At 44.6% G+C, this 144,179-nt stretch overlaps 3 protein-coding genes and 1 long non-coding RNA gene across 4 annotated transcripts in view; 3 read left to right on the forward strand and 1 right to left on the reverse strand.

Moving 5' to 3' along the window:
- Positions 1–4,332, forward strand: part of ANKMY2 (ankyrin repeat and MYND domain containing 2) — a 6,755-nt gene extending 2,423 nt beyond the window's left edge. Inside the window, exons 4-5 of the mRNA XM_056800569.1 lie at positions 220–361; positions 1,794–4,332. Of these exons, the coding sequence (XP_056656547.1) occupies positions 220–361; positions 1,794–1,993 (342 nt within the window). The 3' untranslated portion in view covers positions 1,994–4,332. The remainder of the gene's footprint in view (positions 1–219; positions 362–1,793) is intronic.
- Positions 4,333–10,381: 6,049 nt separating this feature from the next.
- LRRC72 (leucine rich repeat containing 72) lies at positions 10,382–47,085 on the reverse strand. Its single transcript, XM_007505427.2, has 9 exons — positions 45,497–47,085; positions 38,953–39,026; positions 36,515–36,584; positions 26,663–26,744; positions 24,538–24,648; positions 20,069–20,161; positions 17,113–17,259; positions 14,451–14,478; positions 10,382–10,677 (listed from the first exon to the last, which is right to left on the reverse strand). The coding sequence occupies exons 1-9, from the start codon at positions 45,800–45,802 to the stop codon at positions 10,512–10,514; spliced, it is 1,077 nt and encodes a 358-aa protein (XP_007505489.1). The 5' UTR covers positions 45,803–47,085; the 3' UTR covers positions 10,382–10,511.
- LOC103100944 (uncharacterized) lies at positions 46,008–66,055 on the forward strand. Its single transcript, XR_008912540.1, has 3 exons — positions 46,008–54,654; positions 57,596–57,755; positions 60,510–66,055. It is a non-coding gene; the product is annotated as an uncharacterized LOC103100944 (long non-coding RNA).
- A 19,514-nt stretch (positions 66,056–85,569) lies between these two features.
- SOSTDC1 (sclerostin domain containing 1) lies at positions 85,570–90,963 on the forward strand. Its single transcript, XM_001373878.5, has 2 exons — positions 85,570–86,058; positions 89,593–90,963. Exons 1-2 carry the CDS (start codon positions 85,803–85,805, stop codon positions 90,006–90,008), a joined length of 672 nt encoding a protein of 223 aa, XP_001373915.2. The 5' UTR covers positions 85,570–85,802; the 3' UTR covers positions 90,009–90,963.
- The last annotated feature ends 53,216 nt before the right edge of the window (positions 90,964–144,179 follow it).

Below are 144,179 nucleotides of genomic sequence, written 5' to 3' on the forward strand. Positions count from 1 at the left end.
CTCTCCTTCTTCTCTACGAGGCTCACTGGAACAATATAACTCGGCTTGTTTCACAGCCCGTGCTTTCCAAGGGTGTCCTTAACTTAAAGCGACCACTCAGCCAGTGTTTTTAATGGATTGATGAATGCCCTGGCAAAAATCCAGTTTCCCCACTGAAGAGCACGTTGGAGATCTTTCAGGAAATGATGAGCCTGAAATACCTTCTCTGATCCCTTTCAGGTTATCTATTGCAACCAGAACTGCCAGAAAATCCACTGGTTCACTCACAAGAAAGTATGTAAGATGCTGAAGGCTGTGTATGAGAAGCAAGAGCTCCAAGCTGCCAAGGAGAAGAAGAGGCAGGAGAAGAGACAAGAGCAAGGTGAGCAGGCTCAGTAGATGGAGGGCCTCTGAGTTCTCGGGCCAGCCAGGGGGTTTGAAGGTGGGGGGGAAAAGGCAAACAGCTACATGCCCTGATCAGTTGGAGCTCAGTAGCATGGAAGCTCCTTTCTTATCTTTGTATCTCACCCAGAACTTGGTATCATGATGTCTTCACAGTAAGAGCTGAATGAAATGTTCAGCAACAGCACAGAGGAGAATAAAGAATCATAGCTTGGAAGAGACCATCCTCAGAGAGGATTGCCCTGCCCTTGTCCTCATGGCTGTCCTACCTTGGAGTGACAGGCACAGGAAATAGCTCAGCATGGCCGTGACATTCTGGAGGGGACAGTGGCTTCCATCCTTTCTGGGATGCTAAACCTGTGATTTATCAGTGTGGAAAGTTCCCAGTATGGGAATCCTCTTTACAAAGGCAGATTGACAACCCTGATGTCCCTCACAGGGCTAATGGTAGTGCTATACTGCATAGCACAGCAGGCCTGGAGTCAGGCCAGCTCATCTTCCTGAGTTCAAATCAGACACTTAACTAGCTGGGTGGCCTGGGCAAGTCATTTAGCCCTGCAGGCCTCAGTTCCCCATCTTTAAAATGCTAGAGCTGGAGAAGGGAATGATAAATCACTCCAATATCTACCAAGAAAACCCCAAATGGGGTCACAAAGAGTCAGACACAACAGAAATGATTGAACAACAATAAAATGTAGCATAGTTTGGAGCTTTATAAATGATTTACATTCATTAAATGTCTGTGGTCACATCACCAGTACATATGCAGGGTAGGATTTAAACCCAGATCTTACCATTTCCCAGCTAGCCGTGTATCTGCATTCTAACCTTCAATTACTTCCTAGCTCCATCTCCCACTTTGGCAAGGCTGACATTGTCCTCCTCACTTCACTATCTCTTACTGCATGTGTCTTCTCATTTCTCTTATCACAGCTTCTCTTCATCTGACGCCTTCTCTCTATTCCCACAGCCACCGCCTAAGTTGTGGCCCTTGTGACAGCTCCCCTGAACAACCGAATGGCCTCTACAAGGGCCAAGTCCTGAGCCTGACACATGCTGCTTGTGTGACCCCAGAAAGCTCTCTCAGACTAAAGGTTAGGGACCCCCATGGAGGGAGTTTCCCCTCTGGGAGTTCTCTGCTCTCTTTGCCTTAATTCCCTAGAGAAGGAAATAGCCACCTGCTCCAGTATCCTTGCCAAGAAAACTCAAGGGCAGCATAATCCACAGGGTCACCGAGTCGGACCCAACCAAACAGCAGTTATATCCACACTGTCTGTCGTAGGCATATATGAAAAGGCTTCTTAGCCCCTAAACAGGGCTATGGTTCACAGCTAAACAAACAAGCCATCAGCTTAAGAACGCAAGGGTTGGCATAGCCTAGTTCTCACCAGGTGACTTCCCTTTTTCCTCAGAAAAAGAGCCAGATGTTGATTCAAATCCACCCAATGAAGAGCAACAAAAAATGGAGCCTGGAGATACAAAAGATGAATCTACAGATGTGTCCCAGGAAGAAAAAGCCAATGTAAAGGAGGTTCCCCCAACAACTTTGGGAACAGACAGCGCCCCTGGCCTCCAGGACATGGCAGGGAGTGTGAAGGAATCAGAGGAATAGGGCCCATCCACATGGCTCTTCAGATTTATAATACACTAGAATAACAGCCTAGCCCTCTCTCCCATGGAGGCATGATCCATCCAAGGTGGCAGGGGGCTTTTCCCCATTACACAGAGCTACACAGTGCCCACACTTTCATGGATCTGAGCTCTCGATTCTGGGGCACAGATCATTGTACCCTTGCCCCTTATCATCCCATGTGGCAGTTATCCATGGCATTATCCATGTCCACTGGCAAGCCCCCACCCAAAGGGGCCTCCCCATCATGCTAGAGGGCTCTTCCATCTCTAGACATGGTATGGAAGCCAATGGCACACACAGGGTGCCCAACTTGGCTCTCCCTACATGATGGTCCCCCTTTGCCAGTCAAACTTTGCTATCACTTTCACCACTTTTCCTACATGTCCATCTCTGGCAAGGCAATATAACCTGCTCCCACCTAGCAGAGAATCTGAATTAGACGAAGCATAGACAGCGAAGGGCTGGGCTTGACCAAAATGCCACCATTTTGAGGGAGGAAGGGACCTCCTTTCGTGATATTGGAAGAAGGAAGACTTGAAAACCCTTGGGGAGAGATCACAGACTTGATTATTGCCAAATAGATTAGTTAACCAACATTTCTGACACACTTACTCTATGCCAGGCTTTGTGTTGAACGCTGGGGGCAGAAGTACAAAGACGTGGGCTTTAAATAGACAGTGGTCACCTAGACCAGATCTGTGCTGACCAGGCCCCATTCAGCCCATCTCTAGAGAAGGTGAGAGTCATCGAAGGCATTTCAAGTGATGAGGAGGGAACAGAAGGCTTTTATCACCACACAGTTACACGATGTCCTGAGGGGTATACAGAAATATATACCCCATCATGGTGTTGGTTTGTTGCCCATTTTAAGAAAAGCATTGGTGTTAGAGCACACATTCCCCATTAAAGGTTGCCCTCTGACCTGGAATGTGGCTTCCATGCACAAGTCAGCATCATAGAAGACTCCTTCAAAGGTATAACGACGGACCTCTGAGCAGCGGCTAACCACCAATATGGCGGGGCAGGAAGCCAGAAGATGGGCTACCTTCCTGGTGGATGCCGTCACAATCCGAGTGGCCCAGGGATGAGTGTGGGTGGTGAGGGGCTACAGGAGCTCCCACCATGAGTACTTTCATTCTGATAGCCTTGAACACCAGAACAGTGTGGAGCCTCTCACTGCCCATCACCTCCTTGCCTTTTGGCAAAGGCACCCATCACTAGATTTTCCCACGAACTCACAGCATATAAGAGGAGCTGCATTCCTCAAGGAAATAGCTTTTTCAAAGACAACCTCTCTGTCCCACCAGCTCCTCGGAAGTTTGCCACTTGATTGTTCTGCTCTAGAGCAAAAGTTTTATCTGACCTACTTGGAAACAGGAAGCTATGAGACAGGGCTGGCTCGCACCCTTTCTGGCACCCCCCTCCTCCATAGCGTCTCCTTAGTTCATTAAAATCAGGTATTACTTCTCCTTTGCTACCTATAGGATTGTCAGAAACCCAAGGGAGGAAAACAAAGGGTATCAAACAAGGAGTCCTGAGTCTTTTTCCAGTGGGAAAGCCACTGGGCTTGGGGTAAGAGCACCCGAGTTTGAATCCCATCTCTGGTGCTTCTGGCTGATCTCAGGCAAATCATTCTACATTTGGGACTCAGTTTCCTCATCTGTAAATTATGTTTAGGCTATTCCTCTAAGTTCCTTCCTGGCTTTAAATTCCTTGAGCCTGTGAGAGAACGGCAGACCCAGGAAATACCCAAAGAATGCTAAGTTCTGTGGCACCAGCATGTATCTCATGTGAGTGTGATGGAGGGAAATCTGCATGTGGATCTCATGAATCTTGCTTCGTGCAAAGGGAGAGGGTGGCCACCATGAGGCCCTTCTCAGGTTTGGTTATGCCCCTTGCTAGTCTAGTTCACTAAAGACCTGCTGAAAGGTGGTTGGGGTGTGGAGTCTCCCTGAAGGAAGCCCAGCCAGTAGGGAGTCTCTTCATATGCACTTTGCCTTCAAGGATGAGTCTTGGACTTTTCCCCCAAATGATCGCCCTGCAGGCTAGCTCAGTGCATGAAATCTTCCAGGTTACCCTCCTGAAAAGGATTTCCACAGAGCCCTGGCTGGGCGCCTGTCCTTGTCCTGTGGGGGAGTTTGGGGTGGGGTTGGGGGGGCACCCATCCGCCCATATTTGGTAGAAGTCACATCCAGAAGGCCATGTGAGCCCAGGCTGGCACTGGAGGCCAGCTGACCTAGAATGCCTGGCATCTTAGAGGAGCAGCCCCACCTCCTGGCTCTTGGGCAAATTGAAATAAACACGCCACCTAGTCCAAACACTATGAACCTCATTTCTCGTCTCACTCCTTACCCAACAGGAGACTGGAGCATAAAAATGGCTGGAGTCCTGGGAGCCCTTGGTGGGTCTGCTCTCTGGCCTCTGGCTGCCATGGGGTGGGAGAAAAAGAAGAGCATATGAGGGGTAGTGCCAGGCGGGAAGGAGTTCCAGGTTTTGGCATTCTGATGCTGCCTCTTTGAAACATGAGGCTGTATGGGAAGGGCTCATCAGCCTCAAATGCTAGTGGGTCTTTGCACCCCCAGAAATCTGCCCTGTAAACAGTGCCCAGGAGCTTGCATTTGCTCTTCACTGCAGCTTGGATCTTCTAATGCTCCCAGACTCCCAAGTGGCTGCTGCTGCTCTATGGGTGCACAAGTCAGTCCCGAGTCTCCTTTGGGTGATTCCCTCATTTCATCTCATCCCTGGAGCCTGGACACAAGCTTTGTTTCACTCGGGGCACTTTTAAGTGTCTGAATTCTCCACTGGGATTTGTTTATGACCAGATACCCATGAGAGCCTTCCCTTGACCACCTGGGGGCCAGAGTATCTCTCCCCTTTGCTCTGTCCAGCTGACTGAACCAGGAGCTTCACTTCTAGCTCCTCACCTTCCGGCTTCCATCCCCACGGAGGTGCTGAAACCCTTTTTTTCAGCAGTCACCCCAAACTCGTTGGCTAGAGGTGGGTCAGCCAGGTTGGTGAAGGGCCTCAAGTTTGTGCCATCTGAAGATTAGTTCAAAGAATTAGGGATGGTGAGTTTGAGAAGAGAAAAGGGATGGGGGGTGGGAGGAAGAATTGGAAGAGCCATCCTATAAAGGAAGAAGTGGATTGGTCAAAACCAGGGTCAGTGGGTGGGAGATACAAAAAGGCAGGTTGGCATGATGTCAGGATGAAATTCCTAGCCAAGTTGCCCCAAAGTTGAGTGGGCTTTTTAGAGTAGAGGTGAACTCCACCCTTTCTTGGAGGTCTTTAAGAAGAGCCTGGATGGCCCGTTAGGGATGTTGTAGACAAAATTATGTTGTTTTTCAGGTGTATCCAACTCTTCTTCACCCCATTTGGGTTTTTTTTTTAAAGCCTGAAGAGGTTTGCCATTTCTCCAATCATTTTACAGATGAGGAAACTGAGGCAAGCAGGCTTTAGCAATTTGGCTGGGGCCACACAGTAAGTTTCTGAGGCCAGATTTGAACTCGGGGGGAAAATACATCTAGGTACCCTGTAGTTGGGATATTGATCTCATTTGGGTTAGACTAAATGGCTTCCAAGGTCCCTTCTAATAGAGTTTTGAGATTCAGGGTCTCTACTCTCAAATGGAAATTCTCTAAAAAGTACATTTACCTTCCCAGGATCCTCAGCATAGTAGATGGCAAATAGCAAATATTTGCTACCCCAGGTCATAATTAACCTTTAGTTTGCATGTGGTTCTGGGGAATGGGACAAGTACACTGAGCAGAATTTAGGGCTTTGACCAGCCCCTAAATCTGAGATCAGACCCTTCTAGGCTCTGCAGTGTAGGTTACTGAACTTAGAGGAAAAAAAATGACCTATGGGAGGCAGCTGATGAGAATCCTGCCCATGGTACAACTTGGGATGCACCACAAGTCTGCTTCCCAAGATTCTTGCAAAAGAGTTGGGGTTGCGATAGCACCCATGACCTTCCATGCTTGATGCCTGCTCCCTGGGGACCTGCTGGAATGATACCCTTCATCTGACTGCTAGCTCCCAGCCTTGAGGCAGTTGGATGATCTAGTTAAAAGAGCTCTGGATCTAGAGTCAGGAAGACCTGGGTTCCAAACCCCACTCTGATATCAGTGATGTGAGCGTAGACAGATCACTTCTTGTCTCTGAGACTCAGTTTCTCCATCTGTAAAATATGGTGATTGAATTTTCTGCCCTCCAATAGTCGCTTCCATCTCTAAGTCTATTAGCCTATGGTTCTATATCCATTGGTGCCTGGGCCTCTTCATATCTGACTCTGACCCTCTGTGCCGCAGAGCCTTGGGCTGGCTTCCTTACCTTGGCCAAAAATCCCTTCCTCATTCAGGGATAAATGGATTTCATTAGCCCTTAAATTCAACCATTTTGAAACACCAGTGTGACATGGGCATAGATTAAGTGCTAGAGGAGACTTCAGGTGACTTCTAGCCCCTCCACCCATTTCACAGATGAGGAAAGTGTCCCGTAGACATTAAGTGAATTGCCAGGGTATTCCATCGTGGAAGTATCTGAGACAGATTTTAAATGCACTTCTTCCTGACTCCCAGGAAGATGTTCTGTTTCAGTATCTTCTAAATAACTGAGCTGCTCTAGTTGACATGCCTGGGTAGCATAATGATTAACCAGAATAAAGCAAAGTTCGGGAAGATAGAGATGAGACGGGAGCAAGCGTGAGAGGTCCGAGGAAGCACTCGAACAGCAGGGCTCCATCTGGGCTCGTTCCCCAATCTTTGGGTGCAGCAGGGCCAGCCAAGAATCATCCAGGGCATCACCTAAGCGGAATCTTGAAGATGAATGAGATTTCTGAAGGGTGGAGATGAAGAAATGCATTTGGGGCATGGAGAAGAGCTGGTACAAATGCATGAAGGTGGGAAATGTGAGATCAAGGTCTTTGGACAGTGAATAGTCTGGTTTGATCCAAGTCAACTGGAACAAAGAAGCCATAGGGCCATTGTCTGAAATAAGGCTGGGCAGAGAGTTCGAAAGAACATGGAAGGACGACTGCATGATCCTTTCCAAGTGAACAGAATATCATCTTTGCTGAGCCTCAGCCCAACCTGCAGATAAGTAGTATTAGATCTATTTTGTATTTGGGAAAATAAGCAAGATGTCCAAGGCCACACAGCTAGCCAGGGGTCTCCACTCTCCCAAGTGCTCTCCCCACTGGCCCACGGACGCCTGCCTTTCAGATCTCCAACAGCAAGGCCGAGAGTTGCTTCATTTTTGTCTTTGTATTCCCAGGGCTTCACATCGTGTTTGGCACACAGTTGCTTAACAAATGCTCGTTTCTCCACATAATTCCAGACCAAGAATGTTCTTTGGCAATCTGGCAAACTTTGTTAGTATGTTCAGGGAAGGATCAATTTTGCTGACTGATACCGAGCCCTGGGGTCCCTACAAGCTGCCTGTAGGGCAGATGGTTCTCACCTGAAGTCCACTGAAAGCTCAGGTGTGAGCTGCTATTTCCTTCCACTAAAGGAAATGCCAAACCCACGGCCATCCCTTCCACTTTGGCAATGACAGATGCCCACATGCCTGATGTATCACAGAGGTAGGAGGCTGGATAGCAAACCTCAACTCACTATCTTAAAATGTCGCTGAAACTTGGGTGAGGAGGCAGTAGTGGGAAGGCTCACGCACTCGCACAATTTGGTAACTGACCTTGACATTAGCACTTTAAGGTTCAGAAGGCACCCATAACCAGAGGCCCCATCAAAACATGGAGGATGTTTTATAGACTTTAAAGACTTCTAGTTAGCTTGCTTATCCCCACCAAGATGATAGCTTGGAACGTTAGTATATGGCACAATACTGAGGCTTCCCCCTTATAAGCACTCAGACTCACAAAGCTTTAAAAAAAAAAAAAAATCTTAGATTTGCACAATAAAAGACAGACTTCTACCCAAGCCCAAAAGCAATTGGAGCCACTTTCCAGTGGGACCCCTTCTCTAGTTCCTGTATAAAACTTTGACTTATAGTATTTTCTCATAGCAAGAAGAGTTCAGTCCTCCAGGTGGATGTTTTGTCCTTTTTTTTTATGTCAGCCACTTTGTCCCCTGCTGGACTGTTTTGTTTGTTTGCTGGTTTGTTTCTCTGTTGCTGGCTGATTGTTCAGAACCTCCAGCATGGACGTGCTTATCATGGCTCTCTTTTCTAGGCTGCCTCTCCAGCCCCTCAGAAATTATTGCACAGCAGAGTTCCAAGTACAAAACCTCTCCTCCCAACACATCCACAAAGCAGTCCCACATGAGTAGAGAAGAGCAAAGGCACCTCCTCTGCCCTTATGTGCCTGTGGAGGAAGGAAGTCCCAAGACAAGCCCATTATCTAATCTGATCTTCCTAACTTCAGGCATGATTATCTCCATTTTACAAATTAAGAAACTGAGGCTCAGACAGGTCAGCTAACCTCTACTGATGAATAGGAAACAGCTCAGGGGGTAGTGAGGTGGCTCAGTGTAAAAATTAAAATTAAAATACAATAACATCAGTGGATTGAGAGCCAGTCCTGGAGTTAGAAGATCCCAGGTCTAAATCTGGCCTCAAATACTTCCTAGCTATGTGACCCTGACCAAGTCACTTAACCCAAATGCCTTGCCCTTACTGCTCTGCCTTGGAACTGACATTTCATATTGATTCCAAGATGGAAGGTTTTTTGGTGTTTTTAAACACGCAGTAAATAGCGCTAAAAACAGGGGAATGTATACTGCGTAAATGTATACTGGGTAAACGAGAGGGTGGTGGTACCGTTGGAAATTACAGCTAAGTTATCGAGCTTTGAGGGAGATTGAATGAATTCTGTTTTGGAGTTGAGTTCAAGATGTTGAAAAGGAAGGATGGCGCTCCGACGGGAGGGCAGGGCTGGCTGGAGAGACATCTCGGAATCTTGTAACTGATCCCACAGGAGCTGCTGAGCTCCCCAGGTGAGGCTATTGAGGGGAGGAAGAGATGTAAAAATAGACTTGAATCCAGGACTTCAATCCCCAGAAGTCATTGTTCCACTTCCCCAGAATGCTTTGTAATCTACTGAATTCTCACCTGGGCTGAGAGCAAAATCATTATTTAAAGGGTCTCTGCCCACGGCAGGGTCTCTTCTCTTCCTGGCTCCACTGGCAAACAGAAGCGTCTCATGATGTGAGTGAAATTTGGGTGGGCCTCATGGCCCACCTAGCACTTGCTTCTCTTGCTTGTATTCTCTTTAACCCTTGACCGTTAATAAACCTCATAAAAATAATACTCCTTGCAGAGAGAAACAAATTTCTACCTGCCTCAGTTTCCCTAAATTTTAATCTTTACAGAGAAGAGGCACCTGTAAGACATCTGTAAGCAGTAGGTGTATCCTGGATAAAGAATCAGGAACGAATAGCCCAGAGCAATTGGGCAGAGGGCAAGAGAACCAGGGGCATGAAAGCCCAGGGAAGAGAGGCAACCCTGGAAGTCGTCACCTTGATAAGCAGGCTCTTCTCCCATTCCTTCAATGCCTGTGTATGACAGGATGGTGGAGGCCAGTCTGAAAACACCTACAGCTCATCAGGCAGGTTCTCCCCTGAAATCAGGCCATCAATGATCTTCCCCAACACCTTGTGGGAGTGACAGGCTGCTTCCTAGGGATCTGCCCCCCCCCAGCTCTCCCCAGAGATTCCGGTACTGTTGGGAACAGCTGGGTCTGCTCACATCCCCATCAAGAAATGATTAAATGTCCATCCCTCCTCTGAGGCCGTTCCATCGTCCTTCTCTCTCATCGGTGACTCAGTGGAGCCTGTAAGCGCCTTGGGCCCGAACAAGGAGTGTGTCTGCCTTCTCACTGTGCCCCAGACAAGAATCTGCAGACATCCACTCTCCTGATCCCCATGCAATGAGAACATTCCTCCCATAACACGCCATTTTGAGATCATTATTCCCTGAGATGGCAAACGAAGGTGCTGAGCTAATAGCCCTGCCCCTGCAGGGTCTGTGAAGAAAAAGAAGTTTCTCGGGGTAGTGTGGGGCCCTGGAAAAAGGAACAGATCAGAAGTTTGAGGACCTGGCTTTGAATCCCAGCCTTGTTCCTCAATCAGTGAGTCCCCAAGCATAAATTAAGCCCTTACCAGTTGCTGGATGCTGGAGATGAAAAGAAAGGTCCTGTCGGTTACTGTGTGGCCTTGGGCAAGTCCTTCTTCCCACTGGGCCTATTTTCCTCTTCTGGAAAATGAGAGCATTGGACTAGAGGTCTCTCGAAAGCCCCTTTTAGCTCTAAGATCTTTGAAATGACATTGGGTAAAGGTCTATTTTTATTCTTTGCCATTCAATATTTTCTGGCATAGAGTAAAAAAGATTAAACAGTCAGATTGCCAAGAACAATTTTTCATTGTAGATACAATTTCCATTAAAGTCCTTAAATACTATCATAATAAACACAATCTCTCTCTGAAGCTCTGGAGAAGCTGGCCCAAACCCCCAGCTCCCAAGCTCTGAGGAAAGAGTCCAGCTATTATCTAATCCAGATAGTCATCCTGTCCATGGTTCTCTTGGCTTCACTGTCAGAATGCCTCTCCACTCGGGTGGGGATGCTGTTCCAATTCAACATGGTAAACTGGGTAGAAGATCTCTTCATTGCCCGCACAAAAACAGAATCTTCTTTATTGTGAAACAAATTCCTGAAAGGGGGACATGAAGAATATTAGGCAGAAGAACACCAGCAAGCTGCCCCATCAATGTCCTCTCAATGCAAATTAGAAATGCACTAAATCCCCTTTGAGAAGCCATCCTTGTCCTGAGGACCTTAAATTGGAGGGAGATTCCCCCATCTCTTCTGGACCATTGAGATAATGAACAAGGAGCTTCCATGTGGCTCTTGGTGAGGCCTTAGATAAAAATTTGCAATTCTATTGAGGTATATTTAGAATCCAATTGTTAAATGTTTATGTTTTCAGAGATCATGGGTTTGGTGGTGTCATGGATTTTAGAGGTCCCCTTGTGCAAGCCTCCCATTTTACGGATAAAAAGGGAAATTGTTTGCAAGAAGAGCACAGCTGAGATTCGAACCCAGGTCCCCTGACTCCAAAGCTCCTTCTGCTTTATTTTATGATACTTAGATTCCTACTTAAAAATATAGGCTTAGAGATCCAGAACAAGAAAGGACCCCAGTGGCCCATCTAGCCCAACTCCCTCATTTTACATAAACCAAGTTAAGGGGAAGTAGAGAGAGTTGCCCAGGGTCACAGCAACAAATGCCAAAACTGAGATTTGAACCAAAGTCTTTGGTTTCAAAATCTTGGGCTCTTTCCATAATACACTGTTTCTGTTTATTACATTCAATGCATATTTAAATGGAAGTTTGCCTTCATGTCCAATTACATTGACCTTAGCTTTAATACAAAATAGGATGAAGAAAACTCCATTAAGACAAGAGGGGCATTTGATTCAGCCATACCACGGCTGGGTTTATACCCCAAAGAGATAATGGAAAAAAAAAAAACCTCGTATAAGAATATTCATAGCTGTGCTCTTTGTGGTGGCAAAAAAAATTGAAAAATGAAGGGGTGTCCATCAATTGGGGGATGGCTGAACACTGTTGGTGATGGAATACTATTGTGCTGAAAGGACTGATCAACTGGAGGGATTCCATGTGAAATGGAAAGATCTCCAGGAATTGATGCAGAGTGAAAGGAGCAGAACCAGGACAACACTGTACACAGAGACTGATACATTGTAGCACAATTGAATGTAACTGGCTTTTCTACTAGTAGCAATGCAGTGACCCAGGACAATCCTGAGGCACCTATGAGAAAGAATGTATCCACATGCAGAAGAAGAGCTGTGGGAGCAGAAATACAGAAGAAAAACAACTGCTTGATCACATGGGTCAATGGGGATATGATTGGGGATGTAGAATCTAAGTGATCACTCTATTACAAATATTAATAATATGGAAATAGGTCTTGATCAATGATACATGTAAAATCCAGGGGAGTTGCTTGTTTGCTATGGGAGGGGGAAGGAAGGAAGGGAGAGAAAAAGCATGAATCATGAAAGCATGGGAAAATATTATAAATTAATTAAATAAATTCAGTTTAAAAAAAAAGACAAGAGGGGCAGCTATGGCTCTGACACTTACTGCTTGTGACTGTTGGGACAAGGGGATTTTCCTTCTCAGCACCCCAAGGGGTCTCCTAACTTCCTTCCAGCTCTAGCCTTCTAAGAAATCCCAGGGTCAAATTCAGGGCTCTGAGTCTGCCTGCAGAAAGGCTATGATGAAGGCTCTGACCTGGAGCCTTTGGGAGGCTCAGTTTAATGCCGAAGCCAGAAGGATCCAGCAGATTGTGAGAACGCACAAAGGTTCCTGGTCCCACTTTAAAACTAGACAGATGCAGCCATGCACCCCAAGTGGCCCCTTTGGAGCCAACTCACTGGGGAGAATTCTCTGGTGCCCATTTGTCCCATTCCATGCAGCTTCAAGGCTAGGTCTATGGCTTGTCACAAAGGGAGCTAGGTGACAAAATGAATAGAGGGCTGAATTCACAATTAGGGAGATTTGTTCAATTTTTTTTAGCCTCTTACCTTCTGCTAAACTAAGGCAGAAGAGCAGTAAGGACTAGGCAATGGGGAATTAAGTGACTTGTCCAGGGTCACACAGCTAGAAAGTATCTGAGGCCCGATTTGAACTCAGGGTCTCCAATCTCTACTCACTGAGTTAACTAGCTGCCCCATTTTTAAAAAGTGAAACAAATATCTTTTAAAAAATTCTAATAATTGAAAATGTTTAAGTTTGAACAAAGACTTCATCCCAGGGAGTCACAACAGATTTGTTTTGGGTTTTGTGTTTCTGCCTAGTTAAGGTCATGTGTCTGTGGCTTCAATAAGTGGCTCAAATTGTTGGGCAATGACAAACCAAGAACTACATAATAGCTGCAAAGGTATACCTTTCAAAGAATTGGAGTAAAGGAAAAAACAGAGAGTGGAGAGAAATGCAGTGGACACGACTAGGTAATGCCCGTCTTATAAAAACAGCACGAGTCCAAAATCACTAATGAGCTGAACAACATTTGGCCTGAACTAGGCAATGGTGGGTAAATTTATAAAACTGAACAATGGAATACCAACGTTTACACTGGAGAACAAATAACATAAATAGCCAGGAGAATTATGGGGGAAGGAAGAGGAAATGAAACTTGCATTATCCTAGACCAGGTCCACTCCAGGTTGCCAAAGCTAGATTAAAATATAAGTGGGAAATATTTAACAAGATAGACCATGAATAATGCTTATGTGGGATTTTCTAAGCAAACACATGGCCAGAAGGAATCCTCATGAATGTTTTAGAAACCCCAATTTCTCTTTCAGTTTGGCCCCACTGTCCTGATTATATCATGCTATAAAGATAGTCATGGTCAAATCTACCTGGTACTAAAGATGTTCTATAAAATATAATCAGTGGAACAGTATAAATAATCTAGATTAAAATCAAAAGTATAGTTTAGGAGGCAGCAAATTGGCTCAGTGGATGGAGAGCCAGGCCTGCAGATGGGAGATCCTGGGTTCGAATCCAACCTCAGACTCTACCTAGCTGTGTGACCCTGGGCAAATCACTTAATCCTCATTGCTTAGCTCTTATTGCTCTTCTGCCTTGGAACCGATATATAGTATTGGTATTAAGACAGAAGGTAAGAGGGTTTTTAAAGTTTATTATAGATTAGCATTTGATTAATCCAAGATGATCAAAATTCTCTGGAAGAAAATCACTCTTCAATAGAAACTTCTGGGGAAACTCCTTAGCATTGTGTTGGAAAATGGGATTAGAGCTTCATCTTATACTATACATGTGTGTATATATATATATATATACACACATACACATATACTTATACTATAAACCACTATAAATTTCAAGTGAGAAGTGAGTTAATATGCAAAACATTTTTAAATCATTTTTAAAATTAGAAGAAACAAAGTTAATTGTCGAGATAAGGAAGGTTTGTATCTAGCAAACACATCAAAGGTAGCATAAAACAGGAAAGCTGGTCCATTTTATCAGGAGAAAACTTAAGAGCTGACATGGCCTGATGGACTGAGAACATTCCAATTCTGCATGGGACACCTAAGGGCTGAGTGACTTTGGGCAAGTCACTTACCTACTCAGGGCCCCAGGCACCTACGTTTTAGAGCAGGTATGAATCTGCCATGATAGTGCGAGTTCTGCACTGAGAGCTCCCTATATAAATAAGATAACACCACTAGCAAAAAACAAACAACAAAGAACAAATGAAATCTATGAGGACTCGACCAAAATTGATAATGGACATTCTATTCTGCACTGACCCAAGAACAATCCCAAACTGTCAGGAACTACCCGAAAACATTTGCTAGCAAAGCCCCTCTGAAAACCCAGCACCCGCCCCCCCACCCCCATGCAGTGGCCGCCAGTACTTACTTGTTCAACTGATTAGAACAGACGTTTTCTAGAATGACAAGAGATTTTAAGTGAGTATTTTCCAACATCAGGCTACATTTTTACATTTAATCACCAGAAGGGAGTTGTTCTTCCTTCTTTGTTGAGGAGCTCAAAATCTGGCTCACCACAGTATTCCTCTCCACCCCAAATTGTCCTTTATATGAAGGTATATCGAATGAATGAATGAATGAATGAATGAATGAATGAATGAATGAATGAATGAGAAAAAGCATTAAGCACTCAGCAGATGCCAAACTCTCTGTTGTGAGTTGGAGTGGGGGTGGGGGCACAAATACAAATGTCAAGACAGACCCCAGAGAATCTTCCAGCTCTTACTTGTTGAGGGGCTGCTCTGCTTCGCCACGTTCTTAACTCCTCCGGACCCTTCATTGCATTTCAGTCTAGGATTTGGATGTTCCACCCTCCCTCTCCTCACTCACAAGTATTCACCCTTCCACAGTGTCCCTCACCAGAACCAACTGCCCTAACAGTTTTCCCTGGCTTTATCCCTCAATGGCTTCTCTGCCATCACCCCAACGTCCATCTCTCCTCCCTCCCTCCCTCCCTGCCTTCCCAGCCTCTCTCTTCTGTTCTCCTCTCGATCCTCTTCCTTTCGGAACTAGTTTCAGCTTGCTACTGTGGCTCACTCTTAAATATTGGCCCCCATGGTCCCAGCATCCCTTTCCAGACCAGCCCTGAATCCCTGCCACCATCTGCCTTCTTCATGCACAGGAAGAGGTCGCACAACCATCCTGAATCCACTCCCTAAGTGATGTCCAGGCTCCATGAGCCTCTGCTGCTTCTCCGTTTCTATCACATTCCCCACTGAGTCTGCCCCAAATCTCTTCTCAAGCTGAGCACACCGTTTCAGCATAGCACATAGCCCATAATTCTCTGGGGGACAAGGACTCCCTTTCACCAGTTCCTGTCTGCAACCTTTTGCAAGTTCCCCTCACCATCCCCCTTTGTTCCAGGCTCTTTAGAAAGAGATGGTCCTTCTTCTCCTTATAAATTCCCCCCATGAGACTGGAACAACCTCCAGGAAGTGATGCAGAGCGAAAGGAGCAGAACCAGGAGAACATTGTACACAGAGACTGATACATTGTGGTACAATCGAAGGTGATGGACTTCTCCATTAGTATCAATGCAATTTCCCTGAACAGTCTGCAGGGATCTAAAAAAAATACTACCCACAAGCAGAGGATAAACTGTGGGAGTAAAAACACCGCTGAAAAGCAACTGCTTGACCACAGGGTTGGAGGAGATAAGACTGAGGAGAGACTCTAAATGAACACTATAATGCAAACTCCAACAACAGGGAAATGGGTTCGAGTCAAGAACACATGTGATAACCAGTGGAATCATGCGTCGGCTATGGGAGAGGGAAAGGCGGGGGGGGGGGGGGAAGGGGAGGGGAGGAAAAGAAAATGATCTTTGTTTCCAGTGAATAATGTATGAAAATGACCAAATAAAATAATGTTTAAAAAAAAAATTCCCCCATGTCCTCTACTCTTGTTTCCAACTTTCCGGTCTCTCCTTCTCCATCGGCTCCTTCCCTACTGCTGCCTTCAGATCGGCTCAGCTCTCTCCCATCTTTTGAAAACCTTCATCACTCCCATGTCCTCTCAATCTAGCTTCATCCTTCTCTCCTCCCTCTTACGGCAAGCCTCTAGAGATCTCCATCCACATTTTCTCATCTCCCCCACACTTCCCAATAACCTCTTACAATCTGGCTTCTTCTGATCCTATCATTCAACTAAAGCTGTGCTCTCCAAGACCAAGAAGGGCTTCTTGCCAAATCTTATGGCCCTCTCGGAATCCTCATCCATCTTGACATCCCTACAGCCTTTGACTCCAGTGTTCAGTCTGGAAGAGCTGGGTTCCAGTCCTCCGGTTACCCTTTATGAATCGCATGATCCTGGGGGAAATCCTTCCCTTGTTTGCCCCACACTAGTGATCCTGACCTATCCCCAGCCCTACAACCAGGGCTTATTCCAACCTTTCATCTCTTCCAGACTTCTTCTATTTAAAGACACTCTTCTTTTTTTGCCCTAGATGGCCCAATGGATGAGTGCTTGGAGTCAAGAAGACCTGAATTCAAATCCAGCCCCAAATATTTATTGGCTGAATGACTCTGGTCAAGTCACTTAACAACTGTTTGCCTCAGTTTTCTCAGCTATAAAAAGGGGACAGAACAGCCCCCACCTCCCAAGGTTGTTGCCTACATAAAAGAGGAAACACTTCTAAAATGTTTTATCCACTTTAAAGCACTATTTAAGTGCCAGCGATTTATTATTCGTGGGCCCCTGTGCTGCTCTGTCGGGTAAATACTATTCAGAAGTCTTGCTTCTGCTGGCCCAGCCTGGCCTTTCCTTCTTGGGCATGGAATGATGGAAGTCCTTCTGAATCTCGGAAAGGGGAAATGGTCCTCCTGTGCTTTGCCCACAGTGCTTGGCACATCATGGGGGCTGTATAATGCTTGTGGGCTGTTAACTAGCAGTCTAGCGTGGATGCCCCAAGAACCAAGGATGAGGAGACAGTCATTTCCCCACTGCAGCATCTCGGGGGGGGGGGGGGGGGGCGGAGGGTGTTCAGGTTCATTCTGTAGAAGCTTTAGGGCCCCTTCCCTGCCTTCACATACCTCTAGGCACTGTCGATCTGCACTTCTGGGGGATATGAGGCCGCAAAAATGTATCTACTCTCTCTCGAAACGCGATTGTCTGATAGACCCGAAACCTTTCGTTGTTGTATATTTGATAGGCTTGTTTTCTTTCCTTCAGTGTAATTTCTAAGGCAAAACATTTTTAAAAGAATGATTATTTCATAGGGAATAACTCAGTCTGTTTACATGGCTTTTACTTGGCAAAAAAAAGTCCTTTTTCTAAATGGATTTCAGTCCCTGAGGCAGTGAGGTGGCTTTTAAGATAGACCACTAGATTTGGAATCAAGATGCCCTGTATTCTAATCCAGACTGAGATACCTTCTAGTGGTGTGACCCTGGGTAAGTCACCTAACCTCTGTTAGCCTCAGTTTCAGCATCTATAAAATGGAAGTAAGTAATGGCCCACAGTGCTGTGGAAAACAACAAATTAAGATAATAGATATCAAATGATATAAATATGAGAGAAGAGATGTAAAGTGCTCTGCCAGGATATGTAAAATATATCTCCATATAGGAATAATGTAAAAGTATTTGGAATGGAAATAGATTTACAAATGTTTGGTATTAAGTGCCCATATGGTACTATGTCCACCAGAGAGAAGATATTCCCATAATGCTTCAAGAGAGCAAATACAATTCCATATTGGTTCCATTTCTGTTCTATATTTTTCTAAACAGGAAACTCTCTATGAAGTTAGACTAAAATTTAGGATGCAAAAGATCGAGGAAGGAGGCAGTTGGGTGGCTCAGTGGATTGAGAGTCAGGTCCTGGGTTCAAATCTGGCCTCAGACACTTCCTAGCTCTGTGACCCTAGGTAAGAGCCTAGCTCTTCCACCTTGGAACCAATATACAGTATTGGTTCTAAGACAGAAGGTAAGAGTTAAAAAAAAAAAAGAATCAAGGAAGCCACCATTAAGGCACTGGAGAATTTCGAATACATGCCACAGGATTGCAGCATGGTCCCCTTTTTAAGCTAAGTGATTTGGAGGCATGGGGAGGGGGGGGGGGGGCTGAACTTGTATAAAGCAGTTCTTCTCTGAAGAGGGGCAAATGGAAGCCTAATAGTCATGTCCATGGCCAAGGTCCCGGCAGGACCAAAGGAAAGAAATGACGGGCTGATCAGACAAGTGGGGAGGGAAGAAGTCAGATGCCTGCTGCATTCTTTTCTTCCTTAAAGCGTAGAATTCTCTTAAATCCTTCTGTCGGAAACATGAAAGGTTTGGCCTCTAGAAGCTCCAAGGGCCCTTCCTACTGGAACAACCTAGAACTGGAACGGTGTAGAATTTCGCCTTGTTCAGTCATTTTTAGTCATATCCAATGCTCTGTGACCCCATCTGGGGTTTTCTTGACAAAGATACTGGAGAGGTTTGCCAGCTCCTCCTCCATATGAGGAAACTGAGGCAGACAGGGTAAAGTGGCCCGAGCTGGGGGCGCCTTCCTGATTGCCTAAAGCAGCCAACAAGGATGGCCAGGAGGATTTGTCACAGTTGTTTTGCTAAGCTCTGCCCCCCTCCCTCCACATCTTATTTGATCCTGTGAGGAATGAACACTCAGTGTTCCTACTTTCCCAGTGAGCAGCCTCAGGCTCAGAGAGTGACTTGCCTGGGGATACACAGCTGATGTGCTGGGGCAGCTGGGTGGTACCAGTCCTGGAGTCAAGAAGACTGACCTTGGATGTGTACTAGCCTGGGCACGTCACTGAGCCATGTTTGCCTCAGTTTCCTCATCTGTAAATGAGCTGAAGAAGGAAAGAGCAGACCAATCTGGCACCTTTGCCAAGAAAAACTCAAGTGGGGCTCCAAAGAGTCAGACACAGCTGAAACTACTGAACTACAGGAGCATAGCTAATAAGAATCTGGGGGAAGATTTGAACTCAGGGCTACTAGACTCCATGCCCAGTGCCCTCTCGACTAGGCAGCACTGCCCAACCTCCAAAGGCTCGATGGTCATTTAGAGTCGAGAGGAGCCATCTCTACCAGGTCAGGGCTGAGACTCTGCTAAGTATCTTCTCCAAGGCACCACTCAGCAAACTTCCTTTGCTAACTGAGGGGCTCATTTTGATCTAATTGATCAGACCAGGCTGGGCCACTCCCGGGGCCCAGAGCTTTGGGCTTGGGGTCAAGCCCAGCTGCAGTACTTCATCCAACTCTCCCATTTTACCACCAGTATTATAAATGAGTTATTATATGATATAATTATATATGATATTATGTCATCCAATGACATATTATTTGATAGTAATGCTCCATTTTAATATATTATTACATATCCCATTTTCCCACTGGCATTATTAATGCTAGTTATTATTAGAGGGGAAGTCACTTACTCTAGGTCACACAGGAGGTAAGGGCCAGAGGCAGGGTCTGTGACCCTAGGCCAGTCACTTCATCTCTTCCTGCCTCAATTTCCTCATCCATAAAATGGGTACAATCATAGTACTTACCTCATGGATGTTGTGAGATTCAAGCAAAGTCATATTTGTAAAGCACTTAAATGGAGCATCCTAGATGCCACATAAATGTTATCATTGCACATACTAACTATCCTGCAGCACTTAACAGAGTTTGTTCTCCTCTGGCACAGCCCTTGAGACCCCGGCAACAGGTCCAGGCACTTTGAGATATAAGAGAAAGACATCAATAAAGTATCACAAAGATTCTAATTTTTTTTTTCTTGGCAGTGAGCGGGTGCCACTGTGCATAGAGCTTTGGGCTTGGAATCGGGAAGATTTGAATTCAAATTTGACCTGATGCTTCCTAACTGTGTGACACTGAGCAAGTCACTTTTGATAAGCCTCAGTTTTTCCAATTGTAAAATGGGGATAATACCAACATCTTCTTCCAGGATTGTTGTCAGGACCACAATGGCTTGCTAGCACTAGAGGTGACTATGGCCCTCTTTCCAGAGTCCTCTGGGAGCTAACAGTGTCCTCACCTTTCCTGTCAAGTAGCCACACACTTGGAAGACGAAAAATTGTGTACAATCGGTAGTACTTTGCATCCTGGGACATAGGATTCCGGTACAGATCTGCAAAGGGAGGCCAAAACAAACACGAACCTTACATGAGACAAATCCTGCCTATGGTATTTGCTGTGTGGCCTTGGGCAAGTCCCTTAACCTCCTACCCAAGGTCCCTCATCTCTAAAATGGGGACCATAATATCTCCTTCCCAAGATTGGTGTAAGAATCAGTTGAGAGAATAGAGGCAAGCTCTTTGTGAACCTTCAAGCACTCAGAAATGTCCTTATTGTTACTATTAGTGTATGCCACATGGAACCAGGAAGACCTCAGCTTGGTGGAATGGTAGCCGAAACCTCAGAGAATCTGCTACTTGTGTGACCCTGGGCAAGTCACAAAGAGCCCTAATTTCCTCATCTGTAAAATGACTCTTGGCCTCCGGGACCTTCTAAATCCATAATCCCTGAAGCCACTTTAACACCCGACCCCAGAGCCACTGCCTTGGTTTCCTCCTCTACAAAAGGAGGATTCCACGAGGCTCTGGGGCTCCTCTGAGCCTTGCCTGAGCCTCTGACTTGCTCCAAAACTGACTCTGAGAAGGGAGATCTCTTGGCCACCTGGTGAGAGAGAGAGACAGAGACAGAGAGAGACAGAGACAGAAAGACAGATGAGAGACACAGAGACAGAGAGATAGACACAGAGATCCAGACAGAGACAGAGAGATAGACACAGAGATCCAGACAGAGACAGAGACAGACAGATGGCTACAGGTGCTCTGTCTTCAGTCAAGTCTGAACTTGGAACTCCCGCGTGTTGCGGTGGGCCGGCAGGCTCCAGACTCCGAGGATCCATGCTGTGGGCGCACTAATCCAGCACTACTCGCCTTGTGCCACACTGTTTCCATGGGGAAATGCCTTCAGTGCTGGGTCTAAGCAGGGACCGGCAGAGGCCCTGGGGCGCTGGGGGGGGGGGGGAGGCTCTGGGTTTAGAGCTGCCTGTGACGGCAGGGAGGGTCCCTCAGACGCCCATCTCCTGAAAGGTCTGCTTGTGGCAGGAAGCAACAGTAAACATGACGACTTCCTAGGAAGCGGCTCCCTCTCGGCATTTAGTAGGTGTGTGCCTAGCGGGCAGCTGCGGACTCCCCGCCCCGGTCCTAATAAAAAGAATGGAGTGGGTAGATGACCTCAAAGGTCCCTTCCAGAGCCAATGACAACGATCGCAGTCTCCCACCGGCTCGACTCTTCTAAGACTGCTCTTATTCCTCCTCATTCCCTCCCACTCCCTGGGACAGCGGACATTCCCTCATTTTCCATTCAGTTCAGGAGTGCTCGGAGCCAAATTCGAATCCCGATTCCAAGTCCAGCCATCCTGCGCTTCCTCTCTCAGTAGAGCGGCCAACTGCAAAGTGCAGGCTCCGAATGACTAAGTGGCCCGGGTGGCCATCCCCATAGACGGAGGGCCTGTTCTATACCTACTCAGAAAGGCGGGAGTAAGTGACTGCCTTCCACAGGTGTCATTCAACCTGCGTCTGGTTGTAAGACCTAGACCCGCCAGCAGGTGGCAGCATCATCACAAAAAGCTTTGCGCTCAGGACCAGGAGTACCAAGTGACCTTAGCCTTGGTGATGCCGGTTTGCTGGGAGGGGGAACAGCAGGAGGCTGGGGTGGCCAAAGGCACGCAGGTGCAGAGGGCGAGGAGCAACTGGCCGGCCACTGAAATGTGTCTTCCCACGTAGCCCGCCTGTACGTCCTCTGGTCCTTCCTGCAACTACGGGAAGCCCGTGTGGTCCACATTCATGCTCGCTCAGCGCGAAGGGAGCAAACCTTTTCTTTTTCCGGACATATTTTCTTTGGTTCCTCAGTTACTTGCAAGGCAATTTGAACTTTCTTTTCTTCCGGGCCAAACTCTCTCCCTCCATCCCCACGCGGCAACCTGATCCCGATTTTCCCTGTTCAGTAATGAAACAAGCGTTTTAAAGAGGCATTTCCTCATTACTGGAGCAACGGAACTGCTGTCCGTGGTCTGAACGATGTGAGGGAGTCTGCCCAGACCCAGGGCCATGGCTAACGCCAGCAGCATCTCACAGAAGCCAGAAGGCGCTCTGAGATCCCGGAGCGTTTACTTAGGAAACACTCCCTGCAGCAACAACATGCTCTCTCTCCTACCAACTTGTTCAATTAGCCTCACCACAGAGGCAAAAGGGAAGGGCAGCCCTGTCGGCCCAGGCATCGCAGAAATGGCTTCCCTTGGGCTTGGGGGGAGGAATGGCCACCGCTGTGAGGGGCATGTGAGCCTTGTGACTCTTGCCTCGTTTTCAGCTCTACTAAAAATATCCCAGGAGGAAAACGTTCTTTTCCAAGCCCTCGCCTCGTGCTAACCCATTAAACATCCAGGGTGGGGGATTTATGGGTTTAGGATTGATGATGCTGAATTTCCATAAATTATGTTTCCAAGATATGAAATCAGCTTCCTGTGTCTGAATGTTTGGCAAGTCTGGCATGATGGATAGGCACATTCCTTTAGCGAAGAAGAAGTGGATGGAGCTGCTCACACTTTCACTTTCAATAGGTTAATGCGATTTAATCCACCTTCCCTGGAGGCTACTTAAGGCTGCACACACCTTGTTGGCGCCAGCGCTGTCTTGTTCGTGCTCATTTGGGTTTCAAGAATAGAAGTCATTTTCATTTACCAAACAATATATCAAAACTGACTGTACCAGCTTCAAGCTTGTGCTTGAGGAAGGAGAAATGCTTACATGTGGCAATCCATTACCAAAAAGGAAAAAGAAAACTGGGCAGTTGGTGCCACTTTGCTAGGGGTATAATAGCTTTATTATTTTGCAAGCAAAGGGACACTTTTATGGAGCTAACAAGAATTCTCTTGTTTTCAATGGAGATCGTTGTGATCTCAGGTCAAACTCAGAACATGTCCACATATATGTGGGCAATAAGTAACGTATCCTGGAGATTAAATGAGCCCGAAGGGGTCAGGATTTGGGAACAGGCTGAAGCATTACACACCAGTTTCAAACTTTTTCATGGTTTGGTTAAAGACATTAAAATCACAAGGAACTTTGTGGTATCAAATCCCATAATGTCTCTAGATATAAATGCCATGGGCACCATCTAGTGGTAGTCTCTCGGTGATCAAGAATGACATGGGCACCAGTGATCTAAAATATATAAGATTATTTTCCTTTAGGGCTTCTATTCCAAAGACTTGGGAGCTGGGTTAGGAATCTTAAAAGAATTCATGATCAAACACTTCTTCCATCAGTGAAAGCATCTAATCTTTCTGCTTGTATGAGCCAGAGAGATCAATGGTTACAGGAATATCCCCGTATCTTTTAACCAAGTCAAAAGGCTAAAAAAATCCATACATCAAAGCTATGAAGAAGCCACCCCTCCTAATTAAATATAGAAGTACTGAAAACAGACTATTGTAGAGTTGGGATATGTTGGTTGTTCAAACTCAGGGATTTTCATGCTTGTAACATAACAATTTATGAGTTCTTTTCTATCATCAGGAGGGAAATCTAGCCCATCTACATTTATTGTCCATTCTACTGTGTGATGAACATGGTCTTAGCCACAGAGCTTCCATGACTTTCTCTCTCAAAAGCCTAATCACAACTTTGTTGTCATTGTTGTTCTTCTTTTTTTAATAACCCTTACCTTCCATCTTAGAATCAATACTATGTATTGTTCTGAGGCAGAAGAGTAGTAAGGGATAAGCAATGGGGGATGAGTGACTTGCCTAGGATCACCCAGCTAGGAAGTATTTGAGTCCAGATTCAAACCCAGGATATTTCATCTCTAGACATATCGCTCAATCCACTGGGCCTCCTAGATGTGCTTTATAAGAAAATAAAAGACTAAAAAGATCCAAATTCAGTATAACCACATCAATAAACTGACAGATCTCTAATACTGTAAGGTTCCAAACCACTCCATCAGAATATGCTCATATATGCTTTCCTTCCTTGGTATATCTTTAGCACTTTGTTCATTGTTTTTTTATAGTACAATAAGATTCTGCATTATATTAGGGTGTGTGTGTGTAAGAAGAATGACAAGATTTGGGGTTAGAAGAGATTTTTGAGAATATCTAATCCAGCACCCTTTTTTTTTTCCAGAAGAGGAGGCTGTGCTTGGGTATGGATCAAGGGTTCTAAGTCAAGTATTCTTTCCATTACTTTGTATCACTTCTAGCCTGTAAAGACCAGGAGATTGGGAAGTAGGTCATCTCCATAAGCACAGTACCACACTTTCAATGTAAATAAATATTTTGAATGAGTGGTAGAAGCACTAATTAAGGACACTGATTTTCCCCTTCCAGAGACACATGTAGTATATATTTATATAGAAGTTCATTTGGACAGCCCTAAAAGCCAAAGGACACATTTTCCCCAACACGCTGATTTGGGGGGCCTCCTTTGGCCATACTTATCGTCTTCAGGCCAGTTAACAGCTTCAGTTCATCCACAACCGACTCCAGATTCTTCAGCTGGTTGTTGTGAAGCATGAGGATCTTCAGGGAGACCAAATGTCTCAGGCCTGGAAGAGAACAGCAGAGGACAGAGAAGGGGGAACTGAGTGCTTCCTCAGAACCCTTCCTAGAAGCCAAAGCAAATGTGCCATTGAAAAACATTTTTTAATCATGGAGTCTTTTGAAGCTATTGAGAAAGGGATTGATTTTCAGTAACAGACAAGCACTATCAGAGCCTGGCAAAGGAAACATTCTAGATCTCAGCAAAGCAGGGTGTCCAGAACAAAGCACTGGGCTTGAAGTTAGGAGGAAATGTTTGTTTGTTTTTTTCTTGCCTCAAGCACCTGCAAGCTCTTTGACCCAGGATTGTTCCTTAACCTCTCTGGACTTAGTTTCTCATCTGTAAAATGGACTTTAACTTAATGACCACCATAGTTCCTTCTATATTTCTCTATTCTCAATCTCTATCTATTATCCCAATAACCCTTAAGGTGTGAATGTAGGGAGGTCCACGTGCAGTCTGTAGGACTTTTCTTTTGTTCTTTCTTCATTCCACCCCCCTATCATCCATGTCAGTTTTAGACTTATTCAGTCAATCAAAGAAACTCAATCACAAGTCAATCAATCCAGAGAACCTTTTTTAAAAAGTTGCTTCAGTGGGGAATTCAAACAAAATCAACCTCATTTGGGGAGCATCGTGGTCGAGCAGACATCGCAGGGACTCTGGAGCCAGAGTTCATGTCCTGCCTCCATTACTTATGAGCTTTAGGACTTTAGGTAAGCCCCTTTCCATCCCTCATCTGTAAAATGAGGACCAGACTGCCTCTGAGGTCCCGTCCAGCACTAGAACTAGGATCTCATGGCCCAGGTTTGAACGTCTCAGACAGGGAGGACTATACCTGTGGTGTTTGGGGAATTACCAGGTGAGAAAACTTCTTTCACCAATGGACAGAAATACTTTTTGGGCAACTTGTAGACAGAGTGAGTTGTCCCAATCCCCGGGTCCTAATGGCAGTATGTCAGAGGTGGGGCTCGACCCACGTTTTTGGGACTCTGAGGTCAGCTCTTTATCCACCAGGTGGATGATGATGATGACAAATTATCTTCAGGGGCATGATGTTGCCTACTCTGCTCCTGCAACCACTGACAAGATGCCAGGGAACCCCACCAGCTCTTTACTGCCACTGAGAACAGTGTGGGCAAGACACTGGGAGAGAGTCTGGGGCCAGCACCTCCACAATATTTCAGAATTTTTGTGATTTCATCTCCCTCCATCTCCATCATCATTATCCCTCTAAGTCATGGCCTATGGGACCATGACACCCCCTAGGAGACAGAACCACATCAAAATATAAATGGGAAACCCTTAGCAAGGAAAAATACAATCGACTAGATAAGGTTCATAGTGTTACAGTTTAGGGGTCCTCGTTTCAGTTTGAGTTGGGCATCAAGTGCCATAGCAGACACTCTGGGAAACATCACAGTGGCCAAGCTTTCCATGATGGGCTCTTCCCAACTTAGCTGGGCCACTTCACAACTAACACACAGTTGGCCGCCAGGCTCATACCTGAAGTCTTCGCAGAGTGGCATCGCCTGGCACCATTCTCTCAAATCCAAGGTCGCCTCAACACCCCAATAAGGCATAAGAGGAGGACAGCAAGGGCGACAAGGGATGTGATTCCAATGGGGAGTCATTAACGAGGCTGTGAAACCCTCAAAACTGTAGAGAGCCGTGTTTCACCATATTCTAACATCATAGGTTCTTAAAACAGGATTGGCTGGCCCCATCCAGTTGATTTCCAACTGGACAGCCCAATGGTGAAGCTCTAAAAGAACATCAAAATGTTCCTTTCCAGTAGGAGCACAGCCCTCAGTGAGTTGGGCCTGGGCTCTAGGAGCCTGCTGCCATGTATGGCAACACTCTTCAATGGAAAGACAGCAGAAGCCACCCAAGCCCTTTTGTGTTGGCCACAGTCACTGGAAACCCCATCTTGGGTTATCATGTCTGAGAGCCAACATGCGTTTTAGAAACCCTTTCATGAGGAATGTCCTCTAGAGGCCAATGGACGCGGGAGGCCGTACCTTCTATCTGGTACAGGTTGTTGTGGTCCAGGTAAAGTTCTGACAGACAATGATTTCGTAGCAAAAACGCAATGTTGCAGAGCTGAAAAAAGAGAATGATGACAAAATAAGGGCTTTTTTCTATCAGTCTCGGGCGTTTAGTCAGGCTTTGCCTAACATACACTTATTTGCTTAAACTGTTGATACCTTTGATCTGAACATCACCTCCATTTCCCAATATGCTGCTCCCAAAGCCAGTCATCAGACCTTTTAACTAAAATCAAGAAGGAAAAAGACCATTCGATCAAGACTCACACATCAAGTGGGCTGACAGCATTTGCCATATTCCGCACCCAAAGCCGTCCCCAGACCTCTGTGAGGAAGAAAGGAAGTTTCATGCTTAGAATGAAGAGTTCCTTTGTGCAGCACTCCAGGCTTCACAGAATCCTTTCCTCCCCACAACCCTCGCAAGATGGGGTGTCATTATCCCTTTTACAGATGGGGAAACTGAGGTTCAGAGATGTATTGTGAGTTGTCCAAGGAAACACAATCATGGAGCACGATGCTAGGCACTGATCGTAATAATGGCTCAGACTTCTATGGCATTCTTAGGCTTACAAAGTAGCTTCTTGGCAACAGAACCATCTAATGATGAGAACAAGTGCCCACAATGGAAAGAGGGACCTGCCTGAGCACAGGGAATGGTGGGTGGATGACAACAGCCAGGAGCTGTCCAGGGGCCATTTGGAAGTTAACTTGTTAGTGAATGTTGTGCAACAACTCTATTGATAACCACTCATTCCACAGCAGAGCCCATGGTTATAATCACACAACCGAGCCCAAATTGTAGAGAACAGAAGATCCCTCTTTGAGGATTGATTATTTGACTGCAAAAACGTTTTTGATTCAAGGAAGCAAAACATGGCCTTCAAGGCTCTCCTGCAAAAAGGGGCCTCCCAGGCAGATGCCAAATTCATACTTGATTCCTCTGTGATCTGGTTTCCAATCTATTATTCAGCCCAAACTGTTCTTTCCAAAATCACCAGTGGTCTAAGTGGGAAACTTAATGGCTTTTCCCCCACTCAGTCCCAATCTTCTTTGACTTCTTTGCAGCTTTTGACAGTGATCACTCCCTCCATTTGGATACTCTCTTCTCTCTAGGCTTTCTGGACACCCCTCTCTCCTGGTTGTCTTCCTGCCTGTCAGACCTCCCTCAGCCTCCTCTGGTGCTCTTCACCAAGTCAGTGATGGGCAACCTTTTGAGCTTCATGTGTCAAATTTTGCCAAAAAAACAGCATAACTCGGGTGGTATGTCACTTCGAGAGAAAAGCGTAATTTCACGATATTCGTGTCCTCTGTTTGTGGCCACGTGTCATAGGTTCGCCATCATGGACCTAAGTTGTGTTCCCTGACTGGGGATCCCCCAAAATTCCACCCTGGGCCCCCTTCTCAGTGCCTGCTTATCACATCACCTGATGGTCTCCTTAGCTCCCAGCCATTCAATTCTGAATCGATGTAGATGACTCTCTGAACTTCATATCTAACAACCGTCTCTCTCCTTAGCTTCAGTATAATCTCTCTCTCTCTCTATGTGTGTGTGTGTGTGTGTGTGTGTGTGTGTGTGTGTGTGCGTGCCTCTGTCTCTGTCTCTCATCCTCACCTTCTGTTTTAGAATTGATACTCAGGAATCCAAGGCAGAAGAATGGTAAGGGCTAGGCAATGGGGATTAAGTGACTTGTCAAGGGTCACACAGCATCTGAATTCAGATTTGAATCCAGAACCTCCTGTCCCCAGGCCTGACTCTTTATCCACTGGGCCACCTAGCTTCCCCTAGTGCAATGGCCTTTTGAACATTTTGAACTAGATATATTATAAATACCTCAAACTCAACATCTTCAAAACTGAACTTCTTAACTTTCCCCTCAAACCTTTCCCCATCCCTCTGAATTCTTATTCCTAATGCTCTCTCCCTCTTCTGATTTTCTGGAAATTGCCTGTCTATGTCCACGTCGTATCACCCAGTAAAATCACAGATCCTGGAGGTCCAGGGGTGCTAAACATCATGGTCTCCATCCCTAAACCAAACTTCAGCAGTTTATTTTTAATGAATGTTGGCCCAATTGAACTCTTTTGTTGAAAATCGTGGGCAAAGCTCTCCTCCTTAGGTACTCCCCAACTTTTGAAAGTCAGTTTCTGTATTGCACTGAACCCAAACACGATATCACCGCTGGATACTTTGCCCTACTCTCTCCCTCAAAGAATTCCAGAATCTCCGCATTGAAGAGTGACTGGATGGCATGTATTCAATCCAAGCCTTTATGAAGGAATTCCCACTCTCCCAGAACCACAAGCTTCTGCTTGGAGGTTCAAGGTGAGGAGGAAGCCCACCAGCTCCCAAGGCAGCACAGGTCACTCTGGGACTTTCCCATGGTTCAGAAGGTCTAATGGCCATCAAGCCTCACTTCAGACGTTCTCCCCGCTCTGTAATAGCTTTAAAAACCTATAAAAGTAGCGCTCACATCCCTCATTCTCACCAGGAGTCTTTTCTTCAGGCTAGAGATGCCCAGGGGGCAGGAACTCCAGGCCCTTCACATCCTGGCTGCCATATTTGTCTGGCCCTCCCGTTTATCGATGTCCTTTGTGAAGTGCGAATAAGGGCTGACGGTCAGTCCTGGCCCCAGCTTGGACGCCAGTTGGGATGCCTCTGATAAAGATGCTTCTTTGCCCTTCTCATCTCTACAAAGGGAAGGTTCAAGCACCTGGTTCTAGAGTGTCGCCTAGACCTACAAGTGCCATGCCTGGAAACCCGGGCTCGGTTCAGGATGATTACCTGCTTTATTACAAACTTTGTGCTAAGCCTCATTCCGACCAAACCTTGTCAACCCTGCAAGGAAATGATGGATTTATTACAACTTTCTGTGAGCGACCGGGGAAAACATGTTCCCCGTGTCAGAACCAGAACGCCTGGAGCACCGGGGGCTCCAGGCAGCCCTTCCCCAACTGCCTCTGAGATCACGAGCCCAGGCCAGGGAAGACGGGCTTATGCTGGCCCCTCCTCCCTCCCCCTGGCTCTGTCTACTTCGACCCTTTTCACTGAACATCACTCCCTCCCAGGAAGCTCGCCTCTCTCAGAATTACATCTAAATTAGCAACCCTCTGGGAAGTGCGTTGTTCTCCCCCCTCTTCTGTTCGGAACTTAACAAGCACCAAAAGAAGCCTTTTCTGACATTCCCTCAAACCAAAGGGGAGGATTAGACAGGAAACTGAGACTCTCTTAGATAGGACAGGTTTCTTCTTGCTCCTCAAGCACACCAGTGAATCTGGGAGGCCGTCTTGGGGGCACCCCAACAATGCAAATTGCAACTCTTTCACACATGACCATTTTGTACCCCTCTTTTTCACCACCTCCCACCAGTTTGCAGCCTAGGCTGCTGGGGGCTTTCCACATTTTCTTCTGACCCCCAGAAGACTCTCATGGGGCACAGGGTAGGGCAATGGTTATCCCTCCCTCTCTCCAGTGACCAGCCTATCTTCACTTGTTTTCAGTTTTCAACTTCTAAAAATTAATAAGCATTTATTTTCTCCTCCCCCCCACTGCTTCCCATTGGGAAAAAAAGAGAAAAGAAAAAGCAAGCTCTTCTGTTACTGGACACTCTCTATCCCCCATGATTCTCTCCAGATCTCCTTCAGAGCACCTCCAGTGGCTCCACCTTCCTTGCCTCAATGGCCATTTAGGGATGCTCCATTTACATTTTCAGACTCAGTCAGGGGATAACCCAGGCAGAATACCCATCACCACATGGCCCCGTGTGTCTGGGACAGTCATGAGCTCTGTAATTCCCCAAAGGCCGTCTCCCAACTCAGGGCATGCTCCCTGGCTCTCCCCATGACCGGGAGGCTCTTCTCCTCATTTCCTGGTCTCAGCTTCCCTGGCCTCCCTGGTCCTGGCTAAATAGAAGCCATTACTGACCCCCCCCCAGTCCCCCCCCCCCCCTTCTTCCCACTATTCATGATCATCCACTCACATCCTGCACATTAGCCTGTTTGTCTGCCTGTTGTCTCATAGATCATGAATCCTGGCAGGGAGGGTCTGCTGGCGGTTTGGTTTGGGCTTTTCTTTGCATCCCCAGTGTTTAACGTAGTGGCTGGCACATAGTAGGTGCTTAATAATTACTTGGCTCTTAAAAGGTTTAAACATATATTGTGTATTTGTTCATTTGTTACATGACAATTCCCAGATAACTCCCACCTCTCCCCACACTACAGAAAGTCTCATCTGACAAAAAGATAGATGCGTATGTATGTATTTCTCTCTCTATAAAACTATGTCTTGCTTATTGCTATTTAGCAGTTCTTTATCTGGAGGTAAACAAGTCACTCTTTTTTTTTTTAATATATTTTATTTGATCATTTCCAAGCATTATTCGTTAAAGACATAGATCATTTTCTTTTCCTCCCTCCACCCCCCATAGCCGACGCGTAAGTCCACTGGGCATTAGATGTTTTCTTGATTTGAACCCATTGCTATGTTGATAATATTTGCATTAGAGTGTTCATTTAGAGTCCATCCTCTGTCATGTCCCCTCAACCGCTGTGTTCAGGCAGTTGCTTTTTCTCGGTGTTTCCACTCCCATAGTTTATCCTTTGCTTATGAATAGTGTTTTTTTCTCCTGGGTCCCTGCGAATTGTTCAGGGACATCCATTAATGGAGACGTCCATTACGTTCGATTATACCACAGTGTATTAGTCTCTGTGTACAATGTTCTCCTGGTTCTGCTCCTCTCGCTCTGCATCACTTCCTGGAGGTTGTTCCAGTCTCCATGGAATTCCTCCTCTTTATTATTCCTTTTAGCACAATAGTACTCCATCACCAACATATACCACAGTTTGTTCAGCCATTCCCCAATTGATGGGCATCCCCTCGTTTTCCAGTTTTGGGCCACCACAAAGAGCGCAGCTATGAATATTTTTGTACAAGTCTTTGTGTCCATTATCTCTTTGGGGTACAGACCCAGCAGTGCTATGGCTGGATCAAAGGGCAGACAGTCTTTTGTCGCCCTTTGGGCATAGTTCCAAATTGCCCTCCAGAATGGTTGGATCAATTCACAGCTCCACCAGCAATGTATTAATGTTCCCACTTTGCCACATCCCCTCCAGCATTCATTACTTTCCTTTGCTGTTATGTTAGCCAGTCTGCTAGGTGTGAGGTGATACCTCAGAGTTGTTTTGATTTGCATCTCTCTGATTATAAGAGATGTAGAACACTTCTTCATGTGCTTGTTAATAGTTTTGATTTCTTTATCTGAGAACTGCCTGTTCGTGTCCCTTGCCCATTTATCAATTGGAGAATGGCTTGATTTTTTGTACAATTGATTTAGCTCTTTGTAAATTTGAGTAATTAAACCTTTGTCAGAGGTTTCTATGAAGATTGTTTCCCAATTTGTTGCTTTCCTTCTGATTTTAGTTATATTGGTTTTGTTTGTACAAAAGCTTTTTAGTTTGATGTAGTCAAAATTATTTATTTTACATTTTGTGATTCTTTCTATGTCTTGCTTGGTTTTAAAGCCTTTCCCCTCCCAAAGGTCTGACATGTATACTATTCTGTGTTTACCCAATTTACTTATGGTTTCCTTCTTTATGTTTAAGTCACTCACCCATTTTGAATTTATCTTGGTGTAGGGTGTGAGGTGTTGATCTATTCCTAGTCTCTCCCACACTGTCTTCCAATTTTCCCAGCAGTTTTTATCGAATAGTGGATTTTTGTCCCAAAAGCTGGGATCTTTGGGTTTATCGTATACTGTCTTGCTGAGGTCATTCACTCTTTTTTTTAAACCCTCACCTTCCATCTATAAGGCAGAAGAATGGTAAGGGCAGGCAATGGGGGTTAAGTGACTTGCCCAGGGTCACACAGCTAGGAAGTGTCTGAGGTCAAATTTGAATCCAGGACCTCCCATTTCTAGGACTGGCTCTCCATCTACTGAGTCATCCAGTTGCTCATGAAAGTCACTCTTCAAACACCCACACAAGCACACACATAAGATACATATAATGTTCTCTTGGTTCTCAACATTTCACTTTTCATAATTTCATGTCAATCTTTCCATGGTTCTTTCTTTTATTAACCTGCTCCTCATTTCTTATGGTGAAGTGGTATTCCATCACAATCATGTGCCTCAGCTTGTTTAGCCATTCCCCCACGGATGGGTATCCTCTCAATTTCTACTTCTTTGCCACTCCAAAGAGAGCTGCTAGATAGGCTAGAATGGAGAGGTTCTTTTCCTTTCACCCTGACCCCTAAGGAAATGAACCTAATAATGGCATTTATTGCTGGGTCAGGGTTCTACACACAGCTCTGCAACTCTTGGGGCATGATTCGATTGCTCTCCAAAAGGGTTGGAATTACTTGTTGACTTGGACTCTTCTTTTCTTGCTCAGTCCTGGGGCTGAGGGTCATGAAATGCCTTTTTCTTGGGAAACCCCTGCAGACCTTGATTTCATGACAGCTTCTCTCAGCCCCACTGGTTCCAGTTTACGACGCACATTTCTCAGGGCATAGCATTGGGGTATTCTGGTATGAGTGTGAACGTTCTTATCATCCCTACTTGACAGCTGTGGAAACAGGCTCAGAAAGGTCAGCTGAATTGGATTAGAGTAGTTGACCTGTCTTTAAGAGCACTGGGCAGGCTGTTTAATTGTTTACATTGCTCCTTTCTCCTATCCTCCTTTTATTCCAAACTAAAAATCTCTGTCTCTCTTGCTCTTGCTCTCTCTCCTTTCTCTGTCTCTCCCTCTCCCTCTCTCCCTCTTTCCCTCTCTCTCTGTCTCTCTGTCTCTGTCTCTCTCTCTCCCACCCATCCCTCCCCCTGTGAGGAGGGAGGGAGTAGGGAGAGTCATGGGGAGATAGGTTGTCTTTGTTTGCCACAGGCTTCCCTCCCAAATCACCAAAAGACATCTCTTTGCAAATCCATCTATTTCAAAGCGTGGTAGAAGCTGTGCATGTTTAGGCTACTCAGGCTGCCTTCCTTCTTCTGGAGGATTTAAATATAAGGGAAGACATAATTCTTTCAACAAAGATGACATAAGAGGGATAATTAATGGGGCCCCGAAGGCTTTGAGAAAGACATATCCACTCCCTAAACCGATGGGAGGCAGGGTGGTTGGTTCCCCTTTGGAGACTACACACATCCTGCTGGCTACAGGAGCCAAGGAACGTCCTAATCAATCAACAAGTATTTATTAAGCATTTACTATGCACCATGCATTGTACTTGGCACTGGGGATAAAAAACAATAATGTCAAAATAAAACTGTTCCTGCCCTCGAGGAGCTTACAGTCTAGCCAGAGAAGACAAGTGTATGTCAATGGGCAGGAAAGGCTTCACAGTGAAAGTGGCAAGTGATGTGAAGTTTGAAAGGAACCCAAGATTCTACGTGATGAAGGTGAGAAAGGAAGGTGCTCCAGGCATGGGGCACTGCCACTGCAAAGGCAGGGGAGGAGATGAAGCATGGGAACGAGGAGTCACTGAAAGGTCAGTTATGTTCCAGGAGGGAAGATCCAGTTTAAGCCATAAAATTTACCAGAAGAACCTAATCTTGTTGATAAAATGTCTACTAAATGCTTTTTATTTAAAAATTGCAAAAAAAAAATGGGGGCAGCTGGGCAGCTCAGTGGATTGAGAGTCAGGCCTAGAGATGGGAGGTCCTGGGTTCAAATCTGACCTCAGACACTTCCCAGCTGTATGACCCTGGGCAAGTCACTTGACCTGCATTGCCTAGCCCTTCCCACTCTTCTGCCTTGGAGCCAATACACAGTACTGATTCCAAGAGGGAAGGGAAGAACTGAAAAAAAAATGCCCCAAATGTCATCTGACTTTCCAAGTGGGCCTCATACATTTAAGCTCTCCTTTTCCACTTTTTATAAGAGAAAAGTCAACCTCAGACTGGCCACTAAAGAGGAATGGCAGTGGCGCTTCACCATGGTATAGAGGAGGGGAGGGAGCCCTGGATCTGGAGTCAGAGGTCTTTGGCTCAAGTGGAAGCCCCATGACTTGGGGCAAATGAATCTCCAGGACCTGGTCTGCACAGTGGGGCTGGACCTCAAAGCCTCCGGAGGGCCCTGCCAGCTCAAAATCAAGGACCCAGGCTGTGAGAACAGCTCTTTGAGCCCCAGAGGCAAGCCTGCAGGGAGTTTGCTAGAAGCCTGGCTGAGGTCTTTCCCTCCTGCTCCTGGGAAACAGGCTCCACTCCCATTCCAGGCGGAAAGCGCCTCCCTTCGAGCCAAGAAGAAAACCGTTCTTGCAGGAAGCCAACACGGAGATGTGAAATTCATCAGTGACCAGAATCCGGGTGGCAATTGCAGGTAAGGAGGGAGTTTTGAGTTTTCCAAGTTAATATGATGGAGAACAGAGCCTGGAAAGTCTCAGGATCACTCAGCCAACAGACAAGGTGGCTTTCCTTTTTAGCCAACATTTCTCTTTCTTTCAACAAGCATATATTAAACGCCTACTATATACAAGACACCAAGTTACTTTCAGGGAATTAAAGAGCAAAGAGCAGCTCCTCACCCCAAGAGTTTCCATCTGGCTGAGGGAGAGAAGTGGGAACAGAGACAGCGTTTATACAGATAATAGAAGGGTATCGAGAGGGGGGAGCCCCAACAGCAGGGCACTTGTCAGAGGCGTAGCCATCAAGGGAGGAGGAAGGGCTTTCAAGGCAGGGAAATCTGCACCAGGGGGTTTCTTTTGGAAGCTCCTCTCTAGGACACAAAGGAGGCAGGAGTATTGAGCCAGACTAGGTTTTCTGATTTTCCCCTCTGGTTTCCATGACAACTCAAGGGAAGACACGCAGGGAGGGTCACACCCATGTGATGTACACATCAGCCACTGATTTCTGGTCCATTCCAGACGGAGCTCCTGGAAAGCTGGGATTGCGTTTGACCCTTCTCTATATTATTAGCAGGACAACAAGATGGTGGAGTGGATAGAGTTGAGTCAGGAAGACCCGAGTTCAAATCTATCCCAAGACACTTACAAGTTCTGTGACCCTGAGCAAGTCACTTAAACCTGTTTGCCTCAGTTTCCTCATCTATAAAATGAGCTGGAGAAGGAAATGACAAACCACTCCTTATCTCTGCCAAAAAAAGTCTCAAATGGGGTGACAGAGAGTCAGAGATGACTGAAACAACCAAGCACGTATTCTTAGCACAGTGGGATTACCACCATTTGGTTTGTGACTGACTAAACTGGTAGATCATTTTGGCCCAGCCCTGTGATCTCATTAGTACAAAGAATGGCCAGGCAGCAAAGTCCCTCTACTCATATGGAGAAGAACATCTTCTTAGAGACTTTGTTGTCTGGAGCACTGGGTTGTACTGACTTGCCCAGGGTCACTAAGCCAATATATTTCAAAGGCAGGTTAACCCAATTCTTTTTGACGTGGTGACGAGTTTTGTTCCCTTGCCATGTCATTTGTCCAATGGAGAGGAATGTGTGTGTGTGTGTGTGTGTGTGTGTGTGTGTGTGTGTGTGTGGTTGTATGTATGTAGATAGATGGGTGTCATCCCCAAAAATGCATGCTGAAAATCTAAAACTGCCACCTTTTATGCCAGGGGACATCTGGGAAGCTCGATGGATTGAAAGTCAGGTTTAGAGATGGGAAGTCCTGGGTTTGAATCTGGCCTCAGACACTTCCCAGCTGTGTGACCCTGGGCAAGTCACTTGACCCCCATTGCCTAGCCCTCACCACTCTTCTGCCTTGGAACCAATACAGAGTATTGACTCCAAGGTAGAAGGTGAGGGTTTAAATATTTTTTAAATCCTGAACCCCAGAATAGTCATTTAGTTATAAAGGGACTTAATCCAGAAATATCTCTTACCTGGTTGAAAGAGAGCCATAGGTGCCTCAACCTCTGGAACCTCGCTAGGTCAACAACGTCCGTTAACTTCCTGGGGGAGGAAGAACATTTACCTCACATGAGGAGGACGCGGGCACTCTTCCCCTTTTTGAGGATGCTGCCATAACCTGCCAGGCTTCTCATTTCGATATACAACTCACTAAGACAGCTCTGGGATGCCAAAGCAAAGAGCTTCCATCTGCCCGAGGGAGACACAGCATTTGTGCTGATAATGGGAGGTCACTGGGGCTGGGTCCAAAGCCCTGCCCTGCCAGCCCAGTCATTCCCTGGGCTCACAGATTTGTCATCCGTCCAGATGAACGTCCCCGAGCAAGAGGAGCACCTTCATTTCCAGGCACCAGGCACCTCAGGAGCAAAGAGCTTGTCCAATACTTTTTTGAAAACAGTTTTAGCCATGAAGCAGAGAGGAGGACGGGCATCGTTAGGGCCACGGGCCACCAGAAGGGCAAAAAGGGCCTCACAAGGTGGGGTGCAGGACCCCAGGAGAGAGAGGCTAAACCTGCTCCACTGGGACTCGGGCTGGCTCTGTCCAGATTCTCTGGCTCTAATGTCAATATGCTTCTTCGTAATCATCACAAATTTAGTTGTTGGGCTTTTCGTTGTTCAGCCATTTCAATCCTGTCCACCTTTTCATGATCCCATTTAGGTTTGTTTTTTAGCAAAGATGCTAGAATGGTTTGCCAGTTCCTTCTGTGGCTCATTTAAAGATGAGGAAACTGAGGCAAATGGGGTTAAGTGACTTAACCAAAGTCACACAGCTAGGAAGTTTCTGAGAGCATCTCTGAACCAGGAGTGATGAATCTTCCTGACTTTGGGCCTGGCACTTTATCCACGGCACCATCTAGCTGTCCACAGCATCAGCACACATTCTGCTCTCATGTTTTTGACCCATCCGACCCATTACTGGGCTCAAAGTTCCTGAACTGTGTTCTAGAAGTGGATATAACAGGTTACTCCTCAGTCCCCCAACCCCATCATTGCCTTGGAACCCCTGAAAAGAAGGGACTTTTTGGTAGAAACAGGGAAAGCTGGCAGGCTCATCCCCTTGCCATGCTAACAGACCGAGACTGGCTCTAATGGGGGGGACAGACTACAAGCTTCTCTACACAAGATATCTTTGGGGTAAACTGCAGGCTGTGTCAGAGGGAAGGTGCCAGCAGCAGGGAAGACCAGGAAAGGCTCTCCCATTGCCGCTCGTGCATGCAGTGTGCGCTGAGAGCCATCACGTGCAGAAGGAAGAAGGTGCCAGTTTCCTCTTTACTGCCCTCAATGGGCCACATGTAGAGTATTGGATCCATATCTGGGAATTTCAGGGAAACACTGACAACCAGAAAAGCCCAGCAGGCAATGGAGTGAGGGGGAGTAGCCTTGAGACAATGACAATGACAAGGTCACTCCAAGGCTCTGGAGACACTGGCCTTGAAGAAGAGAAGACGTGGAAGAAGCTAGGAGCCATCCACAGGCACCTTAAGGGTGCTCAGGGGGCAGAAGGATTAGGCTTGCTCAGCTTGACCCATGGTAGGGAGGGGGCAGATTTAGGTTTTCAGCCCAAGAGGACTTTCTAGCAGTGGTCAATGTCTCTGAGTCCAACTGGTGACCTTGGAAGGTAATGGATTCCTGCTCCACAGGGACCCGCCATGGAAGGAGATGTTTGTTACAGAAAAGAGTCATTCTATTCCTGCCTTAAATGGCCTTTTGTTTATTTATATTTGCTTATGTTTTATCCCCAGACTTCTCCTGGTAAAATCGGGGGTAACAATGCCCATTATCCCTTTCTCACAGGACTGTCCTGGGTTCAAATGAGATCAATACCTGCAAGCTGCTGCAGAAATGTCAGTTACTACTATTATTGTTTTATTATTATTATTGTTGTTGTTATTATTATTATTATTATTATTATTATTATTATTATTATTATTATTATTATTATTATTATTATTATTATATCTCCTCTTCTTCCTTCAAACACGGTCCCAAACTTGCCCTCACACAGACTCCAGAAAAGCATTACTGGGTCATTCCTTCTGAGGCTGAAAATAAGAGCCACTTATGGTGTCCAGCAATAAAAATAATTGGGCTAGGGTTAGGGAGCTCCTCAAGGGCAGAGGCCATCTTGGGCCTCTTTTTGAACCCCCAGCCCTTAGCACAGTGCCTGGCACATAGGGGGTAGCTAATAAAAGTTAATTGATGGATTATTTGCCCACCCAACTCCCATCTGGTCCTCCACGGATACCACAAACATTAACCCCATTCTCTGAGCCCCCCAATTTCAGCTTCATCGCTCATCTCAGAGAAGAGAGAGGAGAACACCAGCAGGACAGTGGAGGAAGCCCAGATGAAGAGGGGCTTGAGGATCCCAGAAACACGACCCTTTTTATCTCTCAGATGCTTGGACTTACTTTCGGGTAAGGAACAGCTCCAAAACTTCCGTATCCCTCCTCCGGCCACAGAGTCTCTTCTGATCTTCTATGGCCTGGGAACATATAATTAATCTGTCAAAGCACATTCCAGGGAGCAAAGCCACAGAGTCCTTTTTAGTCAATCCCAATCACAGTTAAAAGTTCAAAAGGAAGGGGAAAGTGAGGCCTCCTCTGAAACTGATAAACCCCAGCCTTCTCCTTACATCCCATGGGCCCCTCTTGTTCTTCTTCCGGGACTTTCTGATCCTGAATTCTGCACTGAGCCAGGGAATAATTAGGCATCTCAAGCCTGCAAAAAGCCCACCTCTGCACACTTGTGCTCTGAAGACCAGGCAGGGCACAACATCCAGTCCCTGACTAATACCTAAGAGGATTTAGGGAATGGAACGTTATCTCTCTAGTGGTTTCTTGGGTGGTAGGAAGATCACTGAGCTGCTCGGGGGCCAGGCTGATGGATGGAGAAGGAGTCGGTGCTGGACCAAAGGGTCAGCAAGACTTGGGTTCAACTTGGGACTCTGCCATTTCCTGGCTGCGTCGCTGACCTTGTCCCAGGCAGATCTCTTCATCTCTCAAATGTAATCCTCACCTCCCAGTGTTGCACTGAGGTCCCAAAGAGACAATGTCTAAAAAGTGTGCTGCAGTCTTGAAAATGCTCTAGAAAGGTTAATGAAAGGAGTGATTCTGCTGGGGGAGAGAAAGCTTTGTTCAAACCCTACAAGACTGCGGCTTTGGAAACGTCAGTGTTGCTGCATTGTTTTCTTAATTTGAAGGATGAATTCAGCATGATATAAAGGACAGGATGCTGATCTTGGAGTGGGCTCTGGCATGGAGTAGCTAAGTGACCTTGGGCAAGTCCTTTAAAGTCTCTAAACCTCCATTTCTTCCTCTGTAAAATGAGGAGGCTGGGCAAATGGGCTTTGTAAAGCTCCCTCCCAGCACTAAAACTTGTGATCCAATGACCTAAGGAGGAGAGAGAGAGAGAGAGAGAAAGAGAGAGAGAGAGAGAGAGAGAGAGAGAGAGAGAGAGAGAGAGAGAGAGAGAGAGGGAGAGAGAGAGAAAGAAGGGCGAAGTATTTGCAGACAGGTGCCGCTGCACCTTTAAGCTCTTTTTTTTTTAATTAAAAAAATTTTTTTAAAACCCTTACCTTCTATCTTGGAGTCAATACTGTGTATTGGCTCCAAGGCAGAAGAGTGGTAAGGGCCAGGCAATGCGGGTCAAGTGACTTGCCCAGGGTCACACAACTAGGAAGTATCTGAGGTCAAATTTGAACCCAGGACCTCCCGTCTCTAGGCCTGACTCTCAATCCACGGAGTTACCCAGCTGCCCCCTCTTTAAGCTCTTTTTAATAAATATGAACTCCTCTCTACCCATCTCCTGACCTGAACATGGGCCAGGGTCACTGGGGGGTGGGGAGACGGGAATTAAAGACTGATTTAGGGCCAGACCCAAAGTCTACACTTATGGCCTCAAGCCCTCTTTGCTCCTCTGTTAAGCAAGCTTAATTCTGGGTCTTGGAAAATCCATAGGAATGGCCTTAGGACTGTCCAACCTGCTTTGTTTGTCCAGACATGCGATTTCAGTGTGGGGCATTCCCAGTGTGAACACTCTTTCCACTGATGGAGGTGAGCATCTTATCTGCCACTTAGAGTTGCCTGAGAAATTAAGTGACTTGTTGAGGGGCCAATAGCCAGGATGGGACAGAGGCCACTCTAAGGCTCCGCCTCTATCTACTCCACCAGGCTGCTGTGCAATCTCCACAGTAAATTCTACTGGCAGATTAAAAAAGCAAAACCAACATAGTGAATGAAAGCAAAGCCTTCTTCCCCTCCTACTTTACCCTGAGATAAATCCCTCTTCAGCAGAGCTGAATCGCCTCTGGGTATAATGGATGAGTCAGCCAGTACTTAAAAATTTGTGTCAAATAATACAAAAGTGAGCAAGCAAGATCTTAAACTATAGCTTGAAATGTAAGAGACAAAGGGGAAACATTGAAAGTTTTAATGCAGAAAACACGAAATTATAATGGAAGGGAAGGCAGTGGGACCCAGCCTGGAATTGGGAGTTAGGATCCAAGTGCAAATCCCAGGTTTAACATATTATCACTTTGTCTTTCTAGGATTTAGATTTGTTATCGGTTAGAAAAGGGGGGGAAGGGGTACATCCTCTCTAGAGCTAGAGTCAACCGATAAGCCAATTGATGATCTTTTGCAAATCATCACTGACAGGATCCTCACTTCATTGGTGCCTTTCCACTGGAAGAAAATTGATGGGATTGGGAGAGCAAGTGGTTAATTGTGGGAATTGAGGGAAGGACACTAACTCTAACCTGTGACTCAATTCTGGAGCTAGTTTAGTTCCTTTCTCTTGTAAACCTCAAAATTCCTTAGACTTATAAATGTTGGCATTCTGTCCTACACACTTGTGGGATAGAAATTACTTTAAACTGGACCTATACAAGGTCTATTTTGGATTTTTCTTATGTTTTTGATTATTTTTCTATTCTTTTGATAATTGACACATACACCCCCATAACTGAACATTGCATTCTGAGCTAAACTTGATATTTTTTTTTAAAATACTTACTTCAGGGGGGATTGTATTTTAATTTAAAATCTAAGAATTTTTTCATTTTTGAATTTTTTTTGTTTGAGATTTTATTTTTATAAAAATCCAAGAATTTTGCTTAAGATTTTACTTTTATAAAAAATTCAAAGATTTTGATTTTGTTTGAGAAAAGATCTTCAAGAAAGAAGCTTGAAACTTTTCTATCCAGAGAATGAACTGTTGCAGAAAGATGCCGAAAACCTACACTTCATCAAGAAGATCAAGAATGAACTTTGGATGTGATTGATTGGACTGAACTTTTGATTGAACATTTATTGTAACTATACACATTTATGCCAAAAGGGACTGCCCCTAATTTGGCTTTCTGTCAATGCGCCTAGCAAACATTGGTTTTGCTTTCTTTTCTTTTCTATTTCCTCTCTCACTATTCTAATTTCTCTTAGAAAATTGAATATTGTGTATATCTTTAGTTAGAAGTGAATTTAGAACTACAAAATGATTATGTTAAATGATCAATGGGGAGACTAGTCTCCCAATGATCATCAGTGGGGATTGTAAACCTCAAAATTCCTTAGACTTATAAATGTTGGAATTTTCACCATTGGGATATTTCATACTTGGAAAATTTCTTACTGATAGTCTATTGGAATGTGAACCCCATTGGCATGGGAGGTTCCTTCTCTTCCCTTCTTAAGATTGCTTTAGGACAGAAACCTTTTGCTGAACAATGGAAAGGACTTTGACCTATGCTTAAGCATAGAACAGGAATTTCTCTGAGTCCTGATTGATTTTAGAATTGATACAATGGAGATACTTGGAATCAATCTCCACCCTATTCAGTCCTAACAGGATTGAGTAAGGGCTGCAGCCTAGATCAAAATTTAATTATTCCAATCTCTACCCTACTCAGGTTAACAGGATTTAGAAAGGGCTGTAGCAAAGGAGCAAAGATTTAATCATTTGAAAATATGACCTTCAACAGACATGTGCAAAGCCTCTGGGCGGTCCTGGGTTAAGCTAGAGCCTCCATTGGCACCGGGAAATTGATGGACAGTGATTGGTAGATGTGAGAACTGAGGGGAGGCAACTTGGATGGTTTCCTTAAAGATCAGGGGGGTCTGAAGACTCGGGGTGGTTGAGGAGTTGATCAGAGTGGTGGCAGTGTACTCTGAGAAGCTTGCTCTGAAGGAAGTTGAAGGTGGGGGCCTCTGAGACTGTTTCTCCATTTTGGTCACGTGAGTAATAGGGACTGATCTCCTTTCTTTGCCCCAGCTATCTAAGGGCTTGGGCCTTTTGGCCCAGCCTAAACAGAAGGGGTATTTAAGCCCTATTCCTTTCTCTCCCTTTTTCTCTCTCTCTATCTCTAATTCCTTTCTTCCTCCTATTGTAATTAAACTCCATAAAAGATTGACTGCAAACTTGAGTTTTCATTTAGGAATTACATAGCTGAATTCCTTGGCGACCTTAAATTAATATATATCAGTCTTTTAAAGTGATTCCCTTGTAACACTCTTCAATAATGGGCCTGGTCCAAATTCTGTCTTGTAAGAAGTTTATTCAGTTGTGGGAATTGGGAGAAAACCTTATTGTATTGTTTGAACCCAGCATGGCTGGAAAACTGGACCACCTGTATCTTTAACCAAGGACCAGGGTGATGCTGACTAGAAATGCAACTAGATCCTAAGACTGATGGAAGGAGTTTTTTCCTAACTGTTTCTCAAGCAGCCTATATGTCTTATCTGAAAAATGGCACCATGTTGAGCAATCAGTTATTGTTTCCAAGTCCCTTTTATTATTTATAGATGCTTGGGGAGGAATGGGATAGCTTTTCCTGAATTCAGGGAATAGAACCCGAACCCTTTCCTAACTCAGAAAGTTCCTAATCTTTCATCCAATTAGAAATCAGATCACCTAATGCTGTATTGTTTCCTTTTTAACTGACTGATGTTATGTGACTGTTTTTAGCATATGAAAGTTCATCTCCCCTTGTGTCTGGGGTCCGGCTCACAGCTGAAGAAGGGGATTGGTCCCGATCTGTTAGGCAATTGGCATGCATTGCTTATTAAATCATAGGTGTTGTTACTAGGAGCCCGGAGCCCAGATGGTAAACGGGGGCCTTCAGAAATGGTCACTAAGCAGAGCAAACCAGGGAGAGGATGTTCTGATGCCTCACTCAAGATGAGCACCCCTGTGCTGAGACTGGGGCACCTCAAGGAGAAGCCAGTCCTAGGGTCTGAACTCTAAGCTGGCAGGAACCTGAGGGGCCATCAAGTCCAACTCCCTCATTTGATAAAAACAGAAAGCAAAGCCCAGAGAAGGGACTTTGAGCCTTCCCCATAGTCAGATAGGCAGGAATGGCAGCGCTCTCTGGGTGCACCAAGTGCCCAGGGAGTACCAGCACCTCTGGGTGCAGGGGGAGAGTTTGAAGAGCCCATTTCAGAACTACTCATCCACCTTTGGTGTCTACCTTTCACTCAACTCTCACCTCATGGCTCCACGAAGCTGTGGCTTGGGCAGTGGCCACAGCTGGTAAAACTGACTCAGCAGGTAGGTTAAGCCATGTTAATGGTAACCAAAGGGTCAGCATGTGAAGACTTCCTCTAACACAATGGGTGGATGAGAACAATCTGATCTACCAGCCAAGAAGGCAGCTTAAGAAGGTGCTGTGGAGACGGACAAGGAAGATGCCACGGCCAAAGGGAATTCCCAGCCATCACCAGTCATCCCGAGGGACGTCTGTCTGGCCGCTGTACCTCAGAGACTAAGACAGAGTGAGGCTGGTGACTGTGCAATGCTGCCTCACAAATCCACTTCACAAGCAAGTCAAGGTGTCACCTGAAATGTCACGGGGCCTCTTCAAAAATGAAGGAAGAACCCTAATGGCAGAGCTGTGTGGGGAAGCCAGGGGCTTCGAGTAAGTGGGCTAGCCCTGCCCCAGCCCACGCCAATAAAAAGGAAAGGCAGCAAACAAGAACTCAGTCTGGAGGGACTGCAGAATTATGGGTTATAAATCAAAGGGACGAGAAGTTTGACCATAACACAAAGGCTGACACTTGCAGAGAAGTGCATTTCCTGGGCATCCTTTCATCAGATCCTCACAACTTTAGGAAATGGGTATTATTGCCACCCTCATTTTTACCCACGAGGAAACTGAGGCTCAGGAGCAAACGACTTGCCCAGGGTGGCTCAGCTAGGAGGTGTCAGAAAGGGGCTTTGGACACAGATCTATCTTCCTTGTGCCAAGCTGAGGGCTGGTTCCTTATCTCGGGGGTGGCCTTAGGAAACTGGAAAATACAGAGCAAAGAATGTACGAAGGAAAAGGTCTGGGTTTGGAGTTTTCTCTGGGCAAAGCCCTGTACCATTAGGAGTCCTGCCTCCAGAGGACCTTGCCACAGTTTGCAACAGGCCAGCAGTTCGCTAAACCAATGGCCAAACCATGTGCTCCAGGCAACAAACATTTACTGCCCAGCAGCCATGATGGCGTCTTGGGCAAACTCAGGCATCTAGAAAGCTTTTCTGTCCTTGAACCCTCCTCCCTGCCAAGGTGGCCTCTCCCAACTGGAATGGGTCTCTTCCCGAGCACCCCGCCATCGGGCCTTTCCTCCCTCACAACTGGGGGCGACATCTGGAGCCAAGATTTCTGCCCAAGGGAATCCAAGAACAGTCACCGAACTGGCCGGGCCTGCCTTGGGTGGCGCTGGCCCGCGCCGAACTGGGAAGCGTTCTGGACTGGCCTAGCCAGGGGCCTGGGCAGAGCTCAAGTCCCGCTGAGCCCCTGCTTCGGAGGTGGCCCCCTGGCCGAGCTGAGGAGAGGCTCTTGGGACGGGGTGTTGGGGGTGGGTGGGGAGGGGAGAAGGGGGAGAGGCACAGCTCCTGGCGCGGGTCACGCCCAGAGGGGCAGGAAGCCCCTGGCAGGGCTGGCTGGGGAGGGGATGTGGGTGCGGGATGGTAGCTCACCTTCAGGCTCCTCTCCCGGGACAGCTCGTCCTCGGACGGCTTGACCTCTTCTACGCTCTCCGTCGTTGCTACGCGCGGTAGGGAGAACACTGTGGGGGTCCGGAGCCCGCGGCGCCACGCGCGAGGCACCGAGCTCCAGCATGGCGAGATAAGGGACAAGAACGGGTTGACTTCCTGTTCCTGGTCTTGCGGGGTGAGCGTGGGAGCTGTGTTGGAGGAGGGCGTGGAAAAGCTCTCCAGAAAGCCGGGCACCAGCCCTGTGGCGGTGGTTGAAAGGGAGTCCATGGCTGAAACCTCCTGCGTCATGGTTGCCGCTAGCTATGGAGGGGGAGGGGACCGCAGAAGGGATGATGTGCCCTTGGATGGGTCATTTGCGCTCTGCACCCTCTCAGCTCTTTTAAGGGCTCTGATGGGGGTGTGGCCAGCAGAGCCCCAAGGTCACAGGAAACCCTTGATCAGCGTTTCATTGTTCCATCTCCGAGATTGTGACCTTAGGACGGATGGGTCCTCGCAAGAGAATTCTCGCTGGATACGTGCCCGGGCCCAGGGCCTCGCAATGGCTAGAGGCAGCCTTGGAGTCAGCAAGAGCCGCCTGCTGGCAGCGAAAACCTGGACGTGTCCAGTGGAGGCAGCAGGAGGGCTTGCAGGGCCCCGGGGCTGGGCTGTCGCGCCACGGAGTCCAGCCACTTTGCAAACTTGACAGTCCACCAGAAGTGCGATTGTCATTCCATGGCTCCAGAGGAGAGCCAGCCGGGGGGCAGACCGACTCCTGTACTCCCTGGAATCCTGGCCGAAGGAAGCTGCCCCAGGGCAGTACTGGGCCAGCGGAGGTCGGTCTTCCAGGGGAGGGCAGAGGCTCCGAGCCCTTGGCAGTCCTCACCCAGGCCCACGCTAGGGAGAGCCAAACCCCTTGAACTCTGGGTCTTGAGGCATCCCCTGGCCAGAGGGCCCTCTGCCCCTCTTCAGCCTTCCCCGCCTCTGGCTGCATTTCTCCTTTGGCACTCTGGGCCAAATCTCCATGAAGGGAGCTGCGGAGGGAGCCCGCTCTCCAGTCAGTTACCTTCCTGGAGGCTCAGACATGGCGGCCGCCTTGGTTTGAGCACGGCCAACACCACCGTTCTGGAGGCTCAGCAGTGACTCTCTGGAGCCCAGCGGCCAGCTCTTTGCTGCATGGCTGCTCCTACTCACACCCAGCTGACTCGGCCTCAGTTGAAAGTTTCTGCCTCCCAAAAGCAAAGCAAAAAAAAAAATGGCATTTAGAGATCCCCGAGGGTCTGACCTATTCCAGAAAAGCTCAACTGGGGGAAGCGGGAGAGCCAGGACAAAGCATAGACGTGGTTCTTTATAGATGTGCCTGTGGAATTGGCTTTTCTTTGTATATGTTCATTATAACAGTGGCTGGCATTTCATGAAGCACTTTGTACATGCTATCTTGGATTTGTTAAACGATCCTTGGAGGCAAGTACATGTATTATTCCTGTTTTACAGGTGTGGAAACTGAGTCTGACAGAACCTGGGTAACTTGCCTAAGATCACACAGCTGGTACGTGTCTGAGACTGGTTTTGAATTCTAGTTTTGCTAGCACAGGGCCCATTGATCTTACCCAGAGCACCAGACCACAATAAGCAATTGTTCTCTTATAAGAAAGAAAGAATGCTGAGCCAAGAAGGTTCCATATTCCCTTCCCTGGGTCCCTTCACCTGCCCTCAGCCTCCAGTTTTCTCAGGTAAGATGAGGAGGTTGGCCTTGATGGTCTCCTTCCTAGCTTTGGGTCTACATTACTACATGCTTCTACGTGGGGTGGGGATGGCTCACCCATCTTTGGGGTCTACCTTTCAACCAACTCTTATGTATGGCTCCAAGAAACCATAGCCTGCACAGGGCCATGCCCCAGGAAAATTGCCTTCTCAAGTGGAGAGTCACCCACAAGCCCCCAATCTGTCAGTGAGTCAGAGGGGTGTCTGCCCCCAGCAGAAGGGCTGGGCGAGAACCATTTGTTCCAGCAGCCATGAAGGTGACTGAAGTAGGTGCTATGGTGGGCTTGAAGCTTGGCCAGACATGGAAGAAGCCAAGTTCGTCCAGTGCATCCTGAGCCATCCCCATTGGGCCTGACTCTTGTCTTGTCCCTGGACCTGGATGCCTCTGCAAGAGAGAGGGAGCCTGCCAAGTAATCAATAGTGCGTGCCAGTGGGCCTCACTGAAATCCAACTCATGCCCAAGGCAAGACCACATCGGCGATGGCCTGGATCCTCTGAAAGCGAAAGACAATCAGCAAAAACAATGAGCTCTCACACGGATGGCTTTGCTTTTAGTTTTTCTGTGGTGGGGGCAGGGGAGTTAGTCCAAGTCCTTCCAGTAATAGCTCTGCCAGTGTTGTTCATCCTGTAAGTCTGAGGAATGGTTAAACAGGGAGGGAAAGGGCCAGAGAAAGCCAGCAACCTCAAGAAAACCTGGACCAGAGGATAACCAAGAGGGAAAGGCAAACCAGAGCATCCAGAATGTTAGAGGCTTTGCACGAATGGAATCACTAGGTCTAGAATACGAAGAGAAGCTGTCCAGTGAGAAGAGAGTCTTCCATCAGGCTCCCTTGATAAAAGCCTGATGACCAAGATAGAAAGAGAAATGGCACAGCCCATTAGGCTAAGTCTTTCCCCAATCAATGAGTGGTCAAACAAAATGAATGAAAAAAAAAAACAATGACTATACTAAATTCATCATAATAGAAATGTAAATTCAAATAGCTTTCACTCTCCACCTTCCCTACTACAGACTATCCCAGTTGAAAACAGAAACAGTCAACCCTGGAGGGATTGTGGGAAGGCATAATCCCACAGTTCCTGGGAGTGTGCCACCATTGAACCCATGGTGGATTCTCCTAAAATTCCGCCCTATTTCTTCCATTTTCCCAAGATAGAGTACATCTGTGGTGTTTCCATGATCTATTTGTGGAGCAGGGTTAGAGTCATGGGTCAACCAAAGGTAACATGTTAGGTAGGGTTGTTAGGCTGCCACAAATTCTCAGAGAAGAATCTTTCAGGAAAAGTGGATGACATTAGAGAGGGGTGTGGCCAGCTCTTCAGATTCACTGAGATCAATGCCTCCTGGGTAGGGGTTGGGGTGGCTGGAGGGGAACACTCCCATCCATTAAAGGAGTCTCAGGTGCCCTGAAGGATCAAAAGTCCAATTGTCAGCTTAGTTGGGCTATCACAAGGGAGAAGGAGCTTACTTCTGGTTCTTGGTGAACTCATGGTAGCTCCCCATGGCCTCCATTAGTGCAAACCGGAAGAAAGGCAATTGTTCTGGGCCAGCCCTAGAGAGGGAAGTGAAGGGTGATAACAGGGTTTTCATGTAGAACCCTGACAGCTTTCTTTGACCCTCAGAAGCTTCCCTTTCTTCTGGGAACTGGAAGTGGTGATGTTAGCACTGTCGCGTCACGTCACTGTCCAGCACTGTTGCACACCATCATGCCTCCAGGACCCCATCATTCTGTCTTGGACCTACAAGTGTTCCTCCATTTGAGCAGGGTCTCCTCCCAAATCAACCCTACCCGCAATGCTGTGGCTAACCCAGGCCAGACACTTTTGCTGTGGCCTCGATTCCCCAAAGAAAAGGGACAGGAAGCTTTGAAATCTATTCTGGCGGAATCTTCTGCTTCTTATCGATTTTTTCTGTTTTGTTTTGTTTTTTGTTTTTCCTACCTTAAACAAATTGGCCGTGTGCCCAGAGCTCCGAGTACAGCTGCATTTTTTGAATTAATTAAATACTCTCACACTTTCACAGTTTCTCCCGGTAATTGCGATGGATCTGGAAAAGCGCATCACTGGAGGAATGTGTTGTGTAATCCAGCTAGATGTAGGTGGTCTCGAAACCACTTATCGAATCTGTGTACTCAGCAAAGGTGATCAGTGCAAGGAAAAATGCCATTTTGACAAAAGTTAAGTCCTCTAAGCTCCCCTGAGCCTCCCGAGAAATCAGCCTTTCTGTGGTGTCGGGAAGGTTGCAGCGCCTACCACACCTCCTATTGTCTGGCCAGGCAAGGGATCCCCTCTTGAGCTAATTACATCCAGTGGATGCCTTTTCCCTAAGCTTTGTTGACTTTTGTAGGCTCACTACCTGGGCTTTGGGGGTGATGGGAGATTTCAGAGAAGAAAATCCCCATTTCCCATCTCTGACATGAACAAATTGATGACTCAACGGCTCCCAGACCTCGGGCACCCTTGGATGCCTATTTGCCTTGCCGTGTATGGCCCCGTCCAGGGCTGCCTCTCCATGCTCCCTGGGATGGCTTCCTTTCTTTCATATGATCCCTTGGGATTTTTCCTTTTCTTTTTTTCAAATTCGGTTGGGTCTCTCAGGAACCAGCCATGTCCTGTTGGAAGGAAGCTTCTCGACAAAATGATTTGCCAAGAAAGTCATTATCCCGAGAGCCCTGGCCATGTTTCTGCTTAGACATTCTACCTTGCTGCTCAAGTTATTCTCCCTCTGGCTGTTGCTCCCCCCCCCCTTACCCTCCCCCTCCTTATTTTTTATGAAATAGTTTTCTCTGAGCAAAATAGTTTTGATTTTTAGAAAAGGTTATGATGTTTAGATATGAATCAAATAGAGCCTCCCAAACTAGGGCAACATCACAAGTTCATTCTCTGGATCTTTGTAAAGAGGCTAGAGAACAACCAGAAAGCCAGGATCTGGGGACCCAAGTATTGGGCTACTAAATAGTAACAACTGAGTACCCTCACTTAAATGACTCAGGAACAAGAGTTTTGGAGGAGTCAAGAAGCCCGAGTTCAAATCTGCCTCAGACACTGAGCTGGGTAAGTCTGGACAAATCACTTTGTTTCTGTGTTCTGTAAAATGGGGATATTAATAACCTCTGCTTCATGGGTTTGGTGGAAGAGTTATATTAGATCATCTGTATAAGGGGCTTTACTGGCCTTCAAAGTGATAGTTAATGGCTTCCAATGCTCTAGAAATGTACATTCTCATCCCTTTGCAAGCTCTGGGGTGCTTCCAGCTCATCACTTGCTTGAGGGAGGGAAGGGACAAATGCAGCAGCAACTGCTGCAGAGGCAGATACCAAGTCCCAACTCCACCAGAGCAGTTCCTGATGGCTTAGAGGCCAGGCTGGAAGGATGGTCAGCAATCTTGAGTGAAGGGGGACAGAACTGCTATCCCCAGAGCTCTTGGATTCACTTGTCCATTGGTGGTAATTGGTATTGGTTGGGTTGGGAATGGAGGCCCCTCCTTTTCCCACAGGACTTCCTCCTTTAATGATGTCTGGGGAGGGCTATTAGAAACCAGGCTGAAGGTTTAGGGGTCCCTGCTCTCCTAAGGTCTCTGGGGTTCTGGGTTCTAGGCTATCTTTACCACATCTGTGCTTTAACGAGTAGCCCAACTTTGTGTTTACTGCTCTTTGCAAGACCCTGACATCGGCCATGTGGGGATCCACATTTTTTACAATTCAAAACTGAAGGCCAGAGAGGAGGACTGACTTGATCTGGGTCATAGAGCCAAGAAGTGTCAGTGGCAGGACTGGAATTCATTTCTTGATTCCAAAGTCAGTTCTTTCTCAATGACACCAAACTACCAGTCTCTCATGCTATGCAGATAATGGCAATAAGCATCATGATGTATTGAGGCAAACAGCCTTTGTGTTCTCCAAAGATCCATCTTAAGGTGAAGGAGATCCGACTTTGGAAGGAAATGCCAGCAAAACATGAGCTTTGGCAAGTCCTACATACCCAGAAAGATTTCAAATATACCATTCAAGGCTCAGCTTGGAGACGTTTGGAGAGGAACATCTAAAGAAAGTTGGCCCTGTCCAGGGTGGTCATTTTTGTCAGCCACAGCAGCACAGGAAGCTAGCTTTCATTGTTTCTAGCCATCTCTGTCTCAGGCCGGCTGGATTTCACTGTGTGCCTCTCTCTCTCTCTGTCTCTCTCTGTCTCTCTCTGTCTCTCTCTGTCTCTCTCTGTCTCTCTGTCTCTCTGTCTCTCTTTCTTTCTCTCTCTCTCTCTCTCTCTCTCTCTCTCTCTCTCTCTCTCTCTCTCTCTTAATTAACAAGAATTTTTCCTCTTCCCTTTCTCCTCCTTCCTCTCTCACACTGTACATATCTGTCTGACTCTCCCAGATAACTGGGCAAAAGTCCTTCGATCTGTACCTTCCATTTCTGTTAGTGGTTCTGCCTATGGGGAGTTTCCCTGGACAATGTCCCATGTTCTGGGTCTGTTACCCACATTCAGTTCCTACTTCTCCCTCTGCTGATAATAATAGCAACAACAAACTACATTTATATGGGCTTACTTTACATTTATTCTCGTATTTGATGCATGACAATCCTAGGAAGCAGACGCTATATGCTATTTTGATTCCCATTTTGCAGAAAAGTAAACTTACCCAGGGTCACAGAGCTAGGACTTGGCAGAGGCTGGATTTGAACTGAGGATCTGTAGAGAATGGCTTCAGGTCAGTGGTACCAAACTCAAACAGAAGTCCCAGTCTTTTGACTTATAAGCCACATATTCACACGATCTCTGGTGTATTGAATTTTTGGTGATTTGTCCATCGTTTCCCAAGTCCATTGTCATCTGTTTTGGGTCGAAGCCCTTGGGAGTTTTGCCACAAGGTCTATAGCTACCAGTTGGCCAGAACTGCTGTAGATGCCGCCACACATTGTGCTGCCCAGCTGCCCAGTTTAGGCTTCAGTTTCTTATTGATGGGGAAAGAGGAACAAAGGTTGCTCTCTAACTTTGCTCACTTTTCATGTTTCATGTGCATGTATCATTTGCTCAGAAAGCTGCCCATTCTCACCAGGACATTGCCTGTCCAAAGGGGATCACTTCTCTTCTGAATCCCTACTTTAAAAAAATGGGTCCATGGACAGGACCCAGAGAGTTAGAGCCAAGGAGCCATGACTGCACTTAGCTTCCTCTTTTCCTCAACACTTAACAATCACAATGTACCTGATTGACCTTGGGAAGCTCACTTGTGCCCTGGAGCTTCAGTAAAGACTTTTATGGCCCTGTCCAGCTTTATGTGCTGAATACCCTATAATCATGAGGGAGTCCTTTATCTGCCCTTGGGTTCACTTTTTTCATCTGAAGAATGAGAGGGTTGGATTCTATGGTCTCTGAGATCTTCCCATAATCCTTTGAGCTTTACCTCTATAAATTTGAATTTTATAACCTATAAAAAGGGGCAAGAAGTCCAAGCTTTCTGACCTCAGAGAATTGTGGTGAGGAGAAATGAAAAATCCATCTCCCAGCCTTTATTTAGCACCTGCTGTGTATCAGGATCTATGCTAAGTACTGAAGGTATTAAAGCAAAAATGAAATCACCACTGCCTTCAAAGAGCTGACATTCTCCTGGAGAAAACAACATGTGCACAAGCAAATGAGACTTTCATGTCCACATCACTAACCTATGCAGGCAGCACCCCTGGGGCTGACTACAAGGACTGCTTCTAGAAGATATTCTGTGGACTCTCACCAAATGGGAGGATCTTCTTTCTGCTGGATTTCCATTGCAATGTCTTTCCATCTACCTGACTGAGGCAAAATTTCTCTCTTTTTTTCAGTGGTATCCAAGGATGAAGCTCATATTCACTCATAGCAGGGACAATATGTGGTATGTTGGAAGGGCCCTTTGACCCTGTGGCATCAAGAAATGGGCTTCAAGTTTGGCTCTATTTCCTTTGTTCTTTTCAGTCCTGGGTGCAGGAGATGGAGTCCTGAACTTCAGAGTCTGGCCCATGAGAACCCACTAAACTGTCAAGGAAGCCTCGAGAAGCCAGAGTTCAAGTCAAGGAGGGAAGACACTTTGGGCTTGATGGAACCACACAGTCAAAAGAATTGAGCTTAGTGTTCTCTTGTTCAGTGAACAAAGTGGTAAGGCTGAGTTCTAGCCCCAAGGTGTTGGAGGGAAGAGTTGGTGTGCCTTTTTCTTTCTCTACCTTTGAAGTTAACGTGTGTTTGTAAAAATTAATCCACTGTTAAATGGGTGAATGGGGTGGAGGTGCCCCAACCCCTAAAATTGAGGGGGAGCATGAGCAGTAGGGACTGGAGCCAATGGCAGATGCTACAGATCCCCAGGTTCCCCTAATGGTTCCCGAGAACCCTGGGAGATGGATGAAATGTAACATGCCTGGCCTTCAGGGGAGAGGGGTCAAAGGAATCAAAACAATACCACGTGATATGGAGTGACTGCACGAAGAAGAGGACCAACAACTATCAAGTCTGGAGGCTTAGCCTCTGAGCCCTGAAGGAGTCAGGGAGGCTCCTCAAGAAAGAAGGGAATGTTGGAGAAGTGTTTTGTAAACTGTAAAGTACTTTTGTAAATGCCCATTGCTGAAGGGATGGGAAGCTGATCACTGCCCTCCTTTCCCTTCCTCTACTTTCTCTTGACCTTCCTAGCCCCTTCCCTCTTTTCTTCACTTCTTGACCATTCTCATCTGTTCCCTCCTCTCACCCCCTGGCACATACCTTCCCCTCATTCCATACATATAGCACCAAGCTAAGGCACACTGACTGTCCACACTGCCTGCCCACTCTCCCCTAGTCTCCAGCCTCTCTCAGCTTTGTAGCTGATCTACACAGTCCTAGTAACTCACTTCCATTCCTTCCTACTTTGGCATCTCCAAGACTGGAATCATCTGAGAGCTTCCCACTTCTGGGTCTCTGCCTCCCAGTCTTGGATTTCTCATGTCACCTCAAGAGTCAAGACCATAGCACAAGAAGGCCCTTGGCACACATACATGCATTCATGGGTAGGTAGGTGTTTTTACGTGTGAGCACATGTGGGGAATAGAGCATGGATATATATATGGATCTTTGTGTGAGTGTGTGTGCAGAGGGTGTATATTTATTCACACTCACACACATGCACAGATTTGGTTCCAGAATTGTGATTTCTTCAAAGTAAGTCCTAGTGTGGAAAGTCTTTCCATAAATACAGATCAGCAACATGCCTATGATTCCTAGTCTTAGAGCACTGACCAGGAGCACGGAAGGGTAATCAGTCAACAACTGAATGAACAAGCATTTATTAAACCCTGATAGTGTTCTGTATCCCCAGCTAGGTACTGGGGAGCCAAGGGACAAGAGTGAAATCTCTGCCCTCACGAAGTTGTGTGCAATAGAAGACAACAACACACGAATACAAGGTAATTGGTGTGGGGGTGAGATGGGGAAAGCAGAAGGCTGACAGAAGGTGTTCTTGGTCCATGGAGTCACTGCTGGGATGGGCCAGAGACAGGCCTCTTCCCCCATCTTCTGACCCTCTCCCCTTCACCACAGTGGCGTAGTAGTGGAAGAGGAAGGGGGTGTCCCCTCACGGGATGTGAAGTGAGCTTACTTTTGGATGAATTTCATCAGAAGTCTAAAACCTGGGCCCCCACAGCTCCCAGAGGCCCCAATGGGTGCTCCAAAGGAAGTAAGGACTCTTACAGGGATAAGGTAAACCTTGCCTTGTTGGAGAGCCTCATTTGGCAAAGGAGGCTAATGGGAGCCCCAGGTGGAGAGAAGCCTGGGCACCCGGAGAAGCTGATCAGCCCATTGTTTGTTTGGAAAAGCCAACATGGCATTCCAGAAAGATGTTGAAAGCATTCGGTTTCCAAGCCCAGAAAACACACACACTGAATGCTACGCCAGCAGGTCCGAAGATCAATTTCCAGCTCCTTCCTCCTTGCCTTCTGGAGCCGAAGCTTCTCTCTTTGGTCCAAGTCTATTAAGCCCATTGGTGATTCATATAGTCCATGAAGGGCAAGCAGAAGGGAGCCAAGTGGAAAGGGAGATGAGGGAGAGCAGGCAGCCCTGTGATTGCCTTGGGCTAGGGAACTCCCAGGTGAGAGGATGCCCTTTCCAGGGCAGGTCTGCTCCTTCAGGCAATTTGGGGACACAAGTGTTTGTATTGGAAGGGACTCTAGAACCCGGGTCTTGAACCTGGCTTTGAAGCTGGTTCTCCTTTACGATGCTTAGCCCAAAGAGAGGAAGGCGAGAGGAGCTGCGATCCCCAACCCACAGAGCCACATAACCATGTGAGTTCAGGGTGGGGAGCTGTCATTGCTGTGTGTGTTTGGCTGGGGCTATGTGGGTGGTCTTGGCGGTTCCAGGGCTTCCAGGAAGAAGGTCAGGGTGTGCATAGCCCCCAAGGGTGCCTTATTTCTGGGGGTGACTGCTGCAGGATCCTGCACTCAGCTCAGAGCCCTGCCCGGTTTGTGGTCCAACCCTCTATCCCTCCAGCACAGCCACACCTCAATCATTCCAGACAGATGAGAGTGTGCCCTCCTCCCTCCCAGAGACCTCCGGGGAAGGATCACGCTGCCTTTCCAGGTAACTCCAGTGTCTCCTGTCAGGGAGACCCTTCTCACATGTGACTGAAATCCTTCTGGGCTGCATCCAAACTGTGACTCATCTTCCCAGAGCCTCTGCGCCAATGCCAGGGCTAAGGGCACTAGCACAGCAGCCCAGGGGCCAGGCTCCTCTTCTCGGTGCCAAGTCATGCCTTTTCCTTTTCCTTTCTCCAAAGTACAGGGGGTTAGTACATGGCTAGCCGTGAGACCGAGTTCCAGTTCTGCAGAAGCACAATTTTTCTGTCTCCTCCCACTCATGGGATGCTGTTTATTCTGGAGTTTAAGCCAGCCCAGCTTTATTGGAGGAGATGCAGGGTCCTAGAGGACATCTCCCAGATTGCTGACAAGGTGGCTCAGAGGAGTGGCCTACATTAGACTCAACGTGAAAGGAAGGAAGGGATGCTGGGAGCGGGGGTGGCATTGGTGAATAGGAGAAATCATTGTAGACCTAGATTAGGTATGATGGGAGCAACATGAAAGGGCAGCCACAATGCAGGTCTCAGGAAGGCTTTATATGTAGGGCAAGGATGCCAGACACTAAGCTCAATCATCTTTTTCCAGTTTCTTAAGTGATTTAGCTTTACTATTAGTTGGGCAGCTGACTGTGGAATGAGAGACCCTGGAAGGGTCTATTGGAGTCCAACTTCTCTTGTACTCAATTATCACTGTACCTAAAATTCATGGATAAAAACTATATCACATTGACCCCAAAATAGCCCTGAATGGTGTAACTAGTAAGTATTGACCAAAACTTGTCTGCCATCCATAGACTGATGTTAGCTCTTGGGAAGACCTTTATTATCTCACTTGGAAGTTGTAGAATGCTTAGTGGATTGTTCCAGATGCTAATGAAGTCTGGAGTCCTGGGTTCAAGTCTGACTTTGCTACTGTCTAGCCATGTGACCTTGAGTGACTCACTCAAACTTTCCACATCACAGCAAATATCTCATCTAGAAAATGGTAATGCTATTTGAACTACCTACTCCCCATGCTTCTTGGGAGCAGCACACGTCATGAAGGATGAAGACGCTGACAACACCTAAACTGACAAGTAGGATGACCATAGGAGCTATGTTGTTTTTAATTCCCCGAACTGAATTGTCCTCTTCCCAGTGTACAAGGACTAGAGTACCAGATACAGAGGGAGGAAACTGCCAGACAATTTCCAAAAAGGACTTTGGGAACATGGGAGCCAAGTGTAGCAAGTTTCCCAACAAAAGATAGCCCTGGATGGGGCCAAATGGACCCCTTATTTGGGGGCATCACAACTTTCCACATCTAATATCAAGAAAGTGGACAGGGAGTGTGAGATACAGGAAAGAGTGATGACCTCAGAATGAAATCTAGTTTTGAATCTTTACAGTGACATCTATTGGCTATGTCATCATGCAATTTTACTTCACTTCTCTCAGTTATACTTTCCTCCTCTGACAAATGGGACTGATAATGCCAGTGGTACTTCCTCATGATACATGGAATTCAGGATGAGTTTTATATATTTTCAATAAAATGGCATGTCACAGTTTGGATGATGATTCTTTTTCATCCACTTGGTTTTAATAGTGTGGATGGTTAAAGTCAGTCTTTTTGAGTGATCATGGGTCTCACTGAAGAAGCTTGGCAATATTCCTGGCTTCAAAACAACCACAATCATGTTAAGAATTTCTTAATATAAGTATTAACTGTATTCCAGACACTCCAGAGATAGAATGTTCTAGAACACATAATCCACAGAATTCTCTCTTTCACTTAGATTCCTTCCTGTGACTAACAAACCCCTTTGGGGATCCTACATACTGATGTTTTATGTCTGCTGGGAGTTCATGGGAAACAATGTGGAGAAGACCTGCCTCAGTGCCACGAATAAGCCCCATTTCTGCTACCTACTAGCTATGTGATCCTGGAAAAGTCATGTAAGCACTCAATGTCCTAAGAAACTTTGTTAGATGATAAGTGAACAATAATTCCTGATCTGCCTTTGCCTGTATTAAAAAAGTCCTAGGTCCAGCAGAGAGGGTGGTCCACCAGAGGTCCTTCTGCTCTGACCTATTTCAAGGAACATTGCATCATTTGGATGTCTGTATGGGAGGCACCTTGCTAGAGTGGGACTTGCCATTCAGGGCTGTGAGTGACAGGGGAGGCAAGGAGAGGTGTTTTCTCCTCTGAGGAGCTTCTGCAAAGACTCCCCAGCAGCGACAGAAGCCCTGGCAATGGATGGATGAATGGATGCAGGAGAGGATCAGTGGGTTTCTGATGGGTGATGGGAGTTGGTTTTACTGCTTATTGGGAAAGGGAACACTGGCTTCTGGAGAGAGCCCAAGCATGAGCAACCTCATCCCCCAAGCTGGTGAGAAGTGGGGAAAAGGAAAGGAAAGATAGATTGACAGTGAGAACTCTTCCCTCAGCCTCAAGTGGAAGGTTGATTTGGTGAGATTGTAATGTGAGATTCTGAATTCTAGCTCAGTATCATGCGGTAAATATGTCATTACTAAAGATGAAGCTTTTGCTATGATGGAGGCACTTCTCTCATTGGATTTCACATCACACAAATCATTTGCTTGCATGTATGCGTAAGAGAATGTTAAGGACAGGAGATTTAGAACTAGAAGTCACCTTCCTGATCATCTAATGTCATCTCCTCACTTAACAGACAGGGAGACTGAGGTGCACATTTAGTCAGTCAACAGGCATTTTTTAGGTGCATACTATGTGCCAAGGACTGTGCTAAGCCCAGGGAACATTGATATGAACAGTAAGTTGGGCCCCATCCACAAAAAGCTTGCATTCCAATGTATAAAATAAAAATGAGGCAAAAGGAGGAAATGAAGGCTCACCTGCCCAGGATGCCATCTTTATTTATTTTTTAATTATTTTTTAATTATTTTTCCAGAACGCCATCTTTAAGTGGAGATACTAGAAATAGCCATTCAACCAGGAGGAGAGCCTGTAAGAGTGGGAATCCAGGATGAAGACGTTTCTCATGGTAGAGAAAATCTAGAGTATAGACTAGGGAAGAATAAAGGTCATTTCCCCAGGGTCCCACAGATAATAAAGGACAGTGGCAGGACTTGAACCCATGTTGTCAGTGCTCTTTCCAAATAGAACTAGATTGCCTCTGATTAACTATTAGTAAGATGCTCATTGGCAGAAAGTTTGAAACCTCCTCTGGCTGATGGCTTCCACTTCTCAGTGTTGTGTGAGTGATAGGTGGCGTCTGGGGTTCAAAAACTATCTTACTGACATGTAGAGGCTTGCCCAGGTTTTCTCATTTCAATCCCAAGAGCATTTATTGTCCATCTACAATATTCAAGGCCCTAAGGACTTTATGACTTCTCTGGTCCTCACCAGAGCCCTGTGAGACTCACAGAGCAGGTATTTTTATCTCTATTTTTATTTGGGGGAAGCTGTTCGTTTCTAGGCATTGAATTCTAGCAAGGACATCAGTAAACTGGAGGGTGTCTACAGGAGGGCAACAGTAAGGAGAAGGGATTTGAGATTATGCCATATGGGAATGGAAGAAAGGAATCTCAGATGTATAGCCAAGAAAAGAGAAGACATGATATCTCTAGGGAAGGGCTATCATATGGGAGAGGACTGAGAATTCTTTTGGGACCAAAAACAAAATGAGGATGACACATAAAGGCAAATCACGCTATTGTCAAAGGGGAAAGCTGTCCCAAAGGGAGTTGGACTGCCTTGGGAGGTAGTGAGCTCCTCCTCTGAAAGAGGATTCCAATCTCAGAGGCTGGATAACCATTTGCCATAGATTGAGTAGAGAGAATTCTTGTTGAGTTACAAATTAAGCCAAAGGGTCTCCAAAGTCCCTTCCAACTCTGAGATTGTGTAATTCATTGACTTGCCCAAGGATACACCATGAGGAAGCAGCAAGATGAGTTTCCATGTCCATTCCACCAGCCATGTCTTTGTCCTCTTGTTGGACAAACTCTGGTTGATTTGCCAAGCATCTCTGGCTAAAGATGGCTATTGGCTCCAGACCACATGCTTGGAGCCTACATTGTTTAGTGCTGTCAGTCATCAATGGAAATATTGGGATGGGGTCCAACAGTGGCAAGCATGCTGACATTGTAGCAGGCTATGATCACAAAGGTGGGTAGACAGGAGAGAAGAAGCGAAAAAGCAGTCAGCCTCCCCCACCATTAGCTTGTTTTGGCATGGGCCATACATAGCAACTTGTTCAATCATGAATGGAATATGTATGTGAGTACATACTTGTAACTTCGTACATGTAGCCACGTATCAGTGTTCTTGAGCTACACTGAAATCCTGCCCGATGTCTACTGGGATCTTAGTTCATATATGACTAGGAAAAAAATAATTGTTTTCTACAACTCTTGACTTGTTTGACCTTGGGTGACTCTCTTGACCTCCTTGGGCCTCAGTTTCCCATCTGTAAAATGAAGAGATTAGACTCATATTCTGAGAGACCTTCTGACTCTAATTTCATGATCCTGTGATCCTTAGCTTCATTCATTATGGATAGATTCTGAGAATTTGAGAAGATATGGCAACTTGTGCTCAACCATGAATTAATGATAGTAATAGTAACTTTTATATATCCCTTACTATTTTCTAGGTATTGTGGTAATTTCATTCTGTGCTCACAAAAACCCTGACTAATATGTGATATTATTGTCCCCATTTTACAGATGAGGAAATTGAGGCAAACAAAGGTAAAAGGACTTGCTCATGGTCTCCAGCTGGTAATAGTGGACAAGAGGACATAGACAAGACTGGTGAGATGGACATGGAAACTCATCTTTGCGGCTTCCTTGTGATGTAACCTTGGGTAAGTCAATGAATCACACAGTCAGAGTATTGGAAGGGACTTTGGCCATCATTTGGTATAACTTTCTGGATTTGAACTGAGTTCTTCCTGACTCCAGGCCCAGTGCTCTATGCACTAAGGGGCTCCTACTTGCCCACAATTCTGAGTCTTTACAATTCTCCACCCTTCCAAGGCAGGAAATGGGAGAACCCCTTTATACTATCCTGAAGAGATGAGACAAGGAAGAGATTGTGGAGTAGGAAAGTTTATGATACTGATTTTCTAAACTTCCCATGAAGCATTGCACCTTTTCGAGAGCAGTCTCTCCTAACCAAAGGATCAAGTATTTATGAATACAATTTGTAGTCAATTTTCTGCAAATTAGACCAGCCCAGAAACATAGCATCAGCGAGAGAATCTTCTTTCACCACACATTTGGCCATTAGAGATCATTTTTCTGGAAAATTCTTCCCCAGAAATCCTTGTCAGCACTCATCCTTGATCAAAGAGTTTATTCCCTTGGGGAATCCTGTGGTCCAGTCACAGGGTCTCCCAAGGGATGGCTCCAATATAAATTCTTCTGTTGGACCTTAAAGCCCTCTACAGCCTGACCACCACCTACCTTCCTAGCCTTGTTACAATGACTTCGATTGTGTGCTTTCTACAGTCCTGCCAAATTGGTCCTTGCTATTCTTCATGCATGCCTTTGGGCTGGCTGTCCCCTATCCCTTTGATGCTTTCCATTCCAGTCTTGGCCTCTTGGAATCCCTCAAGACTCAGCTCAGGCAGTGCCTTGGAGGAGGCTTTTCCTGATCCCCTAACTTTTAGCACCTTCCCCTCCATGGTTACCTTCAATCTGTTTTGTGTGTGTGTGTGTGTGTGTGTTTTATGTACCTATCCATGTACATGTCACCTCTGCCATTTGAATGCAAACTCCTCAAGAGCAAGACTGGTTTGTACTTCTGTCTGTGTGCCCCATGTGCCTGGCAAAGTTCTTGGCACACACTTGATGTCTCATAAATGCTTCCAGACTCATGGCTAGAAGGACAACTGCCATCGTCCTTGAATCACATCCCTTCTGTCCTGTAGTGGGTCTTTCTAGAGGCCCAGCATCAGGGCCCTGGTAGCAAGTCCCTCTTTATCAGCTCCCTATTGGTAGATTTATTAAGCGCCATCTCTGCACCATGCTGAGCCCTGGAGGAGACAGAAGAACCAAGGAGACATAGTTCCTGTTCTCAAAGAGCTCCAGTCCACTCACAGCAATATGATGGGAATATCAAAAACTGGCCAAGAAAGTCAGTGTCCAACTCTTCCTCATAGATCGAAGCTTCTTGCTTGGGTTCTTGAGGATGGTGCTAGTGTGGTGTGAGCCATGATAGGTTGTATTGAGTGTGAAACCTTTGATTCAGGAGCTCAACAATGATAATAATCATCAGCATTGACATAGAACCTTGAGGTTTGCAAGGTCCTTTACAAGGATTAACAGCAGGTGCTACTATTATCCCAATTCCCAGGTAAGGAAAGGTAGAGAGTGGTTGAAGAACTTTCCCAGTGTCATGTGGCTAGTAGCTATCTGGAGCCAGATTTAAACTCAAGTCTTTTCTGAGGCTCTACCCACTGCACCATCTAGCTGAGAAATCTCCCATCTGAAAACAATTCTGGCTATGATCCTAAAGGTCCATCACCAGAAGGCTAGCTATGATGAGATGAAGATAAAGACTATCTACAAAGGCTTGTAAAAGTGCTCTCTACATCCCTGGGGCAAGGCAGTCACAGATTTTTAAAAACCCTGTATATTGTTTCTAAGGCACAAGAGTGGTAAGGGCTGGGGAATGGGGGTTTAGGATCCCATCTAGGAAGTATCTCAGTCCAGATTTGAACCCAGGATCTCCCATCTCTAGGCCTGGTTCTCAGTCCACTGAGCCACCTCATTGCCCCCAGAATTCATAGATATATTATAGTAGATATTGAAGGAAGTGGGAAAACCCTACACTTGGAATCACCCCAAAACTAGCTTCAGATTTCATCTCACACACATGCTAGTTGGTTGATGTGGGCATTAGTCACTTTGCTCATTTGAAAAAAGAAAACAAGATACAATTCCTGTGGCCCATTCCACTGGGTTATCCTAAGGATCAGCTGAGATTGTGAACATCAACTATTTCAAAAACTCTTTACATGCCAGGTATTAACAATGGTTGAGGATGGCACTCATGAGTCTGGCCAGCTGAATGAGATTAAATGGATGAGGCCATTGCTGAACTTGGATGATCTGAGAAGAGTTTGGATTGTCCCTCTTCTCTGAACATTACTAGGGAGGGGTTCAGGCTAAGCACTGATATGATTGGATTGTGGAAAGAACCATCCCTCTTTGAACTGGGCCTGGAAGAGGGCCTAACCAGCCCTGCCGGCATCAGGCTGCAAGAGAGCTAAGTAGACACCAGACCATGAGCTCAAGGCTGGAAGGAGCCTTTGGAACCCCTCATTTTACAAATGAATTCTGTAATTTGTTTAGAGTTGCATAGCTGGAAACAACAGAGGTAGGACTTGAACTCTGATCTTCTTTATTTCAAGTCCAACAGAGCAGACTCAGGTGCAGTTGTTGCTTTCTGAGGAAATGAATCCTTCTGTGTGTTCCTCAAAATGACAGCCATAACAACATAATCTATGGAGGAACTCACCCAAGAGAGAAGAGAGCAGGGCCCTTGGCGAGGGATGTTTCAGGGCATGCTAGATGTGGCCATCAGAGCAGGTTCCAGTATTCAAAGGCCCCAGCCACTGAGGCAAATTGTAGACTGAAACAGAAGAAAAGGGATGGTTTGAAAGCCTAAAAAGTCAGAACTGGGCTAGGAGGGGGGAGAATTATATGCCCAATGGTGAGCTTTCTTGAACCTAAGCCTGGGGAAGTAGTGAGGATCCTGATCCATGAAGTGAAGAAGCAGAACCTGACCTCTGCCTCTCTTTACTGTTGTGAGTTTTCTGGACTGTGTAGGTCCAAGGGGAAGGTGGTTGGTTGTCTCTAGAGATTGAAGAACCCCGAGGACCAAAAATGGCCCCAGGACTAAATCAGCTCCAAAGGGAAGAGTTCAGCATCATTTAGGTTCATCTCAGGTGGAGCACGGACTGAGAGACTTTCCCTTCAAGCCATCTTCACCTGAGTGAAATGTCTCTGGAGAGAAGGTGCCTGACCTGACCTGCCAGGACAATCTCTCCTCCCTTAGCAGACAGTCATTTGTGTTCTTTACTTAGCAAAGGCATGCTACATCTGAGTGACTTACCACCCCAACAGGTTTTCTTTAAGAATCCGCCATCTTGGTGTGGGGGTGTGTAGATTAGTCATTTTGAAGTAGGGGGTGGGAGGGTTGTCCCATATAAACAAGGCCACAATAACATTTGAATTCACTCTTAATAGACTCTGTGACATTTGTCTGTGACATCAAACAACAATTCTTCCATTTTTATTTGAGCCCATTTTAGAATTCAGCCAGAGCTTCTCTGAGAAGTCAATCTGGCCTTTGCTAGATTCCACTCTTCCACCAGATGGTGTCCCTCCAGCCTCTCAGCTGAGCTCTTTTCTGGCTGAAACACCACTGGCATACTCATTGGCTGGTTGGTTTGATTTAACTACTGTAAATATAAGCATAGTTCCAGACTAGGCTCTACTGAAAAGTTTGGGACTGGGACAGAAATGCCCATTTCCCCTATTCCTTAAGTATCTGGAAAATAAAGAACTGTTTTTTTTTCAAGAACATCTTTTGTTATCCCATGATATGATTAGAAATTCGGGGGAGGGGGGGAGAGGGAGATCTTCAAACAAAGGATGCCCAACTAAATTAAGAAGCTGTATTCATGTGTGCACTGAGGCTTAACTGTCAGCAGGTGATGTCCGAATGACATCTTTTCACCCAAAGCATCTTAACCTTTGACGTTCAGACTGAGATGAAAAGGACAAGACTGCACGTGTGGGCCGTACTTTTGAAAAAGATGAGCTGGAAAGCAGAGAGCCCTAAGGATGTTGGCAAAATCAAAGGAAATATGAGGTTCTCTGTTTGAAAAAAAAAGCTAGCCGATCTCAAGAAAGCTAGGAGGCATGAGTGAAAAGAATTTTACAGAGCTGTACTTTTCTCTCTACTTTGGGCTGCTGAGGTTTGTAACTCAACTTTAAGAAATTTTAGGCAAGGAAAGGAGGAAGAAGCATCCTGTGGATAAAGGGTGAGCCTTAGAGTAAGGAAGATATGGGTTCATGGTCTGCCTTTGACAATGTGACCTTGGATAAGTTATTTAACCTTTTGGCATTCTCCCGGAGTCATGAAGACCCAAGTTCAAATTCACACTCAGACACTTAGCTATGTGACCCTGGGAAAGCCACTTAAGCTCTCTATACTCCCAGTAACTTTCTAAGACTGTAGTTCTATAGTTGGATGAATCTGTGGGGCCATTAATAGAGCTGTCTCTAATAATAATTCATACCTTTACATCCTGAATGATTCTAGTTATTCATTCATTCCTTCATTCTACAAGCATTATTCAGTATCTACTAAAAGCTGGAAACCTTCTTGTCCAGGTTGTTCCATAAATCTTCCATCCAGAATTTGCCTTTCTTCCTCTTGACTTCCTAATATTTCACAGATCCCAAGAGGAGCCTTGAAATTTCCCAGCTATTCTCTCTCCCCCTCCCAACATTACTGGCTCACTATATATCCTCCCTGAAGTCTTTTAGATCAATTGTCCTGAAGTAATAAATGGTATAAGGGAAATGGAAAAAATTGGGACACTAATGCATGGCTGTTGAAGTTGTGAATTGATCTAACCCTTCTGGAAGGCAATTTGGAACTATGCCCAAAGGGCGATAAAAGACTGTCTGCCCTTTGATCCAGCCATAGCACTACTGGGTTTGTACCCCAAAGAGATCAGAAGGAAAAAGACTTGTACAAGAATATTCATAGCCATGCTCTTTGTAGTGGCAAAAAACTGGAAAAAGGGGGGTGTCCATCGATTGGGGAAAGACTGAACAAATTGTGATCTCTGATAGGGATGGAATACTATTGTGCTGACAGGAATAATGAACTGGAGGGATTCCATGTGAATTGGAAAGATCTCCAGGAATTGATGCAGAGCAAAAGGAGCAGAACCAGGAGAACACTGTACACAGAGACTGATACATTTTAGCATAATTGAATGTTTGCTAAACTTTGTTTGCTGACTCTGCTACTAGGGATGTAGGAGAAAGAATGTATCCACATCCAAAGAAAGAATTGTGGGAGCAGAAACACAGAAGAAAAACAGATGATCAATCACGTGGTTTGATGGGGATATGATTAGGGATGTATACTCTAAATGATCACTCCATTGCAATATTAATAACATGGAAATAGGTCTTGATCAGTGGTACATGTAAAACTCAGGGGAATTGCTTGTTGGCTATGGGAGGGGATTGGTGGGAGGGGAGGGAAAGAACACAAATCATGTAACCATGGAAAAATATTCTAAATTGATTAATTAAATACATTTAAAACGTCCAAAAAAATGAAGCAGATCATTCCTCCTGGACCCAAGTTATCCCTCTCCTTTCACTATTAGATGACTTTCCATTGCTCCTTTGTTCCCCTGAAATTTGGATTATTCTAAGGCCAGTGTACTCTACAACTCATCAATATTTAGCTTCAGTGGGAGCATAGGACAGAGGGCAGAGCCTGAGCCAATACCCTCTCTCATTTGGGGAAAACTGAGGTAATGACATTCCTTTTGTTGATACAGGTCATCAACTTTCCTGCACTGTCTAGTTCAAGAGTTGCCAGAGGCCCTAATGAGTTCAAGCACTTGGGGGAGGGAGTCAGAATCAGGTCCTTCCTGCCTCTCTGGTTTTCTCTAACTTATACTTTGCAATAGGAAATAACTAGCTCAATTTTTTTTTAAAGTTAATTTCTTTTTTCATTTAATTAAGGAAAAAAATAAATATTTTTTAAAACTGCACACCCAGATGGGGATATGATTGGGGATGTGGACTCTAAATGATCACTCTATTGCAAATATTAATAATATGGAAATAGGTCTAGATCCATGATACATGTAAAACCCAGGGGAATTGCTCTTTGGCTATGGGATGGAGCAGGAGGAGGGGAGGGAAAGAACACGAATCATGTGACCATGGAAAAATAGTCTACAGTAATTAATTAAATGAATAAACTTTTAAAAATTGCACACCCACACAAGAAAAATTGAACTTTTATAGTGGGAGCACCTTGGGATCTTTGAAGAGGCTGAAGTTTCCCCAATGCCATTCATCCCATTTTTCCCCCATTCTGAGCAATTCTGGGCCCAGCACACTATCTGTTCACAGGTCAGTTGGATAGAATTCACAAGCCAGCCTGAGTTGATCAATCTACCACCCTTTCCTCCATCCTGTACACTCTCTTCTCTCCTGGTTTCCAAGATGCCACCTTCTTCTAGCAACCCCCTTACCTCTCAGGCTCCTCTCTTTCATTTGTTAGCTCTTCATCTGCTTCTCCTTCCAATGCCCATATTCTCCAAGGTTCTGTCCTTGGCTCCCTCCTTCTCTCTCTCCACTGTCTCCCTAAGCAAACCCATTTAATCACATGGCTGGCTTCAGCTAGTGTTTACACATTTCCAGCCACAGCTTCTTTCCCAGACTAGATCCAAATCGCTTGCAGTCTGCTGCCTCCTATTTCCCTCAAGAATAATCAACACCTCCTCAATCAACAATGGTTTATGAAGTGTTTATTACGTGTCAGGTATATCCTAAGGAGAGGGGTTTAGAACAGCAGTTGGGAGCTGGACAACTAATATTCTTCTAGGGAAGCTAGAAGGCAAGATCTCGAAGGCCAGAACGACTTGCTTGCCCATACGATACTGGGTCTGGCAAACTTTGCAATTGTTGATGAAACACACACCTTCCATTTTCTATTGTTGTTGTTCAGTTGTTTTAGTTGTGTCCAACTCTTCAATATTTCTTTTTGGAGTTTTCTTGGCAAAAATAACAAAGTGATTTGCCATTTCTTCCTCTAGTTCATTTTACAAACTGAGGCAAAGAAAGTTTAGTGACTTGCCCAGGGTCACACAGCTGGTAAGTGTCTGAGGCCAGATTTGAACTCAGGAAGCTGAGTATTCTTAAATTCAGTCCTAGTGTTTCAGTGCCTTGGGCAGCTCTCACAGACTAGATGCTGCAGAGAAGGTGCATACAGGAAGCTCCTTGAGCTGAGACTTCCCTGTGCCAGTGAAATCCTAGAGCCAATCCTTATTCTTATCTTAATCCCTGTGCACAGATTTGAGCATGAAATGGCCACTCAAAATCTTTCCACGGTTCCTCACTGCTTCCTCAGACTGGAATTCTGGTCATGCACTAATGTGGAGCTCTCCTGCCTTTTCACCCTCTTCCTTGCCATATAACTCACACTACTTACCTTGACTGTCCTTTAAACAGCTCCCACATTCCAACCTCCAGACATTTGCTCATCCCATTTCTTCTAGAATGCCCAGCCTGCTTTTATGTCCTAAAATTTTAGTTTCTAAATCCTAGTTTCAAACCCACCTTCTCCATGGGACCTTCCCAGATCCTCCTGGTTAATAATAAGTCACGAGACACTATTTTTCCTTTTGGGGTTTAGGCTGGAGGGGACATCGTTATCACCAAGTATTATTTGGCAATATGAGAATCAGGAAGGCAGGAAGACTTGAGTTCAAGTCTGGTATTTGTTGCAGGCATACTGTCTGGATGACTCTGGATAAGTCACTTAGCTCTCACATCTCTGAGACGCTAAGTTACAGATGAAGTGCCAGTCTGTATGCACAGCAAGAGAGTCCTAAATTAGTGAAATCATGTCAGGACTTTCCCTCATTTCTATTTTTTTTCGGTCAATCAATTAATAAAAAATGTATGAAGTACCTACTATGTGCCAAGCACTGCACTAAGGACTGAGTATACAAAAAGAAGCAAAAAATAGTCTCTGCCCTCAAGAAACTTACAATCTTGGGGGGGGGGCAACAAGGGAACAAATATGTGCAAAGAAACTAATAGAGGGATAGCGCTACGATTAACCTGGGTTTATTGGGTGTGGGGTGACATAGTCAGACCTGAGATGCAGGAAATTCCTTTTAGAGCTTTTTCAGGAGAGATTGCAGGAAGGCAGCATTTCCCCTTGCTCCCCCCTGAATAGATTACTGCAATAGGCTTAGGTATAAGGTGGAGGACCTCCAACAGCAGGATGGTGACAGTGTCAGAGAAGAGATTGGGGCATATTCGAGGGATGTTGAAAAGGCCACAGTTGGGTGGCTGCGGGACCCTGGACAGCCTCTTAGTGTCTCTAGCAGCACGAGAGATAGTTTGTGTCTGCATCCTCTCACCTCCCGTGTCCCTCGATACACCATGTTCTGAACACAATAGATGCTGATGGAGACGCAAGGCTGTCACAAAGTCAAAAGAATGATGGATTTGCAGCGAGATGAGGCGTGGGTTCCAATTTCAGCCCAGTTCCTTATTGACTGTGGGGCACTAAGCAAGTCCTTTTGTTTCTCTCAGCCTTAGCTTCCTCGGTTACAAAATGGGGGCAAATCATAATCCTACTTTCTACCTCAAGGGATGTTGTGAGTAGCAAATTTGGGGAGGCCCTGGATTAATGGGAGCCATTATCATCTACTTGTCCACTGAAGTATGTGGGTCACCAACTCCTCCTCTATACCTTAAGAAAGCTAAAAACAGAGAAGCACCTGAGTGTGTTGGCCCAGTCCCCCCTGGTAGTCTCCTTACTTCCTTTCCTCTGTCCCTGATTAGTTTAACAACTAAAGGAGAAATGAGAGTGGGCAAATCAACCCAAGGGGTTTGTGGGTAGAATCCAGGAGGATCCATAGCCTTGGATGAAAAGAAAATTACACAGTGCCTTCCACTAATAGCAGCTGGTGGTGCAGAAGATAAAAGGCAGGAAAATCCTAATGAAAATTTCATCTCAAACATTTACTGGCCGTTTGATCCTGGGCAAGTCACTTAATTTCTGTTTGCTTCTGTTTTCTCAAACAAAAAATGGGGATAAGAAGAGCAGTGCCCTCTCAGTGTTGTGAGGACTGAGTGAAATAATTTGTAAAAGCACTCAGGACAGTGCCTGGCACATAGTAGGTATTATATAAAAGCTTGTTTCCTTCCCTTCTCTTCCCCTTTCTACTCCCTTTCCTCCACTTTCTGTGCTTGAAGTCAAAACAAATCAATTTTAACATGACTGAAATCAAGGAGTCATGGAGAGATAAGAGTTCATATGAAAGGAAAGAAATTGAGGGTTCTTGCTGTCTCCAAGGAGAAGACAAATCAACAGTGACAAGCAAGAAGGAAGATAATCATGTCAGACCCTAAATTCATTCCTAATCCTATCCCTAACTAAAAGAAGCAGAGTATGAAGAGCAAGAGAGAGGTGCCCTGCTGTCCTCTAATGCAGGGGTCCCCAAACTTTTTACACAGGGGGCCAGTTCACTGTCCCTCAGACCATTGGAGGGCCGGACTATAAAAACCTAACCCTAAGCCTAACCCTAACCGGGCAGCAGTACACAGTGTGGAATCCCCTCCCCCAGATCACTGCTCACCATGCTGACATCTTCCATTGTGCAGCCACGTAATCCTTTGCGTGGCTCCTCATTCTAAGGCACCACACAAAGGATTAGGTCACCGGAAGTAGCATTATATATGAGTGACACTATGCTTTGTGGTGCCGCCACATACAGTGCTCCTCTCACTGACCACCAATGAAAGAGGTGCCCCTTCTGGAAGTGTGGTGGGGGCTGGATACATGGCCTCAGGGGACCACATGTGGCCTGTGGGCTGTAGTTTGTAGACCCCTGCTCTAATCTGTTCAATTCACTTTTCTAGACTTTTGTTCAACTCAGAGCATCACATTTTATGAAGATGATTGAATGAAAGAGCTTCCAAAGGTTTATTTTTCATTTTTTAATAATGAAAAAGTTCATATCATTATGTACTTTAGGTATTTTACATCATTTAAGTACCTCCCCTTTCTCAAATGTCATACATATCTTAATTATTTCATTTATCACCCTTCTAGGTATGAATGTACTCAATTCAACTGAATCAAAAAGCTTTAAGTTTTCTCTTTCCCTTTTTATGCGTCTCTGGAGTGTTTTTGCTCATCAGATTTTCTTTTCAGAAATACATGTACAAAAATATTCATAGCTGCGCTCTTTGTGGTGGCAAAAAATTGGAAAATGATGGGATGCCCTTCCATTGGGGAATGGCTGAACACATTGTGGTATCTGTTCATGATGGAATACTATTGTGCTCAAAGGAAAAATAAAGTGGAGGAATTCCATGGAGACTGGAAAGACCTCCAGTAATTGATGTAGAGTGAAAGAAGCAGAACCAGGAAAACATTGTACATAGAGATGGATACACTGTGGTACAATTAAATGTAATGGACTTCTCTACTAGCAGCAATGCAAAGAATGACCCAGGACAAATCTGAGGGACTAATGATAAAGAATGTATCCACATAGAAAGAATGAATCCACATCCAAAGAAAGAACTGTGCAAGTAGAAATACAGAAGAAAAATATTTCCTTGATCACATGGTTCGTTGGGGACATGATTGGGGATGTAGATTCTAAATGATCACGCTGTTGAAAATATTAATAATATGGAAATAGGTTTTGACCAATGATACATGTAAAACCTAGTTGAATTGCTCATTGATTACAGAAGGAGGGAGAGAGAAGGGGAAGGAAAGAATATGAATCATGTAACCATGGCAAAATATTCTGAATTAATTAATTAAATAAAAAATTTTAAAGGTAACTGGGAAATAGTTAACAAAATAAATAAAAATTTTAAAATTTTTTTAAAAATTTAAAAGATTTTCTTTTCAACTCTATTTTTTTTTTCTGGTCAGGAATGCCTAAATTCTTCTATTTTGTCAAACATCAATTTCCCCCCTTATTATCAGTTTTGGTGAGTATGTAATTCTAAATTATAATCCTAAATCCTTCCTCTTTTGAAATAACATATTTCATGTCTTCTAGTCTTTTGATGTAGAAGCTGCTAGATCCTGTATAATCCTGAATATGGCTCCTTAATATTTGATTTATTTTTCTGGCTGCTTGTAGAACTTTTTCCTTGACCTTGGAGTTCTGGGATTTGGCCACAATAACCCTGGGGTGTTTTATTTTGAAATCTCTTTCAGGAGATGATAACTGGACTCACTCAATTTCTATTTTCCCCACTTGTTTATGGATATCAGGCCATATTTCCCTGATGATTTCTTGTATATGCTAAGATTCTTTAAAAATTTTTGGCTTTCATATATTCTGATGATTCTTAGATTATCTTTTCTGTATCTATTTTCCAGATCAAACACTTTCCCAGGGATATATTTTAGATTTTTTTCTATTTAATTTAGTTCACTTTTTGTACTTTGTCTGATTGTTTCCTGATGTCTTATGCTGTCATTATTTTCTACTTGTCCAATTCTAATTTTTAGGGAATTATTTTCTTCCTTGAACATTTGTATTTTCTTTTCCATTTGGTCAATCCTACTCTTTGAAGAATTGTTTTCTTTGGTGTGTGTGTGTGTGTGTGTGTGTGTGTGTGTGTGTGTGTGTGTTGCCTTGATTTCCATTTGATTGATGCTATTCCTGAGGGAGTTTTCTTCAATGTATTTTTGTTCCTTGCTTTCCTTTGATATCTTCTAGTTTTGAGAGAGTTTATTTCTTCCATGAATTTTTCCCCAGCAAGTAAAATTTTGGTCAATTCTCTTATTATGTGGTTTTTATAGTTATTTTCAAGTTCTTCCAGGGGGCCTGACATCCTTTCATACTTTCCTTTGAGGTTTCATATATTACCTTTTGGGCATTGTTGTCCTCTTCTGAGTTTGTATTGTGGTCTTCCCTGGAACTGAAGTAACTTTCTATGGTCAGGTTTTTTTTTAAATTTTTGCTTTTTATTTTTCTAGCTGCTGTCCCCCTATTACCTTATCAAGTCACTGAGGTAATTATTTCTTTCTGGGATAAAGAATGCATGGTTCCAAGCTTGCAGAGTACTTTTCTCTGGTGCTTGGAGTGGACTCAGCTTCCTTGGTTTCTTAGTGTATCTGTTAAGAGGTGGCCCTGTTAACTTTCCCTGGGGAGGTCTATAGCTATTTTTTCTAGATGTATTTATCAACTTGTGCTACCAGTTCCCTCACTGTTTAATGGGCTGGGCTGATACCCATGCTGCTACTTCCCTTCTCTTGACAAGTGGCCTGGGCTAGGCAAGTCACCTGCTCTAGGTTGTAGCACATCAGGTGCTCAGCTGCCACACAGGAGTGAGTAGGTTACTATAGTTCCAAGAACCCCTCTCTGCTCTCCTGGAGTCCCAGGGCTCTGCTGCCATAGGAGAGTTTGTGGGTATTGTAAAAAGGAATTCTTTAATTTCTTTAATTTAATGAGGGAACTTACAGGCTAAGATGGCCAAAGAGTAGTAGCAAGGAGCTGTTTCTCCTCACAACTAATGGATGTGAAAAGCCTCAAAAGGATGAGAAGCATTATCAGATGAATGAAGGGTTTCTACTGTAGGGTTCAGACTTGGAGGAAGGCAGGGTTTGGGCATATCCACACTCTAAGGGGATAGAATTGCTCATACCAAGGAGTGAACTGATAACCCCTCCCCCACTACACCTACCACACCAGAGTGAGAGTAAGCACACTAGAATCAGAGCAAGTGCGAGGCAGTCATTAGGTTTTCATGGGAGGCTGGTTGAGGGGATCATGGACTTGCCCCTGAGAGCAGCAAGACTTGGGACCCTAGGAAGCTGAGAAGTGTGGAGCTTGGGCACAGAGACAGGGCAGAGAGGGGTTGCCCATAGCAGAGGCAGTGGAGATTGAAAAATAGCCTCAGGGCAAACAAAATATCATTGAAGCTCAATACACAGAGAGCTGCCTACACTTCTCACTTGGACTTCTGGCTGGGAAGAAAGAAAAAACTAACATAATAATGGCCAATACCCAAGAACTACAATCTATAACTACCAAAAAAAAGAAAAAAGAAAAAAAAGAAAAAGCCTTTGACTCCGGATAATTTCTACTTAGAGAAACAACAAACTACAGAGGAGACCACAGAGGACAAAAAACAAGCAAACACATCCAAACTTTAAAAAAAAATTGAAATTGGTCACAAGCTCTCCAAGGAATCATACTGGAATTTGAGAGCCAAGTTAAAAAGATAGGACAAACTTGGCAAGAAAAGTGGGAAATAGTTCAAAAAGAAAATAACATTTTAAAAGACAAAATCTCTCACTTGGAAAAAGAAGCCTAGAAATCAAATGAAGTGATAAGAAATTCAAGACCAGAAATGAGCTGCTGGAAGCCATGAAAAGCAGGATAGACCAAACTGTAAAGGCAAATCAAAAGAGTACAGCTGAAAACTAGTCTTTAAAGACTAGAATTGGACAAGTAGAAGTTAATGCAAGACAGCAAGAGTTAATAAAGCAATGTCAAAAGATTGACAAAATAGAAGTAAACATGAAATATCTCATTGAGAAAATGAATGATTTGTAGAAGAGACAACTTGAGAATCAAAGGTCTACCTAAAACCCAGAAATAAACAGAAACCTGGTTATCATACTACAAGAAATTATCCAAGAAAACTGCCTTGATATTCTTGAACAAGAGGGCAAAATAGGCATTGAAAGAGCCCATAGATCACCTTCTACACTAAATCCTCAAAATACAACACCCAGGAATGTAATTTCCAAATTTAAGAGCTTTATTGCAAGAAAATATTGCAAGAAGCCAGAAAGAGACAACTCAGGTATCAAGGAACATTGATCAGTATTACACAGGATCTGGCAGCCTCAACACTAAAAGACATCAAGGCCTAGAATATTATATTCAGAAAGACAAGAGAATTGGGTCTACAACCAAGGATCATCGACTCATCAAAACTGACTATATACTTCCACGGGAAAGTATGGGCATTTAACAAAATAGAAGATTTCCAAGTACTTATAAAGAAAAGACCAGAATGAAATGGAAATTTTGATGTCCAAATAAAAAACTCAAGAGAAACATGAAAAAGTACACAAGAAAGAGGAGAAAAAAATTTCTTTAAGGGTTTCAGTAAGGTCAAATTGTTTGTATTCCTATATGGAAAAATAATATTTGTAGCTCTCAAAAACTGTATTTATTATCATAATAGAAGAATTACCCATAAGTAGAGGTTAGGGTACTAAGTGATTTAAGATTATATGTAAAAAACAAAAAGAAAAGAAAAGGGGGGTAAATAGAAGATGGCACCAAGAGAAAGTAAAAGGAATTAGAAAAATATGATAATTGATACTACATAAAGAAGTGCATTGTAGGGGGAGGGAAAGAATACAATTATAAGAAGGAGAAGAAGAGAGTGCTAATAGGTCATACTTAAAACTTACTCTCAGTGTGCAAATTCTAATAGAGGGAGGAGCACCTACATCCATTGGGGTATCAAATCCTATCTTACTCTCCAGGGAAGTTGAGATGTAAAAAGCAAGGCAGGGAGTGGGATAGGAAGTTAAAAAAAAGGAGGGAAAGAGAGAGGGGAGGAAACTTAATAGACCATAAAGTAAAATAAGAGGGTAATAATAAGGGAGGGGATGGGAAGGGAAGAAAATAAGGGTGGGGATTAGAGGGACTGATTAAAAGTAAAATACTGGTATAGAAGAAGATAATGAAAGAAAAAAGTCAAGGAAAAGGAGAGGAAATTAAAATGATGGGGAATACACAGGTGGTAATCATAACTCTGAATGTGAATGGGATGAATTCACTCATAAAATGGAAGGAAATAGTAGAATGGATTAGAAACCAAAATCCTATCATATGTTGTCGACAAGAAACACACACGAGGCAGGTAGACACACAGAGTAAAGGTAAAAGACTGGAGCAAAAATCTATTGGACATCAACTGAGAAAAAGAAGGCAGGAGTCACAATCATGATATCTGCCAAAGCCGAAGTAAAAATAGATCTAATTAAAAGAGATAGGAAAGGTAATTACATACTAATAAAAGGTAGTATAGACAATGAGGTAATATCAGTATTCACCATGTATACACCAAATGGTATAGCATTCAGATTTTTAAAGGAGAAACCATTGGAGTTTAAGGACAAAATAGATAGTAAAACTATACTAGTGGGAGACCTGAATCTACCTCTATCAGATCTAGACAAATCAAAACAAAAGATAAACAAGAAAGAGGTAAGAGATGTGAATTAAATCTTAGAAAAATTGGAGTTAATAGATTTATGGGGAAAAATAAATAGGGGGATAAAAAGGAATACATCTTCTTCTCAGCAGCACATGTAACATTCACAAAGATTGACCACGTACTAGGGCATAAAAACATGGCAAACAAATGCAAAAAAGCAGACATAATAAATGTAACCTTTTCAGATCATAATGCAATAAAAATAATAATTATCAAGGGGGCATGAAGAGCCAAACCAAAAATTAATTGGAAATTAAATTATATGATTCTTCAAAATTGGGTAATTAAAGAACAAATCATAGAAACTATTAATGATTGCATTGAAGAGAATGACAATAATAAAACATCATATCAAAATCTATGGGATGCATCCAAAGCAGTACTCAGGGAGAAATTTATATCCTTGAGTTCATATATGAACAGATCAGAGAGGGCAGAGGTCAATGAATTGGGCATGCAAATTAAAAAACCTAGAAAGTGAACAAATTAAGAACCCTCAGACAAATGCTAAATTAGAGATCCTAAAAATCAAAGTAAAAATTAATAAAACTGAAAGTCAAAGGACTATTGATTTAATAAATAAGACTAGAAACTGGTACTTTGAAAAAAATAAAATAGACAAAGAACTCGTCAATCTAATTAAGAAAAGGAAAGAAGAAAACCAAATCGACAGTATACAAGATGAAAAGGGAGACCTCACCTCTAAAGAAGAGGAAATTAAGGCAATCATTAAAAACTATTATGCCCAATTATATGGCAATAAATATTACAATCTAGGTGAAATTGATGAATATTTACAAAAATATAAATTGCCTAGATTAACAGAAATAGAATTCTTAAATAATCCCATATCAGAAAAAGGAATTGAACAAGCCATCAAATAACTCCCTAAGAAAAAAATCCCCAGGGCCTGATGGATTCACAAATGAATTCTATCAAACATTCAAAGAACAACTAATCCCAATATTATACAAATTATTTGACAGAATAAGCAAAGAAGGAGTTCTACAAAATTCCTTTCATGACACAAATATGGCACTGATTCCAAAGTTAGGCAGGTCAAAAACAGAGAAAGAAAACTATAGACCAATCTCCTTAATGAACATAGATGCGAAAATCTTAAATAGAATACTAGCAAAAAGACTCCAGCAAGTGATCATGAGGGTTATTCATTATGATCAGGTGGGATTTACACCAGGAATGCAAGGATGGTTCAATATTAGGAAAACCACCCACATAATTGAACATATTAACAAGCAAATCAACAAAAATTACATTATTATCTAAATAGATGCAGAAAAAGTCTTTAACAAAATACAACACTCATTCCTACTGAAAACACTGGAAAGTATATGACTAGACGGGTATTTCCTAATAATAACAAACAGTATATATTTAAAACCACCAGCAAGCATCATCTGCAATGGGAATAAATTAGAAACATTCCCAATAAGATCAGGAGTGAAACAAGGATGCCATTTATCACCTCTATTATTTAGCATGGTACTAGAAACACTAGCAGTAGCAATTAGAGAAGAAAAAGAAATTGAAGGTATTAAAAAAGGCAATGAGGAGAACAAGCTATCACTCTTTGCAGATATGATGGTCTACTTAAAGAATCCTAGAGAATCAAATAAAAAGCTGGTGGAAATAATCAACAACTTTAGCAAAATTTCTGTTTATAAAACAAACTCACATAAATCATCAGCATTTCTATATATTTCCGGCACATCTCAGCAGGAAGAGTTAGAAAGAGAAATTCCATTTATAATGACCCCAGAAAATATAAAATACTTAGGAATCGATCTGCCAAGACAAACACAGGAATTGAATGAGCAAAGCTACAAAACACTTTCCACACAATTAAAACTGGATCTAAACATTAATTGCTCATGGTTAGGACAAGCTAACATAATTATAATGACAATCCTACCCAAATTAATTTACTTATTCAGTGCCATATCTATCAAACTACTAAGAAACTTTTTTACTGAGTTAGAAAAAACTATAACAAAATTCATTTGGGAGAACAAAAGATTAAGAATATCAAGTGAAATAATGAAAAAAAATGTGAAGGAGGGGGGCCTAGCAGTACCACATTTTAAACTGTACTAGAAACCAGAGAACATCAAAATATTATGGTACTGGCTAAGAGACAGAAGGGAGGATCAGTGGAATAGACTTGGGGTAAATGACCTTAGCAAAACACTGTATGCTAAATCCAAAGAACCCAGCTTTTGGGATAAAAATCCATTATTTAACAAAAAATTCTGGGAAAATTGGAAAACAATATGGGAGAGATTAACATCTCACACCCTATACCAAGATAAATTCAGAATGGATGAATGACTTGAGCATAAAGAAGGAAACTATAAGTAAATTAGGTGAACATAGAATAGTTTATCTGTCAGATCGATGGGAAAGGAAAGACTTTAAGACCAAGCAAGGTATATAAAACATTACAAAATGGAAAATGAATAATTTTGTTTACATTACATTTAAAAGTTTTTGTACAAACAAAACCAATGCAACCAAAATTAGAAGGGAAGCCACAAATTGGGGGAAAAATCTTTATAACCAAAACCTATGACAAAGGTCTAATTACTCAAATTTATAAAGAGCTAAATCAATTGTACTAAAAATCCAGCCATTCCCCAATTGATAAATGGGCAAGGGACATGAATAGGCAATTTTCAGATAAAGAAATCGAAACTATCAATAAGCACATGAAAAAGTGTTCTAAATTTCTTATAATCAGAGAAATGCAAATCAAAACAATTCTGAGGTACCACCTCACACCTAGCAGATTGGCTAACATGACAGCAAAGGAAAGCAGTAAATATTGGAGGGGATGTGGCAAAATTGGGACATTAATACATTGCTTGTGGAGTTGTGAATTGATCTAACTATTCTGGATTGTAATTTGGAACTATGTTCAAAAGGCTTTAAAACAGTGTCTGCTTTTGTTCCAGTCATACCACTGTGGGGTTTATACCCCAAAAGAGATAATAAGCGAAAAGACCTGTACAAAAATATTTATAACCTTGCTCTTTGTGGTGGCAAAAAATTGGAAAATGAGGAGATGCCCTTTGATTATGGAATGGCTGAACAAATTGTGGTATCTGATGGGGATGGAATACTATTGTGCTGAAAGGAATAATGAACTGGAGGGATTCCATGTGAACTGGAAGAACCTCCAGGAACTGATGCAGAGTGAAAGGAGCAGAAACAGGAGAACTGATACACTGTGGTACAATAGAATGTAATGGACTTCTCTGCTTGCAGCAAAGCAATGATCCAGGACAATTCTGAGGGACTTATGAGAAAGATGCTAACCTAACCACATCCAGAGAAAGAACTGTGGGAGCAGAAACAGAAAAATAACAACTGCTTGATCACATGGTTTGATAAGGATAGGATTAGGGATATAGATTCTAAGCAATCACTCTAGGGCAAATATTGATAATATGGAAATAGGTCTTGATCAATGACACAGGTAAAACCTAGTGGAACTGCTCATTGGCTATGGGAGGGGGGTGAGAGGAGGGGAGGGAAAGAACATGAATCATGTAACCATGGAAAAATATTATAAATCAATTAAATACAATTTTTAAATTAAAAAAATTTAATGTGGGACATGGAGGTCCTGTTACCATAGAGATGTGTAAGGATTAACCAGTCCACAGTGACAGGAAGTAGGAACCAGGGAGCCTCCTGCTGAGCTAGTGTCAGTTGTGAGCAGATGGTTGTAGATAGTTAAGGCTGGGAGTTGATTGGTCAGTTGCTGGGAGTTTGGCCTGGCAGTTGCGGGTAAGGTGTCTGATGGGCATGGGTTGGCCATTGGGGGTTGGTTGCTGGTAGTGTGGGATGTCATTTAGTTATATAAAGGTGGGCCTGAGCTTTCTGAGGGGACTTTTGGCTTAAGCCTTGAAAGGAATTTTGCCTCTGGACCTTGAGGGAGCATGAGACTGTCTCTGAGGCAAGGGGGACTGGCGGTTAAACACTGGCAGTTGAAGGATAAACCTTATGTGAGGAGATTGTGGGTGGTGGCTATTTATTTATTAGTGTAGATAGGTAGTTAGTGAATAATTTATAGATAGATTAGGTTAGATTAGGCCTGGTTTTGCCAGGCAAGGAGATCCTGTCCTTGAAGACAGAGTAGGGTTTTTAGATATTTTAGGTAATTTTAGGAATGTTAGGCATATTTGTAGAGTGTAAGATTAGTAATCTCTCTTTCTTATTTTCTATCTTTATATATATATATAATTGTTGAAAGCTGCTAGAAGTTTTCTTTTCTCTGGTTTAAAGGGAAATTATTAACTTACAACTCTACTGTATTCTCATTAAAACTTAAATTATTAAAAGCTGCTCTCTTATTTTGTCAAAACCCCCATTTTAACCCTTACAGTTTCCTGCTTTCTACACCTGTGTGGAGTGGCTGGGGCTGGGTTCATTCCCAGTGCTCCTCCAGCCCACAATCATGGCCTTTCACCTCCTTCCTATTTGCCCATTCTGAATTTTGGCCCAAGCAGAATTTATTCTTTCACCACATGCATGACCTTGAAAAAGGCATTGATTTCCCCTTGTTTGATCTCCAAATTTCCTCTCAGCCTCCAAGTCTAGAATTTCTGTAAAATATTTGAAAGAGAAAATAAAGGAAAGGGTAGGAAGGATCATTTCACTTTCATCAATAGTCAGTCTGAGGCAGCTAGATGGCACAGTAGCTGGAGAACCAGAACTGAAGTTGGGAGGACCTGAATTCAAAACTGGCTTCAGATACTTCCTAGCTATATGACCCTGGACAAGTCACTTAGCCCCATTTATCCAGTCCTTGCCCTCCTCTCTTGAAGTTGTTGCTGTGACAGAAGGTCAAGGTTCTAAAGAATAAAAGTCATCCAGTCAATAAGCATTTATTAAGCCCTTGCTGGGTGCCAGGCACCGTACTACGTACTATACAAATATTATTGGGTCACAAGGAAGATCTAGGGCTCCTTTTTTGGAGCCCTATGGTGAGGGGAAAAGGTTTTCTGGATGAGGGTGAGAGAAAGGATTTAAGCTGGGATTCTTGGAAGGCTTTAGGCCATGTTTTGAATTATATGATTATTTCACTGGCTCAAAGAGCAGGTTGGCAGGCACTGAGTGGATCTGCTCAAGAGGGAGGAATTTTCAGAAATGATTATTCTAATGCACGTTAGCTACTCTCCTCACTGGGGAGGCAGACTTGCCCTCCATCAGTGGATGGAGGGTGATAGTACTGACCTTCTGGGTTCTGCTGGAAGGCTCAGCCCTGGGAAAGCCTGAGCTTTCAGGGAGAGGCGCTTTGTTGGGGCTCCAGCCAGGGCCTGGCAAAGGATGTGGAGGGCACGTCACCCCTGGGTGCGGCTGGCCATGCATAGCTGAGCTGAGCTGAGCTTGGCACCGCCTGGGAAGCTGACTCTCTCCCTCTGACTACCAAGTATGGCAGTACATCGCCTGCAGGAGCAGGAGCTCTCCTCTTCAGTTCAGGAGACCCCACCCAGGCTGGCCTCCCCCTTGTCTGACTCCAGCTCTCCCCTGGCTGCTTGTCAGAGATGCCAGGCTTTCCCTAACACTGGCCTCTGGATAAACCTGCAGGAACGTCAAGCCAGCAACAGTCTAAACTGTGAGTGGGAGAAGATGAAAGGCCCCAAAAGAGAGTTTACAAGCCAGTTCTGTCTTTTCTAGTTGAAGCAACACATGTGAATTCTCCCCAGGCATCTTGGGATTAGAGCCTCAGAACTGGAAGAGATCTCGGGGGTCTCCTGGTTCAACTCCTCTTTTTACTGTAGAAGCCACCCTGGCCAGGAACTTAATCAAAGTTGCAGAAGGAGAATTTTCAGAGGTGGGATTCAAATCCAAGCCCAAGGAGTCTAACCTACCCTTTCCAGGGTGCTAGGCTTTCATTTTGGAGCATCCAAAGAAAAATTAGAATCAATTCAAGAAAGCAAGACAAATGTTTGCCATAGGTTCTCCTTTTTCCCTTATTCCCTCTTTCACTATTTTCTCTTCATCCTCTTTTCTTTCCCTTCTTTATCCCAATACACCTTGACCAACTTATTTCCCATTGCTGGACCTCGGTTCCCCCACCTGAAAAATTATAGTGTTGGACTAGCAACTGCTATTTTTATTAATCATCATTTCATTTTCATCAACAGAAAACTTTCTTTCATCCCATTTCTGACCTTTTTGGGGGAAGCTAGTCCTCCAAGTATGTATTTCCACAACAAACCCGTAACTGCTTTAGATCTGCCAGGGGCACCAAGAAACCATCTCCAATAAGCATGCCAAAGTAGGAGGCTATTTAGAAGACTTTTCCAGGGTTAGATGGTCACTCTGTCTGAGGCTGGATTTGAACTCAGGACTTCCTGGCCCCAAAGTCGGCTCCATACCTACTTTGGCTCACAACTACCTCATATATACCCCATACTTCATCTAATCTCCATGATTTGTCCAAATACCATACACGTAAAGGCTTTTTCTTCTAAATTCTTCCATGGTGATCAGGAAGGGGTGGGCATGATTAGAGAAAGCAGCTTGAGTGACTGATGAGGAAACAAGGATCAAGTCAGAAGGCTGCAATCACCCAGAAGGCCTGAGCTAATGCCCCAGAAGGAAAGAGGACTGGGGTTTTAGGAAGGGCTACTGTCCTAGACCTGGACTCCTTCTTCTTTTTGCTTACCCCTTTCATTGGGTTGGACACAAGATTCATTAATGGTCAATGAAAGTGAAGAGTCATAATTATGTCTTGGTCACCATGGAGAGCAAGACTGGACTGGAAACTGGGAGAGTTCTGCATTGAGGAACTCCGACCAACTCTTCCTGCTGTGTGACTGTGGCCATTTACTTCTCTTACCTTCATGATGCATCTCCCAAAGAATGACATTTATACTTGGGTTAGAGACCTGCAGAGTCATTGGGAAGGTTATTTAGGGTAAGACCAGGAAAATAATTTGTAAACTAAAAAACGATATCCCTACAATCCCTTTAACTGTTACACTGGGGCTAGAGAATGAATGTAAGTCATACCTGTTAGCTGAAAACAACTCCCTACAGGGGATGAGGAAGGGCTCATGTGGACTTTTGGGACAATTATATTGTCTCCATGCTTAAAATGAGTTTATTATAATAATAGAGTTAGAATCATTTCACATTGAATTCTTAGTAACAGCATTTCTACAATAAACAGTTTGGCCCTTCTCACATTAGGGTGAAACACAATTAATAGCCAACCATAGTTTCTCAGGCCAATGGCTGACTTACCTTCAGCAGGTGGCCTCTACCATGTTGCAGAGTCTCTGTAATGCTCAGTAATCAGAACTATATCACCATCCAGTCATTGTTCCTGATGGGAAAAGTGTCTGGACTCACTGCCCTGTAGATCACTTTATAATATGCATATTTCCCCAGATGTTCCTTTCTGTAGCCTCCAGTCATATGCATGTGTTGTGTTACTCATTAGAATATGAACTCATTTGAATATGAGCAGTAACTGAAAGGTTTGGGTATTTATACACCCAGTGCTAAGAGTAGTGAGGCTTAATAAATACTACATTAATACTTAATAATAAATATGTGAGACTTAACAAAGTACATTTCATTCATTCCATATAGACTCTGGAAGTCAGAAGAGTGACCCTTCTTGGAGACATTACTGACATCATTTGACCAATTGTTGTTAGCTTTATTAACATTGACCAGAGGGCTTGGATTTCTCATCTCTGCTCATTCCCCCTGTCATTCAAATAGAAAACAAAACAAAACAAAAACAAAACAAAACAAAACAAACAAAAGAAAAACAAACAAACCTTAACATTGTTTGGAAATGTTGCCTGAAAGGAAGACTTGAGTTTGTCTCACCCCAGTGGAGAAATGATAGCAGCAGCTCTTGGTCAAAATTTGAGGAAGGAAATAATTAACAGCTTTCCAGTGACTTTCCCCAGAATTTTGCCCAAGCCCAGCATGTGTGATAGGATACAATAGGATTGGATTTAGAATTAGAGGTCCTAGGATGGAATCTTGACTCTGTTACTTATTTCCAGTGTGACCTTGGACAAGTCACTTCCCTCTGGGTCTCAGTTTCCCTTTTGGTAAAATGAAGAGATAGGACTAGATGTTTTCTGAGCTTTCTAACTCTAACAATGGTCTGCTATTAAATATGCTTTAAGTATAGCTAGTCTTTTAACTTTTTTTATTTTTTACTCTTAGAGGGACAGATTTCTCCTCATCCTGACTGTATGTGGGATCACACACTAGTAGGTCTAGTGCCAAGCAGATAAAAGAAAAGCTAAACAGTCATCCCCCAGTCTTTAACTCAGCAGCCACTCAGAGACCCCACCGGACAAAATGGTCCTCATTTTGTCCAGGCAGCCAGAACAGATGTTCCCTGCAGCTGGAAGGTTTCTGGGACTTGAGGACTTTTGAAAGAGTTGGGGAAAGAAGGTAGGGTCTTTATCCCTTGAGCCTCCACCAACAGAGCAATGTTGCCTCATCCAAGGAGAGCAGAAGCCAAAGGGCTGTTCAGGGGCAGCTGGGACAGGCTTGGAGAGCTGGGATTCCTAGCAGGGAGATGTGCTTTTGAATTCTTTCCAAGATGTTTTCTGTTCAGGGGATGCTGGGTAGGTAAGTCAGCCTCCTTTTCCTCCTTTCTAAAAGGGAGATAATCATAGTAGCATTCCTCCATTGCTACCCAGAGTCCTTGGGAGGATGCCTGTAGAGAATTCTTCTGAGCTGAAAAGGCTCTAGAAAAGCAGGAAATTCTGAATGAGGGTCCAGGTATCCATCTGTCCCAGAACCCCGCCCCCTTCCATACACCCAGGGGGATTCTAGGTGTTAATTCTGAAATGAATTTGTGACAGGTACCAAATCCCAGGCTTGGATTTGGAAGGAAGCTCGCTCACCTTCCAGAAGAGGCAGCGCAACCCGAAAGAGATGCTAGATGGGACCTTAGGGGCCCTTCGGGCGTTTTACAGGTGAGGAACCTGAGACCTCAAAAGGGAAAGGGACCTCCTAAAGGTCCCGGTACCAGCGAACCGCAAAGCCAGGACCGAACTCTGATCCTCCACCAAATGCTCTCCCAGCTTTGTGTGGTCGGCTCATCCTCGCCGTTATTCCCCCACGAATGCCCACGCCATGCGCACGCCAAGCTGGCGGGTCAAAGCTGCCTCCTTCCACGAATCTGGAGGAGGTTTTCCTTTGTGTAGACTGAACTTTGGGAAAGTTGGGCTCTTTCTTGCAGGCAGACTGTTTCTGTTTAACTTGCTCCATCTGACAGGCTCATCCTCCGCTCCAGGGCTGGATGGCTCAGCCCAGGACGCGAGAGGAGGCTCGGATGGAACGGGCCGTCTGCGCCCACAGGTCTCGGCGGGAGTCCAAGGTGGGGCAGGGTCCCTGGGGAGCATTTGGAGCCCAGGCTCCCCCCAACCCCCAGCCTGTTCTTCCACCGAGAGACAGATAGATGCCTTTGCCAGGTCATGCCAGAGGAAGGAGGGAAGGAGAGAAGGAGGGAGAGAAAGAGAGGGAGGAGAGAGAGGAGGGAGGGAAGAAGAGAGAAAGAGGGAGGGAGGATTGCTTGGCGTCTCCTCGCCTATCCCGGTCTTCCTCCAGCCCCAGGGCCACTTTACACCTGAAGGCGGGCCAGCGCTGCCCCGCCCCCTCCCGCCTCCCGCCCCCCGCCCCCGGGTCCCCGCGTCTCTATAAAGGGCAGGAGTCGGCGCGCGGGTCCCACTGCGACGGAGAGAGGCAGCCGACAGCCGAGGTTAGAGAGATAGGCGGAGAAGCGGAGAGCCACCCGCGGAGAGCGACAGGGAGCCGGGCGCGCAGACGGCTGGGAGGCTGTGGGACGGGGAGTGGAGGCAGTAGCTGGCGCTCCCGCCCTCCTGCCGAGCTGCCACCGTCTCAGAGTCGCCTCGTCCAGTCTCATCTCCGCTCACCATGCAGCTGCCCGCCTTGCCCGGCGCGCTGGTGTTCCTGGCGTGCGTCCTCGCCCGGAGCGGTTGTGGGTTCAAGAACGATGCCACGGAGCTCCTGTACTCTCACGTGGCGAAGGCGACCGCGGGGACATCCGGGGGGCCCTCCTCGGGGGTCGGCCTGGGCAGCAGCAGCGCCAACAGCAGCGCCCTGAACCAGGCTCGTCACGGCGGCCGCCTTCTGGGTAGCGGCGGGTCCTCGGGGCTGGAGGCGCGGAGCAGTAAGTAGCGCCGGGGCCGAGGGGGCGTTTGGGGGGAGGGGGAGATACGTAGCTGCGTGGACCCCAGGGAGTTGGCTTGGGGGGGAGGGGGTCAGGCAGGACTGCAGCGGGGAGCTGGCGCGGGGCCGGTGCCGCCTGTCCGACAGGAGGTGCAGCCACGCCGCCTGCACGCACACTTCGGCGCCCACTCGCCTGCCTCTGGTGCTGTGGAGCCATCCCGCACTGCCGGACCCCATCTGGGAGTGATCTTACTGCGCTAAAAAACCTGCATTCCTTGCTGAGGACTGACAGCGCCTTGAGCACAGGGAGGGAGGGCTTTGGAGGAGCGTATGGGGGCTGGGAAGGAGGGGCTGGGCTGGCCAGGCACTTCCCCGAACATCCCCCGTTGGGTTTGTGCGCTCGCATCCCCGGGGCTTACCACCAAGTGCCTAACAGCACACCTTGCTGAAGTCCCCGAATTCCAGGAAGGGAACTGCAACAACTCCCCCCACCTCCCCGGCACTGGCACAAAAGTCAAGATTTTTTAAATAAATAAACTTTGCTGCAGACACTCTGGAACCTGGAACCGCCCCCCCAACCCCATTGGGGACACAGTTCCGTCCCAGAGAGGAACGATCCAAAGAAGTCTGACCGTACACAAGTGCAAAGAGGGGGCACATTCCACGTGGAAATCTCAGTTTCCCTATGTAAAATGGGAGTCCTTGATGGGTTCTAGGAGCCCAAGTTTAAAGCCTTCAAGCAAAAGAGTGGCAGGGCTTTGCTGATGTTCAATAAAGCAGTGCAACTGGAAGGAGGGGTTTCCCTTTGCGTTGGAGGATTCCGCTCCTGACCTGCCTTTCACACCTTCCCGTCTAGAGGGAAATGGGCGAAAACTGGCTGCTTCTTCCATTCATTTGATTTCTAGGCATCCTTGGCTTTGTTTTCACTGTCTGGGTGTGAGCACAGCCTGGGACACGCCAGGAGCTCCTTCTCCAGGGAGTAAGCATGTGGCGCAGGCTGTTTTTAAAGAGACAGGAGATAGAGTATAGGGAAGGTCCAGCTAGAGCTGTAGCCCCTCCTCCTCCTCCTCCTCCTCCTCCTCTTCAATTCCATCCTCCAGCCATAGGAGTAGCTTAGGTCCTGAGAGCTGTAGCAAAAATGTGAGTATGTATACATATGAGAGAGAGAGACAGATAGACAGAGAGAGAGAGAGAGAAAGAGAGAGAGAGACAGAGAAAGAGAGAGAGACAGAGAGACACAGAGAGAGAGACAGAGACAGAGAAAGAGAGAGGGAGGGAGAGGGGGGAGAGAAAGAGAGGAAGAGAGGGAGAGAGAGACAGAGAGACAGAGGGAGGGAGGGACAGAGGGAGGGAGAGAGAGTGAGAGACAGAGAAAGAGAGAGGGAGGGAGAAGGGGGGAGAGAGAGAGGAAGAGAGGGGGAGAGAGAGAGACAGAGAGAGAGAGACAGAGACAGAGAAGGAGGGAGGGACAGAGGAAGAGAGGGAGAGAGAGACACACACAGAGAGAAAGAGAGAGAGACAGACAGAGAGACACACAGAGAGAGACAGAGACAGAGGGAGGGAGAGGGGGGAGAGAAAGAGAGGAAGAGAGGGAGAGAGAGACAGAGAGAGACAGAGACAGAGGGAGGGAGGGACAGAGGGAGAGAGGGACAGAGAGAGGGACAGAGAGAGAGAGAGAGAGAGACAGAGAGAGAGAAAGAAAGAGATTGGGAAGGAGAGAGACAGAGAAAGAGGGAGGGAGGGAGGGAGAGAGTGGGAGAGGAAGAGGGGGAAAGGGAGGGCAAGAGGGAAGAAGGAGAGTGTCATCATGTCTTTCCACACAGATTAAGGTGTGTCAACTTTCTTGAACCTGGGTGGTTTTGAGTGCACAGGAAATCTCTGCTTATTACAAGATTACTAAGCATTGCACAGAATATTCATCGCCAGTGAACTGGCACTGCAAAAATGGGAGGCCTGTTTCCAAAAAGCCACAGTAGACAAAAGGTCCCAGAATCGGATCAGCTGCTGCCAGGTACATTTCTCAGCACAGCTGCAGCAAGGGAAGCCACCTTGGGCACCCACCTATTGAGAAACATCCCCACCCTGAGCACATTTCCTGGATGAAGGAATGTCCCTTGGCCATTGCCTTACTGTAGTTGGCTTTCAATGCTGGAAGAAGGAATGCAGGTGGAAAGCCTTGCAGAGGCCCTGGATCATTTCTAACGTTTGTGCTTCCCCGGCCTCTAATTTTTTCCCTGCCTTGGTCTCTCCTTGAGCATAAAGCAAGGCACCTTAAGTCCATTCCGGTCCTGTAGTATTGGTTGTCCATTAGTCACTCCCAGGTTAATTACAGTATTAGGTTTACTGTCATGGAAACATCGGATACCAAGAAGCTGCTGATGCTCCCAGACTGTTTCAAGTCTTGATCACAGAACTAAACCAAAGATTTCACTGGAGCTTGCTGTAAGCAGCCCTCTTGGGAGTGAGCATCGTGGCTCCCTTGACAGTGTTAACTTGGCTGAGCTGGGCACTGTGCTATAATCAAATTCAGGGGAATTGAAGTCATGTTGTTACAGCAGCCAAACCTTCCTGCTTTGGGTGTTTCGGTGTTTTGGATGGAGGAGCATCAGTCATTGTTCACTAAAACATTTTATTGGCAGAAATGACAGCTTAGACATGCAGGAGAATGAGCAGGATTATTCAGTTCAGGGGTGGAATTGCAGAGAGGCCAGAGGAACATCTGTACCCAAATGGATGCTTGGCCTCCAATTTCTAGCATCAAGGCAGGAGCAATTCAAGATCACATGTCTATTGTCCCAAATTGTCCCAAACATAGATAAATACACGCCAGCCAATTGTTGGGTGAAAGACAAGGAAGTTTATGCATGTTGGCAGCTGCAGAAGGAACATACTTTTTTATTTTTATCAGTTGAGCATCCCTCTTTTTTCAGTCAATGTAAGATCACAGGATACCAAATGTAAAACTAGAAAAATCTTAGCCTATTTAGTCTATTTCCCATATTTAATAAAGGAAGAAACTGAGGACTAGAGAGGCTGAGAGCATAGGATTTAGAGTTAAGAAGATGTGGGTTTGAATCCTTTCTCAAATACGTATCACCTGACCCTGAGCAAATCAATTAATTTCTTGATGCCTCAGTTTCTTCATCTATAAAATGAACTAGATGTCCCTGAGGTTTCTTCCAGCTATAAACCTGTGCTTTTAAGTGACTGACCAAGGGACACACAGTAAAAGAAGCCCTCAAAGAGGGATTTGAACCTGAGCCTTTTGATTGAAGAATGAATATTCTTTGCACTCAACTACCCTGCCTCCAGCTTGGCTCAATATCACATCAGAAACCTGACTCCAAAGGTATTTTGCCAGTGTTATTAGAGACATCGCACCTTGGGATCTCCAAGTGTAGCTTCTTACTTTGATGTTGTTCCACCATCACTGAAGGATCACTGTTGCTCTTGCAGATTGGGCAAAGGAATCCTTTCTTTTGGCTCGAGCCTTTGACCAAGGCTTTTCTCCCTTTTGTGTGTGTGTGTTTTGCAGATCGAGTCCAAGTTGGCTGCCGAGAGCTGCGTTCTACCAAATATATTTCCGATGGCCAGTGTACCAGTATCAGTCCCCTCAAGGAGCTGGTGTGTGCTGGGGAGTGTTTACCACTTCCAGTCCTCCCAAACTGGATAGGAGCAAGCTTTGGCACCAAATACTGGAGCCGGAGGAGCTCCCAGGAATGGCGCTGTGTCAACGACAAGACGCGCACCCAGCGGATCCAGCTCCAGTGCCAGGACGGAAGCACTCGGACCTACAAGATCACTGTGGTCACCGCCTGCAAGTGTAAGAGGTACACTCGGCAGCACAATGAGTCAAGCCACAACTACGAGAGCATGTCACCCGCCAAGCCCGCTTCGCATCACAAGGAGAGGAAACGGTCCAGCAAAGCTAGCAAGCACAGCCTGAGCTAGGGAGTTGGCTCTTGCCCAGACTGAGCTGTGGTCCTGTCTTCCACAGGGCCCACTGCATCAAGACTGAAGCCTGCCATCTCTGTGTGCTCACTTCAAATCTCTGCTTGTTGCTTCGGTCAAGCCAAGAAGGTGGCTGATATAGAAGGATCTTCTTGGGGACGATTGCTTTTCCTTTTCTCTTTTGACAGGATGGGTGTTTGGGCAAGCGCCATTTTCCTCTAAACCCATCACCAAGGTTGAAATGTACATGATTTTTGGAAAGACCAGCCTTGCCCTTCTGTGGCCCCCTTCCCACCCCCTAATCGAACCCAAAAGGTGAAGAATTGTTACCATGAACGTTCACTTGTGTTTTATTTTCAGAAAGGTGCTTCACTGTGGATTTTCATGGGAACATTTCATAGTCAAGAGAGAGCGCCCCGCTGAGTATTTTCATGAATGTTGGGTATTTCTGCTCCGACCAAATGAGAGCCGGTGATTTCTCCCAGGCTCGTGGTCTGAAATCATGACTTGCATGCTCACCTCTAGTTATCATGGTCTGCCAGAAATGCTTGGCAGCAGCTGCAAAGCAAAGCGGAATAACTATTTATTTGTCAGTGTGATTATTTAATGAGCTCGGACATGTGCTGTTTTCCCAATGTTGATTTTTTATGTTCTGTAGCTTTGTCATGTACCGAAATCCATTTTCCCATGATTTGTGGATGAGCTGGGGGGAAATTACATCTTGTACATATGTAAGATAAACGTCTCAGTCTTCTTGTTATATATAAATATGTATGTATTTTATATATTTTTCATCGTGAAATTTATCAGTCGTTTGGATTTTTTTATACAAATGCTTTGTAAAAGCTAAAACCTGTCATAGTTTTTGTTGATAATTTGTGCAATTCAAGGGGAGGGCCAATGGCCTTCCATTGCATCGGCCTCTTTCTTCGAAAATAAACATGAACTTAAAGAGCTCCTGGTCTTGGTAGCCGCCGTGTCAGAAAGTGTGTGAGTGCATGAGTTCCAGGGCTGCGTGTCACAAAGAAGGGGACCTTCCCTGGTCCTCAGTGAGCCCCAGAAAGATTTTGGCTATTGTTTCTGGGCTAAAAAGTGAGCTGGATGGCAGGGGGTTTGGGGGCTGGGAAAATCGTAGCAACTGTGTCTCTGGACTTCAGACCCCAGTTTTCATAGAAACCCATGAGCTATGGGAGGGGGGAAAGGGTAAGAGAATGGAAAAGAGTCTGGGAGCACTGGTGATGCTGGATGTTCTAAAGGGAGCCAAATGAGGCCCCCACACTCTGCACATCCTTGCAGTTCTCTTTTGGCCTGGGATTCTCTGAAACTGGGACTTCACAAAGGGAAAGAGAGGGGACAGATGCCTTTTGGGGCTTTTGGGTGGAGAGGGGGTCTATTTCTAATTAGAACTTGGCATTTTAAGGTTCCATTTGCAGAACCCCAAGATTCAGTCAGCCAATCAACCCCTACCTTTTGTCTTGTCCCTCTTAGGGCATAGGCTAAGCTAGCTGAGTGTGATCCAGGGGGAAGAGGGCAAGATGAAATGGTCCAAAACAATATAACTCCTCCCTCTCAAAGAGCAGGAAATTGAGGCTGAGAGGATAAGTGGTTTACTCATGATTACTCAGTCAATGGCTGAGCTGAGGTTCGAATCCAGGTGCTCAGCAATCTCACCAGAGGCCCCTGCTGCCTCAATGGTCCCCTATCCCAAAATTAAACCATGCTTTGTGTAGTCAAAGGAAAACATACTTAGAGAAGGTCTGGAGCACTGTTGCACATTCACATGTGCCCTGTCCACAATTAGCTGCTGAGAGAAGGATCTGAGGTCCAGCAGAGATTCACAACTACTGACACTCTGAGTTGTTACCCTTACCCTCATTGATACATGCTAGAGTCAGTCATTTGGGATGGGTGATCCCAGGATCCTCTGGAGATTTCCTGTGGAGAAGTGATATGACCTAGGGAAAGAGAACTGAATATGACTAGGGAACCTGAGTCCAAATCCCATGGAAGCTATGTGACCCATGGGGAGCCAGCTAACCTTCCTGAGCCTCAGTTTACTCATCCAAGGCGCAGGGAGAATATATCTGTCCTAGACTTGTTATGAGTCAGGGAAATGATTAGGGGCAAAGGACTCTGTCTATTGGTCTGAGGAAAAGGGGGGAGGGAGGAGTGAATGATCAGGAGATCTGAGCCCCCATCCTTGGCCTCCCAGAGGTTGTGTAACCAGAAAACTGACTTCCTCTTTCTGGGCTTCTCTCCTTTTCCACAGAAGAAAGAGGCCAGGACAGAACTGGAAACATAGAGATGTCCAGTTCTAAAATTCTAAGCACATCCCACACTCATAGAATGAGAACTGTCAGGCACCTCAGAGGTGATCTACACCCCCTCCCCTTTTTAAACAGATTTTACAGATGAGGAACCTGAGCCTTACAGGAGGGGGAATGACGTACCCAACCAAGTGGTCACCCAGCAGCTGAACTAGGAATAGAACGCAAGTCCTCTGACTCCAAATCCAAAAATGCTTCGTCCTTAAGACAGCAGGAGAGAGACAGAGTCAGGAGGGTGAGGGTGGGGTGGGGAGGCAGAGATAGAGATGGAAAGACCAAGAGAGGGAAGGAGGGGAGAAAGAGATAGAGACAGAGAGAAAGAGAGACAGAGAGACAGAGAGAGAGAAATATCAAGCACATATCAAAAGTCTATGTCAATCATTCATGTCTATTCATTCCAACAGATCGTAAATGACCTGCTCATTCACACTTTGCTAAATGATTTCAAAGCACTTGATGTATACTTGAAAGTCATAAAATAGAGCTTGTGGAGGATGGCCGCTGATCCAGTCTACCTAATTCCACGTCTCTTACCACCTGGTCCTGCCCCGGGACAAGCAGGGTTAAACTGGGAGGTCAGAGAGAAGGCTGGAAGCCCAGAGGCAATAGCAGAGGTCCAGAGCCGACCTGCTGGCACACGGAAGCCCTGGTATTTTGCAGGAGTTTAAGTCAGTCCGGATCTTTCAATCGCAGGGGTCACATTCAAGTTCCTTGTCCTGGGGAGAATAAAGCCAGCTTGAAACCAGCCCTGCCTCCCCAGCAGGAGTCCTGAAGTGGCCCTTTGCATCCTTCCTGCAGCAATTCAGCCTTACGGGAGAAAGAAGTGTTCAAACATTCTTGGAAGGTTGACCAGCTGAGGCACCCCTTTCATCTGGGGCATCTGGGGGAGGTCCAGCACGGAGCTCCCTGAGCCAGAAGGACCCATTCTCTTCCTCCTATCCATTTCCTTCCCTGGTGAGCAGGCTCTGGGCTTTCATTCTTGTTTCACTGACATCCACATAAACATAGCTCCAGGTTAGACTGAAACGTGTAGACAGATTCTGGAGCCAAGCAGACATTCTGTCACTAGGGGTATGTGAGTGTGTGTGTGTGTGTGTGTGTGTGTGTGTGTGTGTGTGTGTGTGTGTGTGTGTGTTAAAACTTTGCCCCAGTGTCTATGCTAAAAGCTCTGGAGCTTCTCAGATCTCTGCCAGCCCCAGTGGTGGCATGCCTTCCTGACACGGTAGTGGGTCCTGGTGCTTGCAGCCTTTGTCAATGGTACCGCTAACAAGGTGGCATCGCTGCAGGGTGGTGGCGATGGCAAGAACCCCAGTGGGCAGAAGAGGTTGTGCCTTCCAGGTTTGTAAACTTGATTAAAAATCAATTCATGCCGGTCCTATTGTGCAGGCTGCATGCCGAAGGACCAGAAGGCGTCTCTTTTGGGGCTCCCGGACAGTTGGCAAGCTTGCCAAGGTATTTCTCCTCTGTGACAGCAGAGACAGGACAAAGTTGCAGGATTGTTGCGAGGAAGCCTGCAGAGTTCCACACTCCACTTTGGTTGTAGTCTCCCCATTGGCCAATACCTTTCTCCCTGCTATCGACTTCCCTTCTCAGCAGCAGTGAGATTCGTCTGCATTAGAAGAGTTTCCAAATAAATCCTCTGCACGAAGGGTTATCGCTGTCATCAAAGGAACACTGTCCTCACCAGCCCAGATGGATAGAGCTAATGTTTATGGCTAGCTTGAAGGGCAGAGAAAATGGCGAAGGGCAACTAGTTGCTAAAGCAAAATCAGTTGGCCTTTTGATGGAAGTGTCTTAAATTGACAAGAGCTCAGTGATCCAGTGGGAAGGAAGTGCTGTGTCTGGAATGGAAAAAAGAAAACAACCACAACAGTCGTTGGCATCTGGAACACAGAATCGCAGAACCTCTGAGTTGGCAGGACCCCAAGTCACATCAAGTCCAACCCACACCTGAACAAGAGTCCTTTATCCAACTTCCCCCAAAAGAGGGTGGCCAGCTGGGGCTCAAGACCTCCAAGGATGGGAAATTACCTACCAAGGTGGCCCATTCCACTTTGGGTCAGATCTCATGTTTAGGAAGCTTTTCCTTTTGTTTCCTCACAGCTCTTCCCATGGATCCTTGTCTGTCTTCTTGGACCAAATAGGGCAAATCCAGCCCCTCTTCCTTCTACAGCTCTTCTGACATTCAAGGGCAGTTATTGTGTCTGCTCTTCTCCAGATTTAGCATCCCCAGTTCCTTCCTGCTCCTCCTCAATCATATGTAAGTTCTTTCAGGATCTCCATAACCCTAATAAAACTTGGCACAGTGTGGCACACAGTCAATGCTGTTAAATTGAGTTGGTTGAATTTATTCAGGAATTGATGTCATTTCTGCATATTTCTATATGCTTCCTTCATTTATGTCATTACTGTGTATGACAAGACAACACAAAGTCATCAGTGACTTCTCATCATTCACAACTTGTTGGTCTTCCTAATGATGGTTTTTGGTTAAGTAACTGTCTAGAATATGTTCTTGTTAGAAATTAACTATCCAGAATACAGAATATGGAAGTCTTTAGGATGTCACGCTGTCATGTTTTTAATGATCTTGAATCACCTTTATCCTTTGTGCCAGTCAGGAAATGTAGCAGTGTGTCACTTCTCCACAGCTTTGAGCCCCACCCCATATAAAATCTCTATCAAATTGTTTACCATCCTGGGGGAGGGGGAGGAGAACAAATGAGGGTAGGAAGGAGGGACAGAATTTGGAACTCAAAAATTCTTTTAAATACTAAAAAAGTTTTTTACATATAACTGGGGGGGGTAAATTATTTTTTAAATAATAGAAAGAATTAGCAAAGAAAAAAGAAAACTTTGTGCCTCTTTTCTCTCATTGGGGTTCATAATCAAGAAATGCCCATTCCTTCTTTTTCCAAATTTCTCAACTGGTAAAGACCAAAGTGAAACCTTTCCTTCTATTGGAAAAGGCCCCATGGCTACACAGAAAAGCCTGCTACACAGAATTGTTTGGCCAAAACAGAATGGCCTTGGTGGCCAGCACTCTGAGTTCTATTTCACAAGAGTTGATTTAATTACTTTCAAAGGAGTTTGGGCCATCTAACCAAATTTGCCATCCCATTGAATCAAAAGTTTTTAAGCTGAGGTTCCTGAAACAAGAACAAAAAATGATAACTATAATTCAATATAATTGGCTTCCTTTGTAATCCTGTGTATTTTATTTTATGCATTCTAAAAAGGGCTCCACAGCCTTCATGTAATTAGCATTTGATGTGAAGGGACTAAGCAGGTTTACCCTCCCCCTTTAAAGGCAACCAGAAAAAAGCTTTTGTTCTAAAACTAAAACTTCTAAGCCAGAGAGATCCGAGGGAAGGCAAGGCAAGTAGGTGGCACAGTGGATAGAGCTCGAGGCCTGGAGTCAAGAAAACTCATCTTCGTGAATTCAAATCCAACCTCAGACATTTACTAGACACTGGGCAAGTCACTCTGTTTCTCATCTCCAAAATGAGCTGGAGAAGGAAATGGTAGATCACTCCAGTATCTTTGTCAAGAAAATCCGAAATGGAGTCAAGAAGACTCACACATGACGGAACAACAACAAACAACAAGAAAGCTTTCATGGAACTTTTGGTCCACTTAGACCCACCTGAAAGGACCATGATCTTTGTATTAAAGAGTATATTGATTCAAAAACTTACACAATCACATAAGTATAAAGTGGTGGATTGACCCAGTGATGGCGAACCTTTTAGAGCCTGAGTATCCAAACTACAACCTTACACAGAATGTGAGTCCCCCTTGCCTTACCCTAGACAGAGGAGGGAGGAAGTGCTCCCATTGGGCTGCTGGGCAGAGGAGCGGGTGGTCTGAGAAACGTCCTCAGGCACAATGAAGAGGGAGAAGGGAGCAGCCCCCTCCAGCACATGTTTCATAGGTTCACAAACATGGGGCTAGACAGGCAATCAACAAGCACCATGTGCCAGTAAAAACAGATCTGAGAGTCTCAGTGTACTGAAAGCTCTGCCTTTCCTCAGATATAGCTGGTTTAGAAGAATGCTAGGTTCAGAACAGAGGTTGCTTCTCTGGTTGCTTTTAAAGGGAAGTGTGAAAAAAATAAAGAGAAGGGGAGCCCTTACCTTCCTTTCTCTGAATTCGTCCCTCCAACACAAATATTAATTACCCAAAAGACATCCACGCATGAGGAATTCAAGTTAATCTTTGGGTTCAAACAAAACAGGAAATCAAAATCAGAAAAGTTTTATGAATTAGAACATGTTGATGAATATATACAGTAAATGATGTCATTAGCTGGGAGCAAGATGAGATCTCAACACAAATGAAGTTAGGAAGAACAATCATTTTCCCAGAGGAAGCTTAGCCTAGTGGTTTTTCGAAGTTCAGTTATATCCAAAGACAGGACAGCACTGGCTTCTCAGACATGGCTACCATTCCACAGTCCTCTCTCTCTCTCTCTCTCTCTCTCTCTCTCTCTCTCTCTCTCTCTCTCTCTCTCTCTCTCTCTCTCTCTCTCTCTCTCCCTCTCTCTCTCCCTCTCTCTCTCCCTCTCTCTCTCTCTCCCTCTCTCTCTCCCTCTCTCTCTCTCTCCCTCTCTCTCTCCCTCTCTCTCTCTCTCTCTCTCTCTCTCTCTCTCTCTCTCTCTCTCTCTCTCTCTCTCTCTCTCTCTCTCTCTCTCTCTCTCTCTCTCTCTCTCTCTGTCTCTCTCTCCCCCCCCCCCTCTAGAAGATCCTCTGTCTACATGTCTCTCCTGAAGAAGTTTGGGGGAAATGGTGTCGCACTCAACATTCTTTCTAACAATCAGGAATCAGACCTCTCTCTGCATTCATACAAGAATGAAATCGACCCTGGCCTCCCAAGATCAGGTGGAAGTTGGAGAGGTTACTTTGGTAAAGATACTGATAAAATGGAACATGTCCAGAGGCCATCCTTGAATATTTGCAGGGCTATCAGGTGGAAGAAAGGTGAAATTTGTTCTGTGTGTATCTTGCATTATTTCTGGGGTCGTCTTCATTTAATTATTGTTTTAAGGGTGACAAATGGCTCTGAGTTATAGAATCAGGAACAAAGGGTGCAAGTGTCTGAGGCAAATATAAGTATGACATAATGAAACATTTTTAGGCATTAAAACAATCCAAAATTGGAATGAGTCATCCCAGACAAATTGGAGAGAGCTTCAAGAAAAGTTAAGACCATAACATACTGGGTATGATGGCAATAAGTAACTAATTAGCTCAGGTGTTGTTAGGTGGCTCTGGAAATCACTTCATCTGTGATATTCTGATGCTATAAATCCTCATGAAAGTTTAACTCTGGTCATCATTGCTGGGGGCTCTGAATTTCGGAGTTTGAGGTCAGCAGAGGACACCCTACCAGGGAGGGCTTTAATTGTGATCCTGGCAAGAAACAAGACCAGCTGTCTGAGAACCAGCCTGGCAAAAGAGAGAGAAGCTTGGTGCCAAATTGTTGACCAATAAGGGTTCCATTCTTAGGTCAGACTGACCCTGGAAGTGAATCAAAACATAGTGACACTCAGTTTCAGGTGACTTCCTGGTGTTTATGCAGTGATGGCCACAGAGAGGTAAAAAGGGAGTTGAGTGTATTAAGGATTACATAGTTCCCAAACTCTATAAATAATAACTGTTGATAATCAGCCATCTAGGATCATTGTCCAATGCCCATTGGATAAATATTATACCGCTGAAGGAATCAAACCATCTCTGTGTTGGTCTTAGGCTAGGATAGTAGACAATGGACTGGACTTGGAATCTGGAAGGCCATGACTGAATCATGCCTCAGACCTTTGCTGTTGCCGTGATGTTGAATAAGTCACTTAATTTCTCTCTGCCTCAGTTTCTTCATTTATAAAATGGAGGTAACAATGGTATCTACCTCATAGGGTTATTATGAGGATCACATGAGATTATCTATGTAAAACATATTTAAAGTATACTAATTTTATTATTACTAGATGGAACTAGAAGAAGTTACTGCTAACTAGAAGGATAACAAACACGATTTTCTCAGTTCTATAGTAGACACAAATGCAATTTCACAGGTGGGCTCATGATCCATGTGAGCAAAACCCTATCCAAAACAGAAAACCGTGTGCCATAAAGATAGTGGCAACTCCTGTGACAATGTGTATCACAGGGAGTGAAGAAGCTGAGAAACTCTGTTGAACCTAAGGAGGTCTTCCTAATTGAGTCAATGAGAGATAGAACCTCCATTGCCATTTACCAGCTGCCACCACAACACATCACAGACATCAGAAACTCATCATATGCAAACCAGAACTGGTTATCTATTTCCCTCAACCTGTTGCTCCTCCAGACTCTGTTCTTTTCAAGACCATCACCCCTTTCCACTGCCCATATATTGAGAGTCATCCTTGACTCTTCCATTTCCCTCATCCAATAAGTCCCCAGGACTTGTCCATTCTATGAGTTCAGATACATTTGCTTCTGGGAATAATTGATTCTGAAGACAATGACAAGTCCCTGCAGGAAATCTCCAGTTTAGCCCCTGACAGAAGCTGTCACATTGGTCATCAGTTCATTCCTGTGGGCCCCAAATTCATCTCTGAGGGTATTGAACCAGATGAACTAACTCAAAGGCTTCTTTAAGCTCAGAATCTGTGACTCTCTGGTCCTCAATATCCTCTAAACTAGTTTAAGTACTTCTACACTCTTTTAAATAGCATTATTGAAAAGTCATCATAAAATTTCCTGAGTTAAGGGTTATTATTTCCTAGCTCTCCTTCAGGCATGAAGAGCATGGTGAAGAATTAAAGCCATTTATCACCCTAAAAATAATCATTCAATGAAAACAACCCCAGAAATAATACATGATACAAATGATGAGCACTCATTTCATTTGGTCATGGGCAAGTTAGCTGGCATTCCTGTTCCACCAGGGGCTGGTTGGACTCAAGACAAGAGATGAAAAATTTGAGAGGAAAGTAGAATTTTTCATAAAAATTTTCGGGAACAAGTTAGTCAGGGAACAACAACTAACTAATGAAAACCTCCCCCATTTATGATCTGAAGTCTGTTTCTTGGAAGAGTTCCTGAGAGTCGATTAAATGTTATTGTGTTTGCACATTTGTTCATTGTGGCTAACTGAAGGCTTCATTCTAAAACAGGCTTATAGTTAGGGGTGATTTCCAAGAAAAGAACCTTCATGAAAAAAGCCTTCTGAAAGGATGGGAGGGGATAAAGGTTTTCCTGAGGCAACTTAATTGTTTCAATATGGCAGCCATACCATCTTCCCTTATGGTCTGTCTTATTTTACATATTTCCATCAACCATTAAAAGTTTCTGCAGAGCTCCGGGTCAATTTATTTTAGGCTTATTTGTTTCTCCCCTGCTTCTAGAATAAGGAAAAAAGAAGTCAGAGGATGACAAACTTGCCTGAAGAATGTATTTCCTTAACAGTTATAATGATATTGAGAAGCAGCCTGATCTAGTGAATCGACAGCTGGCCTTAGAGTCCAGAAGGCCTGGAGTGTCATGTGGCCTATTGTTAAAGTAAGGGTTTAGGAAAGGCTTTAGGGAAGGGTAACAGATGATAACACAAATAAATATATAACAGGGGTATATTTAATTAAATAAGAGTAAAGGGAATTAGAAGGGGATTAGGAGAATCCTACTACTAATAACCCACCCAGGTAATAAATATAAATAACCTTAACTTAACTAAACTAAACTCCAAATTCCTAAGGGGTAAATCCAACAGGGACCAGAATCTCCCAGAGTCCTTGACAGGTAGGTAACAGGAATCCAGCATTTGGGTCCTCAGATGTCCCAGAGAATAGAGAGAAGACTCATTTAAACACTGTCCACCAGAAATGTATGGGAAATCTTCCTTTCAGTCTTGCTGGTTATTTCGGAGGGAGTCAGCTTCCAAGATGATCTTGTCTAGGTAGAGTCCAGGTACACACACCCTTCAGGCTTCACCATCAGGTCCAGTCTCTCCCTGAAAATGGCTCCTTTCCAGAAGCTTAGAACTCTGACCCTGCCAGCTCATGAGAGATTCTAAGTCTTAAGACCTGCCAATCAATTGCAACTCCTACCTTCCCTTGCTACACTACAAGACTAATCCCCCAACTCCCATTGGCATGAGTGGGCCCAGTACCCAGAGAGTGGCTGATTATTTCTTTCCTCAATTTCCTAGGGGTAACCCCGAGGGATTAGGGTGTCTAGTGCCCTTGTTCATAAGTGGACTTCCCATGGATTATTATTCATTAGCTTTTAGGAAAGAATATTTACCAATGGTACAGTCAGAACATTTGGAATAAAGGACAATCTCCTAAAAGTCTGGGGTCACAACTTTTACATAGGATTCAAAAATGGTGAAATACGTGAATAGAGAAAACATGTAGCAGTGGGGTAACTCACAGGAATTCCTGTGAATCCTTGGAATTCCTTTTCTCTCTTCATGGAGTCCTCTTGGAGTTCTCCTTTGGTACAACATTCTATTGACCTTTGAAAGTTAGTATCCTTGGAGAGTCTTTGACATTGGGTTTTCTTCATGTGTATAGTTTCACTCTGGTGCATCTCTCAGATGTCACTATCAAAGACTACAATGGACTCTTTGGGCAATGAGTCCTCTCTGATGGATCTCCCAAACCGACAAAGTCACCTGGGTTGTAGGGCTAAAGAAGATGAAACAGAGACTCTTTTCGGACCCTTTGTCCCTAGTAATCCAACTGGATCAGCTTCATCACTAGTCTGGTAGACAGGATTTAAAAATGTCTAGTTCAGCAATATATGGGCCCTGAGATGTGTCTCATGGATTCAGCCAATCCCAAGATATTTCTTGTGTTTCAACATCTGCATTCATCCAAGGCTTAAAATGTTTTGTTATTTGGTCCTAATATTTGTGACTCGGTCTGGGTTTTCTTGGCAAAGATACTGGAGTGGTTTGCCATTTACTTCTTTAGTAGATTAAGGCCAACAGATTAAGAGATCTGCCCTAGGTCACATAGTCAATGAATGTCTTAGTCTGAATTTGAACTCAGTTTCCCCAACTCAATGCCTAACATTCTGTCCACTGAGTCACTGAGGTGCTGCCTCAAGTCCTTCAGTGTTCATTTGTGGAATGGATAGAGGACTTGTTCCCACTTAGGTCACAATTGATAGATCAATCAAGAAGTCTGGGCTTTCTATTTACATTAATTGGGGGGAAGAGTGAAAACCCCCATCCTTAGCCCTTACTTCAAATGCTATATCTGGTGTAGATGGCTGTGAGACATTGGCGGTACTTGCTTACTCTCAGTGCACCAGGCAAATTTCCAAGATCAGAAGTCGTAGGACAATTCATCATTTCCATTAGTGTCAGGGTTTTCCTTTCTTACACCAATGAAATTATAATTCTGAACAAAATAATTGGGGGGAAAAGACACAAATAAATAAATTAATGACTGAATGAACAGATAAGTGAATTAGTGAATAGTTAAATTAATAGAAAGATGGATAAGATAACAGATAAGGCATTAGGTAGAAAAAGGGCAACACACACAAAATAAATGAGCTACTAGAACATGGGTAATATGCCCTCTTATCATCCAGTTCTGTAAGTCAGGTAAGTAGAGAGACTGGCTAATAGGAAGATACCACAATGGCTAATGTTGGGAGGCATACTACGGGGTTATTATGAGAAATACTATAAGCAGACACTAGTACATGGTTTCATTTCACTTTCAATTCTACCGACATTAAGTGATGACCATGTAACTGCTTCTGGTTCCACATATTTATGAAATTCCTCTCTACTCCCTGGCTCAATGTGGAGTATTTTATAAGACCATAATTATAAAATAGGGTGAAAGCTCCCATTTCATCATTCTCTATCAAAAAATAGTAACCCAAAATCAAAGAGTTTTTTAATGTTAAAATTATTTTACACATAATTAGGGGGAAATATTTTTATAAAAGGAAAAATGTCTCTTAACTGGGATGGAATGACAAGTAAATTGGAAGGGAGAAAACAGTTCTTTATACAAAGATTAGAAATTCTGAAAAGTTTCTACTGGTGGGAAACAGAATGCCATTCAGGCAACATACTTTCTTAGGGTTGTATCCCAGCTGGAACAGCTCTCATGTTTCTAGCTGCCAGCATCAGGCTCTGCTTCCCAGCTGCTCCACTCCACTCTCAAAAGCTGTTCCCCCTGCTTCTGGCACCTATTTTCACTGCTGCTCAGAATTTTGGGAGTAGTTGTTGCTGGGCTTCCTTTCCACTGAGGTGTCACAGCTATATTCTAGTGGGCACCCAGAAGCAAAAATGGCAAAGTGTCTGTCCTTGTTGAGTTTGTTTGTTTGGTGATAGGGGGCAGGAGTTGGGGGGGCGTTGACGAATAAAAATTGCACATATTTGTATAGAATTTTAACAGTCTACAAAGTGCTTTATATGTATATATAAATATATATTATATATATATATTTCATTTGGTATTTACAAGAAGCCTATAAGGGAAACCCTACAGGTATCAATGCCTCAATTTTACAAATGGAAAAACTAAAGCTTGGAGATGTACTTACTTGCACATTCTTGCTTTTCAGTCTCATTAATGATTTCCTTTTCCCACCAGTCTCTTTGCTAATTTCTATCTGGCTGTGATGAAACATCCCTATTTTTTTTTTCAGAAAGTTGGCAAATGGTTAGTATAAACTTTGATGTCACTAACAAAAGAGTGACCTTACTGGTCGCTGGGTTAAATGTGGAAATTATTTCTTTTGCTCATTTCTATATTAGACAAGTGAAACAAATAATTCGATTTTTTATGAGCTCAAGTTGATTTGTGTTGCATTTCCTGCTTATTAAGCTATTTAATAGATTCGACCCTGACTGGAAGCATTATTCGATTTGCTGTAGTTAAACACAAGGGGAAACAATTACTGAATAATTCATCTTGACCTTTTTTACATTATCAAATTATTAAGGGCCTTTTTCTGCAACAAAAGGCATCAATAAAATCTTTCAATGTCCAATATTTGTACGTTATAAATTTCATCATTTTCTCCTTCTATTGCTTCCTTCTCTGGGTATTAACTCTGGGTAGACTGAGGCTATTTCATCGTCTTGGCAACATAGAATTTTATAAAGAATGTGATGGAATTGAAGACAGTAGCTAACTAGAGAGAGAAAGAGAGACAGCAAATAACAGGCAATGGGCATTTAAGTCCCTACTGTGTGCCAGGCACTGGTGGTGAGCACTGAAGATAAACACACACACACAACCAAAACAAAAACAAACAAATAGCTGCCCTCAAGAAAGGCAAACAGGCAGACAGATCCATGCAAAAAATATTTATTAAATGCTCCCTCTGTGCCAGGCACAGTGCTTAGTTCTAGAGGTACTGAAACATAAGATGCTAGAATTGGAAGAGATCTATACTGGTTCAGTGGGAGCAACTCAGTTCTCTACACGGTTCCTCACACTCCATTTGAAGACTTCCGATGATGAGGAACTCACTCTTTTCCGAGCTAGACTTGAGTATTTTGGCATGGCTTTCATTATTAGGGAACTTGTCCTCATATCATCCATTGATTCATTCAGTCCCAAAGCATTTCTTTATTTAGCACTTGCTGTATGCTGGGAAATAAAGACAAAACCCAGCCTTGTCCCTTCGGATCTTTGATTCGGTTTGGATGGGGAGCAGAGTGAGGAACAACACAAATTCAAAATATCAATATACAATGTGATAGGTGTGTGTGAGGTAAGTAATAGGGAATCGGTGCAGTTTTCCCTTGAACCGAGTAGAGGGAGTGCATTCCAAGCATGGACCACAGTCTATGCAAAGTCCCAGTGATGGGAAATGGAATTGGTGCCCGAGGAATAGCAAGATGGCAGTTTGCCTGAAATGGAAAGTGTAGGGCCACGAGTAATGTGCTTGCAGCCTGGAAACAAACCAACAAACTTGGGTCAGATTGTGAGGGACTTTACGGCCAAGAGGAGTAGGTTGTAGTTTGTCTTAAGGTCCAGGAGGAGCCCCCGGGAGCTTCTTCAGCAGGAGAGTGATGGGGCCAGTTCTGTGTTTGATAGTTGTACACAGAATGGCTCCAAGTGGAAAGAGACTTGAGATGGGGCGAGCAATCAGGCTCTTGCAAAAAGTCCTGGCAAGAAGTGATGAGGGAATGAATGGCGATTGGGGTGATGTGGATGGAGAGAGGGATGGAGAGAGCAGGATGTGCCATGGAAGTGGAAATGACAAGACTCGGCAGCCATTGACTGTGAGAAGCACCTTTGGGTCTACAACCTGCCTTTGCATTTTCCACCCACTGGTCCCAGATCTATTCTCTGGAACCAGAAGCCTCATCCTTCCTTCACCTAACAACACTTGAAATAAATAGAGCTGACTCTATCCCCAACCTACTCCCCCCCCCCTCAATACCCTCCTCCCCCACCCCTTCCAGGCTATAGGTAAAACATCCTAAGCTCCCTTTCCCACCCTCCTATGACATGGATTCAAGGGCCTTAACACATTCTGGTTGCCCTCCTCTAAACTCCCTTGAGTTTGCTGGGGCAATCCAGCCAGGGTAGAGTTTGGTGGGACATTTGTCCTATTTCTGCCTCTGTTGATGAAGTAAAAATTTGTGGGTCAGGCTATGGCTATGGTAGAGCTACCCTGGACAAGTCCCTAAACCTCTCTGCAACCCAGCAACTCTCTAGGATGATACTTTGCTCCACAAGCACCTCTTCATCTTGGTGTTAGGAATCCTTGCACTGGGAGCTTCTTACTAATCAATCAACAAGCAATGATTAAGGAACTACTATGGGTTAAGGGCTGGAACTATGAATCAAGACAAAAATAATCCTAGCCATCAATGAACAATGAGACCACAGGTTTAGTAAAAAACAAAACAAAACAAAAACCAAAGACAAAGATAGCTTTTTGACCTCCATGTCATACTATTGACTCATATTAAACTTGCGATCTACTCCCCCCATCTCTTTCACATTGACTATGGTATATGAAGGAATTGATCAAGGAGCGTTTATTAAAATGCCTACTGTGTGCTAAGCACTGCACAAAGAGCCGGGCTGATAAAGAAAGGAGTAAGACAGCTCTTGCCCTCCAGGTATTCACAGGCTAGAGGAGGAAACAATATGCACATGTATAAGAAGGGAGAGAATAGCTTCATGCAGAATAAATAAAAGTTAGTCTAGTCAATATAAACACAGAATACAAATATGTGTAGCCACATCTGTGTTGTACTGTACTAGCACAGATGATCTTTTACAATCCCACATGGAGGTCTTTATGTTTCTCTCTATTAAATTTCACCTTATTCACCTTGGCTCATTGTTAGAGTTTGTCCTTCCTGATGATCCTGGATCAGGGATTTCTCTTTGTGTGTGTGTGTGTGTGTGTGTGTGTGTGTGTGTGTGTGTGTGTGTGTGTCTGTCTGTCTGTCTGTCTGTCTCTTTCTCTTAGCTTTCTGTCATCTGCAAATAAGATAAGCTTTTTATCTTTGCCTTCATTTAAGTCATTGATAAGACTTTTGTCATGTTTCTTTGTCCAGATTCCAAACCTGTTACTACTCACTGCCAGTCCCACAAAGAGCTTCAGTCCCCAGGATTTGACCTTGTGCAAGTAGTTTTCCATGCCTTTATTCTTCCTTGAGCAGCATTGTTCCTTCCTTCCTTCCTTCCTTCCTTCCTTCCTTCCTTCCTTCCTTCCTTCCTTCCTTCCTTCCTTCCTTCTTAAACTTCTTCTTTCAAGTAACCTTATTTTCAGGCTGACAACTTATTTCATGCCTGAATTGCCTCATTCCTATTGCGATTGCTATCTCATAATGTTGGCATAATGGATCCCTGCCATTATTGCGACTTTCCTCCTTGCATCTTTCTTAGGCAGAGTTCATAGGGGCAACAGATCACTGATACGCTCGGAGTCCTTCCTTTCCTCTTTCCATGGAAAGTGCCCCCAAAGATGACAGATCATCTCCCCCCACTCCAGCTATTCCTCCTTGCCCCCAAATGATAAACGTGTTGTGACCAGGCCATGACATGAACAAATTAGCGAAACCTAGAAGGAAAGTCTAGTCTTGAACCTGTGACCTCCAATACCGACCCTCAAAGGAGTTGGAGAAGACCATAGGGACGCTGGGACACATCATATTGTGCACAGATGTGCAAGGATGGAGGCCACGTTTCACACTTAATTACGAATTTCCTTTCTGCATCATCTTTTACCATTCTCGCTAAGCTTTTTATGGATGAATGCTCAGTCTGCTCATTCCAAGCATATTTGTACCTTAGAGACATGGATATTGTTTACAGAGATTTCTTCATGCTTAAAACTGGAGCAATGGGGAAATAGTAATGTTCCTAACAGAAAGACTGCTACAGGGAGTAGGACTGTAACCGGGGCTGGGTAACTAAGGCTTTGCCTCAGGGTGAGAAAATCAGATGATGCTGATAGCACTTGTACTACCCTGGGGAAGAAAGCAAGGGGTAGGACAGCTGGTGGAAAAGTTATTGTACTGGGAGGGATGGTGAGAGCAGTGCCCAAGAACAGGCTCTGACAGGGGTCCTCTATTTGCTGCTGCTCTGTCTCTAAGGAGAGGAGGGCAGGGACTAAGACTGGGCGCAGTCAGGGTGGCTCAGGCTCCAAGCAGTGATCTAGGCAGGGGAGGAAGGCAATAGGCAAAGACTACCTTCCATCGCCCATTGTCACCCTCCCCACCAAATCAAGAGTGCCTTTAGAGACCCCTTGAAAACTCTTAAGCAAACATAAATTGGTTTTTAATTTTTTGAAAGGTGTGAGGTTCAATCTTAATAATCCAGGAGCACTAAGACCCCAATGATTTGGGGTATGCAACAGATTTCATGGCTGTTAGAAATTGGGGTTCCTTTCTCTTTCTTAGTTTTAGATGATGGTGTCTGCCCAAGTGTGAAAATTTCTAGTTACAGCTTTAGGGGGAGAGAGTGGGAAGAGGGTGAGAGTAGGATCAGCTTCAAACCTCCTTTTCTCCATTCTATAAACGACTGTCTTCACATACAAAAGGGACAGCTAGGTAACACAGTGGATAGGGTGCTGAGCCTGGAATCGGGAAGATTCAATCTTCTTGGGTTCAAATCTAACCTCAGACACTTACTAGCTGGATGACCCTCCGCAAGTCATTTATCTTTATTTGCCTCAGTTTCCTCATTTGCCAAATGAACTGAAAAAGGAAATGGCAAATCACTCCAATGTATTTGCCAAGAAAACCCCAGATTGGGGGCAACTGGGTAGCTCAGTGGATTGAGAGCCAGGCCTAGAGATGGGAGGTCCTAGGTTCAAATCTAGCCTCAGTCACTTCCCAGCTGTGTGACCCTGGGTAAGTCACTTACCCCCCCATTGCCTAGCCCTTACCACTCTTCTGCCTTGGAGCCCATACACAGTATTGATTCCAAGATGGAAGGTAAGAGTTTAAAAAAAAACCCAGATGGGGTCACAGAAAGTTGGACAGGATGGACAGCATTGTCTCCTGTGTTCTGGATGCCACATTTTAAAAAGGGATGTTGACAATCCAGAGACTATCCAGAAGAGGGCAGCCAGGATGATAAAGGGATTGGTACTAAGTGATGTATAGTATGCTTAAAGGAACCAGATGTGTCTCTCCTGGAGAAGGAACACTGGGTGGGGATGTCACTGCTGTCCTCAAGTCTCAGAAGGGATGCTGGGTAGAAGAGGGACTTGCTTTTCTTTTCTGTCCCAAAGGTTGAAGAAGAAGCAATGTGGATAATATCCAAAGGGCAAATCTGGGCTTGCTGACAGATCAAACCTCCTAACGACGAGAACTGTCCCCAGAGGGAATGGACTCCCTCCAGGGGTGTGCTGGAGTCAGATCCTACCGATGGATCAACTTTCCATGTGAGTGTTTATGCATCAGAATTGGCAAGTGTCACCCTTCAGGGATCCGTATATTGTTTTGTCGATTTATGGACTTGAGAAAGTGATGGAGAAAATGTGGATAATGCAGACTGAACTCAGAAGGAATGTGGGCATTTGTTCTGGAAACTTGATTATTTAGCATCTACCAACACGTGCTGCCCCCCTTCCCCCCCACTGGGGATCTTCTATCAAAGACACAGTGACCTCGTGTCTGGGAAGCTGTTGAGGAAATCTCTGATCGGGTTTGGGGAAAAGAAGATGCCCGTCGAACAACAACATTCTGTGATTCTGTCATCTCAATGTATCAAGCATTTGTGACAACATAATCGAACTACCAGCTCTGGGGAGGCTGAGGCTCCCTGACTCCATAATAGAACGGTACACACGTGTGTTCATTAAATGCCTACAGTGTCCAGGCACTGTGTTGTGACTCTCAGGGTGATCTTGAAGCTTAGACATAGCCTAGTAAGAAAGGCTAATTTAGTAAAGTGAAACCCTTCTTGGTCTAAACAAATACTTGTGCAATCTGCTACCGGCAACCTTCCCTCATCCCATTCCCCCCCCCAAATTTGTCTCGGTCTCTCCATGGCCTGCATGTCTCTGTGACTTGGGTTGTGCGACGGTGTCACCTTTCCCTCAGCCTGAGTCACGTAAGCAGTTTCAGAGCAGGGCTGACTTGTTTTTGCCTTGGCATTCTTATGGCATAGGACAACGTCTAGCACATAGTGGTAGTAGTCTCTCGGTAACCGAGGATGACGATCGTCTTTGTGCGTTTTCATCTATGATAGATGAGTGTGCACAAAGACACTTGTGCGTGAAGGAGATTTAAGTGGAAAAGTCGATGCACAGAGACAGTCCCACTCTCTCGGCGTGGGAAGCCTGGGTCCAGTGGCACAAAAGGTTGTTACACCTGGAGACTTCCTCAGCTGCATTGGATGGCCGTGTTGTCCTTTGTGCTCCAACACGCCCTGAGCACTCCACAGTGCTTTGCTGCGTTGCCATCTCAGCCGTTGAACCTTCTTGTTGGTTTCTTCCGTCTGTTCAGCCGAAGCAGTCTTCACATGCTGGGTGAGCAAAGCCCTGGTTCACCAGGGGTCGATGACCCGATGGCTACCCTCACAAGGTTTGGCCGGCCTGTTGAAGCCCTTGTCTGGGGTGTGGCCGCTGCTGCATGCTAGCAGCTACTGAGAGCCACAAGTGAGAGCTGGGTGTCAGGTGGAGGTCAGAGGCTGGAGAGCTGCCCTAGGAGGGCATGACAAGCCCTCCATACCAGAGATACTACCCCTCCCTGAGTACCCCCTACATTTTAATGTTTTGTAGTTCTAATAAATATTTCTACTATAGCACATAGTAGATGTGTCTTAAATGCTTACTGAATAAATGAATACTTCTGTTGTGGAATTGGGACTCCAGGCTTGTCTTCTTATTTTGAGCTGGTGAGTTTGATGGTCTGCAACAGTCCGCAGGTACACTAGGTATTGAGAACCTGAAGAAACTATGGAAATGTGTTCCTAATGGAGAAAGGCTGCTGAACTTGGGCAGGATAATGGAACGCATCTGTTTGGCATGCAGGACTTGGGTCTAGAATGTTCCAAGCCCAACCTTTGGTCCATACCTGTATCCACCTTCTACCTTTGTGCTGTAATTACTATTTCCAGCTCTGTTCCACCTCATCTTTAGCCTTTGTCTTCTCAAGATCATTGTGAGACAATAAACTGGTGGCCATACTCTGTTCTAGTGGAGAACACAGCAGGGAAATCTGCTTGCATTTCCATGATTCAGTCCTTCCCTCGTGGCTTCAACTTCTCCAAATGGACTTGGGTAAGCCAGGGAAATGTAGAGGACTGAGTGAAGGCTTCAGTGATGCACAAATACCACATCATAACCATATACGTATCTGAGGGTAGAGAGAGACTTATATTTGTGGTTATTCAATGGTTTCAGTCCTGTCAGACTCTTTGTGGCCCCTTTGGAGTTTTCTTGGAAAAGATACTGGAGTGGTTGACCATTTTCTTCACCAGATCATTTTATAGATGAAGAAACCAAAGCCAACAGGGTGAAGTGACTTGCCCAAGGTAACCTAGCTAGCAAGTATCTAAGATTAGATTGACCTCAGGAAGATGAGTCTTTCTGACTCTAGGCCTGGTGCTCTAGCTATTACATATATATATATATATATATATATATATATATATATATATACACATATATATACACACATATATATAATGTATTTTTATGTCAGCATGTATATATATACATATATATATATATGCATATGGAACTCTTCTGAATACTACCTCTTGCCTGGCAGGCTACAAAGTGCCTTTGATAATTTCTGTAATATTGTTTCCAAATCAGAACCGATGATGGAGAAATCCAGGACTCTGGGCCTAATATCCAAGAGTCTCCTTATTAATTCTGCCAGATCAGGGAAGAGGTGAGCCCCAAGGCTCAGCCACCAGTACTTTCTTGGTAGTTTTGCTGCCTTTTGTCAAGCCCAGAAGAGTCAGGGGAAGGAGGACTTCCTCAGGGGACAGTTGCAGGGAAGGGGAAAGAGCCCCGCATTTGAAATTGCTCCTCATGCAGGGGACATCCATAAACCCGTGTCTGTCTGATGTGATACACCTGAGCTACAGGTTGCAGAAGTTGTGGATAGGAGATGCCTCGACCAGTTCCCTCCCCCCAGCTCCTGCTGGCTGGCTTCCAAGGGTCTGGGAGCTCTATGTTCTGTTGGGGTGCAGCAATGTGAGAAGCCAAGAGATGGGAAAACCATCTGGGACAACACAAAAATGAATGCTGGCAATGAACTGCAAGGCAGGGAAAGGCTGGGTCTGCCTCTAGTACCACTTTTCATGACAAGTTCCTGCTTCACTCTCTAATCCTCAGCTCCTTCTCCTGGCACTGGCTTCTGTCCTTGGATTCCTATATCAAGAACTCAGGCTGGTAGATGGGCAGTGTAAGAGATGAAGCTCGGGCACAGCACATAGGATATGTCTAGCCCATTCTAGAGAGCCATCTTTCCCCTGAAGAACCTCCTCTCCTGAGTGAATGAACAAGATGAAATTCCACAGAAGATGAATCTCCTTATTGAGGTAGAAGGATGGCCAGCTAAAGAGCATTTGGCTAGCCTGGAAAATGATAAACATGCCTATGTTTACCCTTTTGCTCTAGGCACTGTTGTTTATATTGGGATGGTTAAAAATATCATCACTCTTTTGATGTGCTAAAAATAACCCTCAAAGTGATGTTTCCTAGGAAAACAAACAAATCCTGGGTGGAGAGCCCTGATGATGCAACCTCGCTAATTTAAGGGACATTGGCAGATCTTTGCCAGATTCCCCACTTTAGTCTTGATGCCATTGCCATTTTTTTCTTCATCAACCCTTTCCATTGACAATGTAAAGGAGAACCACCATTTGAGGCACTTCTCCCAAGCCCTAAATTTAAGAATTTAATCTACTCTTATCTCATCCAATGGCAATCTAGCCACAGAGGCTGGCAACCCTTACCAAACCCTGATCCTAAAGCCAGTATCATGACCTGCCTTGAGTTCATTACTCTGGAGTGGTCCATCTTTCCATAGCAGAATTAGGCTCATCATGGCTTCATTCTTCTCTCTACTTCCTACTCCTTAAATAAAAAGTTCCCTCCAGAAAACTTGGACTGTTGGGAAAGCTTGGAGTTACAGTAGGTAGAGCAGTAGGCCTGGAATTGGGAAGACCTGAGTTCAAAGATAGCCTAAGACATTTACAAACTGTCTGACACTAGGATAGTCACTTAACCTCTATTTGCCTCAGTCACCTTATCTCTAACATGGAGATAATAATAGTACCTACTTGGTATATAAACATATGTGTATATTGTTACTTTTTTATGTTTTGGACCTGAATATTTAATTGGTGGTTGCCAGGGATTTAATGAGTCTCAAGATAATGGGCCTTTCTTGGAGGTTCATACCTCCAGAAAAGCAAGGAAACTAAGTCAGCCTTTACACTCACCATGGTGACCATCTAAAAGGAAAGCAGTCTGAGGTCTCCTGCACGTCTCCAGGGGTCCAGTTCCACAGCCAAGTGTCTTCACTCCAAGTCTGAGTGTCTGTCTTCTAGTCTTTCTTCCGAGTGACTGAAGTCTCTCCTCCAAGTGATTCTTCTTCACTCTTCATTTATTGATCCCTCATTGTGTGCTTCTGTTTCCTCTATTTAAAGACCTTTTTCTCTTGTGTCACCTCCCCTAAATGTTATGTCTAGCAATCACAGCAGATGCTCCTCTCCAGGACTGCTCATTCTTTCACATGTGGGTCACAGACCTCCTACTCAATGTATGGAATTGGTGTTCATACCTTTTTGTGGTTGGTTCGCACCTTTTGTAGTTAGTTAACACCTTTTTGTAGTTAAAATGGGTAGATCTACTTTAAATACTGAGTTAACACTGAGGATTAACATCTAAAAATAGATGGAGATTACAATTGTAATTGTAATTGTACCTTCATTGTTACAATCAGGAGATAGCTAAATCCATTCTTCACAATATATATGTTTATATGTACATGAATGTATGTATGTATTAGCTAAGGTAGTTGTCATGGCTATTATTCCTAGCTTGTTAAGGTTAGAAGTCCTGAAGTATATTCTTAGGCAACCTGGTAGCTCCCAGCTCCCAAGGGCTCACCATATTGGGGCCAGATGTACTTAGTGGCCACCCAAGTAGCTTTAAAGCTCTAGTGAAGCTCAGAACTCCTAACCTCAGGTGATCATCACCTGTAGCAGGGCCAGGAATGTACCTCCTGCTCCAACTCCTGGTCTTAAGAAAAGCGGCCAAATATAGAAACTGGAGATGTGCAGAGTTTTCTGAAAAAACAGCTAATAAGCTGTTCCACGTTTCCCTTTGCTGAGCAGAGTTGGATCAAACACCAAATAGATTCTTCTTTCTCTCTCGTGGTGACTCTTCCCTTGCCTCCAGTCTTCTCCTGAGTTTATTCTCTTCACCAGCACTCATAAACCTTCCATAGCATTTTTGCTGAAGGATAAAAACATCCAAAAGAGGCAGAGGGAGCCAGGCACCTCAGTGCAAGCCAGGCTAGCCACGTCTCTGCTCGCATGGTAAGGGGTCGCCATTATGCTTGTTCCCCTTGGGTGAAATAATGTATTGATTCCTGTAGGGCGAAAGCCGCAAGGACTTCTGGGCAGAAGTTCCCTCTTCTGCCTGCTGTGGAGCCCCATCAGCTTTTTTAGGCTCAGTAGCCAGTGGAAGACTCAGTTTAACTCAAAGAGGCAGAGGACATCTGTGTGCACTCATATATCTACAAGGTCCCTCGAGGGCAGGTTGAGTGTCCCTACATCCTCCAAGTCGAGAGCTCTAGCCATGGTACCACACCTACCTTTTGAAATCATTCCAGCTCTGCTTCTCTCTATCACTTGGGCCATCACTACCCTCTGTCCTTCTGAATGAACTCCCAAACCTCCATTTCAAGAACATCTCATCACGCATGTGGCCGCACTAGGACAGCGCCTGGCACTTCATTAATTTTTTATTGTTTGACTGATTGTCTTGCAATACAGTGGGCTGGTATAGTGTCCAAGGAGGGGGCAATGGAAAGAATCCAAGAGACAGAATGGAAATCTCAGTCTACCATTTTGCAGTCGGAGGACCTGGTGCCTATTTCTTAACAGCTGCTGACTGTATCATCCTGTACTGCTTTATCCACATTTCTCCAGGAACCTGAATTTTGCTTCAACCAAAAGAGGCCAGAAGCTAGTTAAAGAGGAATAGAAATATGAATTAAGGCAGAGAATCAAACCTCTGCCTAAACCATAGGAATTTTCCTAACTGGGGGCTTCAAGCAATTGTGATTGCATTCCTTATCTTTTCATTTAAGTACCAGAGGTGGGTGTGAACCTTAACAATTCCCAGACCCTACTTCATAAGGTTGGGTTAAGACCATTCCCCATTTGGGCAGTGAAGGTACTTGATCAGGAATGGGAGAACTCCACTTCACCTACTTAAGTCTGCCCTAGGGGAAGATAAAGTTGTAAACTCTTTGCTGAACAATGAAAAGTACTTAAACCCATACTTATAGTAAGGCAAAAGTTCTTAAGCCATGCCTATTTTTGGATATAATACAAAGGGGTGCTAAGTACCTATAAAGGTCAGGCAACTTGTGAACTTACAAGGAGCAAAGAGGTGAGAACTTACTCAGAGGTTCTAGTCTACTCAGGTGTGATTTACTCAAAAGATTAGTCTTCTTAGGTGTAAACTAAGAATGGTCTGTCCTTTGAAAAACGTCTACTGTGATTGGTAGATGGGAGAACTTAGGGGAGGTGACGTAGGAGAAAATTTCCTATATAAGGAGATGAGAAATCTGAGAAAAAGATAGTCTCTAAGGAGGCTGTTGAGAGAGAGCTCTGGAAACAGGTTCTTGAGACAGTCTCTTGAGAACAGTCAGAAGAATCCCTCTCTGGAGAAGGATGGCTGGCTGAACTGGTGTCTATATTCTTGCTTGGACAGATCTTGCGGTGAGTGATTAATATTTAATCAGTACAGTTTTTGACAACCAACTATTTTAATTATTACATGGGGAACCACTTGGACCAGTGTGGCCATTACGTTGCCCCTCAACCTAAAAATCTGCTAATTCATATAAAAGATTATGGTTTGTTTTTCCAATCCCAGATCTGTGATTTGTGTTTTAGGATCTTTCAGCATTATAACAGGAGAAGAGAGGAAAGGAGTAATGAAACAGGGACTTATTAAGTACCTACTACTGTACAATGTGCTAGCTGGCTCATAAATATTATTTCCTTTGATTCTCCCAATAACTCTCAGAGTCTGGTGCTGTAATTTTGTAGTTGACAAAAATGAGGTTAAATGACTTGCCCTGGGTCTTGCAGCTAGTAAGTCTCTGAAATCAGATTTGAATTCATATCTTCCTTACTACAGGCCCAGTCCTTTATCCATCCCACCACCAGGCTACAGAGTGGAAAAGAGTGCCAGAATTTAGTTCATTCCATGGATAATTGTCAATTTATTGTGCCTGATCTCCTATAGATAAGTGCTTGCTCCCATGGCCTTGGTTGGACTCTGAAATATTTATATGGCATCTTCCCAGAACCTAAGGACTCATCCATCTATCCAGGGATGCATTTGTGCTCTGAGACTGGAAAGCAGTTTCACATAAAAACAAAGGTGGCATTGAGGTCTTCATGACTGGAATGCATGACAACTCCTACTTCTCTTGATTCAGCCTCCAGAATCTACGTCATGCTATAGCTACAGGTGATGATGCTTGGATCTATGAGACAGTTCAACAGAGGGCTAGAATAGGGCCTAATACATTCCTTTGATGTGGCTCCTTGAAAGGTACCCTCAGGATCAAATTATAATTTGGATCAATTTCTTTAAAAAAAATGCAGCTCATGAGCTTTCTTGCTGAGAAGCCAAACCAGAATGGTCTCAGAGAAATGGATTTAGTTAAACAGAAGTGTAAGGCAGACAACAAAGAAAATCCATTCTCATCCCCTCCCACACACTTATGGGTCTGACACCCTTGGTCACTTAATACTGATAGGCAAGAAGACAGTCTTCTTTCTACAGCAGTGATTCAACTGAAATACCTCTCTTGTCCAAAGGGACACTTGCTTCTTTCCCACAGAACTCCTGATGGCATCAGCTAGGCTGCTTTCTCCACTTTGGCTGCTGGTCTCTTCTGCTGAGCTGCTTTCTTTGCTGATCAGCCATCTTCTATGTCTTCATTGAACTGCCATCACTAGATGGCTTCTTCCCCAGTGAAGAGTGTTTACAGCTCTTTTGAGAGTCAGTCCACTCTTCTGTGAGATTAAAACTAGAGTAAAAGTCAGCACAGCAAGAGCCTCACCAATCTGTCTTCTGACTAACTTTGCTTCTCCTTCAGTAAAAAATATCCTTGGACTTCTGGATCCATGGATTAGGGTAATTCTTTTCAGCTCCTACTTTAAGTCAATGACCTTATAGAACCTTCTCAACCCCAAGATTCCATGACAGATGTACTCCTTCCTTGGCATGCAGTGTAAGGCAGGCATGGAGTTTCTTAGATAAAGATGTTACAAAGATCCAAAGTAGGAATAGTAGGCATATTAATGATAATTATGCTACAATAGGAACTCCCCCAAGTCACAAATGACTTTATACTGGATCAAAAGAGATGCTAAAGTGAATGTTTTAACAGGCTTCAGAATTTTAGTACATTAGGGACAAAAGGATTACAAAATTGTTCTTTTCAAAGTCCATTCCCTCCCAAGGACCCAGTCAGTCCTAAGGAAGACCAGGCGTTCTGTGTTGCCTTTTATCCTTTAAACACAAAGAAATCCAGAGTGGCATCCAGACCCCTGTAAACTTCAGGCGTGGTGGGATTGGCAAATTTGCAAATGTATCTCCTTAATAAGTGCAAATCACCTATTCTTTAGATGAATGATTAAAAATGTAGCCTGTGGTTGTGCAACTAAGTTGTCACTGTCAGATGCTTTGGGCAAAAAATCCCTAAACCAAAACAAATGGATATTTTCCATTTCTGAGCCTCCCCCCCTACCCCCGCCCCCAATTCTCACTGATCAGCTAAGTGGATTCTGGGCAGGAGAACAATATAGCCTGATGAGAAGCAAGCGGGAGGGACTTCCATCTCATGGGGAAAATCCAACATGTTCTCCACAATGGCAGTGATAATAGTGCTCTATTTAAGACAATATAAAGGAAGAAGGTAGGATGGAGAGGTCAAAAGAACACTAAGCAATGGGAAATGGAAAACTTCATGAAAGTCTCACAAAAAATACTTGTGTAACTAACACACACTCTTTAGGCTCTGTATTAGACATTTTCAAAGAAAACAATGGTGACTAAGAATGCCATCCCCATAGATGGTCCAAGGCAAACCCTTTCCCCTTTCCAGGACTCTATAGATTCCTTGGTGAAGTAGAAATGTTGGCCTCAGTGGGGCATTTTCTCTTTGACATATCATGGCTCCCGTGACATATATGACTTGCCCCATTACAGTGAAAAGAGTCAGGAATCTAAAATCAGGACCTGAGCCCTAGTCTCAACTGTGCCACTCAAGACCTTTGGGACATCAGGAAATTCATTCCATCTGGTTGGACCTCAGTTTCTCATCTGTAATACAGGGCTGTTGGATTAAATAATCTAACAGGAGTTCTCTGACTCTAAGGATCTATGTTCCAGTGCCTTTTTATTCCACAAAATGGCTACATGGCCTGTGAACTGGAAAGCTAAGTACTCAATAAATACATCTTCATTTGGCCTCCCTCCTCCCACTCTGGTGAAATTTGTCTTAGATACCCTTCCTCATTTCCTTTTAGTCTTCTTTTCCCTCTTCTCTCCTTCATCAACTTTCATTGAGTGACTCCAGAAGGATCTGCATTAAGTTGCTGTCACTTACTAGAAATCAATGTGATAAATGAATCCTCAGGAAAGCTTTAATTGACAATAGCCTAAGGTATGATTTCATCCAGAGCTATCTAGGTTACAGTAAAGAACTCTGGGAGAATGAAATGCCTTCCAGGCCAAAAGAAATGCATCGCTAATAATGAAATGGTAGGTGCCCTCATAGATTGGTGGGGGAGCGTCAATTGTCAGAATCCCACTCTTCACTCTTGCCCTTGAGAAGGGAAGGGTTCATTACTTGGGATGGTGGGAAGAATATTGGACTGGTTGGTTAATTGAACAAGCATTTATTAGAACCTACTATTTACCAGATACTGTGCTAGGCACTGGGGACACAAACATTAAAGGGAGGCAGGCTCTTTTGCTGACCGGAAACTTATATTCTGCTGGGCAATGAATATGGGCAGCATGTACGCAAAGAAAGAAATGCATGCTAGTTTGAGGAAGGTAATCAGGAAAGCTTCCTCTAGAAGGCAACATAGAAGCTAAGTCTTGAGGGAAGCTCAGGATAGATTCTATGGGGAGAAGATGAGAAAGAAGAGTGTTCAGGGTCTGTGGGACAGGCTATAGGAAGGCCAGAAATAGGGGAAAGACTGTCCTATTTAGAGAGTATAGAGGACATTTGGGTTGGAATGTAGACTATGGAAAGGAAGAATATGTGAAGGGCAGGAAAAGTAGGCTGACACCATACTGTAGAGGGCCTTAAGTACCAGGATGAAGGGTTTCTAATTTCTCCTATTGGCAATAAAGGGGGGAAAAGATTATATTACATATGTATATATATATATATATATATGTATATATATATATATATATATAATTGTTTTAATAGTTTGGAGTGGTTTTTTTCATGTAAGAAAGAGACTTCCTGTGTGGTATGAAGAGTACAGCCTATATATGTAAGGTCAGGATTCTTGAGTATTTAGCAGAATTTCCTTTTTTTAGTATAGCTTTCATTTGACCTTTTTCAATGAACACATTTATTTTATCTCTCTTCCACCTCCTTCCATTGTAAAATAAAACCTTTTCATATCTATGTATGGTCAAGCAGAACCAATCCCCACTTTGGTCACATCCAAGATCCATCTCCTTCTGCATCTGGAGTCCATCCTCCCAGGAAGTAGGTAGCTGGCTTTATCCTCAGTCCTCTGGAATGATAGTTCCTATGTTGGTCAGAATTATAATTGTTTGCTTTCACAAGAAGATTGTTAGAGTAGAGCCTGGTCTCCTTGTTCTGATCACATCATTCAATGTTGGTATATAAGTCTTCCCAGGTTTCACTGAAATCATCCTTTTCATCATTTCTTATGGCACAATAGTATCCTATTCCATTCATCTCCAGATTAGCCCAGCGATTTTCAGCGGATGGGCAAACTCCTAATTGTCAGTTCTTTGTTACTCATAAAAGCCCTTATTAGTATTTTTGAGATGATGTTCCTGAATACGGTGATGAAATGCCTGGATGCAAGAGAAGACTTGTTGAAATGTGACCAGAAATTGCATTCTTTTAGTCATCACTAATAAGGTGGTTCTTGTAGCATTTTATGATCTGGGATGGCTTCCTCGCAATTGAATCCTAAGCCTGAATCAGTAGACTGGCCTGATGTAGGCCTGGCCAGAATAGAGATAAGGAAGGTTTTTGAGTAGTGGAATGATGTGGTCAAAACTGTCCTTTAGGACAATGATTTTAGCAGGCCATTGGGGGGATGTCTTGGAAACAGGACAAACTGCAATTTCTGGTGAGCAGTTAGAAGTTGACAATGGTCCAGGGTTGATGTGCTGCAATCTGAAATAATATAGTGGCAAGTGGAGTGAAATGGAGGGGACAGGTGAGGTGTTGCGAAGACTGTCAACAAAAATACTTGACACTTGATTTAATGGGAGTGGGGAGAGAGAGCGAGAAGAGTCAAGACCGATTCTGAAGTCAAGAATAGATGGGGTCTGACTAGGTGGTGGTGGTGCCCTTAATAATAGAAAGAGGAAAGATGGAAAGAGGGATAGGATGGAGAAGAGTAATCAGGAAGACTGTGAGTTTGGTTTTGAATACGTTAGGCTAGTGGTTTCTGCTGTGCTTGCCATGAGCCATATGGATTTGGATATCATCTGAGTAATTAAACCCTTGGGAGCCGATGAGATTACTCAGAAAAGAGGGTCTAGAGAGAAAAGAAAAATGAATGTCTAGAACAGTCTTATGAGACAGTCTCACCTAGGAGTATAATGATCCAGCAGTGGGACCTGAGAAGAAGCGATCAAAGAGGAAGGAAGAGAACCAGAGGAGAACAGTGCCTTAGAAGCCAAGGGCAGAGTGTCCAGTGGAGGCTGGGTGACAGTGTCAAAAGATAAAGAGAAGTCAAGGAAGATGAAGCCTGGGAAAGTCACCTGCTTTGTTATTTCAGATTAATGATAACCTGGAAAAAAAGGCCATTTGAGGTAAGGGGTCAGAAACAGGATTGTTAGGGCTTAAGAAGCAGGTATAAGTAGTTTTTCTTTTCTTTTTCCAACTCTACCTTCTGTTAGATTTGATACTAAGGATAGGTTCCAAGGCAGAATGGTAAGGGCTAGGCAATGAGGATTAAGTGACTTGTCCAGGTTTACGTAGCTAGGACACGTCTGAGACCAAATTTGAACTCAGGACCTCTTATCTCTAGGCCTGACTCTCAATTCACTAAGCCACCTACTGCCCCATTGGTAACTTTTTCTAGGACTCTGGCTTTGAGAGCAATAGTAGATTAAGAGAATGACTTTTTCAGGATTGGGTACACCTGTTCATGTTAGTAGGGAATGGGGAAGGAGCCAATGAGAGATGGAAAATAAGAGAGCACCAGACACACAAAAGAACATTCTTTGGTTTACTCATGGGATCATAATTTCACTAGAGATGGAAGGGACATCCAAAGTGATCTTATTTGAATTCTATATTTTATAAATGAAGAAAATGAGGCCCAGTAAAATTCTGTGATTTGCCTAAGGTCACCAAAGCCTGGGCTTGTTGGAGATGCCTTATTTTGCCTCCTAACCCCCAACACATTTTCTGAGATTGAAGTGTCTCACTATTGACCATGCCAGTGGCCAGAACAGGTGCCCCTTTGGTTTCTCATCAAGCCATAGGCAGATACTATTGGAAATGCTTTGGGAATTTCTACTGTTCATCTTGATCATGGTTTTTCTGTTCAATTTCTACCATTGCATGATGATAAAGTTGGCCAAAGCTCCTACCTGACTGTACTGCACTTGTTTGGTTACTGCTTTGGTAGCCATCTTCATACAGGGTCCATCAGCAGATATTTAGGGATTTTAATGGTTATAACAGTACTTGAGGACCTGTAGTAGCCAATGATCTGAGCTGTTTCTAAGGGGGGCCAACCAGGACTTTATCCAGGGCAGAATAAGTTAGAGGACCTTGATGATACTTCTTTGTCTTTGAGTTTAGAAACTAACTGGAAGGATGGACTCCTTTCAACAGCTGCCTAAGGCGATGAGCTTCCCTTCTCAACCAGCTGTCTCCTAAGGTCTCCATCTGTAGCGTGTGATATCGTAGGGCCTTTGTCCTTCCCCCCACTGACTGAATTGGCCTTTCAAAGTTCATCTGAGGACACTTTTCCTGCCCTTTTTTGTTCCAGGCACATCTGGGGAAGTAGGATAGCTCCAAGTTATAGCTCTGACTGCCAGGGAGCCATGGGTCTGGAAGGCTCCCTACAAAGCTGGCTTTATTGCCTGGAAGCCCCCATATAATATGCCCCCGGTTTGATGGGGCAGATGAGCTAGAATGAAAAGTATAGCAACCTTTTCCTTAACTCCAAAATCATTGCCTTTTTTAAAGCCATATCTTTGATTTAGGGGGGCTGCCTATAGTATTTCGAAGAAGGACAGGTTGTCGTCTCAGCATTATCCAAATGAGTACTTATTTCTAGATAGTGCACTACCTCAGGAGTGTGTAGACATGGGCAGCCCAAGAGTAGAGTAAATGAAAACCAATTTGACTGTGAAATATCCCTGACCTCCCAGAGGGTGCAAATGAGTCAACAGTTAAGCCTTCATCATCACTCCTTCCCAAAATTAATTTGCAAGCAGAAAAGTTCCATTTTTTTTGTAATTACAGACAGTATTAAAAAAAACAATACAAAATATGCTTCAAACATGCTGTTAATGTGTCATAGGCAAAGTAATCTCCAACACATCTAACCGTGATTCATTAGAATATGATTCGGCGTAGGCGTCTGCGTTCTACCAAATGTCCTGGCTAGCCTGTTGGCCCGCCGTTGCGGTTTTCTCATGCCATCGCTGTTGTTTCTCCATTGTCAGGCAGCATAACAACCGATGATCTATTCGCAGCTAATAGACGGGCTTCTTTGGGCATGAGCTGATGGCTTGATGTCTTCTGGTGCCATGTTGTTAATCCATTCTTGAATACCCTGGGGATTGCTGCCATGCCAGTAGACAGTGTGGTGGAAAGAAGAGAATCTGGGCTCGAATTCCAGCTGGGAGATGCTCCATCTTTTGGGTCACAGCATTTTCTGCCCCATGCCTGGAATGTTTTCCTTCCTCATCCCTGCCTCCTGCTTTCCCTGGTTTCCTTCGAGTTCCACCTAGAAGGAAGAGGCTGCTATACAACCTCCCCTCCCCTTCTTGCCATTCCACCTGAAATCTTTTCCAGCTGCTCCTACTTCAAGTGCCTCTGTTAATTATCTCCAATTTGCACTCATTTCTGCAAGGCTATTTGTTATTTCCCCATTAGACTATGAGCTCCTTGAGGGCAGGGGCTGCCTCTTGCCTTTCACCATATCCCCAAAGCTTACTTTGGTCCCTTTTAGGCATAGAGATGACTAGGTAACCACTGAAGGGCCTTTCCAACTTGGCAAGATCTCCTCTATGTGGTCGGAGGGTCATTCTCTACCTCACTTATAAATTAGTGTCATCACCTAGACTTTCCCAGATGGAAGGATGTACAGAATGGAAATCTCCTGAGAAAGACTTGAAAGAGGGTGAGAATGTGGATGGACTACGTGTGGGAACTATCAGTCACTCTACTCAGCATCCTTTTCTCCAAAGCCAACAGGAAGATACACAACCCTAGCAGATTTAGGAGTCAAAGGATGCTTTAAAAACAATATTAAGATATTAGTTTCCTACTAAAATACTCTTCGCCTTTTCAACTTCTTATCTGCGTGAGACCAGATTTTCTTCGTGCACTTTAACCCAAAGAGCATATTGCAAGTGCTTGAATGCAGAAGCTGATAGGGGAATTCAGGTGTCTTCTATTAAGTTAGGCATCAAAGAGATGATCAAAAATAGGTAAAACAATGCCACCCTTCTCAATGAATTTTTTTAAAATATAGTTATTTTCATAAAAAAATTTTATTTATTCATGGCTTCACTATTATTATTTTTAAATGAATTAACATTTTAAAATTTATTAATTTTCATTTCTGTTATTTATTTTATTGGTCATGTCTCACTTTTTGTGGCCCCATTTGGGGTTTTCTTGGCAAAGATACAGGAGTGGTTTGCCATTTCCTTTTCCAGCTCATTTTAGAGATGAGAAACGGAGGCCAAAAGGGTTAAGTGAATTATCCAGGGTCACCTAGCTAGAAAGTATCAAGTCCTATTTGAACTTGAGAAGATGAATTTTCTTGATTCCAGATCCATTGGACCACTTAGCTGCCCCTAGGCAACACATTTCTAATATGCTACATAATGCTATACAGACCCCATATTACAAATACTCTTTGGGATCCTCAGTAATTTGGAAGAGTGTAAAGGGTTGCTATCTTGAGATCCCAAAGCTTAAGAGTCATTAATCTAACAGGAAGGCTGGAAATGACTGCAGCATCTTGCCTTGGCTCCAGAATCCTTAGGCTTCCACCTCTAATTCTCTCCATCCCTGTTTCCTCCCCAATCCCTGGAAATCCTACTTTTCCTTGTCTTAGTTTCAAGATTGAATCTTCTCAGAATGGCTCCAAGCTCCCCAGGCCTCATTAGACACTGAGCTCAGTCAGTTTTGTCCCGTCTCTTTCCTCTCCATGCAACTGCTCTTCTTGGCTTCCTGTTCTAAATTCTGGTTTCCTGCTACTTTCCCTACAGGCAGGAATTCCTCTCAGGAATCCCACATCCTGGATTTTTCTCCTCTTCTTATTGGCTTTACTGTCTCCTAGACTGGGGGCCCTTGAAGCTCTCTAAGCTGGAGAGCTTCCACCCAAAACAGGCCCTCTGACTACATACAAATCCAGTGCTCCTTCTCCAGTGCCATTCAGAGCATCCATAAAGAGAAAAAAAGGACCCCTAATGGGCATTTAGTAAGCGATGATTTGATTAAACCTGGAAGAAGCCCCTCCCAGGCCTCCTTGGTCACAGTGCCTTCCCTCTGAAGTTGTTCCCAGCCTATCTTGCCTCTCTCTTTAATCAGTTAATAAATCAATAAACATTTACCAAGTGCCTACTATGAGCTAGACATTGAGCTAAGTTCTAGGGCTACACAGAAAAGCAAAAACTCTTCCTTGCCCTCAAGGAGCTCACAAATTCAGCTTATTTGTGCAGTTGTTGGTCCATTGGCTCTCTATTAGACTGTGATCACCTTGAAGCATGTTTTTTTTCTTTTTCTTTTCCTTCCACCCCCCAGAAGTTAGCACAGTGCCTAGCACATAGTAGGGGGGAAACAAATGCTTATAGACTGCCTGATCAACCATATGTGCTTGGCACTGAGGACCCAGAAAGATCCAGTGTGACAGGAGATATTTAGGGAGTGACCTCCTCTTCCCTCCAGGCTGCAGATGGGGTGGGACTCTCGGTCTGCTTCCTATTAGGGTTTGGAGATGGGACAGTTTGTCCTCTGCCCCACCCCAGCCTCCATGTGGTCCAGAGCATATTGCAGATTAATCTACATGCCCAGCCGAGGAGGATCTGGGCCTGGACGTGGGCTGGACATGGGCTGTATTTGGTTGTATTTTTCCCTGATCTTAGGCAAGCAAGTCTATATCCTAGGATGTCCACGTCAGGCGTTCAGGAGGTCCACAGGTCCTGGTTCCTCTGGTTAGAATGGACTGGCAGCTGAGGGAGGAGTTCCCAGCAACAACTCCAGCTTTCTCAGAGAAGATGCCAACCAAGAAGATGATGGGCCCAGGCCAAGGTCTGGCCTGCCAGAAGACAGACTCCAGCTGAGCAGGAATCCTGTGCTAGTCCCCTTCTCCCCTGCCCCAACATTGCAAAGAAGGGCAGCATCCACCCTCTTGACGCGTTCCCCTTGACAACCACGTCGCCTTGGAGATACCTGGCCAAGAGACTCTGCGCTCTGATGCACCTGCCTGCCCCGACCAGTATTTCAGGAGGGGCTCCAGCTGGCCTCGACTTCACTCATGACTCAGATCAAGGGAAGAACATTGGAGAGAGTTTTCAAATCATGCATGCGCTCCACATGTTTCGAGTTCACCTACTGCCCGTGTCAGGGCATGTGTCCATATTTCTAGACTACATAATGTATCTCCCTCGGTGGAACGACCATTCTGGACACAGGAGATAGCCACACACAGGCACTGAGCATCATCGAATGGCCTTAAAGCCTCGCTTCCACCTGGTTAGGAAGGCAGGGCCCTGCCTGGCTAGACGCCGGTCAGTTGCCCTTTTCCCTATTGTTCTCATACTCACAGATGGGCAGTGATTCTGACCTGAATCTTGGGTCCGGATGCAGAATCCAGAGTCCATAGTCTGGCCTCTACAATGCTAGGCCTGGAACCCTACGTCTATGGATCCCTCCATTTCTTCTAGCCATCCCTCCATCATGACATATAGCCTTAGCACCACCTCTGGACAGAGCACTGTGCTAGGCCCCTGGGGAGATGGGGGCTGGAAGCAGAGAGCATGTGCCATTCTCCATGCATAACATTTCCAGTCTCTGGGATGTGTCTGCTGTGGGGACTCACTGGAAGGATGAGCATGACAACCGGACAGATAGACTCAAGAGACGCAGCGGAGTTTCAGAAACACTGAGTCAATACACAACCACTGAGCAGCCTTTCCTGTGTGCCAAGCCCAGTGCTGAGACTGGGGATACAAAGAGAAGCAGAGCACAGACCCCCCTAGAGACAACATGCCAATGTGGCCATGCGCCATATATGCAGAGAGGCCAGATAGCCTGTGAGAATGGGAGAAGCCAAATGGACAACATCCCATCTGATCCCAGAGGGGATGGGGAGCAGTTGGAGTGTACTGAATGGGGAGGGGGTGGTAACATGGTCAGTTCTGGAAGATCATTGGTGGCTGAGTGGAGTGGGGAGAGCAGAGACAGGGACCCCAGCCAGTGGCCACTGCAGTCTTCAAGTTGGAGGTGTTGAGTGCCTTCATTTGGGTAGTTGCAGGAGCAGAGGAGGGGAGAGGTTTTTATGAGAAAGATTATGAAGGTAGAATTGGTCAGGACCAGGACCAGGGTTTGGCCACAGAATAGACATGGAGGTGAGAGTGAGAAAGAGTGTGGAGGGGAAGACGACCCCTAGGGCTTCCTCTGGACTCTTACAGCTCTAGGGGCAACCAAGAGATTTGAACTCCAAGAAGCAGCCTTAGAACAAAGTGTGGGTTCTCCCACTACTGTAGGTCTTTGTGCAAAGGTTGGTCACCCAACACTGGCCAGGTGTATCTGATGGGAATTCTTGCTCTCACAGGTTGGATGAGAAGCCTGCCTCTGAGGATGCTCCTTCCTCCCTGTGGCTCATAAAACATTCTCCCTTCATTCATAGAAAGATAAACATCTGGCCTCTTCCTCTACTCAATTCACATGAAACTTAATTATGCAGATGACCTCTGAGACTCCATCTTTGTTTTCCTTCCCAATTAGATATTAACATAATTTGGGCTTTTGCAATGGCTGTAGCACTTAGTGAAAACATTTGTTTGAAGTTTTCACTCAGGGAGAACAGAAGACTTTTGTCCTACCCTGAACCCTTTCCTTGAACCCTACTTTAATGACATTTTCAATTTGTTCAAACTCCCCTTTCAATGAAAAATTTTCCACTTCAAATTCATAGTAGCATTTGAAATGCAATTGCAGATGTTACCTCATTGGAAAGCTTTTTATTATCGTAAAAATAAGCAAAATAACAATCTCTGCTTTTTTAACAAAAGGATCTAAACCGTATGTATGTCAGACAGAATTACAGTGCTCTGAAAAGTGACCTGAATCTCACTGACAGTGTTCTCATTTGTGGAGGTAGACTTACAGACTTACTCAGAGGAGACGATGCTCCAGACAAGAGAGACTTGGTGTTGAAGCCAAGAAGACCTGGGCTCACAGGTCCACCTCTGACACGGACTAGCTCTGTGACCCTAAGCAAACCTCCCCTGGGCCCAATCAACTCTCTAAGTCTAAATTGACCAGATGAAGATGCTGCCCTGCATTGGTGGAGGCATTTTCCTCTTCTGGGAGTTCCCTATGCCAGTGAAATCTCCAGGTCTAGGGCTTAGCCTTCTCTTAGGGTACAATAAGTTCCTATCTCCATAGAGCCTCAAAGTGGCCCAAAAGGAATTATATCTAAGCAAGAGTTGAAGCAAAATAGGGGTGAAAATATGTGGCCTCCAAATTATGACAAATCGATGTTGGGTCAAGAATATAGGATGTGACCTCCTTCCGAGAAAGGCTCCAAAGAGGACTCTCAAGTGGTGAGTTTCATTTCCAATGGGGCATTCTGGTGAAAGCTAGTATAAAGGGCATGGTCCTCGAGGCAAGCGGAACCCAGAAGAGAAAAGGGGGAAAGGCTCAGGCAAGAGGATTAAGTCTGACTCATCTAGAATTCTTTGTAGGAGTAAATACACAGATGGACAAGGGGCAGTCCAGAGACTTAATTTACTTAGAATTTCCAAGAGACTCCGCTGAGGTTCAATAGCAAAGACTATTGGAAACATTAAGTTACTGTAGAATCGGGGGGATGATTTGGTTCTGAATTAGGAAGTGGCTTAGAGACAGGAAACAGGATCAGGATAAAAAGATCTGTTGGCTGCTTCTTAGGGAGAACAGGTCCTTGGGGAGGTGCTGCCACTGCTTAAGTCCATAATGGTAGAGAGATGATAATGGATCCAGTAGAGGAGAGTAGAAATGTCATGCATTAGGAGTTGAGAGCCTGAAAATTCTTGTTCTGGATTTTCCCTTTTAACTACCCTGGTGACTCCAAGCAGCTGGTCCTCCACTCTGGGGATCAGTTTTCTCATCTGTGAAATGAGGATGTTGGAATAGAAGGTTTCCAAGGTTCAAAATCACAGACTCTAAGAGTTGGAAGAGACTTCAGTCCTGTCATCCAACATGGACCTGTGCAGAAAGCCCTGCTAAAGTAGGGCAAACTAGCAGACACCCAGCCCTGTTACAATCAGAGTGGAGAGAATTCACCCTTGTTCCTGTAGTTTCTTCAAATAGACATAATGCAGTCACCCCCTGCTTAGTTCTCCAAATACATGAGCTGCTATCCGGTGAAAAGGCTCCAGCTGCTTCAGGGTTTAAAATAAGTCTCCTGGAGATTGTCCTACATCAGTTCTGACCATTGTGATTGCTCGCTCTCTCTCTGTCCCCCCCCTCTTTCTCTCTCTCCCTTTCCCTCTCCCTCCTTCATCCTTTCCTTCCTCTCTCTTTCATTACTATTTCTCTCTCTTTCTCTCCACCATTCCTGGCACTTGCACAAGAAAGACAATACAAAGAGAGCACAGAAATACAGAGAGAGAGCATAAAATTTGGGCCCTACAGTTCTGATCCTACCACTTTTGTCAAAATAGGAAGAAATATAACTTCCAGAGTCTTTAGTGATTCAAAGCCCCTCCCAAGCTAGCCAGCCCCAGCCTTGATAAAGGATTGTGAGCTATTTGATTGCCATTAGGAGGGAAAAGAGGTCATGTTATCATCACTTCAGAGCTGATAGAGCCCCAGAGGTTATCCAGTTCAGCCTTTTTATCTTAGAGATAGAAACAGGATCAGCCAGAGAAAATGACTTACCCATCATCTCAGAGCTGAGTAGCAGAGTTGGGATCTCAATTCAGGTCTTCTGACTCCAAATCCTGAACTCTTGATTTTACTAAGTTCTCTAGAGTCCAGATATCTGGCTTTCCCCCCAGACAGATGCCCATCCAAATACTCACTAGACCCAGCCCAGGTAATTTAATTGGGATGGTATTGAATAAGTAAATTAGTTTGGGAAGAATTGTTATTTTAATTTATTGACTCTGCCCATTCATGAACAATGGACATTTCTAAATATAGTTTCTGGGTTTGTTTTGGCAGATATACTGTTAGGTATTTTATTCATCTATAGTTAATTTAAAAGGGCTATCTTTTACTATCTCTTCTTGCAGGGCCATTGTTGGTGATATATAGAAAAACTGATGATTTATGCAAGTTAATTTTATGTTGTGTGAGATAAAAAATGACAAGTCCCTCACTCAAAAATGAGCACAGGTGCCCCACTCTTTCAAAGAAACAAAATCTGGACTCAGAAGGTAGGTGTAAAAAGAAGCAATTGTTTATTCCCCTTCATGAAAGAGAGTAATTCAATGGCAGGCTAAGAAGAGCCAGCTAACTAGGCAGCAAACAGGCAATATATACAGATTCTCAACATAAGGCTTCTTTTACCTCCCTGGTAAGCTACCTCACCTCCTGCACAATCCAAAACACCTGTGACTGGGTTGTAGCTTCTTCTAACCCACTTCAGGTGAGGTAAGGGGAGCAACTGAGTTGTTAATTGCCTTTTTCTGTCTTTAATCAGCCTCTCTTCTAAACTTGTCCTTGAGTCCTCAATGAACAAAAATGTGACAAACTAGCCTTTGTAAACTGAATATTGCTTCTGAGAATAGTATACTGAATTCTGTCTCACACAATGTCCTGCTACTTTGCTAAAACTATTGATAGTTTCAACTATTTTTAAGTTGAATCTTAAAGATTATATGTATATATCATCTGCAAAAGAAGATAGTTTTTTGACCTTTTTGCCCAATCTGCCTTCATTTTCTTTTTTTCTCTTATCTCTATTGCTACCATTCTAATACAATATTAAATAATATTGGTGCTTCTAAACATCCTTGTTTTACTCCTGATCTTTATTTAGAAGGCTCCTAATTCATAATAATGTTTGCTGATTATGTTTGTAAGGGTGAAAAAAGGAGTTAATGCATAAAAAAGGTTGGACTGGATTATTTAAGAATAGGGTCACCAGGAATTTAATTTATTCCAAAGAGATTTATTTATAATTTATTTCCAGACTATAGAAAGAGTAAAGTAAGAAAATCAGAGAGAGGATAGGGTAAGATATCTAACCTAAGCACTAAGTAAAAACTCCCATCCCCTGGCTCAACCCGGGAAGGAAGAGTTAGTCCTTAGCCAGAGAGGCCTCAGCAAAGCTGAGGACCTGGGATGTCTCTCAAGGGATAGGACTCTCCTGAGACTAATCTCTTCAGAAAATCCATTAAAGGAGTCAGCTTTTTATACTTTTATATACTTATTCTAAGGAAAAATCCATTTATACTTATGCTTTCAAGTGTTGTTAATGGGAATGAATGTTATATTCTGTCAAAAGCTTTTTCTGCATCTATTTACATCAGCATGATTTTTGTTGCTGTTTTTGTTGATGTAATTAATTATGTTAACTGTTTTTCTTAAATTAAACCATCCCTGAACACCTAGTATAAATTCTATTTGGTCATAACGTATAATCTTTGTTATATATTGTTGTAGTTTCCTAGTTAATATTTTATTGGGGATTTTTGCATCTATATTCATCAAATTGGCCTATATTCCCCAATCAACAAATGATCAAGGGACATGAATAGGCAGTTGTAGTTGAAAAAATCAAAATTATCAATAAACACATAAAAAGTATTCTAAATCACTCCAGATTAGAAAAATGAAAATTAAAACAACTTTGCACAATCTGACTTTGATTGACTTTGCTCCTAGCAGCAATGCAATGACCTGGGACAATTCGGAGGGACTCATGGGAAAGAATGTATCCACATCCAGAGAAAGAACTGTGGGAGCAGAAACCCAGAAGAAAAACTTCGGGTTGAACATGTAGTTTGATAGGGATAGGATTGGGGTTTGGGTGTTAAAAGATCACTCTACTGCAAATATGAATAACATCAAAATAGGTTCTGAACAATGTTAGATGTATAACCCAGCAGAATTACTCATCAGCTCCAAGAGGGGGGAGGAAGAGGGGTGGGAAAGAACATGAATTATGTAATGATGGAAAAATGTTCTAAATAAATAAATTTTAAAAATAAATTGGCCTATCATTTTCTTTCTCTGTTTTTGCTCTTTCTGGTTTAGGTATCAGCACCATATTTGTTTCATGAAAGAAGTTTGGTACGACTCCGTTTTTACTGGTTGTTATAAATAATTTACTTAACACTCTACCCCAAGTGTTCTTCTCTTTCTCGTTTACAGGGCCCTCTTCTCAATCTCTTTCTCCTTTACTGGGCCCTCTTCTCAATCTATCTAAGTATAGGTGTTCCAAAGGTCTCTGTTCTGAGCTCTTTTTTCTTCTCCTCCTACTACTACTTCTTTTGATGACCTCATCAGAGTTCATGGGTTTATTTACCATCTCTATGCTGAGGATTCTCAAATCTACCTATTCTACCTTAACCTTTCTGCTGTCCTTCAGCTGGCCTCCAATTGGCATCCACAACTCACTTTCAAATATTTCAAATTGGATGTTCAGCAGACATTTTAAATTCTCTAACAAAATGGAACTCATTATCTTTCCATCCAAATCTTCCTTGTTCCTAATTTCCTTGTTAAGGCAGAAAGTAAGACCCTCCTGCCAGTCCCCGACATTCCTAATTTAGGAATCAACCTGGAATCCTCCTTGCTATCTCTCATCTCCCATATCCAATTTGCTGCCAAGGCCTATTGATTTCACCTTTGCAACATGTCTTAAACATGTTTCCTTCTCTCCTCTGATATTGCCCCACTCTGCTGAAAGTCCTCATCACCTAGGTTATTAAAATTGCTGTCGGGGCTGCCTGGTTTGAGTCTCCTCATTCTAGTCATTTGTCCCCTCAGCCACCAAAGTGACTTTTCTAAAACACGGTTCAACTCATGTCACTTCTCTATTTAATAAATTCCAGTGATTTGTCTCCTTCAGGATCAGACACAAAATCCCCTGTTAAGCAGTCAAAGCTCTTCAGTGCTTAGCTCCCTCTAACCTTCCAGGATTCTTACAACTGACTCCTTGACATGGGAGTAACACTGGCCTCCTAGCCATTTCCCAAACAAGATGTTCCATCTCTTGGCTCTGGGCATTCTCTCTGGCTGTCCACCATGCCTGCAATGCTCTTCCTCCTCCACTTTCACTAATGACCTTCTTGACTTCCTTTAAGTCCCAACTGAAACCTAAAAGTCCCTTAAATCTTCTCCAACTCTCACTATAGTGCCTTCCTTCTGTTAATTACTTTCTATTTATGTTGTATGTGACTTCTTTGTACATATTTGTTTGTTTGTTATCTCCCTCATAAGACTGTGAACTCCTTGAATGCAGGGGATGTCTTTTGCCTCTTTTTGCATCCCCAGTTACCATGTCTGGCCCATAGTAGATGTTTAATAAGTGATTGTTGATTGACTCTGATGGTTTTCTGATGTGGATAATAATTGGTACAGCAGATTGGGTTGGGTGGGATTCTATCTGTGACAATGTGAGTTTAGAGCCATTTTTATATGGTTTTACACATGGAAAGTATAAAAGACTCGTAGAATAAGTTGAGTAGGAAAACGTAAATGAGTGATCTTAGTGAGAGTATGTGTGTGTAAAGAGTTATTTTGTATGAAGAGTAAAAAGAGTATGTCTGAAGTGAGTTTGTGTGTGGTTCAAGAATGATTGTGCAAGCTGAGAAAGTGGGAGTCAGGGAAGGTGGCTTTCGAAAGAATCCTGGTGTAGATCTCCAAAGGGTCATAATTGCCCCAGGGTGAACCATAATTTAGGAAGTGTCAGGAGAGTGAAGGTTAGTGTCTTTTCAAGCCTATGGGATGAGCCAGTGAGATTTAGTGTAGACCAGATCTTTGATGTCTACCCATGCTGCAATTCTGAACTTGTGAGGACAGGCTAGAAAGAGCCTCTTCCAATGTGGCTCATCGGAATGAGTGCCAGCATGGGAACACCAAAAGCTGGAGAAGGCGCAGATAAATCCAGAGTCAGGGGTGGGCTGAATCTCAAGGGGAGCGTGAATAGGTCTTTACCTCCATCGTAAAAACTTCAATAGAAGAGGCTGGCCACGTTTACCCTCGAGAAGAGGTCCTTGCCATCTTCAAATATTTTAAAGCCTTGGGGGAGAGGGATTCTGTTTCTTCTGCTTAGCCCCAGAGGAGAGAAGGAACAATAGATTTCATGCTGCAGAAGCAAATTTCAGCTCCTTGTAAGTAAATGAATGAATAAATGCTTGCTGAATGAATGAATGATGTAAGGGGACTCTTCCCAGCAATCAGGAAGGATTGTCTTGCTTTCTCATCTGAATGGAGGTCTTCAAGTCAATACAGGAGAACTATCCATTGGGGAAACTGAAGACAAGGCTGCCATTTAGACACAGGTTATAGGAGCCCTCACCCCCAAGGTGCCACCCATCTCTGAGAGCCTGAGAGACTTGGGCAAGAGTTGGGAGACTTTAGGCTCTGGGCAGGAGGAAGCAAGGCCATCCCCAAATGTTTATAGGCATAACAAGGAATTCATTAGAGCTCCTTTGTATTGGGCATCTCTTTTTACTGAAAAGCGTCTCATATTTGGAGTTTGGTTCAGTTTCAGTCCGAGACAGTCTCGTGAAATAGTTTAACTCCAGATAAAAATTAAATTTAAAATGTAAAACAACAGGAATAAACAATAGGGGAGTCTCAGTGCTGAATAAAAATGAAACCTCCCACAATTCAATGGAATTCTAGCCCCAGTAGTAGCCGAATGTGTGGGCTCCATCTCCTAAGGGGTAGCTCTGAACAGGACCAGGGACCCCAAAGGCCCATCAAGGCTGGGGAGCCAGTCGCAGGCTTGGCAGCTAGGGCTAGGGTTTGGCAGCTTCCCACACCAGACAAAGAAACAATTCTTTGCAATTCATTCCTTGCTTTCAAAAGCATTTCATCTGTTTCAACCCCCTTCCTCTTTGGCTATCCTGAAAGCAAAAGGGGCAGGGGGGACCGTTGGAGCTTGGAAAGTCACTAGTATATGGGTCAAGGGGAACTGAAGGGTCCTCGGATTAACCAGGAGCTGGAGGTCAGTCAGTCAGTCAAGGGGAATTGAGTAAATGCCTACTATAGGTCAGGCACCGGATGTGGTGCTGGGGGCACAGAGAAAGGCCAGAACAGCTCCTGCCCTCAAGGAGCTCATAGTCTGATAAGGGAAAGAGCATGTAAAGAGTTCCGGACATATATGATGGATGCAGAAGAAATGTAGGGCAATCCGAGCAAGGAGTCAGCTGTGTATATGAGCATGTATGTAAGTGTGTGTGTGTGTGTGTGTGTGTGTGTGTGTGTGTGTGTGTGTGATGAGAGGGAGCTCAGAAGCCAGGGAACCCAGGACCCACTTATATAGCCATCCCAGGATGAGGATTGCTTGTGACCATCCCTCAGGGTTGGTCTGACTAATGGGAAACTGGGAACTTGTGCCTGTGTGCTGGGATTCCAGGGCCTCTGGGAATCCTATTCCAGAGACATTACTGAGCTGCCTCCCAGCCTTGATCCCTCTGAAACTCCAAATATTTAGGCAGGGCAGACTGGGGGAGGGACAAGAGCATTTCCCATGTCTACTTGTCCTTTACTCCTTAGAATGAATGAGTTTTCTCAGGGTTTTTTTCCCTTTCAACCTTTACATTCTATCAGTCTCAATTCTAAGAAAGAAGAGTGGTGAGGGCTAGGCAATGGGGGTTAAATGACTAGCCCAGAGTCACATAGCTAGAAAGTGTCTGAGCCCAGATTTGAACCCAGGTTCTTCCAATATTAGACCTGACTCTGTATCCACTGAGCCACCTCACTGCCCCTCCTTAAGCTATTTTTTTTTCTCCTGAGCAGATGTGAAGAAGAAAAAGGCAGAAAGATAGGGAACTCCAAGAAGGAAGAGTCAGGCAGAAAGAGTGAAAAGCTAAGAGACGGAGAAACCCCAACACACACTGTCCTTCTGCTCAGCCCAGCCTCAGCTCGAGGGTGATGCCTCTTTCCATGGACTTGTGTCTTCCACAGAAACTGGACCATACGTAGCCAAAGAAGGCGATTGACTGCTAGATAGGGGCTGAAGGAAAGTTTTCATCTGCCATTTGCAATCTGTCCTCATGGGGGCTGGGATTTCATGTCCTCCCTTTCTGTGGAGCCCTGGAACCTACCTTGAACCCTGGGGCTGAGCCTCTTCCTGAGACTCTCCAACTTGGGAAGAGAACTGTCAGCATGGCTCAAAGACTTACCCAGAATCCCCTCCAACTGTATGGAGCAGGTCCAGGGCTGTTGATCAGCTGGATCTCCAGAGTCTCTCAGAACAGGGAATGAACCTTCAAGGTCATTTCAGCCAGTCCTTTCATTTTACAGTTGAAGAATCTGAAGGCTGGAGAAGTGGTCACTTGCCCAAAGTCATACACACAATAAGTGGCCAGACTTAGATTCGAACCTGTGTCCTCTGTCTCCAAGGCCAGTGTTCTTGTCACTAAACCAATATAATCATTTCTTTCTCTAAGATTTTTGCTTTTCTCCTTCTGCTCAATGGTTCTTCCTCTCCACATCTAGAAGAAGGGATTTGGGAGCTTTCTTCAATTGTGGAAGTCCTGTCATGTCAATGAGGGTTTGACCATAGATGTTTGGACAGGAAGTAAATTTAGATTTGCTGCCAGGACAAATTTCCTTAGGGTAGCAAGGTGGTACAGTGGGTAGAGTGCCCAGCCTGGAGTCAGGGAGACAGCTCCATGAGTTCAAAATCTGTTGTTTTCAGTCAGGACCAACCCTGTTCCCCCCACCCGCTTCTCCTCTGATTCTCATCTGGCACCCGAAAACTACTTTCCTCACACATTTAGAGCCAGGTGGAGAACCATTCCCCAGGACAGCTATTGTCCTTCACGCTCGTTTCTGCCCTGGTCTAGCAAGCAGCATTCCCCAACCCAATCACTTCCTGCCCACCAGTACCCATCTGAGTGGTCTAGCTTGGGGAAATATTAGAAAATTGCAATCTCTTGACCTAAATGATGATCTGATTCTGGCCTTCTCAACCTGTTCGGTATGTACTGGATGCGCTTGGCAGTCTGGGAAAGCCGAGGGACTCCGTGGTTTTAAATGCATAAAATAACATTGAATTACAGCAGAACCCAAATCTGTTGAAAATTATCTATTGAAATATAAATTGTTTAAAACGCAGTTCACACACCTGGGTTAAGAATCCCTGATGGCCCAAACTGCCCATTTAACAGAGGAGGAAATTGAGAACTAGAATGGGGAATGGCATGCCCAAGGTACCCTAATTCCCAGGACTGAGGCGAGAATCTGGGTCTTTCGACTGCTTGCCCAATATAGGCTTTCTTTCTTCTGTTACTTGTAAAATGGAGATTTTGAACCCTAGACTTCAATCCCCAGACATCCTTGGTACTTCCCAGAATTCCCTATAATCTCACCTGAGTCTCCACCTGGGTGAGATCACAATCAGTATTTAAACTGGTAGCAATGCCTACCTCAACCTCTTCTCTGACTGGGCCATTTGCAAGATGCAGTAAGTAAGCTTTGAATGGGCTAATCAGCCCTAGGCATGTGGTTTTATTATTTCGTATTTTCTTTATTGTGCTCTAACATGTCCTAAGCACTCCACAGTGCTTTGCTGCGTCGCCCTCTCAGCCGTTGAACCTTCTTATTGGTTTCTTCCGCCTGTTCCACCAAAGCAGTCTTCACATGCTGGGTGAGCAAGGCCCTAGTTCACCAGGGGTCGACGTCGACCCGATGGCTACCCTCACAAGGTTTGGCCGGCCTGTCGAAGCCATTGCTTGGGGTGTGGCTGCTGCCGCATGCTAGCAGCTACTGGGAGCCACAAGTGAGAGCTGGGTGTCAGGTGAGGGTCAGAGGCTGGAGAGCTGCCCTAGAAGGGCACGACAAGCCCTCCATACCAGAGATACTACCTCTCCCTGAGCACCCCATACACCTCATAAAAGATAAAAAAGACATCAGCAACAGGTGGAAAGAACACTTCAGTCAGCTTCTCAACCAACCCTCTTCAGTCGACCAAAGTGCCCTTGACCAGATTCCCCCAAACCGCACCATTGAACAACTTGACATCCCTCCTTCAATAGAGGAAGTCCAAAAAGCCATTAAACAAATCAGTGCAGGCAAGGCACCCGGTAAAGATGGGATCCCAACCGAGGTGTACAAGGCCTTAAATGGAAAGGCGCTCCAGGCATTCCACATAGTGCTGACCAGCATATGGGAAGAGGAAGACATGCCCCCAGAACTCAGAGATGCCTCCATCGTAGCCCTATACAAGAACAAAGGCTCACGAGCAGCCTGTGACAACTACAGAGGCATCTCACTACTCTCCACTGCTGGAAAGATCCTCGCCCGTGTTATACTCAACAGACTCCTGTCATCTGTTTCAGAGCAGAACCTGCCTGAATCACAATGTGGCTTCCGACCAGATCGCAGCACCATCGACATGGTCTTCACGGTGAGGCAAATGCAGGAAAAATGCCTTGAGCAGAACCTGAGTCTCTACATTGTCTTCATAGACCTGACAAAGGTGTTCGACACAGAGAACAGAGACGCAGTGTGGGGTGATCCTCAGCAAGCTCGGTTGCCCAGCAAAATTCGTCAAACTGATCCAGTTCTTTCATGTCGACATGACAGGGGAAGTCCTATCTGGTGGAGAGACTTCTGATCGCTTCAACATCTCCAATGGCGTGAAACAAGGCTGTGTCCTTGCTCCGGTACTCTTCAACCTATTTTTCACCCAAGTATTACGACATGCTGTGATGGATCTAGACCTGGGCGTCTACATCAAACACCGACTGGATGGCTCACTATTCGACCTTCACTGCCTGACTGCAAAAACAAAGACAACAGAGAGACTCATCCTGGAAGCTCTCTTCGCAGATGACTGTGCTCTCATGGCCCACCAAGAAAATCATCTCCAAACCATTGTGGACAGGTTCTCCACTGCAACAGAACTGTTTGGCCTGACGATCAGCCTCAGCAAAACAGAGGTGCTGTTCCAACCCGCACCAGGGAGGCCAACTAACCAGCCGTGCATTACAATCGACGGCATGCAGCTTTCTAACGTCTACACTTTCAAGTACCTGGGCAGCACCATCGCCAACGACGGGTCCCTCGACCACGAGATCAATGCCAGGATCCAAAAGGCCAGCCAGGCACTCGGGCGGCTGCGCTCCAAAGTCCTCCAACACAGCGGTGTAAGCACTGCGACGAAGCTCAAAGTGTACAACGCAGCGGTCCTCAGCTCGCTCCTGTATGGTTGTGAGACACGGACACTGTACCGGAAGCACATGAAACATCTGGAGCAATTCCACCAATGCTCCCTCCAGTCAGTCATGAGGATCCGATGGCAGGACCGAATCACCAACCAGGAAGTCCTCGACAGAGCCAACTCCACCAGCATCGAAGTCCTGGTCCTCAAAGCCCAGCTACGATGGTCTGGACACGTCATCCGCATGGACCCACCGCGAATACCAAGACAGGTATTCTAGGGTGAACTGTCAGCTGGACTCAGGAAACAAGGCCGACCAAAGAGAAGATTCAAGGATCAGCTAAAGTCCAACTTGAAGTGGGCTGGCAGGACACCAAAGCAACTAGAACTCACTGCCTCTGACAGAAGCCGCTGGCGAGCCCACATTAACCAAGCCGCCACCACCTTTGAAGATGAGCGACGTCGACGTCTTGCCGCTGTGCGTGAATGCCGACACCAGGCCACAACCGCCCCTCCTGTAACAACTGGCGTCCCAGGCCCCGTGTGCCACACACTGTGTGCCTCACTCAGTCTTTGGACTCCAAAGCCACAGGAGGGTACATCGTAGATGAAACTGCACAAAGACAATCGTCATTCTCGATCACCGAGAGACTTCCACTATTTTCTTTATTCCCTCAGGGAGGGGTAGTATCTCTGGTATGGAGGGCTTGTCGTACCCTCCTAGGGAAGCTCTCCAGCCTCTGACCCCCACCTGACACCCAGCTCTCACTTATGGCTCCCAGTAGCTGCTAGCATGTGGCAGCGGCCACACCCCGGGCAACGGCTTCGACAGGCCGGCCAAACCTTGTGAGGGGAGCCATCGGGTCGTTGATCCCTGGTGAACCAGGGCTTTGCTCACCCAGCATGTGAAGACTGCTTCGGCGGAACAGACGGAAGAAACCAACAAAAAGGTTCAACGGCTGAGAGGGCGACACAGCAAGGCACTGTGGAGTGCTCAGGGCATGTTGGAGCACAAAGGACAGCACGGCCATCCAATGCAGCGGAGGAAGTCTCCAGGTGTAACGACTCTTCGTACCATTGGACCCAGGCTTCCAGCGCCAGAGAGTGGGACTGTCTCTGTGCATCGGCTTTTCCACTTAAATCTTCATGCACAAGTGTCTTTGTGCACAAAAACACACAAAGACAATTGTCATCCTCGGTTACCGAGAGACTACTACTACTACTACTACTACTACTACTACTACTTTTCTTACTAGAGACTAATTTAATTTTACATACTCCTGAACACTCTTGCCTTTGGCAATCCTGGACCCTTCAAGATTCAGCTTAAATGCTGTCCTCCACAGGAAGATCTTCTCCTCACCCTTCTGCCTCTGCTAGCAGCTAGAACCCTCACTGTCTAAAGGCTTCACATTCATTTTGTATTCATGTAACCCAGGAAGAAACAAGTTATATTGACATTTAGTTATCAAAATGTTAAATTATCATTATTATACTTGTTAATTACATTTTTCTTAAATCCGGCTTTTTCAAAATGGAGGATAGACTTGGTGACTGGGATCGGATTCTTTCTGCTCCTCCCTCTGCAAAGGGGTGCAGTGGAAGCCTCCCAGGGCTCAATGATTTCCTCCCATATACACCCCATTAACTCAGAGGCAGTGTAATGGCCCTTCAGCCCCCATAGACCTCCTGGTCTACTATTTTATGGAACTTCTATCAGACACAACATTTTAAAGACAATCACAATGGAGATCCCAGTTAGGAAAATGACTAACACTTGGCCAAAGCTGACCTACTGTCCTCATGTACATTTTATGTGTTTCCAGATGACTTGTGGACTCGGTATACAATACAAGCCTTCATGACCTACTCTGGCTTTCTTTCTATAGGAAGCAAAATGAGGATACAGGAAACAGTTAGATAAAAGAAGAGGGCCTGGGGAGGGGAAGTTGTAACTCTGGGCTCCTCCTTGAATAGGCGATGACAGGGACTCCACAGTCTCAGTTCTGTGTTCTTTAATGCCTTCAGGGATCTTCCTCCTCCTCTCCCACCCATGCCTCCTTTATCAGCCTCATTCCTTAAGACCTGGGTGGGGCTGAGGCTGCAGCAGCTTGGCTGCCCAGGCTCCCAGGGTCCCAACCCCTTCCCCTCAATCCATTTTCTCAAAGACTGGGAGCATCTTTTTACATAACTCTTGGACTTGACTCCAGCCAGCCTCACTGAAGTCCCAGTTAGTCCTAGGACCAAAAGGGAATGATCATTGCCATGAACTACAAATCTCAGATTGTTAATGAGTTCTCAAACTTTAATTATGTCTACAGGGACAGCTAAGTGGCTCAGTGGATTGAGAACAAGACCTAGAGATGGGTGGTCCTGGGTTCAAATTTGACCTCAGACACTTCTTATCTTTGTGACTCTAGGCAAGTCACTTAACCCTCATTGCTTAGCTCTTACTGCTCTTCTGCCTTGGAACCAATACATAGTTTTGATTCTCTGATGGAAGGTAAAGTTTTGTTTTGTTTTGTTTTTTATAAATGCATCTACTTGGATATCTTCTGGTTGTCAGTACTAGTCAAGGAAGCTCCTGGAGGGCAGAGGATATTTTTCTTTTTTCTCCCTTAGCACCAGACCTTGGCACTAAACCAGAGACAGAGTAAGTAATTAATAGAGGCCTATTGATTAGCTATCTTGAGTACTGCCAATGGTAGGAAAATCCCCTAATATACTCAATGACAGATATACTCTCTCTGACACCCTCACCAAGAGAACATTTTTTTTTTACCCTGGATCCATGCTTTCATTGGTATGTGGAACATCCTCTGAGGAAACTCCCCCTCCCAGACTCTCACTTGGGGCACTGAGAGATCAAGTGACTTGTTAGAGACACAAGGCCAGTCACTCAAACAGTTTTTCCTGATTCACAGACCAGCTCTCCATCCACTCCACCCGTCAGTAGGCCAATTAAATGTCTTGGAGGTCTCGGATAATTGTCCAACTTGACAATATAGCCTGGTTCAAGCAATCTCAAAGTGTGCTGTCCCCTTCTAGGGTCTTGGCCTCTCTCTCTCTTCCCTTATATTTCTTAGCCTCGCTCAAGCCATGCAGACAAGTCTCTTTTGATCTTTTCTCATCTCTCTAGAACAAAGAGGTATGAAAAAAGAATAAAATGGCTACTTTGTCTTGAGGGATTCCTTGGAGAATTGAAGGCAAAGGCAGTTTTGCATATATTTGCTTCATCTGGTCCTTGAACTGAGATGAATCCATGACAGTGTCAACACTTTGGAATCTAAAAGGAAGATGATCAAGAGATGTTCCTGAGATAGATGACAAAGTGCTTCAAAGCTCCAGTCTTCCTTTGGAACAAATAGGCGTTGTGTCACAGAAAGGCTGATCTACGTATGTGTCTTGGGACTGGAGAAATGTTAACGAGAGTTGTTGACTTCTGGATGGAATCAATCAATTGTCGCACGTTTATGAAATTGCTCTGATCTCCGGGTAGAATCTAAAGGTTCTCCCTGGGCGACATTGGCATGAACTCATACAACACTCTGTAGACAAAGCTATTTCAAACCATGGGAAGAGGACTGAGGATTCCTTTACAGGAATGGAGGGGGTCGTCACAGGCATTGAGAATCAGAGCTTATTGCCTGGAGAAATGGCAGAAGAGTTATCTTTAAGGATCTGGATGTATTTATCAAGAGAGATGAGAAGAGGCAGTAAGGTGGTTTAATAGATTGAGAGCTAGGCCTAGAGATGGGAAGTCCTGGGGTCAAATCTGGTCTCAGCCACTTCCTAGAAGTGTGACCCTGGGTTAGCTCCATTGCCTGGCCCTTACCACTCTTCTGTCTTGAAACACAGTGTTGATTCAAAGATGGAAGGTAAGGGTTTAAAAAGAGAGAGAGACAAGGTAAGAAAATTGGTAGAAACAGTGCACATCATGACTATAGGATGCAAAAACTGAGCACATCCAAATATTTTGGAAGCCATGAACTGGCCCTCAGAACTATGCAAAAGAAGCTCATTATCTTATTGACCAAAAAGGCAACAACATACCCCATCCCGCCATGATCCTTGAGAACACAATCAAGAAACTGTAATGGACTAAGGACATTATCACGGACAAAACTGCTGCCCACAATGTCCCAAACATAACAATGATACATAAAAATGGAATGATGATGTTTTGGAGAGATGTCACCATTCTAGATACTCAGCCTCCAAGACATGTGGAACAAGCTTTTTTGTTTGTTTGTTTTCCCCAAAATGTAGAGAACTAGTAGCAGAAATCAAAACTATGTGGGAATAGATGTGGCTCCAGGTCATCCTTGCCATCATGTTTTCTCCTTGAACTGTCCCAAAGAGGCATTCTTGGAGAAAAGGAGCTTCTGTCCCAATATTTTATTCAATTGCAAAACAAAACAAAACAAAACAAAACAAAAAACCCAACATTCCCTTGCCTATCTGTGCTATAGACTGCAGAACAGTGAGCATATGAGAACCAGCAGAATAATAAATTGCCCCAGGATCATTTAGATCAGATCTTTCTCTATTTTTGTTACCATTAAAAAACATAATAGTATAATATAATAATAATGTACTACATGTGTGTTATAAATATGTAACAAATTATAAGAAAGATGCTTATCTAAGAGAAACACATTCTTACATTAACTATATCCAAAAATCTACGTTTTAGTCTTTCTTTTTCTCCCTCTTCCCCATCCCTCCTCCCCAAGAAGATAGATAATATGATATAGGTTGTACATGTATTATCCTATAATAGGTATTTCCCTATTGTGAAAGGTTTACCATATTGTGAAACAAGAGACATTGATTACACTAGAAAAAAATTATGAAGGAAATAAAGTGAAGAGTGCTGGGTTTCAATCTGCATCTGGGATTCTTATGAATTCCTTCTATGGTGGTGGGTCCTATTTCTGTCAAGAGACTCTTAGAGGGGGCAGCTGGGTGGTTCAGTGGTTTGAGAGCCAGGCCTAGTGATAGGAGGACATGGGTTCAAATCTGGTCTCAGAAACTTCCCAACTGTGTGATCCTGGGCAAGTCACTTGACCCCCATTGCCTAGACCTTACTACTCTTTTGCCTTACATCCAAAACATAGTACTGATTTTATGATGGAAGGTAAGGATTTTTTAAAAAAAGGGTCTCTTAGACTTGTCTTAGATCCTTGCGTTGCTGATAACAGTTAAGTCATTCACGATTGATCATGGTACATGATTGCGGTTACTGTGTACAATGTTTTCCTGGTTCTGCTCACTTCACTTTGCATCCCGGAGAGCTATCTTCTGATTGATTCCTGCCTCCTCTTGGCTAAACTCCTTGAAGAAAGTTATATTCACCTGGAGTGTCCACACCCTGTCTTCTCATTTGTTCACATTAAAATTATCTGGAGACTTTATCTTAATTAATAATTGCCTATTAAATAAATTCAAAGAGCAAGTTTTTTTGAGATCATCTTCTTTGGCATTTCTTATGGATCAGTAGTATTCTTTTACAATCCTATAACATATATAACTGTACAGCGTTTCTCTCTTGAAAAATCTGAGGGCAAGAGAATAATGTGTGGTAGAGTAGATGGTGACCTTTTCTTGAAGCCAAGGAAAACGTGGCTTTAGGTTCTTCCTCTGGCACATATTGCTGGGGTGACCTTGCCCCTTCCTTGCTCTTCCTTCTGTCTGTCTGTTTCTGTCCTCCCTACTCCCCCAACCTCAGGCTAAGACTCTGAGTTAACCAATGAGTTATGGCCTACTCTGGTCCTTCACCAGATATCTTGATCCAATCTAAAGAATAATAACGTTCCTTTATATAGTGGATTAAGGCTTGCAGATGCATTTTAGATATAAGATTGTTCTTCATCACACTCCTATGTTGGGATTACAAGCATCATGCCCATTTTTGAGATGAAGCAAACAGGTTCATTCAGATGAAGTGATTCACCCAAAGTCACATACCTAAAAAGTATCAGAGATAGCATTCTCTACTTGGCCATTGTGACAAGTGAATCACTTTAAAAGACTGATATATATTAATTTAAGGTCGCCAAGGAATTCAGCTATGTAATTCCTAAATGAAAACTCAAGTCAGCTGTCAACCTTTTATGGAGTTTAATTTCAATAGGAGGAAGA

The sequence above is a fragment of the Monodelphis domestica genome, chromosome 5 (assembly GCF_027887165.1).
Source record: "Monodelphis domestica isolate mMonDom1 chromosome 5, mMonDom1.pri, whole genome shotgun sequence".
In the NCBI taxonomy this organism is placed as follows: Eukaryota; Metazoa; Chordata; class Mammalia; order Didelphimorphia; family Didelphidae; genus Monodelphis; species Monodelphis domestica.

Excerpts from the sequence above, each read along its gene's own strand:
- LRRC72 (XM_007505427.2), bottom strand. The coding sequence starts at position 45,802 with ATGACGCAGGAGGTTTCAGCCATGGACTCCCTTTCAACCACCGCCACA. Across the intron at positions 26,745-36,514 it reads TATGGCTCTCTTTCAACCAG|CTCTGCAACATTGCGTTTTT; the intron begins GTAAGAGATATT and ends CTCTTTTTTCAG. Across the intron at positions 20,162-24,537 it reads AACTGGCCTGAAGACGATAA|ATCTGTACCGGAATCCTATG; the intron begins GTATGGCCAAAG and ends CTCCCTTTGCAG.
- SOSTDC1 (XM_001373878.5), top strand. The coding sequence starts at position 85,803 with ATGCAGCTGCCCGCCTTGCCCGGCGCGCTGGTGTTCCTGGCGTGCGTC. Across the intron at positions 86,059-89,592 it reads GGGGCTGGAGGCGCGGAGCA|ATCGAGTCCAAGTTGGCTGC; the intron begins GTAAGTAGCGCC and ends TGTGTTTTGCAG.